Source organism: Solea senegalensis, linkage group LG19, assembly GCF_019176455.1.
Source record: "Solea senegalensis isolate Sse05_10M linkage group LG19, IFAPA_SoseM_1, whole genome shotgun sequence".
Taxonomy (NCBI): domain Eukaryota; kingdom Metazoa; phylum Chordata; class Actinopteri; order Pleuronectiformes; family Soleidae; genus Solea; species Solea senegalensis.
Window position 1 is genome coordinate 12,965,762 of NC_058038.1, and position 141,392 is coordinate 13,107,153.

At 42.3% G+C, this 141,392-nt stretch overlaps 12 protein-coding genes and 1 non-coding gene across 17 annotated transcripts; 10 read left to right on the forward strand and 3 right to left on the reverse strand.

The window, feature by feature from the left end:
* The first annotated feature begins 3,600 nt into the window (after positions 1-3,600).
* On the forward strand, positions 3,601-14,443 carry nptx2a (neuronal pentraxin 2a). Its single transcript, XM_044051581.1, has 5 exons — positions 3,601-4,449; positions 6,368-6,614; positions 7,814-8,058; positions 10,377-10,556; positions 11,144-14,443. Exons 1-5 carry the CDS (start codon positions 4,000-4,002, stop codon positions 11,369-11,371), a joined length of 1,350 nt encoding a protein of 449 aa, XP_043907516.1. The 5' UTR covers positions 3,601-3,999; the 3' UTR covers positions 11,372-14,443.
* A 10,941-nt stretch (positions 14,444-25,384) lies between these two features.
* Positions 25,385-51,073, forward strand: baiap2l1b (BAR/IMD domain containing adaptor protein 2 like 1b). The gene is made up of 14 exons (XM_044050155.1): positions 25,385-25,733; positions 27,667-27,742; positions 27,922-28,008; positions 33,603-33,664; positions 34,741-34,812; positions 35,814-35,948; positions 39,705-39,857; positions 40,101-40,256; positions 40,802-40,916; positions 41,432-41,651; positions 43,791-43,853; positions 45,529-45,760; positions 50,038-50,084; positions 50,196-51,073. Exons 1-14 carry the CDS (start codon positions 25,683-25,685, stop codon positions 50,266-50,268), a joined length of 1,542 nt encoding a protein of 513 aa, XP_043906090.1. The 5' UTR covers positions 25,385-25,682; the 3' UTR covers positions 50,269-51,073.
* Positions 51,074-51,159: 86 nt separating this feature from the next.
* bri3 (brain protein I3) lies at positions 51,160-58,439 on the reverse strand. The gene is made up of 3 exons (XM_044050156.1): positions 57,790-58,439; positions 55,389-55,497; positions 51,160-52,633 (listed from the first exon to the last, which is right to left on the reverse strand). Exons 1-3 carry the CDS (start codon positions 57,965-57,967, stop codon positions 52,501-52,503), a joined length of 420 nt encoding a protein of 139 aa, XP_043906091.1. The 5' UTR covers positions 57,968-58,439; the 3' UTR covers positions 51,160-52,500.
* Positions 58,440-60,442: 2,003 nt separating this feature from the next.
* On the forward strand, positions 60,443-72,166 carry tecpr1b (tectonin beta-propeller repeat containing 1b). Of its 4 annotated transcripts, none has more exons than XR_006362222.1 (26): positions 60,443-60,624; positions 60,821-60,913; positions 62,522-62,754; positions 62,846-63,028; positions 63,490-63,612; positions 63,722-63,844; positions 64,413-64,587; positions 64,869-64,969; positions 65,088-65,189; positions 66,411-66,538; positions 66,616-67,229; positions 67,673-67,791; positions 67,898-68,053; positions 68,212-68,361; positions 68,467-68,624; positions 68,819-68,946; positions 69,352-69,445; positions 69,882-69,978; positions 70,062-70,141; positions 70,230-70,286; positions 70,352-70,526; positions 70,610-70,745; positions 70,878-70,989; positions 71,072-71,178; positions 71,292-71,411; positions 71,541-71,720. XR_006362222.1 is itself a non-coding variant. In XM_044050151.1 (26 exons), exons 3-26 carry the CDS (start codon positions 62,530-62,532, stop codon positions 71,679-71,681), a joined length of 3,585 nt encoding a protein of 1,194 aa, XP_043906086.1. In that variant the 5' UTR covers positions 60,444-60,624; positions 60,821-60,913; positions 62,522-62,529; the 3' UTR covers positions 71,682-72,166. The 4 variants fall into 4 exon arrangements, 3 of the variants coding, with proteins under 3 accessions (XP_043906086.1, XP_043906087.1, XP_043906088.1); XM_044050151.1 differs by having other exon boundaries at positions 60,444-60,624; positions 70,897-70,989; positions 71,541-72,166; XM_044050152.1 differs by having other exon boundaries at positions 60,444-60,620; positions 70,897-70,989; positions 71,541-72,166.
* Positions 72,167-72,804: 638 nt separating this feature from the next.
* lmtk2 (lemur tyrosine kinase 2) lies at positions 72,805-95,735 on the reverse strand. Its single transcript, XM_044050150.1, has 14 exons — positions 95,201-95,735; positions 91,352-91,485; positions 90,657-90,810; positions 89,933-90,009; positions 89,435-89,553; positions 88,998-89,085; positions 83,871-84,001; positions 81,147-81,231; positions 80,102-80,223; positions 79,413-79,562; positions 76,298-79,316; positions 75,866-75,998; positions 75,523-75,777; positions 72,805-74,976 (listed from the first exon to the last, which is right to left on the reverse strand). The coding sequence occupies exons 1-14, from the start codon at positions 95,304-95,306 to the stop codon at positions 74,948-74,950; spliced, it is 4,602 nt and encodes a 1,533-aa protein (XP_043906085.1). The 5' UTR covers positions 95,307-95,735; the 3' UTR covers positions 72,805-74,947.
* A 719-nt stretch (positions 95,736-96,454) lies between these two features.
* pvalb5 (parvalbumin 5) lies at positions 96,455-99,405 on the forward strand. The gene is made up of 5 exons (XM_044050157.1): positions 96,455-96,554; positions 97,064-97,140; positions 98,072-98,204; positions 98,442-98,551; positions 98,798-99,405. Exons 2-5 carry the CDS (start codon positions 97,080-97,082, stop codon positions 98,827-98,829), a joined length of 336 nt encoding a protein of 111 aa, XP_043906092.1. The 5' UTR covers positions 96,455-96,554; positions 97,064-97,079; the 3' UTR covers positions 98,830-99,405.
* Positions 99,406-100,656: 1,251 nt separating this feature from the next.
* Positions 100,657-102,580, forward strand: LOC122784804 (parvalbumin beta 3-like). The gene is made up of 5 exons (XM_044050159.1): positions 100,657-100,738; positions 101,406-101,471; positions 101,577-101,709; positions 101,997-102,106; positions 102,298-102,580. The coding sequence occupies exons 2-5, from the start codon at positions 101,414-101,416 to the stop codon at positions 102,321-102,323; spliced, it is 327 nt and encodes a 108-aa protein (XP_043906094.1). The 5' UTR covers positions 100,657-100,738; positions 101,406-101,413; the 3' UTR covers positions 102,324-102,580.
* A 1,547-nt stretch (positions 102,581-104,127) lies between these two features.
* On the forward strand, positions 104,128-106,103 carry LOC122784803 (parvalbumin beta-like). Its single transcript, XM_044050158.1, has 5 exons — positions 104,128-104,211; positions 104,663-104,729; positions 104,815-104,947; positions 105,595-105,704; positions 105,808-106,103. Exons 2-5 carry the CDS (start codon positions 104,669-104,671, stop codon positions 105,828-105,830), a joined length of 327 nt encoding a protein of 108 aa, XP_043906093.1. The 5' UTR covers positions 104,128-104,211; positions 104,663-104,668; the 3' UTR covers positions 105,831-106,103.
* A 2,052-nt stretch (positions 106,104-108,155) lies between these two features.
* On the forward strand, positions 108,156-108,227 carry trnaq-cug. The gene has a single exon. It is a non-coding gene; the product is annotated as a tRNA-Gln (tRNA).
* A 1,418-nt stretch (positions 108,228-109,645) lies between these two features.
* On the forward strand, positions 109,646-111,750 carry pvalb8 (parvalbumin 8). Its single transcript, XM_044051137.1, has 5 exons — positions 109,646-109,776; positions 110,205-110,272; positions 110,595-110,727; positions 110,949-111,058; positions 111,465-111,750. Exons 2-5 carry the CDS (start codon positions 110,212-110,214, stop codon positions 111,488-111,490), a joined length of 330 nt encoding a protein of 109 aa, XP_043907072.1. The 5' UTR covers positions 109,646-109,776; positions 110,205-110,211; the 3' UTR covers positions 111,491-111,750.
* A 6,361-nt stretch (positions 111,751-118,111) lies between these two features.
* Positions 118,112-121,205, forward strand: aimp2 (aminoacyl tRNA synthetase complex interacting multifunctional protein 2). Of its 2 annotated transcripts, none has more exons than XM_044051357.1 (4): positions 118,112-118,372; positions 119,318-119,536; positions 119,810-120,044; positions 120,346-121,205. In XM_044051357.1, the coding sequence occupies exons 1-4, from the start codon at positions 118,244-118,246 to the stop codon at positions 120,732-120,734; spliced, it is 972 nt and encodes a 323-aa protein (XP_043907292.1). In that variant the 5' UTR covers positions 118,112-118,243; the 3' UTR covers positions 120,735-121,205. The 2 variants fall into 2 exon arrangements, with proteins under 2 accessions (XP_043907292.1, XP_043907293.1); XM_044051358.1 differs by having other exon boundaries at positions 118,112-118,258.
* A 1,188-nt stretch (positions 121,206-122,393) lies between these two features.
* zgc:161969 (uncharacterized protein LOC569044 homolog) lies at positions 122,394-125,232 on the reverse strand. The gene is made up of 2 exons (XM_044051356.1): positions 124,893-125,232; positions 122,394-124,546 (listed from the first exon to the last, which is right to left on the reverse strand). Exons 1-2 carry the CDS (start codon positions 125,082-125,084, stop codon positions 122,834-122,836), a joined length of 1,905 nt encoding a protein of 634 aa, XP_043907291.1. The 5' UTR covers positions 125,085-125,232; the 3' UTR covers positions 122,394-122,833.
* Positions 125,233-126,536: 1,304 nt separating this feature from the next.
* cacng4b (calcium channel, voltage-dependent, gamma subunit 4b) lies at positions 126,537-141,064 on the forward strand. The gene is made up of 4 exons (XM_044050174.1): positions 126,537-127,107; positions 135,952-136,035; positions 137,701-137,841; positions 138,871-141,064. The coding sequence occupies exons 1-4, from the start codon at positions 126,885-126,887 to the stop codon at positions 139,395-139,397; spliced, it is 975 nt and encodes a 324-aa protein (XP_043906109.1). The 5' UTR covers positions 126,537-126,884; the 3' UTR covers positions 139,398-141,064.
* Positions 141,065-141,392: the final 328 nt, after the last annotated feature.

Here is a 141,392-nt window from a genome sequence, read left to right on the forward strand (position 1 = left end):
GTGCTCGATGTCCTGACAGACCAGATCATGAGAGATGTCCCGTGGGCGATGTTGTTCGAGGACAAACTAGTTGTCTTGGGCACAGCCCTCCCTCCCCAGAAGATTTCAGACATCCAAAGTATTTAGGCTCTGAGATTCTGGCAGAAGGCGGCTGCAGTGGAGATTTGCAGGCCACGATTGGATCATCAAGGCGTGCTCTGTGACAGACGGATATTCACAAAGGAAAAAAGGTACAGCACACCATGTCACAGTGAGGCCAGCCATGCTCACAAAAGCTGACGAGAGGAAGTGAAGAGGTGAAAATGCTAGCGCAGAACATCGTCAGAATCAACGATGTCAGGGGTCAGAAGAATCGCAGAGGAGGCCCAAGAAAGAAGCCTCGGATGGCGATGGCGCGGTCATGTGGAGCAAAAAGGGCCCAGATTATGTAGCTCATGTTGCCAACAAGATAAAGGGGTAAGGAAAGATATGAAGTTACTGAAGCTGAAGCCAGAGGACACCAATGAGTCAGCTTTTGCGTCAACATACTACTCTCTGGTTGATTTGCCAGTCTCAGAAATGCTGGGCCCCTGTCTCAAGCGCACACAAAGCCTTTTTTTTAACAATATTTATTTTTCATATACATACCTATCTATGGGATGTGTTTTTTTAATATATTTCTGCAAATAAAACCCTCGTAAATGTTGCACACTGGACCAGTAAACACTGGCTGGATGATTGGGAGACCTTGGGAAACGTGTGGTAATGAGACGGTGTCGGTATCCATGCATTATAGTGGAGCTTTGGCTGTGATAAGACTGCATTAACAATGTCAACAATGTTTGAAATGTATTTCCAGAGCCACGACTAAAAGTGGCTGATCAAACTTGTTTTGTAAAAATCTGTCTCATAGATTTCACATTTTATCATGCATCAGTGTCTTTTGTGTCACCTCCTGCTGTCGCCATGTGCACAGCGTGTGTCTCTGCTGCCCGTGTGGACGTCCCTCAGGACACTGACAGCATGCATGAACAAGGTAGCCCAGCAGCAGCAGGTGGCCCTGATGGAGGAATAAGAGATGGAGGTGATGGTGAGAGCACAGGAAGAGACGCATGGTGTTTTGGATGCACTGACTCGCTGAGTGATCACACAGTCATCACACTGTGTCATGCAGAGTGAGCGTGGCTCCAGTCAGAGGCTCTAAGTGCTCGAGCATGACAAAGTCCTCTGCCCTTAAATCGTGAGCAAGACAGCAGGAACACACTAGATGATTAAGAGCGGTGAGTCCCATGGTTATTCATAATGCAACACATAATCACTTTATTTGTGATGTCTGATGAGGTATAAGCAATTTACACCGAACAGGGCATATACAGTATTTGGGGGCCAATGGAAATTTGGCACAACAATCCTATAATTAAATCAGATCTGGACATTTACTCTGCACTTGAACATGCACCTTTTCTGCATGGAGTTTGCATGTTCTCCGCATGTGTGCGTGGGTTCTCCAGTTTCCTCCCACAGTCCAAAAACGTGCAGATTTGGGGATTAGGCAAATTGAACACTCTAAATTAAACAATCGAGTATGAGAGTGAATGGTTGTTTGTCTCTATGTGGCCCTGTGATGGACTGGTGACCTGTCCAGGGTAAACTATGGGATTGGCACTAGCAACCCCCCCATGACACTTTTGTGGAGGATAAAGCAGTAGAAGATTAATTCATTCATTCGTTTTTTGCACTTTATTGCATTAAATGAAGGCTGTTTTCACAATATAAAAGCACATTCTTTTCTTACACATAACAAGTTCTAGTCTCAGTGTAACCCCAACATAATAGGGAAAGTATTTCATTGTTAAACTGCATTTCTATGTTTTCACGGAGAAAAAATCTGACTGCCTTGTGTAAGTAGCAGAGCGAGTTGACCTAGTTTTTTTTTTTTATATTGAGATGGGAAACTTAACTCAGGATAAGAGTTCAGTCCCTGCAGACGTCTTAACCCTTGTTGAGGGTGTTTTAAAAAAAAAAAAGTTTCTTCACCCCCAGTGCTCACTAGTTGCAACATGAAAGAGAAATAACTTCATCTCGTCAACTTTGAAGTGAATGTTGTCATCTCAGCTCTGGCTTTAGTACTCCCACTTCACCTCTGCCAGTTCACAGGGGTGTGTTTGTGTGCGTGTGTGCTGTGGAGGGTGGTCACAGAGATAAGGATAAGGTTGCCATAGCAATCGCCTGCCCCCCTCCCTCATATTAGAAACGTCATTTCTTTGGCAGTGACTTCATCAGCGGTCACTGTCGGTCCTGACACTATACGTGAACCACCGTGTGCGCTGACTGTGCATTAATGTCAGCTGACATTTCGATGCTCAGATGCTTCAGGCTGATGGACGGAGACAGCGGTGATGGGCAGCATATTAATACGGTGCACCACCTCACATCTGCTATCCCTGTCCCACAAATGTTATAGGAAATAGTTTGTCAGTGTTGATTCACAATCTGAAGTGAGGTGGCATCTGGCTTTGACGTTCTTCACATTCTACAAGTCTGAGCAGATATCTGACAGACGCCTGCCTCCCTTAGTTTGAAAAAACATGAAGGAAGCTGTAAAGGAAAAAATGGGAGAGAAAGAAGAAAAAAAAACTGCTGCAATAATCTTCACTGTCTGTCACTTTGAAAGAGGCTCATGGCTCCCTCTGCTAGTGACAAGCAGTTGCAATCATCTTGCTAAATATGTAGAAACAATGACATCAAATTATGCACTGCTGTGTACCAGAACGAAACCTTTTTTTATATATTTATAGAAATATCTCGCTTGAACATCCCATCATGAAAAGGCTTCTTTTTTTGAGTTGTTTGGCATGTTTCCATGAGAATATGAAATAGAATATTGGGGTGAGAGCTATGTCAAGGGGGGGATTGCATTTGAGTATTAGGAGATGTTTGCACACAGCCTGAGCCTGCTGGTTTCTTTCCATGTTGTGTTTTTCTCTCTGGATAGATGCACGTGTCCCACTTAAATGGCAACTCTGTGTGAAAGTAAAAGAAAAAAAAGACACAACCAAAACCTGGAAATGGTGCAGACTTCACTCTCATGTCTCATTGTCTTTGCATTGAAAGATAAAATCCTTCTTCAGCACGAAATTTCACCAAAACCACAGACAATGCTGTGTGTGAATGCAAACTGTTTTCTAGATTATTGTGAGAATAAAACAAACTGTTTTTGTTTTTTTTAATTCTGTGGATTAAAACTAGATTTTCCACTAAAAAAATGACCATAAGGACAGCAGAGTGTGTCTGGACACAGCTATTTAACATTAACACATCAGTCATAACTCTCAATGTTTGGTTAAATGGAGGATGAAGCGGTAGAAGATGGGTGGATGGCTGGTTTATCCTTGCACTTTTCAGAATATTTAGAGGCAACACAGACAAAATACGCAGCAACACCACCAGACAGAGCTTTTGGAGCATTCACTCTTTTATGTGTTCTTGTTTATCATCTTTAAGCCTTTGCGCGTTTAAACAGGTTATAAAAAGTCAATGAGGCGTTCCTATAGCGTGAGACCCGAGTCCCCTGGGAGCTGATGACGCGGTATGAAGCTGAATAAGCGCAGATGATGAGCGGAAGCGTCGGTGCGCACCTCCCCACTGTAATCTGGCTGAGCAGCAGCGTCGCTGTCTTTTCAGCACCGCTCACTGACACACTAACCAAGCGGAGAGGAGAGGAGAGACGAGCGAAACTCACTTCCCTGCAAACCAAAGTGGATTTTTAAACGATAAAACAGCACCATGCAACTTTTGCTTTTCTTCCAGGGAAGGAAATAAGAAACCCAGACTTTAAATCATCTGCTGAATGTAAGAGTTTAGGTTCATTTGTTTATTTCTCCTCAGACAGGACTGTCAAGTGTATTTTTTTTATAAACTTAGTTTGATCTTTTTACTTGAGAGAGGTTTATTCATCAGTGCTTTGAGGAGTCGTTTGTTTTTGATATATTACGCGGAGTTTGTGATCCTATAGTCGGGATGCTGACTTTAGTGGTTGGACTGCTGTATCTGGTCAGTGGACGCACAGCTCGGAGCCAGGATGCCACAGGTAGCCGCTTCGTTTGTAACGCCATTCCCCCGGGTGCAGAGCCAGGCTGCGGGTATATTTCTGCGGGAAACCGCGTCCAGAGCAACAGCCCCGTGGAGGACGAGTTGCGGAACACGATCATCCAGCTGCGGGAGACCATCCTGCAGCAGAAGGAGACCATCGTGAGCCAGCAGGGAACCATTAAGGAGCTCAACTCCAAGCTGACGCGCTGCGAGGTGACAGTTGAAGTGTCGCCCCAGGGAAAGTCCCGAGTGCAGGGCTCCAGACGGAAGGACTACGGTAAGAACACGATGGGCGACCTGCCCCGGGACCCCGGCGAGACCATAGACCAGCTCGGAAAGACCATGCAGAGTCTCAAGGGTCGTCTGGAGAACTTGGAGGTAAGATGGCACAAACGCGCAGCTCGTGCGTAAACGTGCCAGAAAACCACTTTCCCTTCATTTTCTACCCTAAGCAAAAAAAAAAAGATAACATTAACCAGCACAACCTTTAAACAACGGCATAACATGTTCCATGCACTTCAGCATCAGCAACGTCTTTCAACCTCTTCCCCAGTAACACAACTCACTGTGGAGCAAACACACGTGAACACACTCAGCACTGCATTAGTCCTCTCACCGGGTCACGTGACAGATCAATAGTGATTTTTTTTTTTAATATTATTATCATTATTGTTGATATAATATTAATAAAGTATGTGCTGGATCCCACAGAATAAGTCTTCAGTGTGAAACAAGCGACACAGAAAATCCTGTAATCATGTATGTGGTGCAGTGCATCTTTGCATTATTTATGAGTAGTGTGTGTGTGTGTGTGTGTGCGCGTGCGCGAGTGTGTGTGCGTGCGTGTGTTCCACATAATGTTTTAAATTCGCCATCATGTGACTAATTAGTCAAAGCAGCTGATGAAAGTCTTTCTTGCAGATTCCAATGAGTCCTTTCTTTAGATTCTGCTCTACGCATTATTTCTATTACAGACATTGACTAATACTGAGGTCACCTATAGTGAAGTCCTTTCAGAGGTTGATATAAGCCTTGGCTTTATCTCGTATGTCATTTTTCACCATATGCCCTGAAACCATAATCAGTTACAATACTTGTTATTTCAATTCAAGGTTATTTTATATTCAGGATCCACTGATGAACCTCCATCTCTCTCTCATGAATTGCAAGCTTTAATACCTTTATCATATGAAAGCATGTAGCCTGCAGTTGGGCAGGACACAGGACTTATTATGCTTCATTTTAAATACATATGTATAGTGAGCTGCATCTGCTCCACATAATGATTTTTGCGAGCCCAGCGCTGCTGCTGTGGCTCCCTGGAGCAGGACCTCTCTCACGAATCAAGGACATCTGCATAATGTCAACAGTTGCACTCAGGACCTTGTGTTCATATAGCTTTCCTTCCTTCAGTGGCACATCACCAGGGACACCTGGTAACCTGGTAACCAAGAAAACGAATTAGACCTCGTACACATGTGTCTGAATCTTAAAGTGGACCAGATACTATGCAGGGAAAAATCATCAACTTTAGAAATGAACATCTGATAGAATTTGTTTTCTCTTTGTGCCACAACGGCATGTGCAGTTGTTGTCCCCCTTCCCAAAGAACATCTCTGACCATGCCTGGTGTGAACTCTGTGTGATGTCACATGTGGTGCCTACCTATTAATACCCAACTCAGCCATTGGTGTTTGGCAGGTCACCAATGAACGTCTGCTTCAGGGACACATTGGCTTCATGTGATTATGTCTGTCCCAAAAAAAAGAAAATCAGGAAAATGAGAAAAGATCAGTCCTGTGACGTGCCAAGGCCGTAACGTACTCAAACACAGTGTGGACCCAAATGCACGAGGCGGAAGCAGAGTCCTCAGTTCCGACAAAGTCTTACTCTTGATGAGGTAATGATTCCAAAACAGGGTCAGACGAGAGTGAGCCAGGTACAAGGAACAAGACGAAGCAGACATGGAAATCCAAAAGGACGAGGAAACACACAAGACGCACTGGCACAAGACAAAGGGAGGATTTAAAGGAGCAAGAAGTGATTAACACCAGGATCTATCTATCTATACACACATACATTATATATCCACCTACGTGCCTACTAACTTACCGACCTACCTGCATACGTACAATTACATATACTGAAATTCCTACCGCCTACATACATACATACATACCAACCTACATGCCTACTAACTTACCCATCTACCTACCTAACTACCCATACACACACACACATCTACATTCTCTGTTGTGCTCACTTGCAATCTCTTCTTTCCTTTTTTGCTTCGCAGCAACAAAGCGTTCGTCTCCCCAGCACCAACGTGTCAGCTGCAGGTGTCTCCGCTCTGACTCCTCTGCCACCAGAGCTGCGGGAGCTGCTGCGGCAGCGTCTGGAGGCACTGGAGACCCAGCTCCTCCGCAAGGTGGCTGAGCTGGAGGAGGAGAAGAGCCAGCTCTACAATGAAACAGCGGCCCACCGCCAACGCACCGAGAGTACTCTCAATTCCCTCCTGGAGAGGATCACCGAGCTTGAGAAAAGTAAGCGATATAATGGGCGCTGTGAAATGTTGGTTGGATTTAATGCCAGACTCTTTTTTTTTGTTGTCTTCCAGATTTAGCATTAATTAGTCAATCCCTGTGCAAAGATCTGGTGATGCAAGTAAAAACCTAACAGCATCGTTTTTTCTTAGAACCATTCTTAATCCATTTCCCGGTCTTTAAATAGGACTTGGAAAGCAACACTGACTGCTTAATTAGTTTAAGAAATATTAGAGTGATGTCCACACTCTAGGCTATCACTTTGAAGTCATGTCAAAATAACAGAATATATCTCCGCCCAAAGGAAATTTATTTTAGCAGATCATCTCTCCACTCATCACAGTCGACTTTTCCATGTCCGCCAAGGCGTAGGTGAATCAGTCACTGGCTGTTTTTAGGGTGTAGAGCTTCCGTTAAGAGACAGCACACTTAATATGTGTACAGCTGTCATTAAATAAATATTGCCTTTGTGTGATTTATCATGTTTATGTCAATACAAACACATTTTGTTTACTATTTTTCTTCCTCTACGTTTTGTATAGACCAATGGGGAAAAGTGGTTTGATTGTTTCTTCGCAGATAAACCCTGGAGCCAACATGAGTCTGTGTTATAAACCTGAGAGAAATGCTGGAATCCAGATGAAATGTGGTTCTACTACATTAAAATATGCAGCATGTGTCCTGGGTGAAACCCACTTTGTCTTGTTTACTCTCTAGCGAGATGTTCTTATTCTATGTCTATGAAAAATGAAATATCTTGGAATCTTTGATCAGAAGCCACATCATTTTTAAACTATGATCCACTTAAACTGGCCCAGTATAAACAGGGTCAACTAAATTGCCCCAGTATGAAATCCCCGAGTGAACTAAAGCAGTAGTCCGATAATAACAGTAACTTATATGTGTTATTGTTGTGTGATGTATATTGTTTTTGTTCTCTGGCCGCTGACAGACCGCTTGATAGAATGCAAACTAGTCAATCTTTCTCTTGAGCTATTTCCCCAATTATGTTGCAGTGGCAACTTAATCACTGGCTGTATTATGTGCATAGAAAACTTTTTGTTTCCCAGACACCTCATTCATTAAAGGCAGCCAGGCTTACAGCACAGCAGGCAGTTGGGGGTATACTTCCCACATAAGGCTCTTACAATTCTCACCTTCATCTGCCGCCCTTTGTGTTCTCCTTGTCACTCTCTCAGGTAATAACGCCTTCAAGTCACCTGAGGATTTCAAGGTGTCCCTCCCTCTTCGTACCAACTACCTGTACGGCCGCATCAAGAAAAGCCTTCCAGAAATGTACGCCTTCACCGTCTGCATGTGGCTCAAGTCCAGTGCGAGCCCTGGCATTGGAACCCCCTTCTCTTATGGCGTACCAGGCCAGGCCAACGAGATAGTGCTCATTGAATGGGGAAACAACCCTATTGAGCTACTGGTGAACGATAAGGTCAGTCCGTGATGAAAAAGTGGCGCCTAGCGCGACTTCTTCACTATTTCTGATTTGATGTGTTGACACCAATGCAAGGACATGCAGCTGTGCTCGGATGCTAATTTGACTCAAAGAATGCACGAGCAGGCTCCATGGTGAGAAACAGCATTTGTTACTTAGTAACACAATAACGCTGCAACTGAGCGGAGATTCACTGATGATGATTCACTGACCGTCAGCTCTGAATATTTAATTTTGCCCCCCTATAAACATTTAATATCACTGACCCACATTCCGCGCACACCCAAGAAACAGAGAAATTCATTAGAGAACGTGCGCCGCCATGTGCATGCTCATCTGAGGCTCTCCTCTATGCTTTCTGCAGGCGCTGTAATGAAGCTCCACAGTCGCACACTGCGCGCCATTCACTCAGCAATGTGAATTTCAATTAACGCAAACAGAAAACAAAGTGGTGGAAGCGGCGATGAATATTTCACAGCGTTTAGCCTAAATGGGAGGAAAAAAAAAAATTGTTATTACGTCCATGTAAGCTGAAAGACACAACAACAGATTTTCCTGATGGCACAGCTGCTTCTGCAGCAGTGCCATGTTGGATTAGGACAGATTTGGGGGGAAAACAAACCGTGGCTTCCTGTCTTCTTTTTTGAACCCCAATGTTTTGTTTACGTTGGGTGTTATTGGTACAGGCAGGTCTCCTCACAGCTTTTCCCCCGTCACCATGCATTATACATGTGCTCGAGACAGACAGATGAGAGGAAGATAGCAGGAAGAGTGTATGAGAGACAAAAAAGGAGGGAAAAGGAGGGCTACGCAGTGGAAAAGCCGCAGAGCTTTGGAGGTGATAGAGGGCTGGGGAGAGCGAGCGAGGGGGGTGGGGGGTTGGGAGAGAGTGAAAGACCAGGCATTGCCAGGAGAAGGAATACAACTGTGAAAGAATGCAGCAAATCAAGAAAGCAGCGAGTGAATATGAGCGGCATCGCATCCATGTGTTGGACTTGTTCACAGTAATAACAGGATCTACTGGGGCACGTTGTTCATTGGGCTCACTTTGCTGCATGCTAAGAGGGAAGCTGCCTCAACAATATTAAAAAAGTGCAGCGTCGTCCGTATTTTGTATTTGTGGGCGGTTATGCAGGCAGAGATTATGTGTTGCTGTAAAACAACATCTTAACCAGGATCCTGTGTCTCTTTTTTAACGTCATAACGTGCTTATGGTACGTCCATTTTCTGTTCAAATGTGGCTGTCGGGAGTCTAGTATTCACTGGTCTTGGACCACATTGGCACTGAGTTCTTCTGGCAATAGTGCACATATTAATCTGATGGTTCAAGCTTCATAAATCTGTTTTTTTGGGGGTTTTTTTAAGGAAAGAAAAAGCACATTTGTGCTGATTTATCACTTGTATCACCCTTCACCGCTTCATTTATAAAATACACTTGTGATTTGAAACATAAATGACTTTTTCCCGCTGCAAAATAAAATGTAAAGAAGTAGTATTAACATCCAGATGTTGCAAATGTTGGCACAGAGAATGACAACACACGTGTGCTTTTCCTCCCGCCGTGTCAAAACTGTCTTGACCACAAAATTGTACACGTCTATGTGTTCTGATAATTTGTCGTGATTTAAAGGAATAAGTCAAATTTTGCCGCGCGGATGATGTTTTAATGAAAAGCTCAGTAACGTGGCTGTCATATATTACGCGCTGCTGAATTTTTGGCAAAGTTTCATTTTCATTTCGAGTCTGTAAATCTTTAAAGAGCCAGCGAGGCTGACACTACTCCAACTCAGACAGACTTTGTAATAACACTGCCGCCATTCCCACATGTACAGTCCCAACTGTTGCAGCAATGTCACCTGGCAGCCCTAACCAGGTGAATTGCTTTTATGATTGCAAACACCTTGGTTAGTGAGTTAATGTACATCTGCAACAAAACGTCTGAGTGTGAAGCAGTATTTGAAAAACACTAATGAGTTGTATACTCATAATTGGTGCTGTATCCTCAGAGGACAATGATCTCACTGTTTTGTAGAAAAAAAAAAAAAACATTTGTTCCACTTTGATCTGATGAACAAAGCAGGACACAATTTTGCTATTAGCAACCCAACAGCTTTGAAGGATGTTTTACCCCTTGATGTCACCTGGGTAATCTAAATTGTATGTGCCACACGAGTCGGGCCCTCTGGGAATTGCAGCGGGCCGACTATTTGAAGCCACTAACCTTTCTAATTGCCACTCTCCATATTCCTTGAACTTTGGCCCCTCCCTCTCTGCCCCTATGTCACTCACCCTTTTTGCCCTTACCATCTAAACAGGTGGCGCAGCTCCCGCTGGCAGTGAGTGACGGCCGCTGGCATCACATCTGCATCACCTGGACAACCAGAGATGGCTTCTGGGAGGCGTACCAGGACGGGGAGCGTCTGGGCACCGGTGACAACCTGGCCCCCTGGCACCCAATTAAACCTGGAGGGGTAATCATCCTTGGCCAGGAGCAGGTGGGAGCAGTAAAGAAGCTTGGGTGTTAGAGTTAGTGTGTGTGTGTGTGTGTGTGTGTCAGTACGACCTGTGTATTCTCCCCTGAGCCCCGAGCCAGTGGCACAGAGCAGAAAACACAGGAGAGCGGGCAGAGAGACTCTTCTCACGCTATCGTGGCCTTTTCAGTCTTACCTCATTCATACTTGTGCAGAACTGTACCTTTATTCCCTTGGGAATTGCAGACGCAGGGTTATTCTGACGCTTAGTGTCATGGCAGTTCCATGTATGCTTTAAGAAATGTGCAGTGACGTCAGCGCAGTCTCCACAGAGAGCAAGTTTCTCGTACTTGAATTCGTTCGGAGCCCAAGGTGCTCTGTGCTGCTTTGAGTTTCAGTCACACACAAGGTGAGATTTCTTCAAATTGCACAATGGTGGCGATTGCGCAACACTTTGATGTGTTAACGTCGCAGTACACTGACGCGTACCCAGCGTCGTTTGGCCGACTGATGAAAATCAAATAGAATTGATTCATTTTCATTCACTTCTGTTTACATTTTTTTTTTCCCCCTTCAGAAGTAAACTTTCATCTTCTGCTCTCTTTTCAAAGGACATAGTCGGTGGCCGCTTCGACGCCACGCAGGCCTTCGTGGGGGAGATGAGCCAGTTCAACATGTGGGACCGTGTCCTAAGGCCTGTGGACATCGTGGGTCTAGCCAACTGCTCAGCTTACATGCCTGGCAATGTGGTCCCTTGGATTGACGCTAACGTGGAAGTGTTTGGCGGTGCAAGTAAAGCAGCCCTGGAGATTTGTGAAGATCGTGCTTTTGATTCCTAAAGGATCTTACATAAGGAATCCAGTATGGTCACTGGGATTCAGAAGCAAAGTATTCCGACTGTTAGTTGCTTCTGTCAAATCCCAGAGGAAGGCGGTATCTGCAACCATCTTTACATATTTATATGTTTGCCTGTGTAGTTTATTGGGCTCACATCTTGATGTGTCTATCCAAATTAAATCCTAAAGACATTACATGAATGGTAACGACGTGACATGCTGTCCTTCTGTGTTCCCTCCTCAGTAGATCGGCTTTCTTTCAACTCCTCTCTGAAAAACTGCTCTTTTTAGTTGCAATCCACACACACGCTGACAATGCTGCACTGTATCTGTGGCGCATGTGCGCTCAAACAGACTTTGATGCACTACGGAGCGGCGCTCCTGACGTACAGGGCGCACTACATGCTGTGAGCTTCCTCACTGTATGAGGAGCAGCGAGACATCAAACCGCACGTGGAGCGAAATGAGATGGATGCTTGCGAGCTCAAACAGACCGGCAGGCGTATCCCTTGCACTGCTGGTTGTTTTGAGGCATCCCAGCAGACAAGATTGTCTAACATGAGTGTGTGTGTGTGTGTGTGCATGAGGCTAACTGGTGAATGGAAAGTCCAGTTCAGGAATGACGGCACATGCTTTCTCTTAATACACAGGGGGCTGGGGGTGGGGGAGGGGGCGGTTACCAAAAACAAATCAATGCAGCGTGATGGTGACATTACGCAAGAGTGAGAGAGCGTGTGTGTGTGTGTGTGTGTTCATGTGCATATGGCTTGTCGTGCGTGTGAAAGGACCAGAGATTATGAGGGAGGGAGGACATTTTCAATCTTGTAAATCTATGCCTAATACCCCCCCCCCGAGCAGCTGCCATATCCCAGCTTTATGGATGGGGTGGCTCTGTTCAGGTTAATAGCAGTATCGGACAGCTGCCCAGCACTGGCGTATCGACAGAGCTGTGGATGCCAGCCGAGTGCCCAGTGAGAGCAGGGACTGCGCGTGACCTTCAAGGACATTCCTTAATTCCTTATCTGGGGTTGTAATTATCTGTGTTAATGAACGAGCTTAGCGGCCCCAGATCCACCGCCGCTTCAGTTGATAGCGTTTGTCATAATCAGTGAAATTTAGAGGAGAGTCAAAATGAGAGGTGCACTCTGTGGACATTGTGAATGTCACCGTCAAGAATTGATCTCGATTCATGGATATGATATATTTTTTGAAAGAAATGGGAAATCAAGTAATTGAGGTGCCACTTAGTAAATAAAAAGTGACGGCTTTGCAGGCTTATGTTTCTGTCAGTCCTTGATGTAACGGTAGATATTTTTGATATACTGTGCAGAACACTGAAAACAAAGCTTTTTGATGGGGAAAAAAAAAAAGACAAAAGAGCTTCTTCTCTGTCCTGCTTGTGAACTCCTTACTCCTTAATGGTATAAGAGCCATTTAAAAAAATCAACATTTGAACGAGGAATGACGGGTGCTGGACAGTATAGAATGTTTCACTCAAAGGACTTGAATATGTCAACATGTTGTAATTGTTGCTCTTTTGAGAGTCTGTTCAAAATGTTTTCATGTAAAATCCGAAAAGGTTTTGTACCTGCAGCAAGTGTATTTTTCCTCATTTTATTCCCATTAGCGGCACATTATGTAAAAAATGCAGAAGTACTTAAAAAAAAAAAAGAAAGAAGAAGCTTTGTTTAAATGATGAATGGCCTTTTGTGAGAACCATATGTGCTTTTGCTTGTGCACAGTTTGTATCTTTTGAGAGGCGAAAGAGAAAAGGAAAAACGCTCGTTTTATATTTTGCACCTTTCTGCCACGTGAAAGTCCTTCTCTCACCCAGATACACAGTCAAAGGTGTGGCAGTTATCGCGGCCACTCGGTAAATGCACCGCTGCGGTGATGAGCTCCGAGTGTAACCCTGCCAAGGTCGCGCACCGCTCGTCACTTCAAACTTCAAACTGTGATGGAGATTAAAGCTTGCTATTTTAATGCAACACTCACACAGCTTTTTTTTTTTTTGTGATTGTCCGGGTGGTAGTCACATCATATTTGTATGAGCAGCCATAATACACACCGAAGGATGTGTCCTCTCACCGGGCACTGTAATGCTGTCGACAGTGGAGAAATCCTCCGGACTGGCAGACGTCCAGGTGGAAATGAAAAGGAGAAAAAAAAAAATAAAAAAAGATAAAAAATCGGCCCATGTGGATTATGGGAGCTGCTACAATGTAGGACACTGTGAGCTTTCTCCATTCTCCTCGACACTGTGTGACGGGGGAGGGGGGGAGGCGTCCAACAGACTACTAACAATGTCACAAGTAACAATGTGCAAAATGTGATTATTATTTCATTTCATTTCTCAATTTTACATTGTATCGCTACCGTAACAATGTGCATCTGTTTCTCAAACACAAACGAGCTATTAAAAGGAAATATTTAATAGTTTAAAAACACTTTGGAGAATCTTCTTCTTGCTTTTCGCTTTGATGAAAGAACGACGCGTCCAGCAGGACGGTTATTTCTCTCAAACTCCATGAGGAAGAAGCCCATTTGTTGGGAGAGGAGACATGATGGCCACTGACAGATGTTTGTGCTGGAGCTGATGATAAATTGATTACTGCTATTACGTCATCCCTTCTGCTTTAATTGTGACCGTTCTCCCTCAGGTTGGCGTAAGACAAATTACCTTTCAGAGGGTGTCACATGGCACTAATGAGATCTAACCGAGACGGGAACGGAAGTGAAAACATGTTGCAATATTCCAGTTGTCATCTGTCTCTTTGACAGTGGTATGATTCAGCGGGGTGAACGCTGCATCGCTGCACGTGTGCATGTGACAGAAAGCAGGAGATATCTGAGGAGATATGTTCCAGTTATTGTTTTGCTCCCACCGTGGCAAAGTTTGAAAGGGAGATTTCCCATGAGCAAGTGCTACAGCTACCAATGTAATGATAGCATCACTAAAACTGAATTACCTATTCAGTGGTGTTGCCAGCTTTCCCTTATGATATGTCTTTCCACATGACTGGATACAGTGACATTGACGTATTGTTTTTTATAAAGCTTTCCTTCATATCCACACATCTGACTCCCTCTCTCTCTCACTCTCTGCATCGCCCAGTATTAAAAGTCTGTGAAAATCACATAATTAAAATCTAATTACACTGACTGTATTCGATTGTCTCTGGATACACGTACGGCTCTGCAAGGGGGAGGCAGAAGTAATGTACCATTCTGCTCCTAGCACCCTCTCTTTTGCACACTGGGTCCCTATGGAGCCCTCAAGAACGAGCGCTGTATAAAGATTGGGAGGAAAACAAGTTTCAGTATTGAGTCTGGAGAAGTCCTGTGGCGTAGTGATTAAAGCTTGATGGAAGAGAAGCCTGTGCAGAAGGCAGTGCTGTTTTTTGGATGTCACAGACTATAAGAGAGACCCGCAAACCCCCTTCAGCCTGTATATCGCTGCCTTTATGAAATTATGCATCAAAAAGCGTTCTACTCTGTTCCCATCGTTGGCTCTGTCTGGCAGCCATTTTCAAATTAGCCACAGAAGTGTGCTCACTTTTCAGCCTCGTTTTGTGCAAGGCGATACGTTGCCTCCACCGGATCAAACATAATCAGGTTACTAATATTCACTTATTGTGGGAGGGGAAATGACCACTGTGACTCAGACGATATCGGCTTCACTCGCCGAGAAATGAAACGTTTGTGGAAATGAAAATAAAAATAAAGGTAAAGGCTGAAGATGAAGAAATAAATGAATCAGCACAGGGGGAGGAAACCGCTTCTTTATGACAGTTTGTAATTCCATCCCTCTGAAGATCAAGGAGGCAGTGAATTCTAAATGAATATATTCAATCAAACCACATTCTGTTTGTTTTTTTTAAGTTTAAAACGGTCACTCCTTAATGCTTCATGTCTGCATATAAAGTGTTTAACCTGAGCAGAGTATGCTCTAAATGGCTTTGTCTGATCCCACATCTTGTTGTCTATTTCCACGGGGGGTGTGATGTATTCCTGCAGGGACCATTTACATTCGTTCAGGATTTCTGCAAAAGAAACTTTAATCATAAATCTGAGAGACAGGCAGAGATTTATAATTTTCTGCTTGCAAAGATGAGAGCTTAAATCTCTCTCACCTCCTTATATCATGAACCTGTGTGGACTGCAAATTTAAGCCATCAACTGTGTGCTTCTCTGGCTGCAAATCTCTCACTGTGCTTCACTCACGGTGCTCCGTCATTTGCCCCCAAACATCTGTGTTCCCGTTGGACAAAATAAAACATGATACTGTCTGTCTGCCCGTTTCTTCACTTGATACGGATGATACCTCACCAGACTGGTGTTACTGGGGGATTATGTGGCACATGTCATAATATATAGTGCAATAATCTCCACTACCACTTGTTACAGTGACAGAGAGTGACTGGAAATAGTCATAAGCAACACCGTGGTGTGGTAGATTAAAGTGCCTCACAGCAACACGATGATATCGGTTCAAGTCTCAGCTCGACTGCTGTTTTCTCCTCTAAATAGAATTTAGGTGTGAACGTGAGCATTTCTCTGCAGGTTGATTTTGTCATGACATGTCCAGTGCGCGCCCTTCCTCGCACCCACTGTCAGCTGTCCGTTTCAGCACCTCTGCTGATCCCGGATGGAAAGAGATATGTTGGTAACAGGCTGATTTTGTTAGCTTGGCACGGGTGTTTTTTTCCTTCCACTGCCTTTGTTTTTCTACTGAGCCAAGATAAGTGGCTGCCGCCTTTTATTAACAGTACATGCACGAGCGTGTTATTCTCTAAATCTCTGAAAGAAAGCCTGTTTTCTGAAATGACGCACAAGAACACAGAGCAGACACTAAAGTCAGGACATTTCACACAGGTTTTAAAGGTCCATAAAAAGGTAAAATAGTTACAAGGATCCTTTTATGTCTCCATTGTTGCAGAGCGAGATGTTATCTGGAACAATCACCTTGTTACCAGTATGAATAAAAATGCAAAACATGCACATAAATAAAATCAGTTCTTGACTGGAGATTAGACACAGTAAGTCATCACTTCATTATCTGATGTTGACCGGTGGGGACAGACTTCCATAGTCGCCCGGTGATATGCGACTCTTTGAGATCCTGTTATCTGTGTGGAATATAATCAGATGTCGGTGGCTCGCCTTGCCCCACAGGGGCTGTGGATAAGTGTATTATCTCCATCATTCCACTACTGCTAACAAAGTCACCACCAGCTAACGCTTCCTACCTAGAAGATGAAACCGCCCTCCCTTCAACCCACCCACAGAGCATACACACCGCCACCAGTGTGATTAAGCCGTGCTCTCTACTGACATTAGCAGATCATGTGGTTTTCATCAGGAAAGGGATCTTGGGGACATAAATCCATTTTTGTACGTGTGTGTGTGTGTGCATGTGTGTGAGAGGATATAAATCCACAGAGGCCCTATTTATAGATCCCACGTGGCCGCTTACTATGAATATGAATTTCCTGTTCCCGCTGTCTGGAAATAAGCCCATCCTGCGTTGGATTGAACTACAGAGTCCGGTTTATTTATTTATTTTCTTGGTTAAGAGGCTACAGGTTGACGGTGGCAGATGGCTGAGTTCATGTTCATGAGAGTGGGTTCAAATAAAGAAAACAATTCTTTGACCCTTTGACACTGAGGGAGAGGATCTGTGTGCCTGAGAGGCAGCCGAGATTGACTTTGCTGCCAAGACCAGGATCGTCATGCTATGCATATATTCTAGGATGGATCTGGACGCCACAAGGCCGAGAGGGTGCTGGGCGTCTTCTGTGTGTGCATGTACCGACATTTATATCTCTTAGAGGTCCATGAAACATACAAGTGTATCTTTGGGAGGGCTTTTTCACCTTGTGAGGACATTTTGTCTGGGGTTAAGACCTTGTTTTAGGGTTAAGGTTATCAGGTTTAGGGAATGCATTATGTCTAGGATGCTATGATGTGTCCCCAATACTTTTTAATGTATATAAGTGTGTGTGAATGAAGGAAGAGTTCCATCATTTAATGTGTTAGCCTTGTATGAATGGCACATGAGACTGTTGCATAATCAAGATCGTATGATGAAAGCCAACAAGAGGATATGAAGTTATGCTAAGTTACGGAAAGACTTTCAGGTTGTTCAAGTACAAGTAAGACACCATTTTACTTACCGATAACATTTTCTGCTCTGGATGAAATCCAGCTGCATATGAATATAAACTTCAGAAGTTTGTTGTTATGACCCCAGGGTCATACAAAGTACTTTCTGTCTCTTGTGTCTGTCTCTCCCTGCCTGTGAGTGTGAGTGTGTGTGTGATGGGCTGCCGTTGTACATGGTGGATCGATGTGTTGAGGTGACTCCCGGGAGCTGATCGGTCCTGCACCTATGGAAGCCAGATTATCCCAGCTACAGAGAACTCCCCTTGACTGCCAGCGGACATCGTGTTTAAACTTTAAAATAGTTTGTTTTGTGTGCTGCTGGTGGGAAAAGGGAGTCTCTTTTATTCTTCTTCGAGTTTTCCCCTAGGCCTGGATGTAATAATTATGCTAAAAGTCATTATGGCTCTTGTTTTCTTGCTCTGATGCAGCTTTATGAAGACATTTGCGAGCTCACTGTCTTTCCAAGAAAAAGTAAGCTACGAACATTTCTGACTATCTCTTGGCGGGGGGTATTGTAACACCTTGGAATTTGTACCTGATTGTTCCAAATGTGCATTTGTACACTTTTATTTTGGGATTCATTTAACAAAGACGTTGTAAGAGGTTAAGCTGCGAGCGTTGGGGGTGACTGTGGGCAGATTTTGCAACCATGAAACATGGCTTTGTGCTATGCCAGGCTGCTGGCTGTAGCTTCAAATGCCACGTTCAATTTGGCTTCTCTTATCACACACGTGTACAAAATAAAACTTGATATACAACTGCATTATTGCCACTGACTTCCACGGATCAAATCAGTGCCTGTCTTAGAAGCATTTCAGAGTCCGTGTAAATGTGTGTAAACCTGAGTTATACATGAATGTATAATGAGCTTAAGAGAAATGCACAGGCACGCACGCGAGCACACTTTGTTAACAGCCCTGACTCTGTGTACACAAAGATGTTCTTTACTCTCTTGCTGAACTATGACTTTGTTAGATGCTGCTTCATCATTTCTCACACGGGGGGGGCGGGGCTTCAGTTAAACTTTGGCAGTACTCACTGGTTGCTCTCATCTCTATCTGACAGTTGTCCTCGGGGACCGTGAGACCAGCTGGATGTGCTGCTCATATAAATATATTGTCTGTGCCCTATATGCCGCGAGTAGGAAAAAAAGAAAACACATTAAATGGCAGGCTGAGACGCAAACAGTACAAAGGTTCTCGCTGATTCCATTCAAATGCTGTTGATTCAAAGGGATTAGGAAGGTGTAATTAACGCCGAAACAAACCTGGAGTATTTAGGTGAGATGCTGTGATGACAGTAATAGAGCATATTTGTGCGTCAAGGTCCATGTTCCATAAATGCAGAGCTTAGGAGCTCGTTCAGACACGATCTGTGGACCCATATATATCAGTCGGTGCCAATGCTTTCACAACTTTGAGATGTTTGGTGTGTGATCTAAAAATGCCTGGATTCCACAAGGAGCGCCGCGTAAACACAGTGATTATGAGATCAATGTTTATGTTAATGAGACAGGAGCTGTTTGTGACTTAAAGTGGCAATAAGTGGCACCCCGACTATGGCTGGAGGCTGCTGCGTACAGCCTTCAACTCTGTCTCCTATGAGGAAAGAGGTTGACTTGAGATCTGTGGCACTGTCAACATTTTACTCATTAGCCCAAGAATTCAAGAGAAGGTGATTTGTTTGCCCTGAATAAAAGGGGATGTGCCGTATTTATAACTACAGGGCCTGTTTGTTGTTACCTTCTTTGAATTCCATCACTACTCAGTGCCTTTCTTCCATCGCAAATAGAAAACTAAAGACATGCTGTATAGTAGGCCTTGGGTTTGATCCAAAATTCCAGAATCATAACCAATAAATAAATCATACAACTGCTCCACTAAGCACAGGCTGCAGAGACTGATGTGTGCCACCAACATCGCGGAGTGAGGAATGCACACACTGCAGTGATCACAGAGGAAATAAAGCTAAGTAATACAGATTAGCAGAGATGGGAGTGAGTCAAATATGCAAGTCTTAACCTTAAGCTTGAGGTCTCAAGCAAGTTCCGTAGTCTTTCTTTCAAGAATCAAGTCCCTGCTTCAAATCAAGCAAGTTAGTCATAGATGAAGACGATTTCCCAGATATTCCACGCTGAAGAAAATAGCCAGTTTATACTGTACCGGAAACACTGTGTTACTTTATTACTTATGTAAATATTCCATAAGTCAAGGCATTTTGAGCCATTTTACTCTTAATTTGGGACTTAAGTCAGACTGGGGTCAAGTCACGTGACTGGAGTCCCTCAGAAAATGTATACTCAAGGTCGTCATAATGGTATTGGTGTTGGTATTGTATCAGACATGACAAAGAGGTATTAACCCATCCCTAATAAGTCTATACAATACATCCCAGTTTTGACCAGAACATCAGAATGTTCGGTGCTGTCTTACAAAGGCATACACGTGGATAAACAAAACACGGGTTCGTGTTGATCCAGGATGCTGGCTGCTCTGTTTACTGACTGGGAGTGTTTTGTGGTGGCAGTGGAGCATGGACAGCGCATACATGGCAGGGGACTCGTGCTTTAGCCCGACATGGCAGACCCAATGCGATGCGGTGCCTGACATCAACTCTGTTATTAAATTTTCACACACTGCTGACCGCAATATCATCGAGAGCAAACACTCACTGCTGTGTACCCTCGGGTTCCCAGACTTGTTTGTGTGTGTGTGTGTTTGCATGACGCTGCATAGTGAGATACGGTGATCTGGTTAGAACGCTGGTGAAATTGTTTTCCACTTCTAACGCCAGCGGTAGTCTTATGATTATTTTTTTTTCCAAGCATAAAGTCAACACAGGTCAGCCTCCTGGTCCCCAGAAAGATAAGTTATTCAAAGAAAATCTCGCTCACCTTGAGGAGAGTTCTTATTAGACACGAGTGGAAAGTAAACGGCAAAAAGTATATGTTGGAGTTACAACGGCCAAACGAATCATCCTCGTACTCATGGCAGTGTTCAAAATCTCACAATAGATCGAAACAACAACGTGACAACAATAACAACAATGCAGACTCATGAGATGAATGACGCACACCCGCACACGCACACGCACGAAATTCCACTATAATTCTAACAATAATAAACTACATCATCAATGACACAAGTTAGAATGAAAATTAAATTAGACCGACCACTCACTTGTTGAAGAGGAATGACACTCTGTGGTCCTTCATGTGCTTCAAATCAACCGATGAGAAGCGCTCTGGGCCCCTGGACTTCTGGCCCCACTGCTGTACACGCGTATGCACGCGCAGCAGTTCAGCAATACACAACGCTGGGAGGATATCTCGGCCGGGCCCCACCGACCGGAAACAGAGGATGCGCAGCATCCGGCACAACCTATTCACATACAACTACACGATGTGTCTACAGTGGAAATTGCGCCCTCTGGTGGGGCATGGCAATGCAAAGACGCCGCTGGTGAGGAATAATAAAATGCTTGTTTTTATCTGTCTGTAGGCCTCTGGCTCACTGTTTTTGTTATTATTTAAATCTTTGTAATAAAGTAAATTATTTCTTAATCAATTCTTTTACGCCAAAAATAAATAAACAAAAGATCTCAATCACAAGTGAAAAACGGTTGACCATTTTAAGATCATTTCAGTAAGATGTGAAGTTTTTGCTTTCCAAAGAAACTGCGCTCCTTTCAGCCTCCTCCAGGCACCGTCACATCGTCTCTTCAACTTTTTTTTTTACTTGAGACTGACATTTCTGAGGTTTGTGGGATTAACACAGCGCAGCGCTGCTCCACAAAAGCTGCAGAAACTTTCTGCATCCATCACGATGAGTCTGTCAAAGCTCAGTGTCTGGTGCCGACTCATGATCTGTACCACGAGCACTTCGACACTGAAGAAAGTTGCAGCATATGTAATGGCTAATGATTCACTCAAGTACGTCTCAAATACGTGCTGACTTTCTTCACTATCTGCCCTGCAGCCGTGGCAGTCGCTTTATTGAAGCAGCACAACAACAAGACCCACTTGTACTTCTTTAACTTCCTGGTAAAAGCGTTACTTCTAATCAATGCTGATAAGCTTTAGGCCATTGGCTTCCTATTGGAGCTACTGTTGATTTATGGGTTTTTTTTTGGTGAAAGTAATGAGCACCACTAGCACTGAACCTCAGTCTCTTACACTGTGGGTCACTATGTTGGTCAAAATGGATGTGTTCTCTAAGGAAGTTTGCATCTTTATCCTGTTCGGATTTATTCCATCCTCACATGAAGGACATGAATAAAACGACACAAAAACAGAATAAACAAAGGTCTAGCATAAGCTCAGTCTGAAAGATTATAATACTTCGTCCTTATTAAAACCAATCAAACTTTATCTGTATAGAAGCTTTCATACACAGAATGGAAGACAAAGAGCTTCTTGAGACGATGTCTCTTTCTGCTTTACTTACGCTCGCTCTCTTACATTTTAAACCGCCGTATTGTGTCCAAGCACCAAAGACGGTGCTTAACCCTATCAGCAAAGCTGGAATGCATTATTTTATTCATTCACTTGTCTGTCGACATTTAAGGATATAGTTCCACATTCACACGTCTCCAACTGATGATTGGTTGTAAAAGTGCAAAAACAAAAAAAGAAAATCATGTCCCACCTTCAAGGGCATAAAGCAAACTCTTAAGCCCGTCTCTATTGTCTACCCACTGACTGAGCAAAGCACTGCCAGGAAGAGGAGAGGAAAAAAAATGACATCTCTGAAAAGGAGGCGGCCTTGCTAGCGAAAGCATAGACGGGCTGTGTTCTGAATGCCCCGCTGTACTTAGCCATTCCATCACAATGGAAATGCAGCTGTCCTTGAGAGGACAAGCACAACGCACACGATGAATGAGAGGTCACTAATAGCTTGGACGTGACTGGCAGGGAGTACAGTATTCGCCCAACTTGAACAGATGTGCAGATTAACTGTTTTTTGTGCTTGAATTTTCAGGTATCTGAAAATGGCACTACGAACAGACTGGAGCATTTTAAATAACCTCTGCTACTCGATATATAGTAATACACAGGGTTGTTTTTTTATTATTATTTATTTATTTTGACCTTCAGTGCTTATCTCTGCTCAGTTCAGCCTGGTTTCCTAGAAAAAGTTTTGTTTTTTTTACTTTTCTGCAAACCAAGGGACATGGTAGCCTCTGTGCATTCTGGACAGGGAAAAAAAGTTTGAATCTTATATTTCGGGCAACAGTTGGTGTAGTGGTTAGCATTCTTGCCTTTGCAGGAAGAAGCCCTGGGGTTCAAGACCTGGTTGGAACAAGGGCTTTTTCTGCATGGATGCTCTCCCCGTGTGTGTGTGTGTGTGTGTGTTCTCTGGTTTCCTCCCATGCAGATTTGGGGATTAGGCAAATTGGACACTCTAAATTGATCATGCACGGATGTTTCTCTCTATGTGGCCCTGTGTTTATCACGTGGAGGATAAAGCAGTAGAAGATAAGCGAGGGAGTGTTTCACACAGTTAAAGCCAACATTTGAACATTCTGCCCTGGGGGGCATCAGTGGTGGTGGTGGTGTGATGTTATGGGGACGTCCTGGCGTGTTTTGATGTTGCAGCAAAATGTGTTTTAACGCTGAGACTCTAATGATTCCATGATGATCTTTCCCTGGACATATAACCAGGTGCATTGTTTGCCGAAACCTATACCACAGATTACTCAGGAAATGCTAGCATCACACTCATCCTGTCATTTCAGCACCACCATCATATATATATATATGTAATTGCTTTATTTTGCATAATATTCCTTAATTATTGATTCATGCCTGCAGAGTCAAAGCTCAGTGGGAGGTTGTCATGACGGCCATGATGCAGGCGATGACTGCAAGACAAGAAAAGAGTAGAAAACTCTCTCAGACGCTTTGGAGACTAATTGCCCTGTATGTGTCACCGTACAGCATTTTGAGAGCTTAAAGCAGGGGTATGTGTTCACAGCCTCGGGGCACTATCTCATTTTACATTCCTCTCCTCCTTTTGTAGCTCTCCGTGGCTGTGGGGCGAGATCCAAAGTTTTTACATCAAATGACATTTACAAAGCAGAGTCAATGTATTTGCTCTCACTGTTGATACTTGCCGTATTTGCCCTTGCCTCTGTTTGATTTGTCAACCAAAGACAAATTTCAAAATCCAAGTCCAAGAACTAAAAAGAAAGAAAGAAAGATAAGAAAAAAAAGGCCCTTTTAGCTGATGTATAATTGTACTTTAAACATCATAAATGACTTGAATAGCACCGTGACAAGCTGAAAGTTTAAACAAGAAAAAGCACCAAAGCTTGTGGGGATTTACATTAAACATGTTGATTTTGTCTCTCATGGAGACAAATGCCTGGTGGAAAAATTAACTGACAATGAGGGACATCTAGTGGTGAATTATGAAACTGCCCCCTGATGTACTTGAAAGACATTTCATGTAACTGTTTTTTATATAATGTCAAAGAGTAATGTAATGTAATATCCAGACATCGTTGAGTCCTGGGTAAAAATAAATAAATAACCTGAATTCAAAACATTTCATAGCTGATTCTGAGTTTCTGGAGTTTCATTTATCAGAGTGACACAAAAGCCTAGTACATCACCTTGTGAACGTACCTTTTAATGTATATTATAAATGTAAAAATATGTGTAGGCTACATTTAAAAAAAATGTAAAACATTGGCTTTATTTAACTTTGTGACATAATAGTTTTTCTTCATATGAATTCATAAACTATTACAAATATTTACTAAATCCTTTTTTCATGTAATCATGAAATGAAAGTAACGTGATTTTTTGTTTGTTTGTTTTAAATCATGCCATAATGAAACTAAACATTAAAGAACACAATCTTATAAGCATATGACTGTTTTATGCGTTATACTGTATATTATGACTACGTTGTTAGCCTCCAGGGAGCGCCCGCGTCTCCAGCACCAGTCCTCTGTCCACCTTTTCCTACCTGCCTACGACAAGTGTCAAGTCACCCGTAAGCACAACTGTACCGGAAGAAGCGCTACAAAATAAGACAAGGGGCGAAGAAGAGACGCAAAGGCTGGGATAGTGAATCATAGAAAGAGGCAGAATATAAATAAACTACTGTCATTTTGTAGGTTTTTTGTGTTTTGTTTTGTTTTTTTACTTAAGTATGAAGTTTTTTTGGAAGTACTGTACGTTGCTACGCTTAAAATCACACCAGTAAAAACAAATGTTGGCTTGAATAGAAGGTGAGTTGGCTCTAATTTAAGGTCCCTGAGTTGAGTGAGAAGGTTGAATCCTTACTGTTACCTTTGACCCATTTCGACTGATACGTGATATGTTTACATATTTTATATTGTCAGCAGTTTAATTATAAGGTTTGCCTTTAATTAAAAACAAGTAGTGTGACATGTGTGTCGTGTTGCACGACATAAGAAAGAACCCCAACCTGAGTGCAAGCTACTTTTTATTTTACTGTAACTTGAGTACATTTTTACTTAAGTACTTTTACTTGTACTTAAGTAAAATGTGATCAAAATAGTGGTACTTTTGTGTAGAATATTCCAGTACTCTTTCCACCTCTGTTTAAAATTAGTTATAGTTACACAAGCCTATTGCCATTGCGTCTTTATTTGTGTGTGTTACAATCTCCTCCTCAAAAGATTAAAAAGCCTAAAGGAGTTTTAATTTGAAAGTGTATGCCACCGGAAGCGTGTTCAGATCCTTCTTTTTCTTACCTTTAATCGCAGTGAGCTTGACGCCAGTGTCCAACTTGCCTTTTCCTACGGCTCCTCCGGCCTCCTCCTCCTCCTCCCTCCGCTCAACTCCCCACCTACAAGTTTGACAGCTCAGCCTTTTCACTGCACACACACACACGCACACACACACACAGCAGCAGCAGCAACAACAGACACAGACTTTTCTCCTTTTCCTCCGTCTGTTCTCATCTGTTCCTCTTGGTGTGTGTTTCTTTATTTTTTATTTTTTTATCTGTGCGTGTTTGCGTCTCCTGCTGGCTATGAGGAATTTCTTGTGTCCGTAGTTTTTTTTTTTTTTGATCACTCCGGTGTCTTTTTTTTATTTGAATTATTTGAATTATTTTTTTGTGTATCCATTTTTTGTTTTTGGTCGGGTGTCGTTAAGGATCTAAAGTGAACCATGTCGAGGAGTGCGGAGGAGGTGAACAAGCTCACTGAAATTACATACAAGGTGGGTGGGAATCCAACAGGTGCGACATCAACATAGTATTCATGTGTCCTCCTCCTCGTCCATGTGTCCTCCATTGCTCTGTACTTCAAACTCTACGTTGTCAAACACTGTGGCTGTTTGTTTCCATGCATAATGTGTTCATATTTACTGTGAACCCGTAAATAGTAAAAGAGAAGGCCTTTGTTGACAATAGTTCTAAAGTACAGGACTGGACAGATGTAACTTTCCTCAGTTGCAATGTTGCAAAGTCATCACTTTAAACTGTTTTACAGTGAACTATTTCTTTGTATTTGTTGTTTTATGGTGCCCCTTTCTTTATCATTGTACTTATCAATATCAACTGATTTGAAAGTTATGTGTGAAAACCTTATTTCTCTCATCAGATGTGACGCACTTTGTGTTTAGATTAGAGTCATTTTCATTTTCAAGGCTCTACAGACCCGGGTTATATAGACTAACCTGTTCTATATGTATCTCTGTATCAGGGTGAAGTCAGGCTAATGTCTAGTGTGGCAACTTTTTCAGCAGTTAGCCCAGAGACTCTCTGTTTGGGGAGTGACCTGAGTTTGGATTTTTAGAGAAGAGCCCCACCCTAGGAGTGCCATTTCCTCATGAAAGCCTCGTCCCGGTTGATCAGCATCCATTCAAACTCCTCTCTCTCTCTCCCTCTCTGTGTGTGTGTAATGCACACTGGCAGTAATTAACCGAAGATCAGTTTTAAAGGGAATGTAACAGATGAACTGGTGCATTTATCATGTGCACTCCACAGGTGGGACAGAGAAGGTGGGAGGCTGAAGAGAGAGAGAGAGAGAGAGAGAGAGAGAGGAAAGCTGTAGTGACGTTAATGTTGCTTCTGTGCAGCATTTATTCACCTTGTATAGTTATTATCTGCTGCTCCTCTTGGGACAGCCCCCACAGCTCCTTGGTGTGATGAAATGCAGGAAAAAGACTCTGGGTTTAATAATTTAGCTGTGTGGTAAGATTATACAGCAGGCTCCTCTGACTCGCAGCTATAATCAACAGTGGTTCGGAAAGTTCCCAGAGTGCTGTATGTTTGCATGAGTGACGCAGCAAATGAGGCCAGCGTCGCGTTGTTTTTGTTGCCCAGAGACTTGGACAATTCTTTCTAGACGCTGTTGATGTTTCAGAATACTGACAAGATACGTGGTCAGAGTGACAGTATCCTGTAGGAGTCTTTGAACGATCACCCAACCTCCGATGCAGGTTTATCGCAAATGTTTTGTTTTCAAGGCCCTTCATTCTGAACTGAAGCGAACACCTTATTCTCTCACAGTGTCGCTGTGGGCACAATATGGACAAAGAATGGCAGAATCATTTACATAATTGCAGAGATGAACGCTGAGCTAGGACATGATTATTATGGACGATCGCTCCAACTCAGTGACATGAATGAGTGGATTGATGGCGCCCACTCATTCTGGGTTTTGTCCATCAAAAAAAAACCTCCACTTGTGTCTTGGGAATATAATATTTTGTGATGTTTTTATTGTCTCCCACTCTTGCACTTATTCCCCCACCAAGGAGGGGATGTTTTAACTGTTGGTTTATAACTGAGAAGATTTCTATAGAGTATGGATGGGGTGTTGCAGGTCAGCTGACCCAACTCCATTCTCAGGTAATGAGAAACAACAGTTCATGCAACCCGGTTACTGTACACTTATAATAACAGGACGTTTAAAGTGAGCCTTGTTGGACCTTGGTAGATTCATTCCTTCTACTGAGAGCCTGGATTTGGTTCAGTTTTTCATTCTTCTGCTTCTGTGTTTTTCTGTTATATATATATAATATTACAGGACTTTCCTTTGGTGTGTGTTGACAGCCAGGTTGACCTTTAACTGCCCATGCATTTCAAACCAAACCTTAAAAAGAAAAGGTTTTTAACACGTTTGTTATTTTTTTTCCATCCACCCAGAATGTGATGGAACAGTTCAACCCGGGACTGAGGAATATGATCAATCTTGGCAAAAACTATGAGAAATCAGTGGCTGGTGAGTGTTTTTTTTACAACACCAATACAATACAAAAAACAAACGCTTATGAAAACATGTGTTTGCCCCGTTGTTAGAAACAAATACATTTCTACACAGCCTTCTACACAATCCTTATGATATAGATTTCATTTAAACTATTTTGACATACATCAATAATCAAGGTATCATTTTCCCAGCAATGAACCTGGCGGGAAGGTTGTACTTTGATGCAATGTCCAAGATTGGGGAGAATGCCGCTGTGTCTCCTGTCTCCAGAGAATTAGGTAAGTTTCCATGTTGCTCTCTTCTGCGATAGATCTGCTTTTCTGGAAACAGTTGTTTGTCTCACTTGGGTCTCAGGGGACAGGAGTGTATTATTTTCAAATGACCAGTATGAGCTGACACATGTAGTGTACATTAGTGTAACCCCTTATGTGACTGAGGTTCTAAGTCTACGGCTTTAATAGTCCAGTCCCATAAGACAAAATGAGTCTCTCTCCTAGAGCAAAGGGCAGACTTTGTGATTGATTTACTAACATAGGAAACAATTTAACACCTTAAACAAGAAAAACACCGTCTAATCGTCTCCTTTTCATTCAGATACACATGAAGAGCACTGAGCAAAGCAGCAGTAATACTTTGTTGTAACGCCACCGTGGAACTTTTGCCGGATGCATGATGAGCTTAAAAATACACCAAGCCAAAGTTTTTTCTTTTCTTTTTTTTGTGCGGCCTCTTGTTTGTTTCTAGCCAACTCCCCGAAGCTCATTTGCAGCCCAAAGAGGTCTGGCATCCTAACCCCACGGTCACCAGAGGCACACTTTGATTTAACCACTGTATGTCTCTCAACTCCCCTGCTGATCGGGAGCAAAACTGCTAATTAAATTCGCCAGCACAGTGGGAACAGGCACCACCTGGTGCCATATGGGACTCAGTTTCCTGGCACACTTGATAGTAATTCTCCACCACAAGGAAAAGGAAAAAAAAAACATGAAGCCACCCCCTATTGTGTATACATGAAAGGGAACTGTAAAGGTGTGTAATTTGCCCCATAAAGAAGACCTGTGCGTACATTGTTGTACAGGTGGTGGCTTATTGATGGTTTTAAGAGTAAAACCTCACATGGAATAGTCGCTATTGTCTGGCAGGGATGGGTTAAAGAACTATGTTGAGTGAGCAGGTGACACTTGATGTGCAGGCTCTGAAAATAATACTTATGTGACACAGAACTGTCAAAAGCCAGACTTTAAAAATACCTGAAATTGTGTTAAGTGTAGAATAAGGGAAAGGGATTAAGGCAGTTTACAGTTAATGACGTCCTGTTGTGGTAAGCTCAGCTTGAAATGTGCTTCCTGTAATAGGAAGTGAAAAGGAAACGAGGGGAGTGGTGATTCTTATCAGCGTTCCTTATAAGCAATAAAAAAAAAAGACCCAAAATGTCCAATTACCACCTGTTTGAATGATGAAGTCAGGATGTCACACTCACCGCTGTCCTGCAGATACACCCGAGCACCCACTAATCCCTGTTGAGAAAGACAGGGTGGGACAGAGAGAGGGAGAGCTAGGGAGGTTTAGTCACTCTTGTCTCATGACGGATCAGTTTAGTCTGAGTCATTATGGTGGATTATGTGAAGCAGGGGGTGATTAAATACACATTTGATGCAACCAGGCCTGGAAACCTAAATGCGCTGTAAATGTTTGTAAAAACTCACGTCCCCATGTCCAGTCTCAACGGTCTGACAGTAGATGTCAGCATTTCAAGTGTGTGCCCTTTGCTCCTGAGGTTGCTCATAGATCTGACCCATCAGAAACCGGAGCTTCAGCGATGCGTAGCCGACCAGAAACCAGATACTCTTGAGAGGCAGCGGAGGAGTGGTGCACCTTATCCCACCAACTTCTTCCTCTTCTTCCTTTAATTCCTTTAGTCTTCTTCCTCCTCCTCCTCCTCCTGTGCCACAGTTCTCAGATGTCTGACTTGTTCCTTGTTTCATTCTTTGGAACAAGGAAGACGTAGATGTGAAGGACCAGGATGTAAAGATGGAAGCTTTGTTTGTTTGTGCGCCTTTTCTTTAACGTTTAGGTTTAACTGTGCCTCGTCGGTGACCAAAAACTGAAGAGTATTCAAAAGCCCATGAGCAGGGATTTTAATCTCTTCCCGTTTTAATTTTGTGCTTTTATGGGGCTTTACGGAGGCTCAACACACACACACACACACACACACACACACAAGGACACACGGGTCCTTGAAATGCCTTTTGGCCCATTTTTACATAATCCAGGCAGGTTTGCATGGCGGCTGTCACCAATGCCAAAATGATTTTGTCCACAGTCAAAAACAGAGGAAGAACTGTGGAACTTAGCCCCTTCCTTTCTGTTTTTGCATACAGCCATGGCGGATCATGTCACTCTCTATTTCAGATATAGTTTGTACTTAATTGTTGCTCACATGAAAACCACAGAGTCAACTGAGCTTCAAGACACTTAATCATGTAGTTATTGTCTGTCATTTAGTGATCATTGTTTGCCAAATGCACTCACATATAATAACAAGTCTATTAATCTGCCCTCATGGATTGTCTTGTCTTCCGTCTGCTGTTGTTACTCATAATAACTGAAATCATGACTTTCTGCTCTGCTTTTGACATATTTAACAGGGGTATTGGCACTGTCTTGAGTCCACTGTAGGCTTTATTGTTTTGTCTAGTGTGTTCTAGAGCTGAAACGATGAATCGATGAATCGATTATTAATCGGTTACTAAAGTAATCTACAGGTTTGAAGCTTTTTTCATGATTAAAACAAGATTTTCTATTGCTTATATGTGAGTATTTTCTTCATTTCTTTGCTCTGGATAACAAAGAAATCATAAAAACTTCATCATTTTGGTTTATGGACAAAACAAGACATTTGAGAACAGCATCAGTTCCACGTCAACTCAAAGATAAAAAATATAAAGTCTCTGTTTACATTTGCACGCGGCGTGTCTGGCTGAACTAACTGTAACTGTTCAAACGTGTCCACTGAGCTCACCATAAGCAGCAGATGAGACCATTGTGCAGGGGACACACAGCTTATACAGCAGCAGCCTGTCTTCCTTGTGTCAGATTACCTCGGTTGTGTCTTGTTAGCCTGTGGTGTTGCGTTGCTGCCTCTGGTTTTGTATCACATCATGGCATTTATTTTCTTTTTGCCCTCATACCTTGCCCGATTGTGCACACCGGTTGCCTGGCAACGCTTTGTGTGCAGATTGCATCAACAACAAACAAAAGGAGTGTGACATGCCCGAAAAGGACTGTTGATTTCTGTGACGCTGTTCTGAGTCGTGTGCGTCCAACGATTACGTGACACATTTGCATCGATGTGATAAAGATATTATGAGGCGTCGATGACTCAAGGCGTTTTACAAATTATCCTGTCCGTCAGGTATTTGGGGTACCACGCCTGCTAATGTTAATAGGATAGGATAAATGGACTTTAGATAAATTAAATAGTGCCTGGTTTACTTTTTACCCAGTGTCCTTTGGGAGAATTTGGTGGACATATGTCGCAAGAAGGCCTTTTTTGCCCCATTATCTGTCTAAGTATATCCTTTTTCTCCAGTGAAAGGGCAGATTTACCGAGCTTTTATCTCTTGGGCTGTTTGAACTGTGCTGAGTGAAAGAGCTACTGTGCCATAGGGCAAGGTGGAGCACAGCAGGGATGGGCTGTGTTTACATACAGATGAATGTACATGTCATAGTGATGCATCACACATTTCTACACGGAGACAATGGGGAAAAACACTGGATTGTTTTTTTCCATTGTCTTCTATTTTTTCTTTTCACATGCTGTCGGTTCATGTGTTGCCACGTTGATTGTTAAACTGAAAGGGGATGTACAGAATGTACAATATGTTAAAGAGCATTTACCACCTTTAGCATTTAAAGTGGCCACTGCAATCCCAAGTAAAAACACTGCAGGGGCGTGGTGGCCAGGTTTTCAGAAAGAATGATGCTCAGAGTTACATACATTCATGTAACTTTACCACTGTGTGTGTTTAGTCTTTATAAACACTGCGGACCATTAGCCAGCATTGTTGCCTCACAGGATGAAGGTCTGACATGGTTTGCATGTTCTTCCGGTGTGTGCATGGATTTTCTGCAGGTACTCTGGTTTCCTCCTGCAGTCCAAAAACAGAGGTTAAATGGACTTGGGCTTTTTTGACTCGGGCTTTTTTTGAATAGCTACAGGTTGCTGTGTTTAGTTAACACTGCTGCAATCTTTCCTTTTCTCTCTGCCGACATATCATGGTCCTTTTATGACTTAATATAATAGAGTTCTTACATAAAGCCCCTTTACCGAACACAGAAATATTACGGTTACATCAGCCCAGTACAGTATAGCTGCTCTTATTGGATAATAAAGGATGCTTTTCACTGTACATGAAAAATACATTTCTACGGTAAAACTGTGTTGTGGGAAAAGGTGTTTTTATATTTTAGATGTTACATGAGTCCGTGGTAGATAGAGCAGTGTATACAAAGGAAAATCCCCGACATATTTTAGTTCATTTGTGTTGCTTTCTATGAGTCAAAGTAGAATGGTCCTTTTTTTTTTTAACAACTGGAGTCAGAGCCACAGAGCAGCAGCTGTTGTTTTGCTGAGTCTCCATCACTGTTTCTCTGCTGCTTCCAGCAATAAAGTGAATCCCCATCTGCACCAAGACATGTAATCAGATTCACTGGCCCAGCCCACACTGTTTTCTTTTTTGCAAACACACACAAGTTGTTCCTCTTTGGCCAACAGTACTAGAGTACTTGTCAAAAATGACAAAAACTGTGCGTACACTGACTTCAATAGCGGTGCTACTGTTGTCACTGTTGTCCTGTTCCTGGTCAATTGTCCTTAGCTTCAATCTACGTTCAGACACAAATAACTGTGTTATCGTTCTGGCGGTTTTACATCGCAGGAGACAACACCTTTTGATATTCATACTGTTGTAAATTAGTATCTTATCTGACATAACAAATGACAAATGTTTTCATAGCAAGCGTCGTGCTTACCGATACTGAGATCAGTCCCATACAGTTGTTCTTGTGCTGATGCGTTTACTTCTTAGACATAACCAGCCTTTTCAAAAACACAATGCTCCAACTGTGGTAACACATGCTGTACTCCTATAATTATCATGAACAACATTACACTCAGCTGTTTCGCTTTAAGTACTGTGAGAGTTGCTGACACAGCAGTAATCGCAAGTTTACTGAAGCATTTACATAATGTTTCAGGTTTATAGATCATATTAGATTGATTGCTTTTTCCTTTTTCCGATGTCCGGCCCAGGGATTTTGACCAGTATCAGTACCAAATTGTATTCTGTGTGACGCTAGTTTCTCAATTTTAATTTTTATTTCTTCCTCGCATAGAAACATCTGTACCGCACCTCAAGTACTGTGAATTCCACGTCTTATAGACTTTTAATCACCATTTTCCATTGAATGATTGCACCTGCTGCTTTGACGAACGAAAGGTATAAGTTTTGGCTGCGTTCCATCAAAGCTCTTTTTTTAATTAGCTGAGCACTAGGTGGTCCAGTTTTTCAAGTCCAGGCAAACGTAATGGTTTTTTTTTGTTTTTTTTTTTATTTTAAATGTATTTTTCATCTTGGTGAGGAAGGAAATCCTTTGTAGTATCATCTGCAGATGATTTCTCAACAGTACATTTCAAATACAGTGCTTATATTATAGTGTGTACAGTTTGTGCCTTGTGCTTATCATCAGACACCATTATCTTTTCTGTTCAGCCTGAACGAGGGAAAGGCAACAATTAGATTGCACCTGCATTTCATCAGACATCAACCTGTAAGTTGTTTTGTCTTCTTGTCTCTCTCTTTGTCTGCAGGCGTCGTGCTGATGGAAATCTCAGAAGTCCACAGGAAGGTTCATCTTGAGATGGAGGAAAATGTGAGTGCGAGTAATGCAAGCAAACTTCTGCAGGAACACAATTACTGTGTAATTGTGTGTCGCCTCACCCAGATGCACTTTGTCAGACACTCTCACTCTCAGAAACTGTTGCTCAATACGAGGTATTTACACACACACACACACACACACAGCACAGGTGAAGCTGCAGTTCACCAAGCGCCATTTAGTGGCACCGAACAGCCCACTCACTCTCCTCCTGCTACCTGCTGCTGTTGTTTCCCCCCCCCACCTACTGTACATCTGCTGCAGTCGCACAATAGACTAGTGAAACAAAGTGTTAGGAAGAGGATGGGACACGACAGGTTTGGGTTGTTGGAACACATGTTGCTTTATGTCCTTGCTGGGAACAAGGGAGGCAAGTCTCAACATGTCCTGGAAAACAATGTCTGGAGCTGTTATGTTATTAGCATGCTAATGCAACAGTAGGCCTGCATATAATTACTGTTTTTATTCACGTAATGAAAATAATAAGAATTACAGAGCATGTGGATTGATTTATTTGACCTTTTGATGACAATTTATTTCTAATGGTGTTGCAGGCCGAGCCCTTTTGAAACCCTGATATAGAACATTAGAATGTGTCACAATTAACCACGCCTTTAACCAAAAGCTCGAATTTGCAAGGCATTTGTTGATAGCATCATCAGTGGGTGGTTTGCTTGGTTAATGGCCTGCATTCGGTGTGAGTCAGAGTATTTATTCAGGTGACTGGGGTCTTAGTGTTCATTGATCTGCCACCATGTGTGCACTAACGCCGCATCACAGCGAGGCTGTGGTGAAGGAGCGCTCTGACACCACGCAACAGCAACAAAAAAAAAAAGAAAGAGAGGAATTCAGAGAAGTCTGTGGGCATTCCCACGCTTAGGGTCTGACTCATTGATAAATGCAACCTTGGACATGGTTCTCACCCCCGCACACACTCACTGATACACTCTATACGATCAGTCTTCAGTTGTCTTGATGAAACTTTGCTGACCAACTGTAGCACTTCATCCACCCATCAACTTTCTAATCAGTGTGTCCTCTCCTCTCCTCTCCTCTCTCTCCCTCACAAGTTTAAAAGGTTCCACAGGGAGATAATATCCGAGCTGGAGAGAAAGACCGACATGGATGTCAAATACATGACAGTGAGTTCTCGCTCTGTGTGTGTGTGTGTGTGTGTGTAGATGAGCCTCTAAGCCAAATGTCTTTGATTATACATTGTGACCATAAACAGGGCGAGGGTGGCTGGGATGTGATCACTCCTGTGGTCATGTAGGTTTAATTGACATGATCAGACTTGAGTTATAATCTAATCCTGTGCAGTAATTCAGTGCTGCAGTCAAGGCAATTAGTTTCTCCCAGTGGGAGCTACAGTATGTGCTGCAAAACAGCACAACAGGAAAACAAGGGAAGGTTTCCTGCTGCAGCAAAGCCAGTCACATAGTATTGATCACTGAAGAAACCATGAGGAAAAGGAATGAAAAACAACCTCTTGACGGTCCATCACAGGGCCAACATACAGAGACACTTACACCAGCGGTCAATTCAAAGTGACCAATTCACCTGATGAAGCAGCTGCTGCACAGCCGCAGATAATACGGATACAATATTTATCCCTTTCATTCATTCACTCATTCATTTGTCAGCTTGTTTGGCCTTGCATTTAAAAAACAACAACAAAAAAACTGTAGTAACTGTAGTTACTGAATGGCAGGTGGAATTAATTGAATACAAGTTTAATTATCATGAGCTTGTAAAAGACTATTTTTTATTATGTTAAGGCAGTGGTGTCAAACTTGCGGCCCGCGGGCCTGCAAGCATTTTGGAATTAGTGTGTTTTTTTTTTTTTAAGCAATAGATTAATGGTGCATTATTACATTACATTACATGTCATTTAGCAGACGCTTTTATCCAAAGCGACTTACAATGGAATTGATTACAGTCAGCGAGGGGTGGAATCGAACTTGCGACCATTGTGACCATGATGTTTTTCGCACATAGGGTACCGGTCTTAACCACTGAGCCACTCCAAATACATGAACTTTATATCGTTGCATATCAGCACAGGCACTTTTATTTTGAAATGATGTGAAATAGGCAGCGATTTCTGCGACCTGACGTGATTCTCTTTCCTCTGCTTCTTCAGGCCACGTTCAAGAGATATCAGATGGAGAACAAGATGAAGCAGGACTCTCTGGAGAAGTCCCAGTCCGACCTGAAGAAGCTGAGACGGAAGAGCCAAGGCAAGAACGCCAACAAGTACGAGAGCAGGGAGAGCGAGGTGAGACGGACGAAAGACACGTCGACATGCATGCAGTACACTGTGTACACACACACAAACACACACACACACTCACAGGCTCGTTCCTATGTGTGTATAGACATAATTATACTCAATCATTCACAAACGTTGACACCTGAGACGCGTCACGTCAAAGACCGGTGTAACAGTAGTTGGGAGTCAGTGTGTGAAGTGTGTGGCGTGTGCAGTCATGCGGGCGGAAGATCTGTTGGATGTTTGTTGCCCTTTGAGTGCACCCGCACGCAATCCCTCCCTGTGCTACCTGACTCCGCCCACATGAACACACAGACACGCATGTGCACAGGAGAGCAAACACCCAAGGGGGGGTGTGTTTGAATTAGACCAGATTTACGTTCCGCACAAGAAATCTTTTAAGTAAACACTTCAATTTCGTGTTAGCTCAGGGGAGGAAGTATTAATCCATTTGGACTTCTGAAACGTGCTCACTTAAATAATCCTCTCTAGTTGTGTATGCAAGCATGGTTAGCCGTGTGTGTGTGTGTGTGTGTGTGTGTGTGTGTGTCAGGTCCCGTAGCTGTACTTCAGCGTAATGTGCTTTCAAACTAATGTTTGTTTTTGTTATTTGACTATAGTGCATTCACATTTACACGCCCCTGATGCAATAAATAATCCCGCCTCTGTCCCTGAGTGTGTGTTTCCATTGATTTTATCGCACACAGTGTCGTCTAATTGCATGCAATTAGATTAATTCCTGTGGAACGCGATGTCATTACAGTCAGTTTGAGTCGCTGTTATTATCTGGTGACACCACACCCTAACAGTGACAGTGACTGAAAACTGGCCCGGGTTCAACGCTGCGACCCTGAGATTTTACACAACCTGCCAAACAGCGATCCGGTCGGGTAACCTGTTCACGTGGGTGTGTGTGTGTGTGTGCGTGCGTGCGTGTGAGTGAGTGGTCAAGGGTTTGTGTATCCTGTCAATAAGGTCACTCCTACCCTACCTTTGCTGAGGGAAATGCTTTTTTTCAATAAATATGGACACTGTCTTTATTTTCTAAAGGTTATTGCCACTACCATCCTAATCCTAATAATCCCAATCCTAATAATTATAATTACAACACACAAAATACTCGGTGGTGGCTGCACTATTATTACATTGATATACATAAATAAATCGAGAATTATGAAACTATTATACTATTATACACCACCTTCATCTTCCTCTTCAGACTCTCTTTGTACTCTCTCTTACTCCGCCCTTTTTTTGCCATTTCTCTTGACCGTTTGCTTCCCATCGAACCATAAGTCTAAGAGTATTTGCCCATCGCTGTGCTCGCTCATCTGATGTAAGGCCACGTATTAGGATTGAGACGCCCGGAGCAGACACAGAGACGGACGGCCAGCAAACAGACGGGCAGGGTGTCATCAGGGGCTTAAGGGCAGGAGCTCACAGCAGCTATGGATTCACCGCACAACAAAGAGACGTCAAAGCCGGGGAACGATCTGTCAGAAAGTTAAGACAAGATTATATAAAAAAAGAAAGAAGGAAAGAAAGTGAGAGAGCTGCCACAGCTGTCAGACTAGTCTAAAAAGGAAGCCCAAGTTTCTCTGCCTGTTAGCAGGATTAGTAAATACTGAGCTACAGATTATGTATTATGTGGCAAAGAAGATCCTTTGATTTCTCACATTATCCATAGCAACTGACCTGCTCCAGTGATTGAGACAGTGTGTGTGTGTGTGTTTCAATTATTTCAAACTAAAGTCTGCTTTAATTGCAATGGTTGTGATTTTTTTCCCCCCATTTTTTTGGCCCCAAACGTGACCCGCGCGTGTGTGTGTGTGTGTGTGTGTGGAAATAGCATTTCACACTCTCTCCTTTTTAGTTTGTAGAAATGAAGCTGCCCACCATTTCCGTATTTATTTATTTATTTTCTCATTCTTCTCTCCTTTCATTCCGAATATCTTTACTGGCATGGAATGCACCAGCGGTATTTCCCTGTGCCAAAACAAAACACAACAGTAGGAAAGCAAGCACTGAAGGAGATTAAATAAAGTGCATGTATTTGGTTAATCATTTCAGGGCTAGTAATGACATTATATTCACTCCTGGGAGCCTCTCAGTTAGTTTAATGAATGCAAATGATGCAATCTGACTGCTTCCACAGCATTTATAGTCATCATAGGTGGTTGCATATTCAGCAACTGGTGCAGCACACTCCATCTTTCTTCTTTTAGAAATAAGAGGGGGGGTAATAGCTGGCATTTTGTTTTGGATTTACTGTAAATATGTAATGTAGTGGGACACTTTAACACGTATGTAACTTTTATTTATTTTATTTTATGCAGCATTACTTCTATGTTGTTCTCTTAAAGTTATTTATGGCTTTGCAGGAAGATATTCTTAAACATCCTGTGTGAGTGTGCACACTTTATAAGAGCAGGAACAAGGGAAATGAAGGGAATTAGACTGCTGGTGTTATTTGTGTAGGTGGGTTTTTTATTTTACTTTTTGAATAATTTGCATCTGCTTATTTGTTTTTTATGTCGCCACAAATGTGAGCCTGGGGTCATTTAAGGACTCCGCGGCATTCGCCAAGTGACAACAGCTAAGCAGATGATCATCACTCTGCTTAGCTGTCGTCACTGAACACACACGCACACACACACACACACACACACACACACACACACACACACACGCACACACACACAGACACACACACACACGGTTCAAAAATTGAATTTAGCCCGTACCGGATTTAACATAGACTGGAATAGTTGCATAAAGAGATGATGGTGGTGGATGATGGAATATTTCTGTGTAAAACATTCAAACACCACAGATTCCTGTTGGGGTTTTTTTTACACCCACAGCCATTTAGGGATTTATCAGATGAGATAGGTTTTAAAGGCTGAATAGAGAAGAGGGCGTGTGTGTGTGTGTGTGTGTGTGTGTGTGACTGAACGATCAGCCGTTAACAGGTGTGCCCATTCCTGCCAGACAACATGGATCTCACATCTGTAGTTACTGGTTTTGCTTCCTAAACTGTCTTCATATGAAAAAAAAACCAAAAAACAATTCATGCATCTACAAAATCAAGCAAATATGAGCCAGATATGAGCCAGGATGCAAATTCCCACTCCTTAGAGTCAGGTAATAATCTTGCATTTGAACAACAACATTCAAACAATACAATATAATCACTCAACGATACTATCCGTCAACAAAATAAAAAAAAAACATTCTATTCTTCCCATGTGGCATAATCCATTTTCTACAATAGACAAAACAAAAATAAAGCTCAGATAAAATAAAAAAATGTAATTTTCAAAGAAGATCAAAGCTGAAGATGAATATGTGAATTCAGACTTCAATGATGTAGATTACACACATCAGTCGAAGATCCTGTCAGGCTTTGTGTTTTTATAATCCCAGGTTGCCAGTGTAGATAAGACTGACCCGTCTTTTAACCGCTGTGTTGTTGTCCCTCTGTGTCCTAATGCTTTGTCCTTTCACCAAACACCAATGGCGGTACACTGTAGTCTAATGTGACCCGCAACTCTCTGCAACACGGAGATTAGGATGTTCAAAAAGAAACCCTGCTTTTTCATGTCACTTGTGCGCACTGGATTTGCACAGTGTGCTCATGAAGATAAGACAACTTCTATTCTTCGTGTCAAGGCCATTAATCCATCCATTGTATTTACTCAAGAAGGATTGTATTTGAGTGCTGTTGTGTGTGTGTGTGTGTGTGTGTGTGTACGTTATCAGTGTCTGGAAACACTGACGAGCCGTCAGATGGACATGCAGTTGTTCGTCGCAGATGGCTGCAAGGAGGCTCTGCTGGAGGAGAAGAGGCGCTTCTGTTTCCTGGTGGACAAACACTGTATGTTAACCTACCAGATGGCCTCCTTCCATGATAAGGTACAAGAGTTTCCTGCTCCTTTTTTAATGCTGGAACGTCCGACTCTTCAGACCCCAGAAAAAAACTTCATTTTAACAGTTTAACGCACAGAGAAAACACTGAACGGAGTTGCAACATAGCCAGAAAAATGTAGTCCAAAACCCACGATGCATCGCGTTACCATAGCGATGGAAATGTGAGCGCAGCTTCCACGGATTACTCATTTTTCTTTTAATATCTGCTCTTTTGTGCGTGTTGGACAGGCCCGAGACATACTGACGGAGAAGCTAAGCACCTGGCAGGAACAGTGCAACGACGCCACTAACATGCCTGAGAGCGTGCTGTCGATGATCGAGGGCCTGCGGACTCAAGTCACCATCACGCCTCTGCCCTCTCCGTCCCCGTCGCAGCGCAGCTTGGTATGATGGGATGGAGGAGGGCAGAGAGACGGACATGCTCTCGTTTCATAGTGCACTTTCTCTTGTTATCGTACAGTAGATTATATATATGTTGTAGAAACCTCATAATCGCTCAAGTTAATGTAAACGTTTGTGTATTTGGACATTTAGACATATGGACCTCAAATCTAACGTATCATGTTTATTTCCTCCAAACTCTTATTGTTGCATCATTATTACTAGTATTATTATTATTATTATTATTATTAGGACAATATGTAAAGTTTTACACTTTTTTGCATTATTGTTGTAATTCTATTAATCCTGATAAATTATAAACTATACATTTATTTATTAAGGCTGAAAAATTAATCACAATTACAGTATCTGGCAAGACAGAAAATGGCTCAGTTAATTTCTCCCATGTTGTTCAGCTCTATACTATAGATTTACATTTAGTGTTTGCCATGTAAGGCCTTTGATTTTGTAACAGAGACGTATTGTGTGCTGTATTTGACTGTGGAGCTGACAACATGCAAACATTCTGATTGATATTCCTGTGACAGCATATCAGCACTCCTGTGGCTCCACCTCTGAAGCCTCAGACCAGCCCTCTGGCTAACTTGTTCTCCCAAGAGAACAAGACGACTACTGTGACCACCACCAACAACAAAAGCATAGGTACTACAGTTGCATTAGAATGGCAATCTTTGTTCTTTTCCTGACGTGTGACATGGTCCACAACAACAGTATCTGCTTCACTTCTTTTTTAATTTAATTTAATTTAATTTAATTTAATTTAATTTAATTTAATTTAATTTAATTTAATTTAATTTAATTTAATTTAACATCATGGGGGACAGAAAGGACAAGAGGAGGATGAAGTAGAGACAGAAAGAGAGAGACCGGGCGCAGATACACAACATCTGTATCAAGTTACAAGTTTATACAGGACAGTTCAGTCAGTGATAACATGTTTATAGAAATACAATGTAATTTATATAAGCAGCAGCAGAGACTGTTGATAAAAATGATATTGATATCAACTTTTAATTATAGCATTATAATAATGGTGATGACATTTAATTTAATTTAATTTAATTTAATTTAATTTAATTTAATTTAATTTAATTTAATTTAATTTAATTTAATTTAATTTAATTTACACCTTTACCTTTCTCAATCCTCTGTCCCAGATCACGGCAACAGTGTGGACAGTGCCATGGCCCGGTCTGTGTCGGTGGCGACCGGCCTCAACCACATAACCACAAAGAGGCCTCGCGTGCGCACTATCTTCCCTCACACTTCGGGCAACAACAGCACACTGCTCAGCTTCGACGAGGGGGACGTCATCGTCCTTCTCATCCCCGAAGAGAGAGACGGGTGGCTGTACGGCGAAATGGAGAAGAACGGAAAGTGAGTACTGTAATTACACAAGAAAGGAAAGTGAAATACTCGTAAGAAGAGGATCACATTATTATCATGTTATTATTAGTCAAGAGTTGGACTCTAGTATCAAAACTGGCCTCATTGTTGATGCCGACCACACACACACACACACACACACACACAGTGAGTTCTCAGCTCTGTGAGTGATATCCAAACTGGAATATTCACTGATAAGGAAATCAAACTTAAGTGTGGCCCCAGGGCAGGACGTGAGATAGCAGAGTGCGCGAGAGAAGTTCAGAGAACCACCTGTTCTGTCACACAGCGTGCAGTCAGCCGATGCCTGGTCTCAGCGAGTCTCTGATGACTTTTTAAAGCAGGGACTTGATCTGAAGCCCTTGGAAGTGTGTTTTTGAATTTTAATCATTCATCAGGTTTGATCTCTGTCTCTGTCCAGGGAAATTACCTGGTGAATGTATAAAAGAGAAATGATCAAGGGGCGGAAGAAAAGAATATTTTTGGAGTTTCTTTGAAGAGTGCGGCTGCCACAGAGATCAACTTTAGCCTCGCTGCCTCGTGTCTGCAGGGCTGCGAGCGGCGCCGCCGCAAGGCTTTAAGATTGTTTATCATTATTTTTATGAGGAAAATAACATCCACAGAAAAATAAAGGCTATTTCATGTCCTGCTGGAGGTTTGGCTTCAATGCGTTTGAGTCTCTTGCTGGTTTCTCTTCCTTCGTCTTAAAGCAGCTTTGATAGGGTTTCCCGGCAACTTGCCTGGCAACAGCTCGGCTGATTCTGATACCCACACACAATATTGATGGACTGAAGGAATGGATGTCAGTAAGACAGAGCTGCATTTGAACAAATGCACCAGATTCAATAACATCTAAGTTGTGAAAAATCGAAACTGATCCCCTTCGACACGTCATAGAAGCTTTTGCTCCGAGAAGATTCACGAGGGAAAGTGAACGCCTCCTGACTACCAGTATGAGTGAGCTGTCCTTGAGCAAGCTGTCTCTTTTTTTTATTAATGTCAAGTTGCTTCAGTGGACATGTTCAGTGGCCAGCTGTTGCATCGGTGCTCGAGAACTCTTCCCTTAACAAACACAAGCTATTATAAACATGAGTGAGATTGAGGGGAGTGTGTTTTCCAGCTACTGCATCAGAAGTACAGGAAGGAAACGCCTGTTCTTCAAGCGTGTAAATGTGTAAATAGTCATATTTGTTCACAGAGACTGGCCGGCCACTGAACAATCTTGCAATCTTGCACAACAACACAATTGACGCTCTCAGCCCTCGAGCTGAGTTTGTACACCGAGATGAGCGGTGCCTCATTTTTCACATTCTCCTGTTCAAATGCCTTCGTACGTATTTCCACAGTGAAAATACCTCCTTTTTTTTTTTTTTTACTAGCTTCGTGTTCTCGCCCTGTTCATCAACTCCATAGAGGAGTCAAGTTTATTTCGGTGTGTGTTTCGTGTGGGCAGGGGCAACATGCTGCATGGTTCGTCTCAGTGAGGCCACCACAGTCCTTGTAGCTCTTTGACGTCGCACTGAGGCGTTGACTCACTCGGTCGCTGTGGGCTTCCACGCGTTCCAGATACTGTGTTGCCTTGATTTACTTCATTCAGTGCTGAGAAAAGATCGACCAGGTCCAAACCTCTTCCTATCAAAGAAAACAATCGAATCAAAACACATTTTTAAAGATGTATACAGTATATATGTCTTCTCTGTTTGCAAATCATTCGACAGGAAGTGTTTTCTATAATGATTCCTGCTTTCTGCTACCATGGTTACCATCAGCATACATTCACTTGCCATCAAAACAACCATAATTACTCTAATATCTTATTCTGGGAAAGTAGAGGCTTATCTGTCTTTGCATCTCTCGTCCCTAAAGAGGTTTTTCACATGTCTGCAGAGTTAGATCAAGAATCTACTTAATTAATAATAATGAATGAACCACTGCTTGTAATACATTTTACAGTTACTTTTCCCCCCTGTCCCTTTTTGAGGGATCCATGGGGCCACATAGGGTGTAGAAAAAAGAATACAGTTGTGCAATATATGTGCTTTATGTTTACTGAAAAACAAATCTGGTGCAAAAATCAAAAATCAAAAGAGCCGCAGATGTAACCGTCCCTAACTTGTCCTTGTCTTGCAGGAGGGGCTGGTTCCCTTCATCTTACTGCCTTGCACTCTCTGAGCCAATCATGAATAACAACAGGTAAGAAGACCCCACAGCACGGCTAACACACACACACACACACATGTTACAGCCTGCTGTATTGTCTGCAGTGTTTCCTCTAGTTACCCCTGTTGACCTTTCATATGGTCGTTTATCTTCGAGAGCCTGATCAGTTTAGTTTGTCTCTTGAGGTTTAACTAGCACAGGATTTTATTTTTTTTCTGTAGTTGCTGAGCCTCTCTTCTGACTGGCTGAATTTTATTTATTTATTTATTTATTTTTTAATTACACATTGTTCAGCCACTCACAGATAGAAATAATGATTGTTACCAGTACTGTTAATGGACACCTTTACTTATTGATGCTTTTCTTAGTACTACTATAATTTGGTGTTAACGTAGGCAGGTCCAGTGGCAACAGCAGAAACATCAGACGTGTCGTGTGACCTCACATTTATAAACTGTTTTCACATGACACACAAGAGGCCCGTGGATTTGTTAAGTTCTGCCCTGATGACGGCGGAGTATTATGATTGTCATTATTAGGGGAAGGTTTGCGAGTGTTCCCTTGTCCCCGACCTCATCGTTTAGGATTATATGGTGATAACAGGAAGTGATGAGCAAATATATTATTAACCCCCTGCGGGAGCCTGCAGGTGGTGGCGGGGCCGATTCAACAGGCAGCAACGCTCATGTTGGGCAAAGGACGCAGTGACAGCTGGGGGAGAGATGGAAAATCTTGCTGCTTGAATAAACTCCCAAACTAAGAGGCTGTTTATGGCCGAGGATCGTGAAGGAGGGCAGGCACATCGCATAATTAAAGTAGCGCTGCTTGATCCTAAGTTAATTAATGACCTCAGGTGTGACCTCGATCGTGATTGTGCCAAAATAATCACGTCTCAAAACAAGTGTCCTCCTGTGTACTGTTTATAAAATACAATGCACAACCTGCCCAACGCGTCCTATTTTGCATAATAATCATTTCAGTGTGCGTGTGTCGATTGTGAAATGAATGAGTTGTGTTACATTTGTAAAGTAATGACCACTCCAGCGCCCGGTGTGGTTTCAGAATCAGAAACAGAATAAATGCCACTTGATACATTTATTCAAGGCCTTCAAGGTTATTCTGCTTCTTTCAGTTTCCTTATGTAAAAGTGGATTTTTTTTTTTTATCACACAAGCCCAGTAAAACATCAGGAAACAGGATGTTGTGTGTTGATGAGATTTTGCGGCTGATATATATACGGAGAGAAAATCCACTCCAGGCTTTTCTTCAAAGACACTAATCCCCGCGGGTTTATTAGCTCTTAATGTGCTCCACCTCCCACAGAGAAGCTGCCAGTCACAAAAACACAAGGTTTGAACCATAAACCCACCCCTGGTGGGTTAGTCGAGTGTGGATTGTTTGTGTGTGTATAGCAGGGGAGGCTGGGGTGAGATGAGTTCATCTCGTCAAGCTACTGGTCGAGATGTAGAATTCAGTTCTGAAACTTCTTTTGTGTTTTCAGTCAGACTACAAACCTGTTTACACTGCTGTGACCTGTATCTGCTTCTGTTGTTGTTGTTGTTGTTTGTAGCTCATGTCGCCACGTGAAATTAGTCACAGAGAGAGTTAGACAATGGTTTGTTTCTAATAAAAGTTTGACTTCTTGTTTCCACGCTGTCCCTCCATCCTTCATCACATCCGCGCTGTTTGCTCTGCTTCTTCCCCGCAGCGTGTCTGTAACACCGTACCGCAGCAGAAGTGTGGTCAACCTGCACCATCAGGACACGGAGACGGACGAGGCAACCATGGTGCTCCCCGCGGCGGACTACAGTGACTCCTCGAAGCACAGCGGCGTCAAGAACAGCAGTTTATCCGCCAGCGCAGTCACCACGTATAACAACCACCAGCACTCCCCTACGCCGTCTGCCGCCTCCTCCTCCTCCTCGTCCGATCACAACACAGTGAGTTCGGACATTTGCTCTGTTTTCACGGGAAAGGTTTCAGCCTGGCACAGTTGAGAGGGATTCTTCTAAGAAATGCAATCAGGTCAGAACAAATGCCGAGTGGCAGACTGCCGGCGCAGCGAGGTCACGTCTCACCTGATACCTGCCGTAGCGCGACGACTGTACCCTCAGCTGTGCTGCTTTATCTTGCTGCTTGCTGATGACAGTATGTGCATGTGTGCATGAATGTGTGTTGGTGTCACATGAGCTTTTTATGTTTGCAATGGAAACCTGAGCTAACTCTGGCACACTCTCAGTGTCAGCCGACATTCCCGATAAAAAAAAGAAGAAATGATTTCGGCCTAGAGACAGTTAGACACTGTCGGTACATTAGCTACGACGTTGTTATCCCAGAAGAAGCATCATGTGATGCACAAGGACACGGGGAAAAGTTCTTGTTTTTGATATTTTCCTTCTTTGCTTGAGCTCATTTACTTGCAAATATTACAATCATGCTTAGGTGACTTCTGCCAAAGAAGTTTGGTGTTTTCAATGCTGTTTGTCTGAGCTCCAGCACCATTATTCGAAAAAGCTCCTGAGGCAGTGGAGCAAGAACATGTCAATGAAGCAGTGTAGGATCATGGGCATTGTTGCACTTTAAGGGAAGAACTTTGGTGTCAGCACTACACCACAACACTACAGAATATATGTCCTACCTCACTCTGACATTGCTATCGCTCAAACAGTCCGTTACTTAATATAGAAATGGATTCAATGGGTGATGAAAATGTTTTAGCTAATGTAAGTACCCTATTCAACAAAATACAGTATCACACATTAGTTTTTAGAAGTTTAAATAGAGAAATGTGACATAATTGTTGCAAGTGTTGGTGGATCGTGTGTGCTCTCAGGGCACCTTTATTTTGAAGGCAAGATGGCCTAATAATATGTGAGGCTTATTATATTTCAGAGGAACCAACCATTTCTTGAAAAGCACTTCACATATGTGCCAAAACATCCAGGATACAGTCTGTCTCTTGCTTTAGGTCCTTTCATATCTGCCGTGACCCTGAACAGGATAATCAATAAGAAACTACATGAAAAAACTGACAAACTCGCTTGTCCCAGGACTGGTCGTCACACGGTTGTAGGAGATGAAGGCTGAGTAGTACACAGCTGTAAAGAAGCTGGTCTTTGTTACAATAATCCCTGGTGTGCTGATAATGGGTCTCCTGGAGACTGTGCTGCAGTGAGACGCAGTAACACTGGGACACACATGAGGACAGAGCCAAGGTCAGGCAAGGTGACTGAAGTCACACCCAGTGCACACACCACCGCACGGTCAACTAATCTTACAATAAATAAATCTCTCTGTATCTCTGCATCACATGTTTGTTTATATATATATATATATATATATATATATATATATCCACTCAAATATATGATAACAAAACATTTTTGTGTTATTTTGAAATACATTTTTATACATACATCGTCCTTACTTTCTAAACGTCCCTCCATTTACATACCATGCAAAGTCTCAGCCAAACGTGCGGTTTTCGCCTTCCCTGAGAAAGCCTGTATAGTTCACCTGCGCTGGATGAATGTAAATGCGTGGCGGTATGTCAGAGTCAAATGGACCAGTGCAATGCACGGCATGTCATCCATGCACGCTCTCCCTGCACCCAAATAACTGCTCGCTGGATCCTTTTTGCTTCCTGTGTGTGCAAAAAAAAACCCAGAAAATCAGCAGTTTCTGAAATGGGTTTTAACGTCAACAGGTCGCCTTGACCGTGTCCTCATGTTTGAATCATGGAGTTGAACACGTGTACGTAACAAAGTGGCAATTAAGTGTATATTATTGACCACTGTGGCTATTTTTTTCACTGGTCGTGATGTTTGATCCAGGTGGAGGTCCAGTGGTTAGATGGCACAAAGAGATACTTGCAGTATTTATTATTCACCACTCATGTGGTCTGCAGCCACATGCAGATATACTGTGTGTGTGTGTGTGTGTCACATCTCTCCATCACTGGCTCAGCATTATTGTGGAATTCCTCTCTGAGTGAACCTGATACCCACGCTCCCTCCTTGTTGCTCTGGCTTGAGTCTTTCAGTTTCTCTTGACGGTGTTTGTTTATCTCCACATCTCAACACTCACCTGCCTTCTGTCTTCAACTCATGCCCTTTCTCTCCCTCTCTCTCTCTCCCTCTCGTGACTTCAAAAGTAGTTTTCCCTCCGTTTCTTACAACCTACAGAACCCCTACTTTAGTTCTATTCAGAGCACCAACACACACACATACATCCCAGAATAGACTTGTGTGTGGGAAAAAGTTCTCTACTGCTATACAGCTGGTTTATGTTCCGCTCAGGGTATGAGTGGGAGGATGAAGTTGTTGGTATGTGCATGGTTTTGTGTTTAGATAGTTACAGACTAGCTGTGACTTTGATGAACTTTAATGCCACAGTGTGTGCTCTGCGTTCGTGTGTGTGTGTGTGTGTGTGTGTGTGTGTGTGTGTGTGTGTGTGTGTGTGTGTGTTAACTCAAACATTGTGTTGTGTCAGCTCAAGCACAATGTGCTTTTGACTTGGGTGAAGATCAGATCAAGCTTTATAACAAATTAGTGCTTATGCCACATATTTTTTTTCACCCCAAAAAAGTTGGTGTTACCCAACTGTATGTAACAGCATGCTGGTCCAGAGAAGGAAAGCTGAGAGGAGGAGAGAAAGGGGGAGAGGAGACAGAAGGGCCGGGGGAGGTGGGGTTACCCTGGAATGCACTGTCACCATGAGAGAAAAATGCACCCTCACTGGTTTGGTGCATTGTGTGAAAGAAAAGATAATGACTCACGCAGGAATGAATATATTTAGCGAATGGAAGGAGAGACAGAGATCAACAGAGAAAGTTACAGGAGTGGACACACCAAGTGTTGAGTATCAGGCTAATTCCTGAGACTATGAGCTATGAGTGGTAGCATTACTAACATTACTAACAAACACATAAATCATTGCATTATTCTTGTTCATGCTCACTTGATAAAAGTGTGGGAATCCAACAAAAGCTGAGGACACTGGAGCCACTCACAAAAAAAACTCATAAACACAACAATACTGGTGTGAAACATCACATTGAGATGTTTATAAAGATGTTTTAACTCTTTGGGGGGGAGAGATAATCATCAGTCCACAGTTGGACAAACTAAATGGAAGCAGTTTATGCCGTGGCTTCTATCCCTTGAAGTGGGCGTCCAGCTAAGCTGATGCCAAAGGCACCACGCAGGAAGTGGGGACAGCGAGACAAAGACAGGAGCCCAGAGACACTGATTCACAGAACTCCGCCCTGCACAAATCACCGCGACAGGACATCACACTCGCACACTGTGAAGATTGAATTGTCTAAGAACACACAACGCCACACACTGATGTGTCCATGTGGGTAATCCAAACATCTGTACTAAAAAACAACACTACAGCTGGTGACTGGGATCATGGCAATGCTGGAGGAGAGCTGTTCAACGTCTGTCACGCTATGCACGCCTGACCTCTAGTGGAATCTGTGTGGTAGTGCATGCTGAAATGTGTGAGATTCCAGATTCCTTTATGTGTTGTGTTTGTTGTTGTTTTTGTCAGATTGTGGACAATTGTCGTTTTGAACTTTGACACTTTGAACCACAAATGAATGTGGACAGTGAATACACTACACTGCGTATGTTTACGCCCATATTTACATTTCTGCGGGGAGGTAAAGCCATATGCAGTGTGACGTGAAATATGCAGCCTGGTGTGTTGTGCTTGTTTGTGTGTCTTTGTTTGTGCAGATGCAGCTGAATGCACTTCCACGTTCCTTGTCTCTCCAGTTTTACTGACTTTCACTCTCATACTGATAGAAGACACAAACAAACGGGGGTGCAAACACCACGTCCTCTGATATGAGCCTTCCTTCTGCAAAGAGAAGCCAAAAACAAACAAAAAAACACCAATAGCATTTATGTTAAAGAGAGCTTCCCTTTGAAAATGGCAGTGTGTCTTGTGTTGTAGGGAAACGTAGTGCGTTTGATTGTGGAACAGACTTGAAAATCCAGAAGGCCCAGATTCCACACGCTGTCTTGTGATGTGGTGCAGCATGGTTTTAATCCAGCATGTCCACTTTAACCTAAAAGACTCCCGTTGTGTGATCATGCACTGTATGCTTGACATTTTAAAGGGGCTATTGTGTCATTGTTATTGACTGGGATGATCTGCGTGATAGTCTTGTGACCAGTAAGTGATACTGTATGTGTTTTCTCCACAGGCAGCGCAGCCTAACGGTGTCTCGAGACCTCCACCTGCTTTCCTCGGGTAAGTCACGGACCAGTGTTGACAACATGCTCTTCTCACACACACACACACACACACACACACACACACACAGACAAGCACTCGGGATTGATCTCTGACGCCTTTTCACAGAGGAGGGAACCCATTCGCCACAGTCAGGCTACGTCCAACCGTCACTAACGACCGCTCCGCGCCAGTCATCTGATCTGTCCACATTTCCACCACCCAGCTTTGGTTCCCTCAGCAATCTTCCAGTGTCCTCTGCCCGGGACATACAGCACTGTCCTGCCTTTACTGACCAGCAGCTGTCCCCGGTCTGAATGAGACCAGACACAAGTTAGCCAGCACTGAGAAAAAAAATGCCATTTGAATCTGGGATTCCCTTCCTGCTGCAAACTCTCATATGGAAGTATTTTTGGACTATTGTATTGACAGAGCGGATGCTTATATATTGAAATGTATGAATTGTCTATGTCCTTTTTGTGCTTCTGTGTACGGTGGCGACGTTCGAACGACCACAGTCGTACCCACACTTGAGAGCTGTAGACGAATTAAAAATAAGCGGTCAACGGAAATACTGAAAGATATTTATGCCGTTCGCGGCGAGGAAACAAACTGTTGGAAATCATTTCTGTTGCCATAGGACAGTAAATGAATGTAGACGACGTCTGTGTTTCACCCTCAGGTCCTTATGAAAAATGTTGTCAACAAGTGAAAATTGCAATCATTTAAAGAGACGCATCAGCACACAAGTGATCTTTATCCCCCCCAAATCCTTTGTATATAAATATTCCATCGATTGACGTTCCTGGGCACAGGACTCTTGCCTTAAGGACACAAACAGTACTAACTTGTGGACATGAGTTGTGGCAAAAAAAACAAAAACCCTCCTCTTTACATTTGCTTCGATTACACACAGACCAGTCTGCACGCCCACTTTGGTCTTTGACGGCCCGCATTGCTCCCTTGATAGAATGTGCTGTTGGAAAAATAAAGATTTATTTCTTCAATGTGCCGTTTCTTCTGTCATGATCTTACCATCGTTATAAATGTCTCCACTTTTCACGCAGTATAAACAAAAACAAGTGCTCAAAAGTGAAGTAGCATTCATTTTTAATTACAGTTGCTTATATAAAAAGTAAGAACCTCAATCATAAGAGCATGCGTAGTGTGGTTTTCCTCCCCAGCTATACACCTCGTCTCTTCTGCTGCGAGCAGTTCTATATCCTCTTGCTTTGACGGAAGACACGGACATGGAGACACTGCAGAGACTGCAGAAACTGGGACACTGACATTCTTGATTGTCTGGCTGGGAGGAAAGGTGAAGGGGTGACTTGTCACAGAGTAGAATACTAAGATTTAAAAAAAAAAAGCAAAGATTATACACATTATTGAGAGATTTCTTCAGCTTTTGCCATCCGCATGCGTCCTTAAAAGGGGGAAACTCCCGCTCATTAAAAGGGGACGAGTCGCGCCATCACAGGAGTTTCTCGTACGGTAGACAGGAGTCCAAAGTCAAACAGTGATTGAGGTTTTTAAGTCGAGGGCATTTCAGATTGTTTGTACCTGAGGTCTGTATTGGCCCTGGAAAAGCACAACCCACTAGAATTATCATCAAACAAAACAGTCAGTGCAAATATGGCCCCAAGAAATAGATCAACAACAATAGACAAAATGCTGTAGGTGGATTGTTTCAGGTGGGACAGTTCATGTTCAGGGATCTTTAGATATATATATATGTATACACACATACATATACACATATATATATATATATCTTATTTATTTTTTAACATGTTTGTGTGTCTGTGTTATTCTATGTCACGATCAGCAGTCAGCCAAAAGAAAAGGAACAAAAACAAGAATTTTCCTCATATATGTATCCGTTACTACCCCAAAGAAGGGATGAAGGGAAGTAACAGTGATCAACATGCGTGCGGTTACTTAACAACTAAAATAGGTTCAGTGTAAATGAATAGAAATGCCAGCAAATAAAAAAACAAACAAACAAGGAAAAGGAAAAAACACTGATTATTCTGGCTTGGCAAAACACAAAGGAATCTGTTCAGATCCTTAGATGACTGAGCTGAAATCCACAGAATAAATCATCATAACTGATCTGAATCGCCGAAGCTCACTCTGCATGTAGTGAAGGCACTGACAACCGCTGGACACTTACATATTATACTAGAATACATCCTCAGCCTGCTGATGAAAATAGATTTCTATACAAGCCTCTGATTAAAAACATCTTGATCTTTTCTTTTACATAACATATTGGCAACAGCGATAATGTACATTATTAAGAAAGATAACCAAAAAAAAAGACACAAAAATGACTGGATTACATGTGTGTGTTTGTGTGTATATTTATGCATGGGAGCACAAGCATGTGTGTGTGTGTGTGTGTGTGTGTGTGAGCTGTGGTTTGGTCCCTCTAGCCGAAGGTGGCGCCACAGTTGGGGCACCTTCTCTGACGCAGTGCAAAGCAGAAGAGAAGACCGAGGGGGAAGAAGAAGATGGCACACATGATCCCCAGACAGGTGAAGTCATCCTCCAGGACCCCAACTCTACAACACACACACACACACATTAGATAGATAGAGAGATGTGGATTGGTGTTTCCCAAACCTCAAAATAATATTTTCTTAAATGTCGTTTTGTTTTGTTTTTGTCCACAAACCAACATTTTGAATTGAAGTTTTCATGACTTGTTTGTTGAATGGAACAAAACAAAAACTGAAACTATTATTATACCAGAGAGAAAAAACAATGAATCGATTATCAAACTATTTGCCCGACTTGAGTCCATAATTTGTTTATGACACTTGATGTCACTTCCTAAAATCCTCTTTACGTCCAGATGGTCGTCAGTAAATGAATGAAATAAATGTGTGTGGGGAAAAAAAACGAAACATCTGGTGTTGCAAGAGTCAACACCAGATGTTTCGTTTCAGGAGAAAATGTGCGCCTCTCAGTCGGCTCTCTTGTCAAAGCTCTGCCCTCAAAAAGGAGAGTAAACACACGCTGAGGACAAGTTTTGCTGATCGTGACAACATCATGGTGATCAGGTCTGCCACTGACAAACTATTTCAGCCTGTCTGTCTGAACAAACTGTTGAGTTAATGACAGCATCGTGACAGCGAGAGACACCAGGTTTTTAATCTGAACCACTCTGTTTGAGTCTGACCTCATTCTAGAAAAAAAATAAAATGAAATGCTTCATTTACAGTGTCGAGTCATTGTTAAAGAACTAACAAAAAAAAAAAAATCTGAGCGATCGCAATCGGGAAGATTTGTTTTGCCTCGTGTCACGAGCGCCGCCAAGACGTGGACAAACTTGTTCTGAAGGGAGAGCGTGTTGAAAGCTGCCGTGTCTGAGAGAGGCTTTAATCCGGGTTCACTGTAAACACAGAGCTAAACACGGTCCCATGACTTCACCACACTGACCGACAGTAAATCTGCTGAAGGCGGCTCACGTCAACCGAGCAATAACTCCTAAAAAGATAGGAAATGAGAAGCCGCTGCTGAGGTTTCTGTCGATGTCATGTGAGCGCATGCCGTGTATATGGACTTTCACTGGGGTTGGAAAAAAAAGAATCTTACAAAGGCCTCAATTATTCTGACTTAATCCCATCATAAATACATTATTCCAGCTCCTAAAATAAGGTTTTCCTCTCATTTCTCCTCTTGGGCTGATTCCTGAGGAACTAGTTAAGTTTAAGTTGCGGTTAGAGATAGGTATTAACTGGTTATGGTTAAGGTTTAGCAATAATCCTTAAACAACACACTGTGTGTGCTGCTGTGTCACACTACAGGTACAACTTTTTTTTTTTGCCAGGAAGTTTAGTAATCATTAACTCGGGGCAGAGCGTTGGCTGTGGTGAAAACACAGATTAGAACTGTACCTACATGTTTTGCATGAGATGAAGACACACACACACACACACACACACACACACACACACACACACACACACACACACACACACACACACACACACACACACACACACACACACACACACACACACACACACACACACACACGTCCACTGCTATCACACAGAAAGGTGAAAGTTAAACTTCACTGCAGGTTTTAAGCTTTTTAGGAAGGTGATATTCTTTCCTTAAATGATTTTTATGTATCAAACTACAGCACGTGGATGGACACCGTTCAGGAAGAATAAGGACTTTGGAAGATGAATATGTGGGACAGTGAAATATGGTTGATAATTGATAAGATAATTGCAATGTTTTGAAAGTTATGTGTAACAGAAAGCATAGAGATAAATAAATGAACTAAAAATAAAATAAAATAAATATGCTCTCTTCTTCTCTTCTTTTTTTTTATTTTTTAATTGACTGATTCCATTTAATTATACGGTTGTACATTTTGTCTGTATAGAGCAAAAGGGTGCGACACATGCAGCCCACAACTTAATCTCATGTTATAATGTAAACATGACGCGCAACCTCCTCTTCCTTCTAAACACGGCACGTGTGGCCGAGGTGAAATATAATCATTATATCTTTTATAATGGTACTAATTAGGCATTCGGTTGTTATGTGTTACATTCAACAATAAATTACATGTGCATACATATAAAGTCTTCTTTGGTGTTTTAATTACTGATGTCAGTGGGATTATTTACTTAATTTTAGATTATTTTGCTTCGTTATTATGCTTTTATCGTGAAGTATGAATCACAATCATATGAAAACAAGCCCTTTTACCGCTATAGAGGAAAGATGAACACTAACTGGAAAGCAGGATGTATGAAATTAAATTGAAAAAAAAGTATATATATATATAGTAGGGGATAAAAGAAGGAGAAAGAAATACACAGACCGACAGCCATCAAAGTTACTAACTGCTCACCAAACTCCTCTTATTGATTCACTTTGAATCAATAAAAAGGTCATGCTGCTGTGCTGCGTGAAATAGAAGGCAGCACAACCTCTTTTTTTTTTAAGAATGGTGTCCTGTGGTCACCTTTGGCCCAGTGTGGCCTGACCAATGCGGTCACATGTCTCATGCTTTGAAGTCATCTGACTGACAGGATGTCGACGGATGACTCAGGCGGCGCACACAAAAATCACTGTGAAAACCTTGTTGTGAAACTCAAAAGTCAAATCAGCTCCATCCTTAGTCAAAAGGTAAGAATAATAAGAAGCGCATGGAAAACTCATCTCGTGGATCCAGACTGCTGCTGTGAATCCATCTCACTCAGACCATCTCCTGCTGCTTTCATAGTACGTGAACAGCAATTTAAAGTTTTTGTATGTGAGGGTGTGTGTGTGTGTGTGTGTGTGTGTTCTCACCTGCAGGCAGGGCAGCCTCCGACCACCACTACTGAGGGTTGGATGATGGCATAAGTCCCAGGATAAGGCTGCTGGGATACAGCAGGACCCATTTGGGCAGATGGGTATCCTGTGGGTGACCGAGAATGACAACATATGTAATCCACACTCCAGATCTAGACTCGAGATCAGAGCTGCAAGTTCTGCTGCAGTTTTTAAACTGAAAACTCACGTTTTACAGATGTTTTACAGACGCTTTAACCCTTTCTGTGCTCTTAACTTAACTAGCGACTATCCATATTGATGTGGTTTGTTTTTAAACCTTTATTCAGTTGGTTACTTACAGGGCTGCAACTGACAATTATTTTCATAACTGATTCAACTGTACCCATTACTTTCTCGGTTAATCCATTAGTTTGTTTGGTCCAAAAAATGTCAGAAAGTGTTGAAAAGAAATGAAATATAAAAAAACAAATAAAATGTACCCACTGTGTTTCAAATTGTCTTTTTCTGGTGTTGTCATACTGTGTGTGTGTGACACACTGCATCACTTCACTGACACTTTTGTTGACTTTTCTGCGCAATTGTGCACATGATGCAGTGATACTTGTTTATCGACACACATTGGTTTCCCTGAAATGTTTTATTTGGCTGTTCTTGTGATAAGGAGACGCCTCCCTATGAGGAAACTAAAACTCTTTCTCAGCTTACAGCAAACCAGGAAGTTATGTGTAAGTGCAGGAAATCTGACTTGATTTCAGGAAAGCACTAATACTAATACTCTTTAAAAGAAATCTCAGTCATGTGATGACTGCCTCGCTTGTATACAGCACACTTATACACTGAGAGAGCTAAAAAACAACAACTGTCTGTATTAAACACTGTCTTTGAATGTTCTTTTTTTATATTTTTAGACATGATCTACCTTCATTCTGGTTTTTATGATACAAGAACAAGTTTCCAACACAATTTTGTGAAAATTTTACAGTGAAAACAAACAAGAATCCTAAAAAAGATCAATATAAATCATACAGGCCTGGAGCGAGTGGAAAGAAGATAAGATATTCTAACTTAATTACTCGGCCTGTATGTCAGTGACTTAGTGCTGTTTATTGCTATAGTAATGTATATTGGATTGTAAACTGCGCCTGGTTAAGAAAAGCATTTACAGAAACCCCTTCATTCCCAATGCCATAAACATCTTATTTTAACAATAAACCCTCAAGACTGGTCATATATGCACTGATGCACTTAACACATTTTCTTGTTCTTATTATGCCTATTTAACTTATTTTATAAATAAGTTTGAGATTACTCTGTGTGCTGGGCCACATCTAAGATGATTCTGATGCTAACAGCTGTTTATCGGAAACTAATAACAACAACAATAATAATAATCCAAATAAAAGGAATTTATTTGGATTATTATTATTCCAAATAAATTTTGTAGAAAATAGAGTTTTGTTTTGTTTTGTTTTGAAACAGAAAAATGAAATGCAATCAGTTATGGTCTGCACTTTGTGTCTGAACTCCAGTACACTTATACATCCCAAATAGAATAAAGCGTATAAACTTAATGTTAAATACATGAAACAAGTTATGTAAATGTCAGTCTAGTATAAAGTACAAGTATCTTACCAGAAAATGACTTTGGTAGAAGTTGAAGTCACTTTTTTTTTTTTAATACAATATTACTTAAGTAAAAGTCCTAAAGTATATGACATTTACTGTACTTATACTTAAGTATACTGATACAAAATGTACTTAAGTTTTAGAAGAAGAGTAAGGATTGAGCCACATAGCTCAGTGCTATGGCGAGTTAACTGGAAGGTTGTGAGTACAATTCCTGGCAGCTCATCAAGACTAGAACAAGTTCAATATAAGACACAGACCATAATACCAACTCTTCTTCTTCTGATTTGATTTGGTAGTAACGAGTAACAAAGACAGTTAGAGGAAATGTAGTGGAGTAAAAGTTACTAGAAACACAAATAAAGTAAAGTACAGATACGTGAACTTTGTACTTAAGTGCAGTAACAAAGTATTTGTACTTTGTTACATTACAACACAGGCAAATGTACATAAATAACTATTTATCTACTCATGTGACATTTATGGTTAAACTGTAGGGGTATGTACGTAAACGCCGGAACTACAATGCGCATGCGCTCTATTGTAGCGGATACACACGGTGAAACTTTGAATCTGGGACTTGATATTTTACGTTAAGAGGCAGAAACACTTGATGACGCACTGACACTCAGAGACTGAACAAGCGTTCATGTGAACGAGGGCGGAAGTGTGAAGGAGTCGGAACTCTCTCTCTTTCTTTCTTTCGTCCACAGACTTTCACTTCTCTGATAAAAACCTTGTAAATGTGTGTTTCAGCGTGTACGTGCGCGACATGAGCGCCGCCACTTGCCTTGGACGTCGGGGTACGGATAGGGCGGCGGGGCGGGAGGAGGAATGGCTCCATATCCGTGCTGTGGCTGTGGCTGCGGCTGCAGCTGCTGCTGCTGCTGCGGGCCGTAGTCATAAGCTCCCGGGACGGTGTTGTAGGCGGGAGGTTTGTCCTGGAGAAGAGGTTTGCTGTCCACCATCGCGCCCGACGTAATGCGTCCTCAGACTCGTCCTCTCTGTCCCTCACTCGTGTCTCCTTCACCTGCAGCTGAGAGGCTCCAAAAAGTGAACTCCGGTTACTTTGATTCGGAGTCTTCAGACGCCGCGCGACGCTGGCTGACACTCAAACGCACGGAAAACAAAGAAAAGACGCTGCGCAATAATGAAACTTCGTCCCTCTCCATGCGCCAACTTTGTGTCCCCGACGGCGCAACAGCCCCAAATATGTAGCGAATGTTTACTTCAACGGCGGGAATGATCCAAGTCAGTGTGGCAATGGTTAACTTAACTCCATATCCCTCCTCGCTGTTGGTCCTGTGGCACTAAAACAACACTTCTCGTCTGACATCGCAGTCCCTTATAACTCCGGTGGAAGTCAGAAAGGCTTTTCCTTTCTGACTGGATTGTCACAAGAGAAGAATCATGTGATGAGCTCTGTAGCGCCTGTGCGCAATGAAGGGCTTCTTAAAGCGACAGTTCACCAAAATAAACGGCTGTGGCGCAGCAGCAGCAGCAGCAGTGTGAGCACTCACTGCAGAGCCTGGAGCTTTATTACAAAAACACACTAACTCAGAGCTGGGGTGAATGTTTATGTGCTCTGCCACAGAGTGTGGATATCTCCATTAGTGGAGTGGAGGGTAAATATCAGTTTGCACTGTGGCTTACACAATTAGTTGTATGAATGAGAAACCTTTACACAGTAATAGTGTGGTGGACACAAACGATGAGGCTGCAGGTTATGAAAATAAATACAATAATAAATAACCACTGCTTCTCAACTATCAATACACTCATTTACTGTATCTCACACTCTCACTGTTGTTGTTGTTGTTGTTGTTGTTTAAGAGAATCCTGTTATCTACCAAAATCTAGTCATTTCTTCTTTTTGGCCATAACCTACATCCCCAGACAATTTTCCCCCATGAAAATTCCCTTTTTCAAATGTTTCGACTATTCTGCATACACTCAGTTAAAGGCCAGAAAAAACATAACCTCCATACACACACATTAAAGTTCAGATTTGTTAACTGAACTTGGAAATACAATCATCACATATATACATACATAATAATGTGATGATTGTATTTCCAGGTAACAAAGGACGCAGCTTATAACTAAGGACGCCCCCCCCATTCCACTGCCAATTTACATACACTCACACAAGAAACTGAATAGCTTTGAATAGAAACTGGATTTATTTTTATTAAACAAGTGACAGAACATACATTATACATACAACATAAGAACAAAATAAGATATTAAAGAAGCCAGTATTGACAAGTAGGATTTAAACATCTGCACATTTTACATGGAGTATAATTGCACTCAAATGCAACTGACAAATCATTTCAATACATTACCTTCACTGTACTCTGTCTTTGTCACGCTATTCCTCCTCTTCTTTCCTTTTTTTCCCTTCCCTGGACACCAGAGAGTCAATTATTATTGTCATGAATGTCACAAAACTCCGCCCACAGAGCAAGTACAGTTTAATCAGCAGGAGGAGGGGAGGCGCATGGGGAGACTAAGGGAAGTATTATTATTTTTTTAATAGGCTTTGCTATGCAGTTAAATTGACTTATTTTTGTCACTTTAGGAAATAATAGTATGGACATATGGTTGGTGTAATGGGTAGCACTCTTGTCTTTGCATAAAGGAGACCTGGGTTCGCGACCTGGTCAGAACAAGGGTCTTTCTCCATGGAGTTTGCATGTTCACCCTGTGTGTGTGTGCGTTTTCTCCGGGTTCTCCAGTTTCCTCCCACAGTCCAAAAACATGCAGATTTGGACAAATTAGACAAATTGGACACTCTAAATTGACCGTAGGTGTGAGTTTGTGACTATGTTTCACTGTGATGAACTGGCGACCTGTCCAGGGTGTACCCCACCTTTCGCCCTACTGTGGGTCAACTGGGATTGGCACCAGCAACCCTCGATAAAGTGGTTAAAGATGAGCTGAAAGTTGTTTTTCTTCCCCATTTGTGGCGCCCTCTGGATGCCCTGAGCCTTAACTGCCTATGCCACAGACCAGCTCTGCATACAGAGGCAGAATAATACTGTATGTCATAACCAGTTACATACTGCAGCTTTAAGGCCCACCTGCAATACCTCCAATCCACCAGTAGGCTATGACCCACACTTTGGAAAAGCACTGCTCTAATCCAACAATTTATCCTCAGATTATTCTAAAGGGGGGTCCCTTAAATGTTGTGTGTTTGAGCGTTGTTTGTATCACGCTTTGTGGACATGGATCTCAATAATAAAAGATCTGTAGCCAAACACGTGAAACCAACCTTGCGCCTCAATAATTCATCTGGCGCTGAATAAATTATTGAAATATCAGCAGCGAGGCTGTCGGAAAAAAAAAACAACATATCAGGAGCTCCGATGTTTGACCAATAGAAAGAGGCGGATCCTCACGCCCCTGCCTGCTCTCAGCCAATCACAGTGACGCTTCCTCCATTTCCTGTTGTGGTGGAGTGTGAGTTGATGAGCATAGGCAGTGGAGATCACAGAGGATTCCTCTGGTCACTTGTATGACAGTTAAAAACCACACTTGCTGTGAGTATGAATGACTGCACCGTGTCCCCGCAGAGGGGCTGCACGTGATGACGGAGCCTTCGTCCGCGAGTAAGTAAGTAAGTGTCTTGTGTCTCGTGAACATGAACTGTGTGAGGTTTTATTTTCCCTGATCCTGCTCATGTAAACAGCTTAAAGCCGACTTTGCGGCATATTAGGGTCCATATCAGCTGTGTGCGTTGATGTCACGCTGCGTGGCGCCTGCTGGTGTCGTTCCCATGCGTGATGTCTGTGTGTCTGTGTGTGTCCCTGCAGCATGGGCCTCAGAGGAGAAGATGGCAGCTGTTGCACCTGATGTCATGTTGATATTCCCTTGACAACCGCGGATCGGATACCAGATATATACAGGTGTGTACGCTGCTGCTGACCGAGCTCTGTGTGCGCATGTGTGTGCGCATGTTTTTCTGGACCTGTAGCCCTCACAGGTCCACATAATCCCGGTCCTGATGAGGCTGAACCTCATTTCTGAAGCCCTAGTTAAGGTTAGAGGCGCGATGTGGACCTTGGTTAGGTTAAAGGTTCGGGTTGAGGTTTGTTTATATTATATTTTTATTTATAAGCTTAAATGAGTGGAAGTCAATGCAGTGGCTTCCGTGTGTGTGGGTGTGTGTGTGTGTGTGAGATATCCGCAGTCTAACTATGTCGTACAGTAACTCTACAGTCACTGCACATTTACTGTAGCCGCGGATTAGAAGCTATCTGTAGTCAAAGTGTCAAGTCAGCCAGTAGGAATAGAGGTAAGACTTCCGGTCAGAGATTTCAAATTTAAACTCCACTGACATATTTATTGGTTCCAATAAAAGGCTTTTGAGGCTGGAGCTCATACACTCTGGTTCCTTTTGGAATTAAGATCTGTTTTTAAAAAGCTCCTTAAAATCCTTTGTTAAATTGCATTCTTTCTTTGTCGTGTGGTCTATGGGGCTGAACAATTCATTGACATTTTATTAAAATTGTGTCTAATTACTATTTCAGATCAAATAGTGTCCTGACTGACACACACCATGTTCTACAGACTGAAGAAAACATCTTTGTTTCTCACAGATCTGCACAAACATTACGTAGTAAACATTTTAAATATGTTACGTTCAAATGAAAATGTGAATCATTATGTAAAAAAAATCCCATTCCCTCTCATGTCGCGAATCATATCGCAATTTCAGCCAAAAATAATCACAACTAGATATTTATTCAAAATCGTTCAGCCCTTGTGGTCTACATTATTATGTTTTTGTTGTGTTGCCCATGTAAATAAACATATTAATATTATTATTAGTAGTAGTAATTGACTTAAATTAGAATTACATATATTTTGAGACACATTTTACACTCATGAATCTTTATTTTGCAGACCGTATATTTTAAAGTAGTTTTAAAGATTAAATGCTTTCCCTCTTTTTTCTTTAATTTTCCCCCACATCTATAGAAATGTTCTGTCCCAGACACACCGTGCGACATGTAAAATAAAATAAAAAAGGACTGTATTTACAATATTGAATTAGCATTATTATTTAACTGGCACTTGATGAATCACACTATCTCCAGTCACTTTACCCACGTATTGTGTTTGCACTGCCAAGAACAATAAGATTGTCACACGCCCGTGGTATGTTACGTGGTCTATGTAAAAACCGATGGAATGTATGGAAACAAGTTGGCGAGGCAATTGGAGCGTTGTCATCTTGGATTGCCGCCTGAATTCTGTTATACCTCCAACAGTAAAATCATAGTAAAGTGATTTAATCTCAGTCCGAGTTTGATTACTGAACATAAATCACATGTTTCTTATACATTTATTTTGTAATGGCTCAAATGACTTACTGCAATTACTGAGTAGTTATCGTGATGCAAACTACCAACATGGAAAGATAAGAGTCTTGGCACATGATTACTTACAGTAAGTCTTCAGGACGATTTGCAGAGTCATTAAATATGTAGTGACCCGTTGTCTCTCTTCAGGGTCCATCATGCCCATCACGCTGCTGTGGGCCGTGGATGTGTACGGCAGAGTGTACAGCCTCTCCACAGCAGGCCAGCGCTGGGAGCGCGCAGACGACATGCTGCTAGAGCTGAAGCGCGTTACTGCGGGGAAGGACCGCTGCTGGGGCATAGGCTGTGACCACCATGTTTACCTCAACATAATGCCCAGTGAAACCCCCATCCGCTACAGGGAAGAGACCTACGAAAACCAGGTCTGCTCAGGCCGTCCGCACAGACAAAGTAGGCACAGCTGTCCGTTGTTACGCGCTTAAAAAGCTGTGGCGTTCATGTGCTTGTTTTCAGAGGTGGAACCCAGTGGACGGCTTCACTGACACACTGCTGCCCACCGACCGCTGGCCGTGGAGCGACGTGACCGGACTGAACCCTCAGCCGCTCCACAGCTTCCAGTTGCCGTCTCGCAGCTGGGAGTGGGAGGGAGACTGGTACGTGGATCAGAGCTGTGGAGGAGAACCCAGCCAGACTGGGGTGAGACACGCGACGCATACAGTTCTCGTATGAACACAAATGCACTCACCAGCCTCTTCTGTATGTGTACATAATACAGTGTCCATCCGCTCCCAAGTTGGGCTTGTTGTGCTTTCAGAGACGGTGTTTTGCATGTCTTGTTTGTAGTTAGTTGAGGCGCTGTTGCCTTTTGATCATCTCAAACCAGTGTGACCAGTCTCCTCCTGATCCACGGCCTAGTTGATGCCAGAGGTCAGGCCTCAAACCACTGATATTTTCTCTCTGTAAAACACGACAGATAACGTTAAAAATCTTCACCAGGTTGTCTTGACCGTGTTTATTCGCCCAAATGCATTATGTTGCTGCCATGTGTTTAGCTTTCATTTGTGTTGGTGAGCATCTGAACATGTTTACCTAAAGAAGCGGCCAGTGAGTGTATATACACACATTCTCATGCTTCCATATACTGTACCTCTCTTCAGGGCTGGGAATATGCGGTGGATTTTCCGGCTAATTTCTCCCCTGACAAGAAGTGGAATTCCTGTGTTCGTCGTAGGCGCTGGATCCGTTACAGGAGATACATCGCACAAGGCACCTGGACGAAGGTCTGGACACGTGTTTATTCGCTGCTTATCTCTAAGGCCCTTTGAAATGTTCCAATCGAACGTTCAGCTGAGAGTCGGAGTCTCACGCCAGGTTGACGTTCTTCCACAGATTCCCTTGGATAATCCGAGGAAACCTCCGCTGCCACTGTGTGACATGAGCTGTGGTGGCTGGGAGATGAGTGACCAGTCTGGAAGGTATCCCTACCTCTGGGGTGTGTCCCAACAAGGACAGGTCAGTCCACTGGACCAGCGTTTTTATCCGTGTTAGGAAGGATTACAAGCTCCAATGCGATAGACATTTCTTGCCCCCACCCGCCCTTGTGCTGCTGCTGTATACTCACAAACACTCCCTCAGTCAGGTTTGATAGGATTGTTTTCAAGAGCTCGTTTTCAGGTGGAGGACTGAGTGTACAAGTGGTCATTTTTGTTCCTGAAAGACAGAGACCGAAAAATAATAATAGAAAACACTGAAACAATAATAAATTAAAGCCTGCAGCTTTAATTACAAATGCTTTATGCAAACATTTATTATTATAACATTATACAAACATTATTTATATGTCCTTATTTTATTCCTTGTCATGGTATGGAAGGACACATTTCTTTAATTTTCTCAGTGTGTGTGAAGCTGCCAACTTGCTTGAAGTGAAGCTTACTTCTGATGTTTGACCACAAGGGGGCAGCATGACCTCATGTGATTTGCTCTTCCTGAGCCCATAAAGTCGGGTTTGATTTAAAGCACAGGTTTTTTGTTTTTTGAACACAGTTATGTTGACGTTGCGACTGTTGGACTCCTGCAGGTGTGGTTCAGGGAGGGCATCCACCCTCGGGTCCCCGAGGGCTCCAGCTGGGAGGAGGTAGAGGTGCCTAAGGAAGTGGCTCAGTTGTCAGCTGGTCCTGGAGATCTGCTGTGGGCTTTACTCTGGGATGGAAACCTGATGGTTCGGACTGGCCTCAGCCTGGACAGTCCAACCGGTCAGCATTTACCTCATTACATTCTGTTAGGAAACGACCGCTTTCTTGTGACTTCTGTGACTTTATACAGTTCCAAAAGTTGTTCATTGACCATAAATTTGACATATATTTGCTGTTTGAATGTGTGAAAGTGTTAATTACAAAACTTGAAAAGAAAAACACTACATTAGTTTGTTTTTCTGCTTTTGTCATGTGATAATTCTGGCTCTGTTTTGTTGCATTTAATGTCAACTGTTTTTGTTTTGTTGTTGTTCAAATAAACACATTTTGTTTCCGTTCAGGCACGTCATGGGTAGAAGTGGAATCGCCAGTGAAGGACGACGAAGCTCTTCATGTGGCAGTCGGGGTCAGTGTGGTCTGGGTGGTCACGAAAGACTACAAGGTGGATGAACACTTGTCACACTCACCTCTGTACTGTACAGCTGCGTGTGTGGCGTGTGTGTGGCGCTAACAGATCTTATATTTTTTTTATTTGTGTGTGTCTGTGTGTTTGTGTGTAGCTGTGGTTCCGGCGTGGCGTGAACTCTCACAACCCCTGTGGCTCTGGCTGGATCAGCATCGGAGGGGAGATGATAATGGTGGATGTAGGACTCAATGACCAGGTTACAAACCAAAACAAAAGTTTCTTTTTTGAATGTTTATTTAAGTCCCATTGAGATTGAAATCTCTCTGACACATAACATCAGACGATATTAGTCACAAACGGTGGCAAACAAAGAAAATAGCACCAAAATGAGTAGGCATTCATTAATCTGTCATTTAAAGCGACTTCGGCTCACACAAACTTCCTACTTCCTTTTGTCCTACATTTAAATGATGATTTAAAGTGTCTTTCTTTGTTTTTTTCTTTTTAAGTTTCTGTTTGGACATTTTCAGGACCAGGTGTTGGAATAGTCTTGTGAACTGGAATACTGGAGCAGGAAAGGCTTGATTTGCCTGTGTCTCTTGTGACAGAGGGCACTTTAAACTGAAGCCTTGATACGATCAATATAAGATCACTGACATTTATAAAAACACACCTGATTTCATTTCATCAACTTGGATGTGAGACCAAAGAGATCATATCGGAACACACCCAGAAAATGTATGAGGCATGTTTGCCGGTTTAAAATAACAAGACCGCAACAGAACACAATTGAAAAAGATATATATATATATATGTATACAGTATGTCCGACCCTACCCTGTCCTACCCTTGCAGCCAGCTTCCCCCTGACCAGCCTCTGTGCTTCTCCTCTCTGGCAGTTTCACTCTTTGGATCTGGTTTCAGGACAAATCAGATCAGGACCCGGAGTCTGGGGAGAGCAGCTTCACTGCTGAGGACTTTGCTCGCATTGCGAACCTGCAGCTCACACCTCCTCCCACTTCTGTCTCTCACCCCTTGCTCATCCTCCCCCAGAACCGTCTACCTCTAGCCTCGGCTCTGTCCCCCTGTGGCTGCGCGGTAACATGAGCACGGCCAGCCGTTCCAGCCAATGTCCCAGCAGTAGCACCTCAGGCCCAGCCTTATATATCCCCAGGCTGTATTACTACTGGCCTGACATATGGGAGACTCCCTAATTAGAAGCTGGCCAAGCTGTCGTCATCATATCCCGTATTTCATATTTCAGGGCTGCAAGTTATGGATATGGCATGTGTGAGGTGGCACCAGTGTTACAGTATATGACCTTATAAAGTAACCTGTGCCTGTGTCCTACTCGTTCATAATAAATTTGAAGACATACATTTCATTTACTCAACCCGACACTTTTTAGGTTTAAAAAAAAAAAAAGATTTCTTTACGTTTATGTCTCCCCCTTTTTCCTCTCTGCTGTTTCTGTCAGGTGTGGGCTGTTGGCGAGGACCATGGCCTGTATTTTAGAATCGGCGTAACCCCGTCTGAACCTAGTGGGAACGGCTGGATTCCTGTTTCTGCCCAGTGGGGCAATAAAAAAGTAGTTGTTCCACCCAGGTGTGTGTAGATAATTTAGTTCACGTGAGGTAGAACATCTGCAAAACCTGACCCTTGTTGTTTCTTGCTCTGCCCAGAGATGACTGTGAGTTTAGTGGCCAGCTGACCGAGGCCTCACAGGGCTCAGTTCTGAGCTGTACTGAGTCGGACTCAGATTTGGGTCCTTCTGAACCACAAAACGGCACAAGTGACACCCCGGTCGTGGAAGCAGCAGCCCCCTCTGTCGTTCCTTTAGGTGGAGGCGACGCTCCCACACTTCTGCTGGAGAAAGACGACGCTCCTTTAGCCTCTCAACCGGATCTCCCCAAACCTTTCATCCCCGCCAGTGACAGCTTCATCAACAGCTTGGTCTCAGACAGAGACAGAACTTCCTCTGTGCAACCGAGCATTACAGAGACACTGCAGGAGAAGGTGGAGGAGAAACCTCCCGCCCCGATACTCCCGACCCTTGAGACTGTGGGACATGATGTCCCCTGGATGAATGTGGATCTGGAGGGGGCAGAAGCAGCTCGGAGTGCACAGGCAGGGGGGGCTTCGTTGGCTGAGGGCAGTGATGCTGCTACCTACACCTTGGGGACCCTGGAGACCTTCCAGCATGTTGGGGAGGACGACGTCCCAGCTTGGACCTGGATCTCTGGTGGAGGCTGCGACGTGGATGCTATCTCACACATCAGCTGGCTCAGTCCCACAGGTATGTTGACCACCAAGTATGCATTTGTGATGTTTCCAATCACAGTTAAGAACAATATTAAGACGAACGAGTACACCCAGTGGCCACTTCATGAGGAACACGGGTGATGAAATGATAGCAGTGGCATCAGATGTTGGTCTTCTGCTGCTGTAGCCCGTCTGCTTCAAGGTTCTGGCCATTCAACCTCTGACCTCTGGCATCAACAAGGCATTTTAGCCCCAGAGAACTGGTGGATATGTATGTAAACATGTATGCAACATGCAAAGTATTTGAATTTCAGCATGTCCACATGCTGATCTGCACTGATTTCCTGCCAGTTTTTTATTGGCTGATGAGAATATTTGTGTCAAACAAGCCGTTGAAGCCGGTGTACTTAATAAAATCTGCATGTGACCTCTATGGTTGTTCGTCCGTCTCACTAAATGTCTGATTTTGTGTGTCAGGTCCTCTCACCAGCTCTCTGTCACTGACTCCGGTGCAGTCAGCAGCTTGGAGCGAGCAGCAGCAGCAGCAGCAGGAACACAGAGAGGAAATGAGCAAGAAGCCGCTAGAGCGAAGCAACGTGAGACGGATTGAACACTTTTCTTTTCCCTCCACCTTTTCTGTCTGTCTTCATTTGAAATGATCTCCTCACATTCATCACACCTTTGTGCTGCGTCCTTCTCCAGTCAGTGTGGGTGCGCAAAGGTATGCTGCGCTGGTGGAGAGACTGGAAACCTCAGCGCTGGGTGGACGTGGGTGTCGCTCTGGAGCAGTCCACCAGGTGTGACGGCAGGAAGGACAGCATTTTCTTTGTCTATTACACGCAGTATGGTGAGAAAAAGGTTGGTTTTGCTGTTTTGTTTTTTTTTGTTTTTGTTTTTAAATATCACAACCACACAAAGAGTAACACCACCTCAGTATTTCACGGAGCAGAAACCAACACCTGACTGTCCTCTCTCGAGGTCGTCTTCATTCTCTCTCTTTGACGCTTCCATTTCAGTACCTTCACGTGTTCATAAATGAAGTGACGGCGCTGGTTCCAGTGCCCAGGGACTGTCACTACGCCTTTGCTGTGTACACAGCCCAGAGGACCAAGCACAGGTGGCCCCTCGTCCTGGCAGCGCAGACGGAGAAGGACATGAATGACTGGGTAAAGCAGATGCAACAAACGTTAGTGTGAAAAAGTCAAATGCAGCTTCAAACACTCAACTGATCCTTTTCTGATGATGATCACATTCTAACCCCATGTGTCCAGTTGCACCTGTTGTCCGACTGTTGCTGCATGTGTCGAGGGATCGCAGGCCCCCCGTCCAGACAGGCCCTGTGGTCCACCACATCAAAGGGAGACATCATGGTCCATGAGCCGTCCTTCTCCCTGGAGGCTGCTGCGAACACACTGTCCTGCGACCTCATGTGAGACTTGTACCGCCTTGCGATTGCGGTCTCGTCGTATTCTTCATCTTAATTCTGCTACTTGCCAGTTAACACAGTTGCTAACACTCCTGCCTGATGTCAGCAGGTGTTATCTGAGTCTCCTTCATGTCCTCTGTCTGTGCTACAACAATGCGATTAACACGGGCTGCTTCCACTGTGTGCTGCTGCTGCAGGTTCTGGCGGCAGGTCCCCGGACACCTGCGCTGTGTAGAGTCTAACAGTCTGGGGCTGGTGTGGGGCATCGGGTGGGACGGCACAGCCTGGGTCTACAGTGGGCACGATGGGCAGCAGCCCATGCCTGGTAAACTTGCCCCTGTGGACGTTGTTATTTTTCCCATAAATTCCCATAAATGTTGCCTCCTCTCCTCACTAATGGTGCACAATCTACCTTTCATGTGGCCCTGAAATGACCCGTTTGATCAGTTGAAATTCATTGATTGATTTGGTTTGAATAGTTTTTTTTTTATTTTTTTATTGATGCTTTGTCCATATTTAATAGTTTATAATGAACATTTCCATTAACATGTGTCTTTACTAACATTAGTAACTACATTACCAGCATCACTGTACAATGTTTCTTAAAGCTTGTAGTTTGGTGTGCCACTGCTTCAAATCTCAACAGTAATTTGTCTGCTCACAAACAAAGCATAACTAATCACGTGCTTTTATTTTATTAAACGTGAGTCCGGGGTTGTGTTTACTGCAGGAGACGCCGTGGAGATGCTGCAGCAGACTGACGTCAGGAGCGTACACATGTATGAGAATCAGCGCTGGAACCCTATGACGGGATACACAGACAAGTAGGAGACTTTCGCCTTTGACTCCGTTGAATAAAGACTTTGCACTTAGTTTTTTGGTCGTTTTTTTATTTTTTAAGACAACAGGAAGTTTTCCTTTACCTTGTTAAACAGTTCCGCCTTCCTCAGAACTGTCACCTCCTGCTGTAAGGTCACTCCCCCCCCCAGAGTGATGCTCCAGGTGTGTGTGTGTGTGTTTCCTTATCTCCACTGCCTCCATGATCCACCATTTGGTATAGGTGTGATTATTTCACCATCTAACATCAGGTGACAGTTCTGAGGAAGGCTTAAAATACACGTCAAAACTGGTTAACAAGGTGAACCAGAAAAACTAAGTTCAATCAGTAGACCTAATGAACTTACACAACATAAAGCCTTTGCAGTTGGTGTTGGTCTTTGGTTCAAGACTGTTTTGTTTTGTTTTGGCTCATTTCCCCAGAGGTCTTCCAACAGACCGCCCGATGTGGAGCGATGAAAGTGGACTGAAAGAGTGCACCAAAGGCAACACACAGCCGCCCTCCCCTCTGTGGTCCTGGGTATGTGTTTTCGTTCACGTTGCATCCCCGTTTTAAGTGTCTCATCACCAGTGAATTGTCCACGATCACCATCTGTGTTTCAGGTGTCCGAGTGGGCTGTGGACTGCAATGTTCCTGGAGGAACAGACAAAGAAGGCTGGCAGTACGCTGCCGACTTCCCCACGTGAGTAATCACTTGTCTTGAACGAATGAGCACTTAAAACAAAGCCGTGTACCCGACATTCAGCGGATTTTCCTCTCCCAACCCACAGCACGTTCCATGGCCACAAAACCATGAAAGACTTTGTCAGGCGTAGACGATGGACAAGGTAATGACACACACACACACACACAAACATTTCTATGCTTTCTAAAATCACACTGTTCTGTACAGGAAGTGTAAGATAACACTGAGCGGTCCATGGGAGCAGGTCCCACCCATCCAACTGAGTGACATCTCCCTGATGCCGTGTTTGGCCCAGAGCAGGATGGACCAGGTCCCTGTCTGGGCCCTCAGTGACAAGGGAGATGTCCTGTGTCGGCTCGGAGTCAGCCCCCAAAACCCAGCGGTGAGGAACATGTGGGGGAGATTTTAGAGTTCTTTCTGATTTTCACTTTGTAAAATCTAACTCTTGTGTGTGTGCTCTAACAGGGCAGCTCCTGGCTACACGTAGGCACAGATCAGCCCTTTAAGTCCATCTCTATTGGTGGAGCAAACCAGGTGTGGGCCATCGCTAAAGACGGAGCTGTGTTCTACAGAGGGTCAGTGTCCCCACAAAACCCTGCAGGTGAGTTTAGGATGTGAAGGTCCGCATTAGTATTTCACTGCAGGACATAAAGTCCGAATGTTTGCAGCAAGAATCAGCATCTGAGTACTGGCAATATACCCAGTGCTGGTCCAAATCAAGCCAAACTTCCAGTGCTGTCGTCCCTCTACAGGGGAATGCTGGTACCACATCCCTTCTCCCTCACGGCAGAACCTCAGACAACTGTCTGTAGGTCGGACGTCGGTCTTTTCTGTGGATGAAAATGGTAAGTATGTTTCGAACATTTCAAATTTTAAGGACACGAATGGCGATAATCGTAATAAATAAAATAAAAAAATGTCCCGTAGGTAACCTGTGGTACAGACAAGGCGTCACTCCCAGCTACCCACAAGGCTCCGCATGGGAGCTCATCTCTAACAACGTCACCAAGGTTTCTGTCGGACCGCTGGACCAGGTCAGCGACATCAGTCTGACATCACTTCATAAAGGAAGTGATGGACCTTGTGCCTTTTCTGTGAATTCACTGGGAATGCTTTGCATTTGGCTCAGTGGTTCTGTTGTCTCCAGGTGTGGATCATAGCAGACGGGGTTCCGGGTTTCCCTGCTGAGACTGTGGGAGCCGTGTGCCACAGGCTGGGTGTGGGACCTGTGCAACCCAAGGGCCAGTCATGGGACTATGGTATAGGGGTGAGTGCATCACTATTTCATTAATCATATCAAGCAAAAAATAAGCAAGAAGTTACACACCACAGCTTTTTTATTATCAAAGGAAATTGGCACTAAAAATCACTCACTGCATGTGTTTTTGACTTCCAGGGAGGATGGGAGCACATCAGTGTGAGGGGCAACTCAGCAGAGGCTCCTCGCGCGCCTCACCCTGCACCTGCTGCACCTCCACGCAGCCCGCTCCTCCCAAGACCTCCAACGCAAGTCAACGGGAAAGCAGTGGGTGTGTAGCGCCCTTCCATGTCGTTGTCCTCCTCCTCTTCCTCTTCCTCTTGCCTCAGCCCTGTTTGTGCCTGGATCTTACGTTTGTCTCCTCGGAGCGTCCCCACATGCTCCGGTCTCTTCTTGCAAAGAGAACAACGCACAATCACTCCCAATAAGTTTGTTTAGTAGATTTTCGGCTGGATTTGACTCTGGACGGATGGAGGAATGTTACTCTCTGAGAAAAGGGAAGCACAAGGTCACATTTAACAGGATGACAAAGGTTTCAGAGTGAGTGCATGTGTTGACTTTGGCTACTGGGTGTTTTGGGACTTAGCAATAGCTTGTATTCTTATATATCCCGTGAGAGCGTGCGAGGGCAGGACTTCAATAAAAGGGCTAAGGCTTGGGTACAGAACTGTCTTGTCATACATTAACTCCCCACTGTAGCTTAAACTGTCTTGGTTTTGTCTGTGTTTGTGTCTGATTACGATTGCATGTGATTTAATTTATTCATTGATTGATTTACAGTATTTATCAGGTATTTGTTTCTTTATATTTTTGGCCTGTTCCATGTTTGAAATGCAGTGTTGTTCAGCCACGTTGCTTCAATGAGCCTCCCTTATGTTGAGGGTTTTTTTTTTTTCTTCAAAAGGACTGGCGATATTTCAGACCCTCGTACTCTTATGGAAATATATCGCTCTTAAATTACAAAGTGACTGCTGTGAAAAGATAACGATACCTCTCTATGCTCCTGCAATAAGGAAAACAGTTCTTCCCAGTAATATTACGCCATCCATGCTTTTGACGGTGACTGTTGAAACTGCACAGCAGGTGTGAATGTCACCGGGACATTCGTTGTAAAAGGGCATTGAAATGTGAAATAAAATTTAAAAAAAGAAATCTGAACATGTTTTGATATCATTTCACAGTTGATTTTTGGGAAACGGTCAGATCAGTTTGCGTTTTATGTGTTCTGAGAGAAATGAAGAAAAAATGACCCGACATTGATCCATTGCTGGCTCCAGTGATGCGTACGACACAGTGCAGAGAACAGATTTAAAGGAGAACCGTTTAAATGTTCAAAGTGCAAGATCTCTCTCTACAAAACATTTGTACATATGCGATAAATACTGGAATACTCACAACACAATTAGAAGTTCATTTGCATTTATTTTCATATTAAACTGTGTAATTATAAACATTTCATTCAATTACACTTAGCATGATCAATATGAAGTAAAAATATCAGTTTTAAAATCTACAAGGTTTAAAGGACAGAATGAACTCACATCCACTCCTGTGTCTTAATTTAACGGTTGTATAGACCAACGACGGTGATATGTTCCTCTGATCAACTCAGCTTTTAAATTACAAAGTGAAACCTCATACCTGTTACTCAGTTCCATTATTTTTCCCCCATTTACAGACAAAAAAAAAATTAACATTTATATACATCAGTACAGTTCAACATTAAGTTACATTTCTCAAATGTGCAAGATAAAGCAATTGTATACTGTCGTCAAATAAAAGTAAATGTCCTTAAATAAAATGTTCAAGTTTAACTGAAGCACAGGCTGCTGGTTTTTCAACAGAGGTTCACGTCACGTAAGATACAGTGAGGGAGGACGTGGACGATATTCTACTACAGGTGGAGCTGTTCACCAAGTCGTCGGTGACATTTTGGGGTGTTTGTGGAGTTGAAAGGAAAGAACCATACGTCAATTGTTTAACTCAACAGATAACAGTTTGGAATAACTGATTTTGTAGCTGTACATGAAACAATGTACACACACACACACACACACACACACACACACACACAGTCTCTGGAGCTGGAGCCTCAGAGGCGATGGATGGCCCGCAAAAGAGAAGATGCAAAGATTCAACGCTCTCACTTTTAAGTGGACAAATGATTTCTTTAGGAGAACGTCCTATGAACAGACACAAAAGTAAAAAAAAAAAGAAACAAAGACCGACAACTCTGTTCATGTCACTGACAAAAGCAGCAGTGTTTTGTTCTAGTAGTATTATTTTTTCTTAACAAAGCTTTAAGTCCCTGCACATTACTTAAGAAATGCCGCCTCATTTGCCTCAAGTCATCCTATGATCTCTGGAAAAAAAAACGAAGATTCATTGCACATTATTTCTTTTTCATTATATTTTTTTTTTACAAACATTTTCAATACATTTCTTGATTCTTGACATTTAAAAATAAAATCTCACACTCCTTTTTTTTTTATGTACACAATCTCGCTCAACGTGTGATTCGAAATTTCTGTAGTGATAGTTAATTCGTCTTTACAACATCGACAAGTATCGTGATATGCGACGAGATGAGACAAAACCATCCGAGCAGCTTGCTGCTCAGTTCAGAGCATAAAATTAACATAAATTACGTGTTTAGGCTTTTCCTCAAACCCCACCCCCCCCTTAAGGATTAATACGATAATCCTTATCAAATAACACCCAAGACGTTTCAAAAATACGAAACCACAATTCTCCTATGAAACATAGATAAATTATCAAACAGTGCATCACCTCTGAGATTATTAGCTTTACAAACGTCCTATTCATGGATTCTTCTTTTTCAAACGATGCTACAGAAGGATACCGTGTGATTTCTCTCCATTTAGGAGATCGTGACTACACCCAACAAAATGTTACACAAAGGAAGTTACTCTACTTATAAAAAGGCAACCACTGAAATAATTGCACAACATACAGACAGAGCTAAATTAACAATGGTGCAGAAAAGGCTTGCATCTTCACCTTTGGGTCTTATTCCTACTTGGCTGAAGTTCGCCAACTAAGGGTGTCCATGAAGAACATAAATAGTTTCTTTCTTCTTTTTTTCTTCTTCTTCTTTTTTGAATTGATGCAAAATGTCTAGGGAGGAGTGCAATTTGACATACAACAAAAAAGCAGCAGCCAAACACTTGGAATGAGCTTGATGAGTCTTTAAAGCAAACATTTAGGGACTAGGTTCGTTTTTAGTCGTCACACTAAACTGAAATCACACACACGGATGTAGCTGAGGAGGTGATGTGACTCAGGCTGAGGTCAGCCTTCCTTGTCTTGTCTTATTTGCTGAAAGTTAGTTCACAACCTGTTCCCGCAGCCAACTCCATGAGGAAAAGCGCCGCGTGAAGGAAGCCTCCACGGTTTGCCCCCCACAGAGCGTGGCCTCGGTCCTTATTCGGCCGTTCTCCGTTTCTCAAACATGCGAGTGTGTAGCTTCATTTCTCAGTGGTGTGGCAGTAAATATCCTTTTTTTTTTTTTTTTTTAAATCACCCTAGTCTTTTTCACCATCTTCGCTGCTTCCTGTTGTGAAGTAAAGAGGAAAAGAAAGAGTTTTTAACTGACTGGTAAGCATCAACTCAAACTGAATATGTGAAAACTGATAATACTAGTTATTAAAGATGTCACAGCTGGGATGACGGAACTGCTTCTGTTCAACGCTAACATAATTCAACCTACCATCGTCTCTAATGCAGTGTTTACATCATGGTACACTTCAGTTTAATACAGTTTGTAGTGCTACTTTATTTACTTGGTGGACGGGGCACAGACAACAACGACGGTTTGTGTTTGTTTGTCCCAACAAGACGTTAAGCTGTATATGATAATCGACTGTCGTGGGTCTAGCTTCACCTGTACTCCAGAGTAATGGTACTGCTCATGTTACTGTGAAAACTCCAGGCAGAGAGTAGAGACTTCAGCTTGTGCTATGCTACAAGGCTGCTGCCAAAGCTTCCATCTATCACACATGGTGGAATGGATGCTCTAATTTAATGGTTTCCCAAATATGTCAAACTACGTATTTAACTGGTGCTTACACCGTTCTACGTGAGGCCGTGCGTGACTTACCCCCTTGCTCGATGTCAGAGTCTGTAAGATGTGTTAGGGAGAAACTAGCGATGCTTGCGGGCGAGATGGAAAATCGGGAGTAGTTTGAGGAGCTGGTCCAGCTGGGCTCCAGCACACGCCCTGCTACAGTGGGTGGAGAGGAAAAGTGAGCTGCTGCAGATGAGGACACGGCCTTAGATGCTGGGTTTTTATCCATCTTGGGCAAGAAGGCAGGCGACGGGGAGGAGAAGTCATCGTCCCACTCAAAACCACCACCTGTGGGGAATCGACGATTGAGTTATAATATGTAGTGGCAAAGATTGTTCGTGAGCGCCTGCGTGCATGTGGTGGACTTTGGCGTTACCTTCTTCGTCTGTGGAGCTCTCAGAGTTGGTGAAGCGGTTCAAGTAGCTGGCATTGGACACGGGGCTGCTCAACTCTGGCACCTGACTGTTTAAGCCTGAAGAGTGGTCAGCCAGTTCCTTCGTGGGAGTCTCCTACAAGAGAGCACATTACGTTATAATTAGAAACACAAAGCTCCTATTGAGGATTTTTTTTTCCAATTAATCAATTAGCCGTTTGCTGCTGAGATGTTGATCAGTGTTTCCAACACCTTGAAATGATAATGCTCTTGTTTTGTCCACAAACCAAAATTATTTAGCTTTCATGTTTTTTTAAAAAAAAACAAAACAAAACAAAACAGAAAATAGTCACATTTAAGAATTGAGTCAAAGAACCAGTGAATTGATTATCAAAGGAGTTGGCGATTCACTCGTTGCACTGAATTAGACTTTACCTGGTCAAACAGGTAGACGGTGACGTCGTCAAAGAAGGACACAGCCCTTCTGGAGTTATCGGCATTGAACCTCTCAGGAAATGGGGAGGACGACGCGTCAATGTTCAGCGTGGTGGGTTTCAGCAAGCTCTTCAGGTTCTTTGCACTACTGTCATCTGAGACAACAATCGGCACTGTGTGCACAACGTCGTCCTCACTATCTGAGCTGGAGCTGTGAAGCTGATATGCACGAATGTCGTCGTCGGAGTCGTCGCTGTTCTCGTCCTCCTCATCCGCATCCACACCGTCCTCCTGTGCATCTAAACCCGATCCGTCCCGCTTCCCTAAGTAACGCCCCTCCATGTCCGGCTCTTTTATTTTATGACCATCACTGGCATACGTCCTGGTCAGTTTAGCGTGAACTGCATTCTCAGGCTTTAAGGGTGTATCAGAAGGAAGTGAACTTGAGGCCTCTGGATCCTCTGAAGGTGCTGGCTGATCAGGAGATGTCTTGTCCCTGAAAGAGTCCAACTTGTTTTCATCTTCACTTTGGCTGTTGGTTGCTGTCCTCTCACAATTCTCCGTGATGTCTGAAACGGCCTCTGATGACAAGCCCCCAACTTGAGTTTCATCTACAGAAAATAAAGACGTTACCTCTTTTTCCTCATTAACCTCTGGTGCCAGACCGTCGGAGGTCGCGTTAACCTCGTCTGTCAGCTCTCTCAGCCATGTTGCTTCAGCGGGCGCTCCAGTAATTTCTTCAGACTTCTTTTCAGGTTCTGATTCATTGTCTGAAAAGTAGGCAGAGTCCCTGTAATTACTCCCAGTGAGCGGCTCCTCAGCAGGAGCTATGGGATCTGGCTGCTGGTCCTCACAGTGATTCTCACTGTGAATATCCAGCACACCTTGCACTTCAGAAATGATGATTTCAGGTGGAATTAGACTTGTTGCAGCAGTGCTGTCTTCCATTTCTTCTTCTTCTTCTTTGGCAACTTCCATGCCATTTTTTACCGGGGAGGGGACAGAAACATTAGGCTGAAAATTCCATTCAGGAGACTCTAGGTTCTCCGTCTCGTATCCACTGTCTGCAATTTTGTATGGAGGATGGAGTTTGTGTTGTGCTACATGACTGTTCAGCTCGACCCCCTGTTCCCCAAGCCGGTGGATGTCAAGGGAGTCTAGAGAGTCTGGGGTTTCGGCTGAATTGTCTACAGTTGGTAGAGTTGTGGACATGCTGTCTTCGAGCAAACTGTCCTGGCTGATCTGGTCCAAAGATGGCCCAGAGACCAACAGAGAAGACCTCACAAGGGGTTCCCCATGAGTATCTATGAAGGATTCTTCATGGTCAGACAGAGTGGTTTCCAGTTCAACATCTGCATCCTCAAGTAGCTCACTCAACAGATCGTGGCTTGTTAGGTCTTCACTGTGTGAGAACAAGGCGTGGTCTTGAAGGTTTTCAGGTGTTACACTTTCTACGAGCTGTGAACTATCGTTTAAGGTTCCAAGGTCATCTTCTTCAAGGCTGGGAATTTTGGCATCTGTGCACAATGAGTCTATGGTGGCACTTTCAGAGAATACAGGGGTGTGATCATCGGATTGACTAATATCAAGATTAAACCTCTCTGAGGTAGAATCAAAACCAGAGTCTATACCTCTGTCTGAGGGTTGCAGAAGAGCAAGGTCTTCAGTGGAAGAACTATTTTGAACTAGCATTTGTTTGCTTATGTTATCTTCCGTGACCACTGTAATGGAAGGCACCAGTGTTTCATTTTCTACCAGAGACTGACTGAACTCCCCCAAGCTGGTACTTGGGGAGTCTAAAGGATCTTGTCTTGGGAATGTGCTACTTACTGGGGGTTTTAAATAAGTGTCTACTGTGTTTAAGCTGCCTAAATTCTGGAGGTTGTCCCAAGAACTCATTTTGAATGTTTGTTCTGGTTCATGGGCTAAACCCGGTGAAAGAAAATTCTGCTGTGGCTGTGAGAAAATTGATCCATCTTTCGTTAGATTCTGGTCTCTGAAAAACATAAAGTTTTCCGCTGGTTTTTCAGTGTTCAGAAGCCTCATTACGTCTGTGTTCTCCCCCTCCACTTTCACAGGATCTGCCTGGTGAGAGACTTCTGAACAATCCACTAAAAAAGAATTCCCATAGTGTTTATCTTGACCTGCCTCCTGAACTTCCAAAGGTACGTGTTCATGGAAAGGGTTCCCATTACGCTCCGGAAGCTCCATGAAATTCTGTCTCCAGGAAGGCGACTCCTCAAGCCTTGACCCTCCCTCTGTAAAAATGTTGGTGTGGTATGGGCTGTCATTTTCAAGAGATGACCAGATGTGACTGTCTGGTAAATAAGAATCCTTGGAGTCAATGCTTTGGTGGAAAAAGTCGGCATCAGTGCTGGACTCATCCAGGCGGACATCTTGAAGAACAACAAAATCTGCCTGGCCTGAACTAAAGTCCATGTCTTGCCCCATATTCCCATGTTCTCCAACTGTACTTTCCCCTTGTTCTTCTAGTTGTATGTAATATTCATTTCCATTGCTTGAGTTTTGTGCATCAAACACTGGTAGAATCCCAGATATTCCTGACTCAATGTTACCACCCCCTGTAGCCACTGCTCTGGCTGCTGGATCGGGGAAATGGGCCTGAATGTCTTCACTGGAGACAGGAAAGAACATGCTTTGATAGTTCAGCGTTGTGTCTATGCTTGAACGGGCGTGGTTGCCTTCATAGTGGTCATGTTTAGCTGCCTCCCAAACGTACTCAAAGCTGAGACCTTTGCTGGTTTCAGTGACAGTGAGAACTTCGTCGATCTCTTGCCGCAAAGCATCATCAGCAAACTGTTCCAAGATAGGAAAAGAGGAATGGCTAACAGTGGTCAGCCGTGTGGCGGGGTTTGGTTTGAGAGCATCCCAGCGTTGCTCAAAATCTTCTTCTATATCCTTTTGACCTTGCATGCGCAAGTAGATAAGCAAGCGGTGCACTTCTTCTGCTGTAGCCCGCTTGTCCGGAGAGAGCCAGCAGAATTGGAGGACCTCATACCTACAATTAGAGGCAGACATCAGACATCTTGTTTTAAGATATTTCATTTTATTGTTTCTACAGTTTAGCAATACCTACTAACACAAATAAACTCACCATCTCTCAGAATAAGGCAGCTCCAGCTGTGGCTTAAAGAGTTTGACTTGGTGTTCCTTGATCACATGGTTGAGGACTTCACGGTCAGACAGATGTGGGTATGGCTGTGCAGCATTCTCAAAGAGCTCCCACAATGTCACCCCCAAGGCCCTACAGACGAGTGAGAACATAAGAGAAATGGGAACATAGATTATGGCTCAATGCTGGATAACTTGGAGGATGTGTGAAAGAAATAACGGAGAAATTCAAAAAGGTACGAGAATTGTGAGAGGAGAGAGCGAGGAACAGAAAGTTAGACAGCAAGAGGAAAATGGAAGAAGAGATAAATAAGTATGATGCAGCTGCTGGAGAGAAAGCCAGCACTTTCTTAAGTGAGTTTATCTTATGTTATTCATAACATAAAGCAACATTTTAAACTTTAAATCTAGCCCCCGTTACCAGAACTACCTCACGTTAATTTGAAATCTATGACCGCGAGGTGAATTGTGAAGTCAGAGAAGGGCTTGGAAGACTGTACAGTGTGAGAGATGCCTAAGTGCCACAGTTTCCGTGGCCACCTCCCATCTTTTGGACATTAGCGTGACTACTTGTGATTTATTTAAGCAATGTCTAACCCCTCCTTTCACTTCTGTGGGGAATTATGTGTTAACAGAAATGCCATCTCCTCAGTGTGAAGATGAAGAACCTACCACACATTGCTGTGCTTGGTCTGCTCTAAAGTGATCACACCCCCATGGCGCTCGCCCACCAGCTCAGGAGCCAACCAGCGAAGGGGAGCAAATTCGTCATCCTCAGTGATGATGTAATCCTCCTACAGCAGCAATTTAAAAAAGTACATATTAGTCATTTCACAAACCGAGTTACCTCATAGGAGATTCTGCAAATACTTGAACAAAAAAGGATTCATGCCAAAATTATGTATTAGTTTTCACCGATGCACTGCACTCTCCCTTTGCCTCTCCCTTTCTTTCCAAAGATAGATTCACTGGGTGACCTTATGGGTATTAAATTCAGACAGCCAACGTGTCAGATCAGCAGTATTTTAGGAATGCATCAGTCAGAATTGCCTTTTGACAAATGCAGCATGTCAAGTTACCAGAGAAAACAATGTTTCTTCACACAAGTGATTAATGGCAAATATCTGCACAATGTATCATTTTAAGCTCAACAAATTAACTTCATGAGCTACATAGGTAGAATAATTCTTATTTGGTAAGTACATGTTTTAAAATGGGATGATTTTGACTTAGTAGTGCTATTTAAAGCGTTTTCATCTGTATCAGGAAAAAATAAAAAAAGTAAAATCATGAAAGTTTGAGCTCTTCTTCTCTAATTTCTTTGTACAGCATTATAGCATATTTGGCTTATATCACTGCAGCAGTGGATTTTGAGCTTTGAAACAAATGAGTGGAGCTGCTCCATCTGGAAATAAACCCGATCCACCACAGAAATATTACAAAATAGGAAAAAGCAAACAAGTATCACTTTCACTGACTGATCTGATGTGAGCAGTATTTCTCTTGCTCCTAAATTATCCGAGATGGGGCTGTTAACCTCACTGGAAGGACTTAGACCTTTGATTTAGCCGCTAACCTGTGGCAGTCCAGAAAAGGCTAAAAAAGAGAATCATAGGGAGCAGCAAAACTAAATCTGGCCCGGGACAGGAGTCTATGGTGATGACATAACATACAGATCCATAAAACAGTAAATGAGTAAAATTAAAAAACAGCTTACTTTGTATCTGTAAGGTCCTATTCCGTAGTCTCCCACTTTGACAGTCAGATCTGCAGTCAGGAAGCAGTTCCTCAGAGCTAAATCACTATGAGAGCAAGCAGAAAAATAGATATTTTAAAATCTCATATTAATCAAATCAATCTGTTCATTAAGAAGACGGGAGACATGTATGGGATCATTGCTGAAATCTGTCCAGCAGACATTTGTTATAGTTTCTACCCTGTGCAATATCATTTGTGTCTGAAAAGCAAAGTCAAAATAAAGTTAAATAAATTATTTTATTAAGATCAAAAAGAAACAAACTGTCTGCTCTTAAATGATATTACAGTGTCAGAATAAAAGAGGCAACAATTGTCAAGTAACATGACTGACTGTGGCAACTACAGGAAATTAGCATACAGCGTTCTTCTCCTTTATTCTCTCTTAGGTTTTTATATTCCCTCAAGTAAATGCAAGGTATCTATACCTTGTGTGTGTCACCCAGGAAATGCTGTGAGAAACTCTGGGGTTCACTGCACATTAAGCAGACATATGGTAGTTGATTTACACTGAATGGGGCAGGCTTGGTTTCCGATTAGCCCAGCGTCATTCCCTGCACACACACGTTCCAAGACCCCTTCACCCGCCAAACACTGCTGACACCAGTGCTCTTGCATACACATGACCCAGCCACTGTCAGAGCTACTGAAACCACTGTAAGATAGATGGAGATTTATTTTAAACTCTCCTGTCCTCTTGTCGTCTGCTGTTGGCTGAAGGCCCAACATACAGTAACACAGCAGCAAGGAAACGGGTCCAACATCTTAACCCTACAAGGGATTTGTAGCAGTAGACGCTCCCATACCAGAAGACACTGTATCTGACCGGTCTGGTGTAAAACTAGAAAAGTGGGTTTATTGATTTCTGACTCTGTGATGAAGAGGAAAAGCAAACACAAACATTTTCAACAATAACATTTCTCAAACTTGGATTTTGTATTTAATTTATAGGCCATTTAAAAAAAAATAATAATAACAACAATGATAATAATAATAACAATTTTTTGATAATAATAATAAAAAATAATAATAATAATAATAATAAAAGTCTTGGACCTGCCTCATGGAGTGAGATGTGTTTTCACAGTCTTCTTTTAAAATAAACTTGAAAAACACAAGCTTTCCTTAGTTAGGTTTTATGATTCCAATTAGGGTTACTGTATTGTTTATTTTGTTTGCCTTCAAATATTTGATCCTCTCCCACTAGTCTTAATCTCAAGCACACCGAGTCCATACCTGTTGTATGAAATGTGCTATATAAATATATGCTATATAATATCACAAGACTGCTTAAAGTAAATATTCACAAATTTGTAAGCGTTGTGTACTGGTTTCTAAATGAAATCATGCAAATTAATGTTAATTTGCTCTTCTGAGACACCGTTCTTACTCTTACATTGTAAAGCTGAAGTTTCAGCTTTGGATATCTTCCCACACAACCCCCACCGATCTCTCATTCACTCTGTCCAACATGTGGCTGGACTCAAGTTGTTCTTCACCCCTCTTTTCTTTTCTTTTCAGGCTAAATGTGTCCGTGTCATGTTTATTGTTTTACTTTTAAATAAATATATCATTTTAAAAGGAAACCAGTTTATATGGAGGTTAGCTTGTTGAGTTGTAACAAGGATTAAAACACAACGTCCAAAATGAGGCTATCCTTTTACTTGCCAAGTGCAGAATCATCATATTCTTCTGGCAGCGGACAGCTGACACTGTGGCAATGCATGGGAGCTGTGTAATTGGAACCCTCTGGGCTTATTCTGAGCATGCAAAATAGAGCTGATGAGCAGCACATCGTGTGTTACCCCTAAGCCACACATTTCTAACACCCCCCTGTACCCTGCTGGCTGCTAGTGGACAGACTTCCAGCACTTGCTGGGGGTAAAAATTAAAATGAAACGGAACCTCTCTGCTGCACGCACCTTTTTTGGAGAACACCAGTACTCCTGTGACGGGCCAGACAGTAAGCACTAAAGTTAAACTAACAGTTGACCCAAGTGTTTACAATCATATCGAGAGGTTTATGACTCTTGTCACCTACAACTCACTAGATCTTTGACATACCAGGAAAAAGCATGCCATGAGCCAAAAGTTTAAGGCAACAATATCTGCACATATGCACATATAGATATATAAGATAACATTCAACATTTAATACAGAAAGTATAATAAAAAAATAAATAGCCATAATATATACATGTTCAATAAAAGTCAAACCTTCACAAATTGTTAAAACAGATAAAATAATATGACTGACACATGTGCAATGAGTGCAATTCAAACATTTAAGCACTAAGTCTTAGTGTATATCTATAAGTAGTGCCCCTACTATCAGCTATAAAAAGTCATTGCTTAGCTAAGTGGGTCGAACACTTGAGTGTTTACGTCAGCATAGGGCTGATCAATTTTGAATAAATATCTAATTGCGATTACTTTTTACTAAATTGGGATTGTATCTGTAATATCAGAGGGAATGGTCATTTTTACATAATTAAACCCATTTGAATCACATTTAAAATGATTACTGTGTGATTTGTGTGCAGATCTGTGACAAAAAATGTTTTCTTCAGTCTGTAGAATATGATGTAGGTCAGAACAATCTAATCTAAAATTACACTTTGACACTTATTTTTGGCTTTAAGAGATTGGAAAGTTGCAGTCGGCCATATGGCTGTAGATGTGCTACCTGTGCAGGAAGTTGTGTTTGTGAAGGTGGGTGACACCAGCAGCAATTTCACAGGCCATCCTCTGTAGTTGCAGCAACTCAGCATTTCTGAACATCCAATCCTGCTGAGACAGATAGCCCCGCAAATCCCCCTGCAAACACACACAGAAACACACACACACACACACACACACACACACACACACACACACACACACACAGCTTCATTAGCTCACAAGTGTCAAAGATAAACATTCAACTTTATATCTAGAATTGCCACATGGGAGGGAGGGGTTCACAAGTGGTCATGTTTGAATGCACTGTGGTGAGACAGCCACACAGGGGCAGTAGGCTCCCCTTTTCCTGTTTCCTCAGCACTTCTCACTGCGAGAGGACCAAATAAGGGTAACGCTGTTTAACCGACCTCTCTGTGTCACAGGGTTTATAAATAAAGGAGCCCAAGCTCACGTCAGTGATATAATGTGCCTGTGTCCGACTGGGGTTTTCAGGAGTGGATGGGACAAAAGACGGGGTACCTGGACCATCAATTACAGCCCAACACAATAAACAAACACAAGCTTATACACAGGCACACATAGTTAGAGAGTGATATGAAGTGTTGTGTTACAATGTTGCATGTCAGTTCACCAACGTGATGGATCGCAGTACTGTGAGAAGGTGATAAAAGAAAGTCAATCTAGAGGTTTATCACTATTGAGACCACAGTGGTGTTTAAAGCTAGAGCCCAGTCCTCAGACTGTAAATTTAAAATAAAACAAGGGCCTAAGCTGTGTGGAAGTTCACAACACAGGCCGCCGGGAGAACTTTTATAGCTGCAATTCATTCGTATGAGACAAACCGTGCACTTTCGATATATTCCACTACAATGTGTGAAAACAAAGATGATCCATTAGCTGTAACAGCCAGTTCATTGAGGGTCGCGTTGTGAGAGCTGGACACAATCCCAGCTGGCACAAGGCAAGCGGCGGGGTATACACTGGACAGATCTCCAGAACCCAGCATATCATGGGGCTGATACAAAGAAACATTTACACTCCCATTCACAGCCACTTCAGAACCACCTGTTGTACTCACTGAGAGTCAAAAAGGGCACGTGACGAAAAAATGGCAAGTCATATAACCTTTACTTCTCCAAGAGCTATCTCACTGCAATGCTGTCTTAAGTAGCAATATATAAATGCTTAAACAACACTGGACCACGCATACACACACAGCCACACCAGCACACACCCAAATACATACAATATACATCAGACATAATCAAACCAAAGTATATGACATGCATCGTTAATGTGCACACATAAAAACATAGTTCTGTTGTGGAACCACATCACACTAATCAACATGTCATCAATCAGTGTCACCACACTGGTTAGTCAGCGTCAGTGGCTCAGTTTGCAAATACACTGACTTCATATTAAGAAGCCTTTTCAATGTCTAGAACTGTTGCACACATAAAGACCAAGCAGATGATGTCTACAAAGGTTAAGGGTTGTAGTGCATGAATAATCATATAGAACCTTTTGTCTGCCACACACCCAGCCTTCATCTGAGTAACACACTACTGATTTGCTACTTGAGTAAAGGGGTAAACAGAGAAGTGTGCTTTACGTTTGTTAGACAGCAAAAGTTGACGTTAAACAGCAAATATTTGTTCAAAAAGGCACTAGATTTTAGGATTACAGTTAGCTAAAGGGTCTGTTCAACTGGCTTTCTAACAAACCGTTTGTGCCAGGCAATTTCAAAAACAGCAATGTTAAGTGGGTAGACAGAACCAAGGCTGACTGGTGATGCAACTTCAGTCAGTCATGCAACACCCTATAAACCAGTAGTGTAACTTGATCGCTAATTAAACCCTTATCACGCTCAGTCAGTGACATTCAAAGATGCAGCAGTGGATTATAGCAGGGAGGAGCTGTGAGAAGGGGTTTTCACAGAAGAGCTATATTCAATGTATGGTAAGTGACACCCTCTGCCTGTCTTTATCTGTGAAGGCTACACAGCAGGTGATTTGGTCTGGGTTCAAGTGGGAGGCTCCAGTGCTGTTAATAAAACAACATCAATAGTGAAAGGCCAAAACAATTAGCCCTTGAGTTTGACTCGCGAATAAACAACAAGATGGCATCACATGATTGTCATATACACACGTACATATATATGTGTATATATATATATATATATATATATATATATATATATATATATATATATACATATATATATATATACATATATATATACATATATATACATACATACATATACATATATACATACATATACATATATATATACACACACATACACATACATATACACACATACATACATATACATATATATACACACACATACACATACATATACACACACATATATATACATACATATATATATATATATATATATATATACATATACACACACATATATACATAAACATAAAACAAAGTATATATATTTTCTAACAAGCTATTTTAAGTAGATATTCAGCTTATTCACAATTAGGTGAAAAAAAAGAGCAAGGGAGTAATTGTGAAAGGGGAAAAAGCAACTTGTCGTCTTATAAAATCTGCTTTTACATGAATTGCAAACACAAGAGCAAGTACTTAAACACATAACTTTAACCTCAAGGTAAACTGCAATGCTAAGCATGCTTAAGGTCAGTAATGTCTATCTAAATTGATACTTTAACAGCCCTAATAAATTAAGTCGCTCAACAACTACCAAAAGCCAAAAGTCTGTCCAGCACCCTGAATCAGTGAAGTATCTCATTAATGTCGAGGCACCAGGCAAGACACCCCTGCCTTAGAAGCTGTCACTCACACTATGGTATGTGGCATTCTGTGGACTCTGCACCAGTTGCTTGATACACTATATTTTGATGTCTAAAATGCTTTGAGTCAGGGTTACCCAGCACGGGTGATACTGGAAGGAAAACCATCGTCAATCATCTGGCTGTCTGAGGGAACGTCACCGTCTATTGGTTTTTTGGGATTCACCTTGTCCACTGCACAGCTGCAGTGTCACATTTCATGTTTCGACATTGAGAGGATTATTGAAAGGGCCCGAGGCAGTTAAAAGACCACAGACAAGTGGCCTCTGATGAATTCAAGGCGAACAGAAATCACTTATCACTTGCTTCTACTGTATATAAACTACATTTCATTTTTCAATTTGAAGGGCAAACAAGACTTGTGCTGTGCATATTGAGAGATTTACGTATTGCGTAAGAGAAGGCTTCACTTGGTAGAAGTCCTCCAAAATCTTTACTTGGTGAGAGATAACAAGCATAGACTTCACTCAGTTGTTTCACCCTCACACATTATCACCTCTAACAAACAGGGCCTGCTCTCCATCACGCCATCTTCCCTAATGGCCTGCACACATTAGTGTTAAGTCATTCACCTTGACTCATTTCCATGACCTGTCAGAGACTTCAGCAGAGCTGGCAGGGAAATGTCACAATGCCAGGACACCAGCCAGAACTGGGCAGCCTTCACCCCAACAAATATGTACCGTCTTGCAAGAAGTGGACTGGATCCTGTTGGACATGTTATCAGTTTGGAGACCATAGCCATTGCAAGATAAATATTATGGCATTCAATGAGCACAAATGAAAACCTGCTGCACCTTCATGCTGCAGAATGCACATTTTTAACATGAGCAACTAGAGCATTACATCCAATTTAAAGCCATGGCTTGAATGGACACCAGGAAAAAGGGTACTGCTCTATTGAAAAAACTACTATACTGTAGTGTACTGTGGACTAGTGTAGTGAGTATACTGTCAGTCAACACCACGCACCCCAAGCATGCAAGCACAACTGTGCACTTACTCTGATGGTGGCAGTGCTTCTCTGGATAGATAATAAACAGGGAGGGAGATAATATTGATACTGTGCCATGTCTGGGTTTACCAATAGAGAGGGGTGATGGAAGGTAGTGCTATATCCCGAACTTGCAAACTGAGACACTCTTAGAAGAAAAAAAATACCACAAACATCGGTCTTCGAGGTATCAGCTGTTAGTCTGTGTGTTTGAGATAGAGAGAAAACGAGCAAGAGCACAAGACATTACACACGATACGAGTGATAATCTTTAGAGGTACATGGAAATGAATGACTTATGACTACACACTGCAGTATTATGCTTGTTTTCCTAGGCTATTCTGTTTAATTTGGTACAGATTATTGAATGTAGAGTCAACTGTTTTTTGTACATTTTAAGGTTGGACTTTGAGGACATCCTCAAATAAAATATAATCACAATTTGTGCTCATTACAGTGCAGTGTTTCCATCTAATAAAACAAAAGTGAACAAGCGAGTAAAGATTCTTCACATAAAGATAAACGTTGTACATGTTAAGGTAACACTGTTGCCTGAGAGGCACCAATAGGTTTCCATCTCAGTTTACTTCAGACAGAAGTCAACAGTCTCCTGCATAGACAAAATGCTACCAATAAAAATGCACAAACACAGCAACTGGTGCACATGACACGAGGAGTGTAAATGGAGCCTGTTGCTTTACTTGGCAAGGTGGGAATGTGAGAAGTCCCAGGCTTGGACTAGCTATGCAGGAGGAGGGGCGGGGAGCAGAGAAGGGAGCTCCCTGCTGTCAGGGCCACCCAGAACAAATAGAGAAACGGTGAATAAATCAGCTGCCATCGAGGAGTCTGAGTCAGAGTTTAATATGTTAAGATGAAAGGAAGTGACTAATTTGTCACTGAGACAGTGAGCTTTCAGCACAGGCAATTAACAGAGCTGGCCAGCTATGCATGTGTGCTCGGGTCATGCCTGATGAATTCAGAAGCTTGACAGAATGGTAAGAGATAATTCGCAGATTTCTCAATAAAGGAAATTTTCCACATGACGAAGTCCTGAAATGGTTAAGAGTGTATGGAAAAACCTCTCAATCATCCACCACTGGTGCAAATTGAGAGCATATTAAGCGCATATTAAGTACAGATATTTCACATGGTATATCCACTTCATGCTCATGAACATAAACCATTTTTAACTCGCACACAATAGACAACCTTTGGACATTGCCGTACCCTAATAGCTGGTTAAATTAAGCATTTTATGGTCACGGAAAAACATTTAGCTGAGCATGTGGTCACTCACCATTTCACAGTACTCAAAGACAAGCAGAAAGGGAATGGCCTCAACGCACTGTCCGAGGCACTGTAAGATGTTTGGATGCTGCAGCACTCTATGAATCCAAAAGAAAAAAAAAAAAAAATCACATTAAGATTTTAAGTAATACAGTATTGAACAACAGCTTTAGCATTCAAGGAGATTAAGTCCAAGGCAATGAATAAGAAGAAAGGTAGCAGGTGCTGCAGTAAAAGCTATTTTTGTCTGTATTTACAGAGTGCACGTCACACCAGATCGACACATGGATATCTACAAAGTACAAGATGTAAGTAATGAATAAATAATCAAATGCAATGAAATTTCATCATCAGTAGTTTATCAAATACAAGATAATCAAACATTTCTAGTTCTCACTCCTCAGCCAGAAAGATTACAGTGATTTTAGAGGTAAATAATGTACATACCTGTATGGGTCCCCTTGCTGCAGGAAGTCATTCTGCTCCTTGGCACTTGCATTTGCTTTCAACTCTTTAACAACAACCCTGGCGCCACCTGGATCTGTGTAGATTTCACTCAGAAGGACCTGTTAATACATGAATATACAATAAGTAATTTCTCCTTCCAGGTGAGCATACATCTTTTTTTTTTTTTTTTTTTTTTTTAACTACACAGGTTGAGGGGATTATCTTGAGATCATGCATTAAAACTAGGGCTGTTATGAATACATTTTAAGTGGGTAGGTAGCTTTATATAAGTCATAAAACAACACCAAAAATAAAGCCTGCCATTATAGAAGTTTCGAGATGGCAGGTGAGTTGCCAAATGAGTCACAAAATAAGTAGCAAAACCAGGAGAAGAGAATAAGTGTTCTTAAAAAACATACAACAACGATGCAGATGATGTGAGAGGTCTTAAATAATACATCTGTTCAGAACATGTGTATTAAATGAAATAAATCTTACCTGGCCAAACCAGCCATTGCCAATCTCCTGGATGTAACTCAGATTGTGACGTGCAACCTGGAAGCTTGTGGATCCCTCTGTGAGACCAACCATAAAACAGTCATAATTAGGGAACAATTTCACCTGGAGTCTTGGAAAAGTTAAATTAGTTGCACAAAACGGTGGCAATCTGTAATAAGTCTATACAAATGCCTGATTTAACTAAATCAGACTGAACATTACTTAGGAATAATCAACTCTAAGAAGAATAGAACAATCCACCACCATGCCAATTACATGAGCTTCAATTTTAGAGGCAACATTTTGACAAAAAAAAAACAGCTGTGTCATCAATTAATAGTGTCAATGGTACTTGAATGCACAATATGTGTGGTATATTATGTATATATATATATATATATATATATATATATATATATATTATATTTAAACAGTGAACAAAGGTTTTCAAACAGTGTAAATCAGTTTGTGGGCCACACGAAGCTGCAGTGGCTGGCATAAACAAAAACACACACACACATAGGGAATTTGGTAGACTGGACACTCTTAATTGACTGTAGGTGTGAATGTGAGAGTGGAGGATTGTTCGTCTCTATGGCGATGGACTGGCGACCTGTCCAGGATGTGCCCTGCCGTTTGCCCTATGATAGAAGGAACTGGGTGTATCAGCTCCCTTGACCCTCAAGGACAAATCAGTTTGTCTGCAACTATGCATGGGTCTCACCTGTGACACGGGCAGGAGGTTGGAGATGTGGAGGTCCAGGTAGTGCCACAGGGGACACAGCGAGGGTGTACACCTCAGCTGGAGACTGCATAGAAGGCGTGTCCTCCGCCGGTGGGGTAAAGTCGATCTCATCGTCAAAGTGGTCCTCAAATTCCTACATGAACAAAGATATTTCTTTAATCTTGTGTGCACAGGTTTAAAAGAATAATAGTAATTCGGGACTTTAGGGGCCTGATTCAAATGGTCAACTCGTCATCAAGCTCTGGAGAAGCCTGATAACGAGCTGTTCATTTGAATCAGGTGTGTTGGAGCAGGGCAACGTCTAAAACATGCAGGGCAGTGTTCCCTGAGGACCAGGGTTGGGAAACATTGCACCAGAGCACACTAGGAAGAGAGACGCAGTGGATCAAAATGAGATATCATAATACAATGTCCGCTCTGACAGCTCATCAGTTGGTCCACCTCATGTTGTGTTCAACAGGCAGTAATAGTAAAATGTATGTTGAGGAAACTGTACAATGTAACACTCCTTGTGCAGGAAAGTACTGTGTGCCTGGGACACATGGATTATGAGTTTAATGCATCCTAATAGATTTGAATGTGGCAGGGATGCACGATGCACACCTGGTAACATCACTGAGAGGAGAATTTGGGTTAAAAGATTACAGTTGGGTGTGCATCTCTGTGGCTCTCACCTTAAAGTTGATTTCCCTTTCCTTGCAGCAGGTCACACAGTTCACCATCAACACCACCAAGACCACAAGTGCTGTCAGAGACACCACTAAGGACAGGTAGAGAGAGGCAGACAGATTGTCGCCTACACTTCGATCTGAAACGTGAAAACAGACAGAATACATATTTAAAGGTGTGTTTTAATTGAGAAGCAAACGCATTAAAAAGGGTATCTGGCAGCTTTGTTAAGTTTTAAGCATAAAAATGAATGCGTCTAAATCTACCCACAACACATTTACATTTACACACAACAGTGTGTAATTTCTGCCACTCTGGCTCTCACTCAAAACAAAAACAAAATACCTAGTTTGATGACATCAGGAAGCAAGATGGGACCATGGGAATTGTTGTTTTGTTTTCTTGTTTGGTTCCCCTGTGCCTTAGCACTTTATGGGGAGAGCTTCAGGATCAGAACACAGCACGGCAGCTAATACCATGACAACGTCAGCCAAGCCCTGTTTTAAGTATTGAGGTCTTGTGTGGAACTGAAATGACGCTGCACCTATTTCTGACCGTCCCTACCCACAGTGATAAGTGCTCTAAGAGGCTGAAAATTAGTCTACCAAGATGCTGAGTAATGATCCAACATCAGACAGGACTGGTTATGTCATATGAATCAGTGGTGTATGCAGACAGCACAGCCCATTAGAGAGGAAAACTACACTAAACTGCACAAACACTACCCAGTGTAGTTTTCCTAATTGTAGAAAAATCTAAGAAATGGACAAATATGTGCTAAAAAATAACTATGATTGTATTATTAAGTTTCATGTTAGTCCAAACATACACTTGGGCACTAGTTGGCACATTTCTGCAAGAGTATCAGCAAAAATAATTGGAGACACTTTTTGTGTCATTTGTAATGTAAATATTAAATGTACCTGAAATTTACATTGCATGTATTACTGCATAAATCACAAAATAAACAGAGATAAAACCCCTGGCTGGGGTCATATATTAGATGGGAACAACAAGAAGACATCTTTCCAAGGTTAGATTTACTTTTAGAATAAGTACATATCAAGCCAATACAATGCAACTCAATACTGACATCCATAGAGTATTATGTGGTGGAAAAACAGTTGGTGTTTAGGATGCTTTAACTGGAAGTACAACACCTCCAGTTTGATTCAACAAAGCAATGGGATTCCCGAGAGGTTGCAGCACCAGTCAGACAGACTTTGAAATAAATAAAAAAAAACCTGGGTTAAGGCAGCTCTACATGAGATCCCTTCTCCTTGGTTAGGTCTGGCCTGACTCACTGGTTCATGTTATGACTTGGCAGGCCTCACCAAATGACTCAATTGGTTTTTGAGACCAATTCGGCAGAGAGCTGCCAGGTCTTCTTTAACTTCCATTGCATAGTTCAGTGGGATTCACACAGAGGAGTTGAGTTGTCCCATTTGCTACAGATTTTGCCCACCAGTGTGGATAATCATGGATGTATATATTGTCAGTTATGTATAAGAAGGAAGATGCCACTATGGCTGACATGCCTGGGTGCAAGAAGACGAGACTCTTCTCTGTGCACTGACAAAGAAAACTAAGCCTCTATCAAATGAAGCAGTTGACTCTCATGGAATCCATATTTAGTAGTCAACACCTGAATGCATTGTTTGGTAATGAAGATGTATTATGGAAAGAAGGAACTCAATTGGAATGAAGGGCCTATGGCTGGAGACATAAAGCACAGGCTGGTTTGTTAACAACAGCATCCCTACAGTTTCAGACGCTATACCAGGGGTGTCAAACATACGGTCCGGGGGCCAGAACCGGCCCACCAGAGGGTCCAATCCGGCCCACAGGATGAATTTGTTAAAATTTCACACTATGATTACAATCTAAATCTCTTCCAGATACCTGTGACTAAATGTTTGTGCCTTTATAGAGCCAGTGTGCTGTGTAAATAGCACATTTAGGCACGATATTGTTGAAATTGCACTTATATTTCTCAAGAAACTTCATGTTTTGTAAAAATATCCTTCATTAAATGTAAGACAAAGGAGAAAAAAGCAAGGAGTTCTTGTTGTTCATAGGTTATTATGGTATTATTTTACTATTTTTACTGGTCCGGCCCACTTGAGATCAAATTGTGCTGTATGTGGCCCCTGAACAAAAATAAGTTTGACACCCCTGCACTATACAGTCACTGCGCACTAAGCAGTCACTAAGCATTGTAGGGCAGAGTTAAGGCCAATGTCCATTGACAAAGGCATACTCCTTTCACCTGGCTAACACTACGGATGAAAAACACTTCCATTAAAGCAGACCTGTCTACCTTTATCCCACAGAACATGCAACTAGTTCAGTTTATTATTGCATCTCTCACACAATCCATGACCTCAATTAAAGTTTACACCATTACTATTACTCTACCACATCTGCACGCAGGTAAGCTGGCAGCCATGTGACACAGACTGGGAAAGCAGTGCAAAGGTTGATTTACTATGTAATAAAGCATAAGAAAGTTATGCATATATTGCAACATCACCTGCCTGTACATTGTGTTATGATTGAGCAAACAACACCACTGTTAATGATTTACTGGTTCGGATAAGAGTGGAATGTGTCACAGTTACAAATTACCAACCCTCAAGCACATTCATGTCTACGTTTATTTCTATCAGAGAAGCAGGTTAAAACAAGGGAGGTCACAGTGATGGAACAGATACCATTCCATCACCTCTGAGCACATTCATGACATTCAACATGAAATAATGTTAATATTTCAGAGTAAATTAATCTGCAACTTTCATTGCAGTCACTGTTCTAATATTCATTTCAATATTTCCCTTGTATTAGAATGACACTCTTGTGACATAAGGGGAAATAATCACTTGCACTTTCACTTGAAGCTTTTAGGGCCAAATTATGATGAAAAAAATGTTTGACTGGATGAATAATGTCAGTAAGTAAACCATCTGGATTGTCAATTTATTTATTTTTCACCCAATATCAGTAGAAAAGGACAGCACATTAGTATCCCAAGTAAAGCTATTTTCTCATAAAACACCTTTCAAACTTCAACCTGTCCAGGATGTGACCTGCCTGTGTCAGCTGAGATTGGCTCCAGTGACCTGTGTCCCTCAGGTGGAGAATAAAGCAGGAGACAATGGATGGGCCTTTCAAACGTTAACTTAGAGAACTTGAGAGGATAACACTCCTAACAGGACCACTGATGCAGGCAAGGAGTGGAAACACAACTACCAATATCAAGATATGACTCACAGTTCACTTCAAAACATGAAGAAACAGTGTTTCCATGCAGGTGTGCCAACATTAATTCTATTGTCCTGTAAACTTGGTTATATGTCAGAGGAGACCAACCATACAGGTTGACACACCTCTCAACCGGCAGTTACAATAAGATGTAATACATTAACTCGGACACATCACTGTTACCTGGAAACTAGCTTAGCTCCGTGAAACATCACTGTCATAATTGGTTAATAAGTGTTTTCTGAGCACTGGTAAATTCATGTTTACTGGTTGGCCATTACAGTAGACGAATGCATGGCCCAACTATTACCGTTCTTTATTTAACGTGCTACCTGATCATTTGGTCAAAAACACAGCCGTCATTTCGTCAAGCACAACGAACAACACTATAAGAAGCTACAAAGTGGGAAAGAGTCATCGTTGGTCAGCAGGAAAAACAGTCAGGCTGTTGTGTAGTTATGTATCTTTTTGCAGCAGATTAGCCTCAGCTAAAGCTAGTGGTTATTAGCTAGCATTAACATCTACTAGCTATGCATCTAGACAGACAAACAATAGTCTAACCGTGTGTGTCAGTGTGTAGTCAGTTGTCTCACCTGCTTTGTGATGATGCCGAAGAGGGGCACCTTCAGAGAAACAAAACGCCAACATGAAAATCCCAGTGACCAGCACCAAAACACATCCATGGCGGCTGCTCTTCATCCTCCTAGCTTAGCTAACGAAATGTTGGCTAACCGGAATCGCTCGTCCTAAACAAAAAACGGCCGGTTTGATTCTAAATTTAGTTTAGGATCATTTGTTACAGTGAGATTAACGTCAATGTAGACTTCAGCAAGACGCATAATTTATGTCTGTTTTGGTTACCCGCTGCTAACCAGCTAACTAGCCTCAGCTAGCATGTTGATGCTAACACTTTCAGCTGACGACAGCAAACACTGCTACCGAATGTAGTGTTCCGTTGTCCATAGAGACGAGAACACGTAATTACCTATCGCGACGTATCATCTGTGATATATGTACAGTCATGTTGTTAAAAGCCCCCAAACTACGGGCAAATTAAATTAATCAGTAGCTCTGACATATCACCAAACACCGCTCATCCATAGCGCCATGATCCTGTCCGACGTCACGTCACAGGATAAGGCGTAACAATGACATGACTGACAGGTAGTTGAGCCAATCACGAGAGAGGGTTTTCTCCCTCAATACACGCAGCTTCACGATCAGTCCTGTAAATCCAGCACATTTTAATAAACAATACACACATAAATACAATAGTAACCCTAACCCATAAAACACAGCACAAATATATAATTATTTACAAGAGCTAAAAAATACCTTTACAGCTAAATGTTGATAATTTTTCTCCTGTTCAAATCCCGGGTAGGGCCAAGGGCTGGAGTGCCCCTGAGCAAGGCACCCAATTGCTCACTGTGCGTGTTCATCACTGGTGCGTAATAAGGATGGGTTAAACGCAGATGTTAAATTCACTATCATTAATTGGTGTATGTGCAAAAATAACATATTCTAAACTACTGTTTAAAATTGATTTGATTCCAAGTTTATTTGAATAATTATATTGATTTTAATGATAATCGTGTGGTATTCGTGGTTAATTAGCGGTGGCTATTGTTCTACCACTAGCAACAAAAGAATACTTCTTCTAACAATTTCCAAATATAAAATGCATTTCTATTATCAATTTCAGAAATTAATTGTGGCCAATGTCTTCCAGTTTCTCTCTTTCTTGCTGAACAATGAAATGATCTGCTCCGACCCACTGATGAAGAAGGAGGAGGAGGGATTCTTTAGCTTGGGGTAAATCTCCCTGGGTTTGAGGACAGTCAGGTTGCTTCTTGCACTCTGAATCACAAAGCTGAAAGAGAGTGTTGGTGGCTCACTGGCACAGAGAGACAGAGATTTGCACCGAAAATCGTCACCTGAAGCACAGTGAGTACAAAGTTTTGTTTTTGCAAATGCCTGTGTACTGCAGTGTTTATGTGATGATTGCTAGTAATCTTGTGTGTAATTGTGCCTTTGAGCGTCCCACTTTTTGAAGGAGATGCAAAATGCAAGAAAAATAAATAGGATATTCTGCTCTCTTTTTGCGTCTTCCTCGAAGATGCAATAACTTTCTAAATGAATTGCTTTTATTTTGTGAAATCTTGGACCACCAGTCAATCCCCATATGGTGAGATAAATTGTAGAGTTATGTCTTTGTTTAGTGTGGTTGTATCTTATGTTAAATCGGTATAGCCTGATTGATAAAAAGGTACAACTCATCCCCCAAGTGTCACGCTGTGTTGATAGTAATGATGAATGATGGCACTTTTCACACTATTTTCACACTGTTATCAGACTGCAGGAAACACCTGCACCAGTTTCATTTATTGTCACTCTGCATGTCTTTGTGTATGTATGTGTGTGTGTGTGTGTGTGTGTGTGTGTGTGTCCCTCAGGCAGCCACAGAGGGGCATGGCATTTGCAGGGATGCTGAGTGAGGAGGACATCAAGGCTGCGGTCCAGGCTTGTCAAGGTGAGTAAAGACAACACGTACTCGGGGACACTCGGGACACCCTCGCTACGAGAATGTAATCATTACCCATAAGAACACATCCTTTGCAGTAAGTGAATTTACTACATATCCTCCCACATATTAGAGACAGAGAGCAACACACGTAGTGTTAAACCCACTCCCACAGGGAACAGCTATGTTGTGTAGTTCTCAGTGGGGACAGGGAGCCTGCAGGTAACCTGGCAGCCATGTGGCAGGAGGGTAGTTACCACCCAGATACCGGTGTGTTTATGTAGAGTATTCACACAGAGAAGAACTAATCACACAAGGAATACAGCCTTTACTTCCCTTAGCACTTAATTATTTGTCTTGAGCAATTATATCTGCATGACAAGGCAGAAACACCTCAACCACAATGAAAATCAAATGTCAGCGCTTATATGCACTTTATTCAAGAACATTCACATGTTAGCAATCTTTTCGGCAAAACACTGTAGCGTTCAAATTTCTTCTTTTTTGAACTGAATGAAATAGCAGACAAATCACAATGTTTGATTCCCTTCCCTTGTTTTCATATATATTTTTTAACATGCATGTAGAAGGCTATTTTCTCATACAGTGGGTGCAATACATTTGTTTACTGAAAGTCATGACTGAAATTCCACTCCAAACAGATTGATAGGTGAAGAGCTTTTGACATTTCAGTTTATCTTAGAGCCATGGGCAGTATTCAGTGTGTTTTGACTGTTTGACTGGCACAATGACATAAAGGACAATGATGCACTACAGGGTCTATACTGATAAATGTCACCGAAACAAGAACAAAAGTCAAAGTCATGTGAGCGAGAAAAATAAATGGGACGCCTCTATTCAGCGTCACAACATTCTTGCTTGCTTTCTTGTCATTCTGTGTTTCGTCTGTCTGTCTTTCTCTCTTTCTCTTCCTTTGTAGCTCCAGGCACATTCAAATTCAGGTCCTTCTTTGCACAAGTGGGACTCACCGGCTCATCTGAGGCGGATAGAAAGAAAGTCTTTAAAGTCCTGGACCAAGACAAGAGTGGATACATTGAGGAAGAGGAGCTAAAGTAGGGATGGCTATGTGTGTGTGTGTGTGTGTCTTTTTTGTAACTCCCTTGTGTTGCTCATCAAGCAAATTTGGTGAATAGAGCGTGTTGTCAATGAATGAAGGCCTGTGAACTAGTTAAATCATCTCAAAAAGGACAAGCAGCGACAGCAATGTGAAACTATGATGTTTATTTTATATATTTCACTTACTGCTGATTTTCTAAAAATGTATTTATTTACTTTTCTCTACCCATCAGACTTTTCCTTCAGAATTTCTCTCCAGGGACAAGGGAGCTGACTGTGGCTGAGACCAAGACTCTTTTGGCTGCAGGCGATAAGGATGGTGATGGCAAGATTGGGATGGAAGGTGAGTGGAAGTTAAGCATCTGAAAAAGCTGATGTCAGCTGAGGAAAAGGGGCAAAAGGAACTGTCCACCACATGGTGCTGAAAGTGCACTGGATAAAAAAACAAAAACAAAACGATATAACTATGCCTTCAAATACAGAAGTAAATTGTTTTGGGTTCTTTTATCATCTTCTACCAACCATACTCCAACATACTAGTGACATCTTGCCTGAAAAAAATAAATCCACTTTTTTATCCTCCTCACAGAATTCTGCGATCTCCTGAAATTCAGAGAATGACCACATGTGGCGACAGCTGGCTTTCCTTATGTTGAAGAATGACGTTTTTTAATGGAAATCCCGACATTGCAGACGGTGTGATGTAAAGAACCTCAGATATAATGTAATGTAATGTCGGCTGTTTCCCTTGTTGATGTGATACAGTGATGCACAATATGTTTGGCAGACATAAAGATGGACGTAAAATGTGTTTGTATTTCAAGTATGTGGTATGAATTATTAATAAATGTGTTTATTACTGTCTGTTTACGTTGTCCCACTGTAATGGAAAATACATAATAAGAGTGCCCATAGATTGTCAATGACAGTGTACCGTAGATGTTCACAGTTTCAATTTCAACTGAAATCTGATAATTATAACTGTTTAATAGTAACTGTTTCTGCTGTTCGAGATGACTCGCACCACAAGAAGGAAGCTTGCGCATGACACTGTTCAAGTCAGCTGTTCACTAATATCCACATGACACTCATGGACAGAGCACAATGGAGCTGAAGAAACATCATTTTGAGTCAGTGCTACAGAGCAGTTTATGTATTTAAATCGCAGCAATGGGAAAATAAAATTGACCAATTTAAGTCGTTGCTTAAACAGATGACATTATTTTTTTCAAATGACCTCCTTAGGAGACCACACATGTGGCTTCCCCCGAAAAATTCCTCATGTCTCTCTCACTACTACCACTGCCTTCTGCTGGGCAGAATTCAAATTCCTGTGGACTGAGCTGAAACATCCCCCTGTGAATTATGAGAAATAGTCAAGAGACACTGAGATGAGTGTAAGTGGTGACTGATGATTAAGACTAAATGGACCAAATCATTAAAAGACAGGGTCTTCATGCAGTAAATGAATTCATAAATAGGTCTGAATGGGCTGCAGACACACACATTCATTAGCTGCATATTCCAAAATGTCATCATTGGTTCAGTTATAAATGTAGGAGAAACTGAGCAATAGTTAGCACCGGGGTATAAATGAGTTGTCAATACACACCTCACACACTGTGCTAATTTGTTCACGTGTTCACACGCAGAAGAACACGGCACAGAAGAAATATTCTGAATGATTGGTTCATGATAAGACAGGGTCGTGGTGAAGAGAGGCCCCAAAGTATTTGTTACACCTTCGCCTTTCCCCCCACATATGGAGTTCAGATGAACCATGTGGAGATACTGTATAGTGTGGCCTATAGCAAAAGGGTTTCAATCATCTGGGGCCATCTCAGCATCTCAGTTGCAACCCCAATCCCCCGGTTTAAGAATAGAAATCCTGACTCCCAGATTTTTATCATGATCTCGTGATATAACTGAAAATATGCACTAAATTGGAAATAACAGGTCAATCGAATAATGTACGCTCATCTCCGAGGATTTGTACCATAGACAAGGTTATCAAACATTGCAGGTAAAACATATAACCACACATTAATTGATCATTATTGTAATCATTAGTCCTTCCACAAATGTGTACATATTGTGAGCTCTAACGACATTTAAACATTAAATATTTCTCCCTAATGAAGAAAGTGGCCAGCATCAGAGCAGAACAGATGATGCATGTGGCAATTTGCAACATTAAACAAATCGTCATTGACAAACAGATGAGGGGAGGGCGACGCATTACTTGAGTGCAACGTGTCCCGTGAAGTTGGTGAGTTGGTGAACGCGCTCAGGTTTCCACACGTCTTGCTATAGGCCTCACACATGGTAGCATCCTCATTTGTTCGCCTAAAAATAGGTCGAGACGACTGGGCAAATTTTTTCGAAACCCTTGCATCCTGGCACCCGATACTGAGACGCAAAGCTCTGTAAATGGTGTTGCTCCTGCATATATAAGGGAGAGGGTCAGGGGCTTTAGGCAGTCACTCGTGTCTTCCTTGGTTTTCACTCTCGCCTCAACAGCAACCCAAAGGTGAGTGGGAAGTGGCGTCCCGCACAGACTACACTCAGTCTTCCGGCTGATTGCACTGGGAGGATAGGGATTCAGACGAGGAGATCCGCTGGACTATAAATCGTCATAGGCGAAAAGTCTACACTCGGACCTCAGGACGATTCAAACAGAGGAGGCCAAATGTGGCCATTTCAATGGAGCAACGTCTCTGGATGATAAACGCGTTAATTAATTTGACCTCTTGATTGGATGAATCTGTATCACTGCGTCTCCGCAGCTGCGCTCTTTACTATTTGGTCAGCGGGAGAATCATCTCTTTAGAGGCAGAGGTTCAGACTTGCGCTGTGGCTTTCCAGTGCAGTTTCAATTATGACTATAGTTTTATTTCCTTGTGGAAGTAGCAAACGCTAGTCCTGGATGTTAGTGTCTGACAGATGATGCCTTAGGATTTCAGACCTCAGGCATTTTCACTACATGAAACACTAAAGCCATGTTTTCTTGGCCCTGGGCCTTTGTGCATCTCCATGTTATCAGTTGTATTTACATTATTTGAGTTGAAAGATATTTGCAATGTAAAATATATATATATATGTATATATATATATATATATATATATATATCACTGTATAGAATTCCTGATGTTCACATACTAACCGTGACAATCTCATGTCATCTCTCTCCTCTCAGATATAAAAATGGTGTTCGGCAACCTCAACGAAGGTGAAGTGAAATGCGCCCTGGACGCATGCTCAGGTGAGCTTCACTGTCTTTGCACTGCACTCATTTCCTGCATCATTACAACGACTGACTCACTCAAGTCTGAATATTGTGCCAACAATGTCAAAATGTGTGTTCCAGCTGCTGACTCCTTCAACTACAAGAACTTCTTCAAGTCATGCGGCCTGGCCAGCAAGTCCTCAGATGATGTCAAGAAGGCCTTTGCCATCATTGACCAGGACAACAGTGGCTTCATTGAGGAGGAGGAGCTGAAGTAAGACACACTCAGAGCTGACACTTCAGTGGCCCAAAATATTCACCAGATATTGTATTACTGTGGCATGTTTGAGTCAGGCCTTAGTCAGTCTGAAAACAGGGTCCCCCACGTGTTCAAGTATTACCTTAGCCTGGCTATAACATGTGGGTCATAAGGTCAGACAGAACCTGCACATTTAATATCGAATGGACAGCCTGGGTGGGTGGACATCTAACATAGAGATTGTTCTAAATAAAAATCACTCTACTTCATGATTTAATGAATTCTGCTTCTCCACTTGTCAGGCTGTTCCTGCAGAACTTCTGCCCCAGTGCCAGAGCCCTCACCGACAAGGAGACCAAGGCTTTCCTTGCCGCTGGTGACAGTGATGGTGATGGCAAGATCGGAGTCGATGGTAAGACTTTGTGAAGCAGTTCACAATTCGCCTAGCTCATTTAACACACAATCATCCAAGTAAAATTTTATTTAATTATAAATCTTAACATCCATTCACATACAGTTGATTGATCCAGACTTCAGACTCATGTACTTCAGATACATTTTTTTCCCCACTAATAGCATTTTTTTTTTTTTCTACTTTCACAGAGTTTGCTGCCCTTGTTAAGGCATAAATTTCCATTGACCAAGATCAACCTCTTTTCATGGAACTGCAAACACCTTGCAAGATTCAGTAATCATCAGCTGAAAGAATATTTTTTTATACCTTATTTATGAGTTGCCTGCAGACTGTTTCTCAACATGGAACACATATTTTACTGTTTATGCTGTGATATGTTTGAAAAATGACTTGTGCAAATTGTACAGTACCATCTGCACTTCTGAGGAAGAGTGAAAAACCAGGAATAAATACTCTTTTGGTGTAAAGTCATCCTCTTCAGGTCAGTTGTCTTTGATTTGGTCAACAATCGACTGCTTTGACTCCAACTACTGCATGTCAACACAAGGGCTGAGGATGAGGTGGTGCTAATGGTTTCTGAATAGGTGCTGAGAGGCAGCTGAACTGACTTGGCCAACACTTGGTTTGACAATTAGCTAATGAGAAGGAGAGTGGGACTGGACTCAGTCCAGGGACACAGTGGGAATGGCCTCAGGGCTTGGCTGGGATAGTTCCTGGATTCAGGAAGGCTTGCAATGGATAGCTGTCACACACAGTATAATTAGCTGCTCCAAGGTCTTTTTCGACACCAACTGCTGCATAGTCAATTAGTTGATGTGCTGTGGCAACAGGAGGGCTATTAACAGCTACCATTGAATCAGCAGGACCTCTGTGCTGGTTACAAAAATGCAAATGGTTACTACTTCTAAAAACGTTATTGAAACATGCCTTGCAGTGTTGTGCCACATTTCAATTGACAAATAACATAGAACAGCTCAATTCAGCGAGGATAATGTTGCCTCCACTGCCTCCTTCTGACATATTCCACTTCTTTTCCTTTACTAAAGACAAAAGGGCTTTTTTCAAAAGTGACATTTTCACATGTCACAGAGGGCAAACGGTTTTTGATCACATCAACAAAATCTACTATTATATCAATCTCAATCTAAATTTCACTGTCCTAAGTCAAATGCCAAAGTGACAAGGTTATGAGTGCCAGAAACATGTAAACCAAGTGCTGCCACCTACTGGACAGAGCTGCTCTTAGCATGGAGCTGACAAAACTGGGACATTAGAAAATATCTGCCAGTCAGCATGGACGAAAAACAAGAAATGGTACACGGAGCTAAAAACCAAACAAAAAAACGGGTTATGCAAGAGTTTCAATACCCTTGAATAGAAAATGAATAGAAATTATAAATAAACTCTCAGAATATGTTCCACAACCAGTCAAATGAGGCAGTTTTCAAATGCATTGCATAGAAAGACTCGCAGCCTAAATTTAACCAACTGCATTATTGCACCAATTACACAGGTAATTTACTTGAGCATGGCTAAAAAGCAAAAAAAAAAAAATTCACATTTCTTAACCTTGAAACCACAAAACAAAAAAACTACATAGATAGATAATTATATTAATTGACTTTCTTCCCCAAAGCAAAAGGAGAAGAGTGGAAAGTAAATGCATGATATAAAGAGGCAGGGCCCTTCAAATGAAACAATGTTACACAGAAAAGTGGGAAAACAGTCAATAATGCCACTTACGCCAGTTTCTAGCAAATGCATCAGTGTCTGACGTGGCTGTGTGTTGCCAGCAGAACCTCCAAATCGTCTCCCTCAGCAGTGCACAGGCCTATTCTTAGCATTGGGGCATATTGAAGACTTCTTCAAACGCACCTTTTAAGCGTCTTCATTTGTGAAACCTAAAATAGAAAATTTCACCACCGCCCTCCTCCTCCTGCTGCTGCTGCCGCCGCTGCTGCTGCCTGGGTGTCAGTTATCTTATGCCTCAGATTTCGATGGAGTGAAACTATAAAAGGTCACCGGGAGCACCGGGAAGATCACTGCAGTCGACTCGACCCTTGTCTGTATCATCTGTAGCCTGCAAAGCAACCACACCAGAGGTGAGTTTGAATGAAAGCGAGCAGAGACAGATACCCGGGATCCATGCAGACACCTGCATGGAGCTGCAGCACCCAGGCTGCATGAGAGATCAGTAATGATAAAAAAAATGACCTTAAAGGACTTCGCATTGAGATTTTTTTTTTCTTTCATGAAGACATGGATTACTGGTTCTATCTGCCGGCATCTGTAGTTGTTGAAGGGAAGGCTTGTCAATCTCAGCCTCTCGCGTTGGAGAACTGGAATTGGAAACATTTAACCTTCAGAAAGAAAAGGATTTAATGATTTGCCATTTGAAATGTCTCTACTTTTACTTTTATTACATATATACTGGCAATGGAGTTTTGTCAATAGTCCACTAAAGTTCCTTGATGCCACATGGCCCCGTAGCGATTATTTAGTCAAATATTCTACTTCACAAGTTTTTTACGGCTTGTATTTCATTTTTTGCAGCTCAAAATGCCACTCACTGATATACTGGAACAGGGTAAAATCACTGCAGCCCTGGAAGAGTGCAAAAGTGAGTCCTCTAGTGTGACAACACGAAATCACCAGCAGCCGCAGGTTTCAGGATGTTTTCTTAACGCACTGCTTCTTGCTTTCAGATGCTGACTCTTTCCACCACAAGCAGTTCTTCAAGACTTGCGGTCTGACCGGAAAGAGTCATGCTGATGTGAAGAAGGTCTTCGACATCATTGACCAGGACCGGAGTGGTTTCGTTGAGGAGGACGAGCTGAAGTAGGACACACACACACACACACACACACACACACACACACACACACACACAAAAAGTTCACTCACTTAACTACCACTTTGTGCCTTTAACCAAGTTCCTCATAAATGCCTCATTAGTTCACCCTAGTGAAGTATTGTTTTTAGTGGCTTCCGCACCTGCACTTGCCAATAAGACCAACAGAGGCCGCCAGAGGCTTGTTGCGTGAACGGGGGGGGGTGAAGTCTGCCATCTTTGATTGCCTTGTTAGGACAAGGCTTTGATGCACATGAGGGCTACTGGTCCTGGCAAGGTCATTATGAGGTCATTAGAGGTCCCAAATTCTACACAGCAGCACCTACTTTCAGTTTTTCATGTTTTTGTCTGCAAGGACACTGAATCACATATACAGTATCAGAGTGCATGGGCTTGACTGGAAGTATCATTTGAGACAACGGGGTCAAACAATCTTTAACCAGTGTTATGTTTTACAATGACTTTCTATTTTTCCCTCGATAGTCAGCGGGCCAATGAGCTTGTATAGTCTCTGTGGGACATCCATTAAAAGGAGTTTGTTATGAAAATGTGGCTTTTTTTTTTTGACGTCTTCTTAGAAGATAACACTTCTCTCAAAATCTGTGAAATAACCAGCGCCTCCGCGTGTCCGCAGGCTGTTCCTGCAGAACTTCAAGAAAGATGCACGTGCACTCACCGACAAGGAGACCAAGGAGTTCCTCAAGGCCGGCGACACCGACAATGACGGCAAGATCGGCGAGTCTGGTATGGATCGACTCATCAACTTTTTTTTTAATCCTGTATAGACTTAATTGGGATATTTGTGTTAGGACATATCAACTGTGTGCTTTCTTCCGTCTCCCTGCAGAGTTCGCTGACTTGGTTAAATGAACTGGCAATTGACCAAGAACGTCTGCTGATGGAACAACAAAGCCCACGTCGACCTCCCCCTTTTCATCCAAATATGAATAATTTTTATACATTTGCTTAAGAGACCTTTCCTCCTATGCAACACACTGTCCAAAATGATGAATGTCGCTCGGTTGTGTTCATGTCTTAAATATGAATTTTGCTTACTGTAAAATTTATGATGCACTTTCCAGGAACAACAGTAAAAAAAGAATAAATATTCTTTTGCTACGGTCTTATTGGGCTTTTATTCTTCCTACGTGTTCCGTGTCTCTTTTCAAACTCGCACACATGGCCATAAAGCATAATAAGCATAAAGCATGTAAGGGTCAAGCAAAAATTTAAGAAAATATAACTTACCCCCCGCGACCCTCATGTGGAGGATAGAGCGGTAGAAGATGGATGAAGAATTGTAATTGTACAAATAAATACAGTTGGAGTTGACTGCAATTTACAAATGAAAATCTCTCTCTGAGCTTGTCTGCTTTTAGACTTGCACAGAAATGACAAGAATGGCACCCTCTCAATTATCAATTAAAAGAAATATTACCTGACAAATATAACTAGCTTTTAATTCATTGCAGTAATCACACACTCGTGCAAAGAGTTAATAATTAACAGCAATTACTATATTGCAGAAAAGGGGCCATTATCTGATCAGAAAGGGCAGTTGGAGAGACACCTGGCATCTATCTATGTACGTCCATGCTGGACAGCTGCATCTCAATCCCCGTATGTGTGTGTGTGTGTGTGTGTGTGTGTGTTAGGTCATGCAGCTCCACCCTGCAGCCACTAGATGGTGGTAAATGCATGAGATGTTGGCTGAGTGGCTGAGACACACACTCAGAGGACACTAATGTTCTGTATGTGATTTCCATTACTTAAAAACAAAAGGTGACGTCTTTAAGGCCGAGACATCAGAAATGCATTTGTCTACATTTTTTTGGGAAAAACTAGATTACTAATTTGTGGTGCAGTTGTTTGATTAAAACGTACATGGGATTGCACTACATATGCATGATCACTCAAGCCCTGTTGATTCCATATAGAGCAGTGAAAGGAGGTGATACATATCACCTCAGGACCCACATGTGTCCGAGATAAGCTGGCAGAAAGGCTTAGGCCTCGACACCATCCGTATGAGCGACCAAGAGTGCAGGCCCGCACAGGACATTAGCAAATGTAAATGAATAAATGATTGGCCAGTAACTGTATAGTCTACAAGGTATCAACATGGCACATGACATCATGAACCGGGTGTGGGTAGACTCACAGCACAGCTCTCAATCTGATGTCCCCAGTTTCTTTTTCACACACAATCTACAGCTAGGGTTTCTCTTTTCCTGCTCAGGAGTCCACATGTACCATAACTCTCTTACTACTAGATAATCACACACTTGTTCAGAGGCTCTGTTAACAAGTTGGTTCCCGGGATAGAGTTCAGGAAACGTTGTCACTGACAAACCACCGGATGTACAAGCATTCATTTTAAAAATGGAGGAGACCAGGAAGCTGGCAAAGAGGTAAACAAATCGCTGTTGTGCATATCCTGTATCATCCAAAGTGTTCTTCATTACAGTATTTCCTGTCATTAAAACTTTCAAAGAAATCCTCCACACTCCAAGGCCATGAAATAATAATAATAATAAACTTTATTTTTATTGCACTTTTCCTAACAAGAATGCTTGACAGTCCAACCGAGCCCGATCAAATATTTTAAAAGAGAAGCCCAGCAGATCGCACAATGAGCAAGACCTCGAGAAATAAAACCCCAGCCAGAATCAAAGATGTGCAGCATCTGCCTCAGCCGGTTGGGGTGAAATGAAAATAGGGGGACAGCAGGACGACTCAACACGTCAACAATCAAACAACACATCACGGGAGAAGGGGAGAAAACACGAGAAAGAGGAGCATGAATCAACGCCAAAAGAACAAAACAATTCACTAATAAACTACAAACAACAAAGATAAAACAATACAACAATAAAACAGACAGTTAAACCAAAAAGGCTAACGATGGCAGCAGGTTTTTTTTTTAATTGCTTGTCTTTAGGCTGTTAACATAAGGTTTAAGATTGTCTTTACGCACATGTCGCGATATGATGGTGAACAAGGCTTCCGTTTCCTGTCATGCGCTGACGTCAGGTGACGCGTGCTGCGTGCGCGTAAAGTCATATTTCATGGTTGATTTTTGTCTTTAACGTGAGGAAACCTTCCATCGACGTTTAAATGCAAGCACAAATGAAAACATTCTAGATTCGCCGATGCCTGGATACTGTTTGCCTTGTACTCCATAAAGCGCATATCGGTTCCATGGTGTAATGGTTAGCACTCTGGACTCTGAATCCAGCGATCCGAGTTCAAATCTCGGTGGAACCTGAATTTTCTCTGAAGTTGTTCAACGAGAGTTTACATTAATGTTAATGTAAATATTTGTGTGATTGTGAAATAGCATGTCACTTTCTTAGATTCTTGGACCTTCAATTCACCTCCACTTTTAGAGAGAGCTACTCATTATTTTCTTGGTGTGTGACTGCACTGAACACTCTCAACGCCAAAAGCTGTTTGTCTGTCAAACTTGCCACAGCCGTCCTCAGAAAAGACTACAGAGCTGATCATTTTACTCCTGGACGAATGGACAAATGCAAGGTTCGGGACTCTGGCCCGACAATAAGGACCAAACGATCCTCCAGTGTCACCTTTGTCCTCTATGGCAGTGTTTACATTGCCCATGTGAATAATGCATCATCATCATCATGGAGAGAGGGTGACCTTGGGTCCCTTGATCAGCACATGACAAAGCGGCTGAGTGAGGCTTTCTGAAACACTGTCAGTGTGAGACGATGAGAAGCTTCTTATTTTTGGCACTTTTGGTTTTGTTCAGTGATCACCCGACCTCAGATTCTGGCAGAGGAAGAACGGTCCGGGGTGAACACATCTATTAGATGAAACACAGAATAGAATATAAAAGAATAGAATAGAATAGAATGAGATAATGTGTGTATAAAAAAGAAGGAAAAACACATGCTATGAAATAAATAATGAATGAATACATATTTTACTGTAACACATGGATTAAGTAGGAATTAGATTAGTAATTATATATATGTACATAGTGTATTTATTTATACTCATACCACATAACCCACATTTGTTTTACGCATTCTCTTTCTATCTGTATATACTGCCATATTTATTGTCATATCACTTCGTAAACTGTTTTTTCCCCACCTACTTATTCTTGTATATAATCTCATATCTATAGACCATATTTATACTTTTCATCATAACCCATATGTATATATTTGTGCCTATACCTCGCTGCTATGCATTTGGTTACCTTGTACGTGTGACGTGTGATGACAATAAAGTTGAATTTAATCGACTCTGATTGCACGACCCACTTTGAATGTATGGATGAGAGCATAATTGTCATGTAAGATGAGGATCGATCTTTATTTCAGATTGCTGCCTGAAAAGGAAACAGGGAGAAAAGAAGAGAGAGAGGGAGGGAAGGAGAGAGAGAGAGAGAGAGAGAGAGGGAGGTTGCAGTTACATTACAGACTCCCTGCATTCACTGTACTGTATAATCCTGGAGGTGAGGGGAGGAGTGATGTTGGGATGACAGTGACAGGAAGGAGGCAGAGGAATCCCCCTTTTTAACTTAATTTGTTATTTACGAGGGCGTTACAGATGTCCACGGTCCAGTCCCTCTGCCCCTGGGTGTTATAAATAGTAAAGGTTAATTAGTTAGCTGAGAAACTGGATCGGGGCTGGCAGCTAGAATTTGATCCACAGACAGGTAACTCAAGTAATCCCCATTGTCACTGCAATCAGACCTATATAAATCCACCTTGACGGACAGCAGTCACCACATAGCCTTTACCTCTCTGCTGGATCACCAACCAGGCGAGTTCCCCTCAACACGGTGAGTGTCCAAGTTGTGGATTTGCTTCCAAGTTGTGGGTGCTTTTTGTTTGTTCGTTTCTTTGAGTTTAAAAAGGTGGATTGTCTGCCTCGCTGAGTGACAGGTGAACGTATTGAGTGCACATTCACTAAATGTGCTGTTTGTTTGTCTTGTGCAAAGCGAGAGCTTTTTTTAAAAAAAAGTGACCTCTGTCCATGTTTCATCTGTCAGACGGGACCTCACTTAGATGTCTTGGATGATATTTTACCGAGTGATAAAAACTCATCAGGGTTTAAGGGCTTTCGTGTATTGTGAACCTCTCCTGGCTTCTTACTGCACCATCATCATAGTCACCTGGATACATTTTAGTCCTCATGAGTGGATACAGGTTTAAATGTTTACAACTGTAAACGTGTGTTAATAATTCACCTCGTTTGCTTTTCCTACAGGACTAAAATGTCACTCTCATCTATCCTTTCTGCTGCTGACATCGACAGCGCAATCAAGGACTGCCAAGGTATCATCTTCCTCCAATTTAATTATTGCTCTCCATTTCTTTTCCATTCTCTTTATGCTGTCATATAATATAATATACAGACCATAAATGCAAAGCTTGAGTGTGTACAAGGTCCTTTATTAAGACTTTATATTAGTCATGGAAATTGGGACCCATTTTTTGAGAAGTTCTGTACTACTGTGCAATGATTGAGTTACGTAATAATACCTTAGCGACATTGTCTTCACGGTTTAAACTGATTTGCATGTAGTGACATTGTAAATAAGAATAAGAAGATATTATCTCATGCTCTGTCTGACTCGGCTTTCTATATTTCCCTCAGCACCAGACTCATTCTGCCCTAAGAAGTTTTTCCAGCTGTGTGGCCTCACCAAGAAGACCGGCCCGGATGTGAAGAAGGTATTCGGGATCCTGGACAATGACGGTAGTGGCTTTATTGAAGAGGACGAGCTCAAGTGAGTGGGATCTGGTCGGTCAGAGTTTTTGTAGTCTGGCCAATGAGTGAGGCGATTCGACTCAAGACTTCAGTTTTCATTATATATAGTAAACTGAAAATCCAGTTCTTTTGAGATACTGCAAAAGATGTAGCCACCTTGTCACTACAGAGGTGCACACAGCTCTGCCCAGCAACAAAGCCTCTGACACTTCTGTGTGTTTGTTGCTTTTTGTTTGACAGGTTTTTCCTGCAGAGGTTTTCCCCCGGAGCTCGTGTTCTGACAGACAACGAGACCAAGGCCTTCCTGTGCGCTGCTGATGATGACAGCGATGGCCGAATTGGAGTAGACGGTGAGTGGATGCACACTTATTTGATATAATCCACCGTGCAAAACAATACTAAAAAAACATCAGTAGAATTTTCAAGATCATTTTTTTTACATTTTCACAAGATGTAAATGTATGCAATTGTATTCTTTGAATGGTGTGTCTTCTGGGTTGGTGAACGAATGGACAGTTATATATTAGAAATGAAGTAAATAAGTAGTGATTAGTTTGGTAAATGTTAAATGTCTGCTGTTCCCAAAGGGAAACTCCATTTCAATCATTTAAACCAGTGCAATTACAACTTGGCCTCATGATGCAAGCTCTCTTTCTTTATGTTTTCATGTGGTTAATTAGGTAAATATTATTATTATTATTTTTTAAAGCTGTATTTCTTAACGTTCTTACTAATGCTTTTTTGTTATCTCCACAGAGTTCCAGGCCATGGTGAGCACCTAAACAGCTGGACTCCATCTCTCCGAAGTTTGGTCTGACCACAGTGCTGCCCCCAGTTCACTGCTTCTCTTAGCTTTAGTCGATCAGTTTTAAGTATAACATTTATTGATTTATTTTTCATTTTACAAAACTCGCTCTGGTCCACGCACATCCACCTCGTCATCATGTTTTTGCTTTTCAGGCTTGAGACAGCTCAAGTTTCGTTGCCCAACAAAAATTGTACAATCTACCAAATTACTGAGAAAATAAAAGCATAAAATCCAGGTCTTGCGAGTTCTCTCTTTATTCGCATGTGTACGTGTGTGTACTGTGTTTCTACTTAGACATGGATGTGGGATGATAGAGTGGAGCATGACGAGAAATGTCAGTGGTTTTCACATAAAGGTGAGGGTTTCAGAGAGAGAGAGGGTTTATCGAGTAGAGCTAACGCAGGGAGAAAGGAGTGGAGGTGACCTTGATGACCGCCTGAGCATCAATGTGTTTGGATCGGGTGACACCTGACCTCAGCATTGTAAACCCAGCTGATCACGTATGACAGAGAGAACAAAAAATGTTCCTTTCTGCATATGCATGTCTCCTCGATTACCTCGGAAGAACTTGCTCAGTATAAGGTGAGAGGACTCATTTACTCAACCTGTACCCAAACTGTCAGGTAGAAGTTTAACGACATTGCAACTCTTCATTCATCCCCCGTGAGACTCTCAATAACACCCGAGTGTTCCATTCTCTGCACTTAAAGGATCCACAGGATTCAAATTAACAATCACCTCACTCTTCTCCCAGAGTAACAATTTTTTTACTCATCATTTCAATTATCTGTATATTATAGGGAGAACCTGATTATTACAGCACACACATATGAACATGCAACTCAGAGCTGTAAGCTGTACCCTGGCATTAGCACAAGGCTGTGGTCACACCGTGTAGTTATGCCTATCGCTGCTCAATTCAGGCTGCAGGGACTGGGCAGTGTGTTAGTGTTTGTCTGTGAATTCTATCAATCAGTGGATTTCACTGTCACCACAAAGTGAAGTGATAACACTTTCCCAATTATTAATGCCATATGTGACAGCTCATCATAATTCAGAACAAACAACAATAAAGCAATAAAGGGTACACCACTAAACAGGTCTCCAGTCCATCACTGGACCACATAGAGACAAACAACCATCCACTCTCACACCTACGATAGATTTAGTGTCCAATTTGCCTAATCCCCAAATCTGCATGTTTTGGGACTGTGGCAGGAAACAGGAGAACATGCAAACTCCATGCAGAAAGACCCTTGTTCTGACCGGGTTTCGAACCCTCCATATGCAGAATATAAAATATGATTAACCCGGGTTCACGACCCAGTTGGAACAAGGGCCTTTCTGCATGGAGTTGGATTTGAAGTAGATTTGGGGATTTGGCAAATTGGAGAGAGTGGATGGTTGTTTTATCTCTATGTGGCCCTGTGATGGACTGGTGACCTGTCCAGGGTGTACTATGTCAGCTGGAACTGACACCAGTGACCCTCATGACCCTCATGTGGAGGATAACGCGTCAGAAAACGGCTGACTGAATGAATGAATGAATTAAAACATGCCTACATTGACTTCGATCGTTGTGAGATCAACAACGTTACATCCACGCATAGGCCGTTTCGTCTTTATTTGGACACAACAAGAAAGACTATATTCAATATATATATATAATAATATATAAAATATATTAACTGACTAAACCAAATACATTAAGCAACAATGAATTTCTTTTGCGTTATAAATGAAAATAGAATAAAATGATGTGTTTCAACAGCTGCTCTGATTTTTGTTATTCAAATAATAATACATTTTCTCACTTGTTTCCTCATGTTTACTATCACCTATATTCACATCAGATTGTACTTTATTTATTGAAATTTTATGCATTAATCTGTGAACAGACAAAATGACCTCTACTCTACTCATTCTAGTAGGTACATCATTTTTGGTAGTTCAAGTGTTATCTTATAAATAAAATCACATGTTTTAAGGTTTAAGCAAAGTCCAGGTATCCACACAAGAGCAAGTGTAACGTCATGATCATGTTGATAAAGATAGTTTCAATATACAATACCTGCTTTTGAAATAAAAAAGTAGCTTCAAAGAACTAATACCCTTCTATCATAACCCTAAAATGTGTATCAGGACACAAACGCTGCATCGGCACAGAGAGAAACAGCACACATTTGATTATGATGTCATTGGATCTGATCATGACGTCACCCACAGGCATGATGTGGAGGAACGAAATGGCAGTGGGGGAGGTGGTGGTGGGCCGTGCAACTGAAAGCGGAACATGGTTGGGGAAGCCATCAGGTAACACAAGTCATGGAGCACACAATGGAGCCCTGTGACCCTTCTGGGTCAGTAGCAGCAAGTGGTAAACAGGAAGGAAATGTGAGACAACAGGTTGACACTAACGGTTGGACATGCTGCTGCTGTGGGACGGCACTACAAGATAATGTGACAGGCAGATTACCTGGAATCAAGGACGTAGGGAAGAGCCTGCAGAGACAGACTCCAGCTGGAGATGAGAGATGTGACAGGTGAGGCATGTACAAAAACTGACAATTTGAGAAGTCCTCTTTCACAAAATCCCCTGTTTCATCATCATTCTGTACCAACATGTCATTCAACCTATAGTCTCTGTCAGCAGAGCGGTCCGAGTGTTTATCTCACTCACTGTAAGTATTAAAAGAACAGAGGAATATTTGTTATTATTGATCACACAGTGCACACGACCAGCATCACATACAGTATCAAGCCCAAAGGAAAAATCACATGTCACATCTCTGACATCTTGTTTTATGTATCAAGTATTTAACCATAGTATACAAAACTGTAATAATTGAGTGCAACAGTCTCTGAGCGGAGGAGCCATGCCAAAAAAAAGCATCGCCCCCTTTGTTACTGATGTTGATGTGATGAATGGTGAGAGGAGTTCTGAAAAAAACTGGATGGAGCAAAACCATAGTGGACTTTGTAAGTTGTGAGTCACATTTTTGAAGTTTTTTCTGAATTTAACTGTGAGCCAGTGAGGGGGTGATATGTTTCATGTCTTTAAACTGTCAAACACAATTAAGAAATTAAACACGCAACTTAACTTGGATATATTTACAGATTTTGTGTGACTGCTCTATGTTCTACACAACGCAAAGTGGAGGCTAGCCTAGCCGTTCCTGCTTGGCACCTCAATAATTGATGCCCTTGCTTCATTGTCACTAAAAACTCATATCAAGAAAGGAGTGTCAGGCTCAGCTTACTGATTAAGTCTGTGTGAAACATTAATGTGCACCCCATCTTCAGCTGATAAACATTTGTTCTTCAGCAAAGATGGAACAGGGAAGCGTAGCTGGACGGCATCCAGGGTGTACTGTGGCAAACACTGAACATATTTTGACTAATTCCTCATGTTTGGAGGCTGGAAGTATCACAGATGTTGCTACCTGATAGTCTGAACAGGGAGGAACATCGTGAAAGATTTAACTGGCGTGTTAGGATGACTGAATGGGCTTTGTGAGCTCTGAGCAGGAACTCTATCCATAATGCAGGAGATGACAGCACTGCCACTGTTCCCCAACATGCAGTAGTCCCGAGCCTCTACTTATGATGTCTGCATGTAGCTTCCCTTCATTAATGAATGATAGGCCAGGCACCATCAGTGGCCATTCTTGATACAAGCAGAGCATTTGTGGAAGGCAAATTCTTGAAATCAGATTCCACCCGCAGGCACGAACCTGTTGTTTGCATCTCTACTAATTGGTGTGCTCTTGTATATAAATTGTCTCTTTAAACAAGACTAACGCAAGTTGGCAATTTTAACCGCAGGCCACACCCTGTTTAAACCCCTGAGCAGCTGCTGCATGTGCTGACTCACCTCAGACTGAGTAATGGCTGTCATGGAAAAGTAGACAGGTACTTTGCAGACTTTTCCAAATGAGAAGGCACACTCAGATAAGATGGTGAGAGTCATCCAGGACAAACTTAGGTTTGACTGAATAATGGGGCAAAGTGTCTGGCTGGAGAGGACAGGTAAGGAAATGTCTGTCTAGGTGGAGTTTGGCCCGGTAAACACCTGACAACATCCATATATAACATAGTTTTGTATCGTCTATGCTGAAGAAAACACCAGTGAAAGACTGGATTACTCTCAGTAGGAATAAAACTCACTTGATTAAAAGACGATTGGGGACATTTAATCTCATATTCTTCACTTTTGACTATGATTTATAAGCTTTCATATTTCCAGAATTTGAGCCCACAAGGGACATGTTGTGCTTTTAAAATTCAGTAATAGCATAGTAGTATTATCATAAATATTCTACATCCATCATGAAAAGGGAATATGATGACACAGATATACAGTATATACTATAATACAATATAAACTGTATTTTATTAATATATCTTACATGTTTCCAAGTGAGATTTGCCAGTGCTTTACACATTGCTTTTTTAATTGTGATTTAATTCTGGTGCACATTGATCTGGTCATATCACATTTGTATACCTGCCTAAACTAGCTTAGAGCTGTATGAAATGTAGTGTAATGTATTAACACAACTCTGCCTTTCCACACTCACTGACTAAACAATCCACATGTACAGGATGATTAGCTTTACTTTCAAAATTCTTAGAGTAACTTAATACTCCTTAATTATATTCAGTTCAAGTCTGTATTTAAAATGTAGCCATGTGTGCACCACATATAATTTATAAGCTGTGTTTAGGGTACTCCAAGCAAAGTATCCAGTGCCATCTATCAGTTAACACAGCTGTTTATCTATATCAGTGACCCAGTAAGACTGAACCTGGATAAGATAGCACTGACAAGGGCCTATGTCACCTCCGACTCTACTCCCATGCTGCCTACATCCTGACAGACTCCCGTGTTCCTACATGATTGAAAGAACTACTTTGACCTGTCAGGTTTCAGCTCCCCCTGCAGTCTCAGTTTCTAGCTCAGGTGTATAGACTGGCTATTAGAGCTGACTGTTACCTCAGCGTAGCTGCCAGAATGACCCCACAACTGTTCCCCCTGCTTCCCTCATTCTCTCCAGACTTCAGTGAATTATTCAGGGTTAACAAGCTGTTGGGACATAAAACTCAAGTGTGCGTTTTCGGCGGTGGCTCAAGTGTAAAACAGTAAAAAGTGGACTGCTCTGACATAGATGGATGGAACTATGAGCTCAAGCAGACAAGCAGAAGGAGAGGCTACGTCAAATGCATATAGGGCAGAGAACGGTGTTGTCAGGATTGATGCAGGGATTTTGACTGTACTTGACTGCTGTAGAACCGAAGCAGTGACATCTGAAAGGTTCTAATTATATGTTTGGCTTTAAGATGAGAGATGACACACAAGACAACAGAGACGAATGCCTTAGTGACGTGAACTAGTGAATTACACAGTACCACTGCAGCCTTGCTGCAGATTCTGTAAATGGATGTGGGACACATTTCGAGTCATTCAACTCTTATTTCTATACTAACATGGTAATCTGTCTTTACAGTTGACTCCAGTTTAAATTGAACTATTGTACTTTTTGCTCAGACCCCAAAAAACTAAAATGGCTCTAAGCTGAGGCCTGACAAACCTTTACAATTCTATGAAGCATAATAGCTGGGCCAATGCCTGGGTCTGTCCACATAATCCTAATAATTTAATGGGTTATTTCTTGGCCAATACTCCACAAAGTTTTGTGAAAGTCTGTTACATTAGGTATTTATTTCCTGCTGATAAACAAACTGAGATTCAGACATGAATGAAACCATAAACTCATGGGCAAATGATGAGATAAAAATGATTATAACATTAAAAAATATAATTTGTTTATATGAAATGATAAGGGGACAATCTAGTCGCCAGTCAGTCAGAGGGCAGATAGACACAAACATCCCCATTCACTCTCACACTCAATTTCATAATCAATAATAACAAATAACAATTATTATTAAAATGTTAAAAATATTAATGCTATTGTTTTTTAGAGTGAACCTCAGCTGATTCACACAGGGCAGACAACTGCAGCAGCACCTCCCTCTACAGGCTGAAATCAGTGGTGTCACAAAAGCTGAAATTGTGTTTTTTCCCCTCTGGTATTAAAAACTACAACAATATATAGCCTATATATATTTTAATTCAAATAGATACATTCAATTCAATCTTAATTCTCGTGATTATGCAAACCTAAGCTTGCATAATCATCATATGATCAGTCTTTAAGTTCCGGACCATTTGTTTTGTGGCACAAACATGTAACAGGCATTTCTGCAGCTCCTATTATAGAGCAAGTTTTTAAGAACTTAAAAACACATCCACAATCCCCTCAGGGGTAGACAGGAGACAGAAAATCAACAGGCTGATGATGCCTGATGAATGATTCACAGGTAGATGAATTACGTTCTCATAATTTTGACTCATTATCTCACAATATTAAGATACTTTCTCATAATTATGAATTATTATCTCACAATAATGAGATACGTATGCCTTACTATACCATAATCATGACTTATTAGCTCTACTCCTAATAAATAACTAATAAAGTAAAAACAACAACCAAAAAAATAAAACATTGTATACCGGAAGTGACGCCAGCGCGGCCTTTTCCGGTCGGACCGGTTTCGCCGGTAGCTTCTGTCACTGCCTGTCAGCCTCATAAGACGTGTGTGTTGGGACTTTTGTGTTTTTAACAGTTTGTCTCTGACAGTGCTCAGGCTGTTCTCCACCATGCCCATGTACCAGGTAAAGCCCACCTGCGGGGGTGATATAAAGATTGATTTACCGACGTGCATGTACAAGTTACCAAATATCCACGCGCAGCAAGGGAACAGCTACACCCCCGAACACGCGCTTCAGGTAACTGTTAAACTGATTTCCTTTCGACACGCTGCAGTGTTTCCCTTCTGCTTGTGAATAAATATTTTTTTTTCCTATTTTGCTCTCGCTTTTGTATAGTCCGCACTTCGTTTTCTTCCCCGACTTTCGCTTTCCACACAAACATGAGCTGCTTTCAGCTAAGCTAGCTGGCTAACTATCTTAGCTTGTCAGGATAATGAGTAATGTCACGTAGAGTTGATGCAGCAATGAGATGAACTACTCTGTAAATATTTATATGAACTCCAACCTGTAAATATTGTTATACATTAGCAAGGAGGACACTGTTAGTTAAGTTTACGGTTGTATTTGTGATAGCAATTAAATGGTTTGAATATTTCATTGTAGATTTGTCTATTCGAAATGACATGAAAAAACCTCTTTAAAGAATCTATGTGCTCCACTTTTTATAAATTCTACTTTCTATAATGAATTCCCACGACACATATCTCCAGTATTATTAATATTGTTACACAGCAAAATCATCTCTCTTAAATTACTTTAAAATAGGACTGAGTGGTAAATATAATTCAATATCAGTACAACAATGGTTCTGTGTATATGGATATTATAAGTATGCACTGTGCAAACAAACACACTGAGACACAATACCATTCTCATGTGTTTTGCCTCAGATTTGTGAAATGTTGCCATGAAGTTTTAAACCACAAGTTTTCATTTAGGAGTAGAACTGAGCTTTTTATCAAACTGAAGTTTTGTCAGGATAATTAGCGATATTGACTAATGTCATCTCTACATTTATGTATTTGTAAAGTGTATTTGTATTTGACAATCTGTTAAATGAGGTCCCTGCATTCTCTTGTGTTTTCTAATTAATGTTGGTACTCCAGTAAACATGCAGGCTATAAAACTCCTCTGGGGTTTTGTGCTGAAATTGTTCAAACTGTGAAATTTCTCTTTCCCCAGAATGGTGAGGTGGACCCAGCAGTCAAAGCTCTGGAGGCTCGGCAGGACGAGATCCTGAGGAAACTATATGAGCTTAAAGCAGCAGTCGAGGGCCTGGCAAAAACTGTGACCACCCCAGATGCTGACCTGGACCTGACAGTCAGTAGCAGCCTCTCCTCCCAAACCCTAAGCTCCACAACCCTCAAATGCACTACTGACCTGGACACACTACTGGGCAAGGTGAGAAACTGGGACTAATACTAGAATTTTTTTTATCACTCTTGTTTTTTTCTGTTTATATACTTTCCTCTCTGTCTGATGTATCTGCCTGTTCTTACAAGTTCCAGTACTGTACTATCTGGCAGAGTCTGCTCATAATGGAATTTGTCTTGAAGCATAACTGAGGGTGTGGACTGATTATGGGTGCAGTTTTCATCTTGCAATAAAAGATAAATGTTTATCCAGCTTTATTTTGGGTTGTACACCCATTTACCTCTATCTTGTCTATGCCAGGACCGCGGTGCTCTCCGGGATATTGTCATAAATGCCAACCCCGCACAGCCACCTCTGACCCTGCTGGTGCTCCATAGCCTGCTGTGTCAGCGTTATCGAGTACTCTCCACTGTCCATGTTCACTCATCAGTTGCCAGTGTGCTGCCACAGCTCCTCTCCTGTCTCGGACCACGCCACGTAGACAGCTATGCCCGCCACCTGTTCCAGCTGGGCTTCACACTCATATGGAAAGATGGTAAAGTGACATAGTGAGGGAATTTAGTATAAATGGATGGACAGAGGCGGAAAGTAATTGCATAAACATTATACAAAACTGCCATTGTCTTTTATTGTCATTAATTTATACAAACTTTGTATTTATGTAACATTTATCTTAGTAGGGCTGTCACTTTTGCAAAAATCAAGTTTGAACAAATGTATAATGATCCGAAATTGATTTTAATAAATTTGAACACACAGTAATTAGTTTGAACTTTTAAACAATATAAAATGTCAAATAAAAAGTGTCTTTGTTTTCTCCTGTGTCCCATCCACAGTCCCCAAACTGCAAATGAAGTTCAGTATCCGTGACATGTGTCCCATCGAGGGTGAGGCAAACGTGGCACGTTTCCTCTTCAAGCTGCTGGCTCCCCACCCCAGCGACCCTGCGCTTGCTACTTTGGTGGACAGCTGGGTGGACACTGCTTTCTTCCAGCTGGCAGAGGGCAGTGCCAAGGAGCATACCGCTGTCCTCCGTGCCCTCAACTCTGCCCTGGGCCGCAACCCCTGGGTGGCAGGGCCTGAATTCTCCCTGGCCGACATCGCCTGCTACTGCTGTATTCTGCGCAGTGGATTGGCCTCCTCAGCCCCTGCTAATGTCCAGCGCTGGCTCAAGTCATGCGAGAACCTGGGCCACTTTAGCCCTGCCAAGGTAGTTGTGCAGTGAATGGAGGCGTCCCAGGACCGGACACCAGAAAAGGGTCTCTTTAATTAACAAAGTGAGAGAAAGGCATTAGAATTATAAAATATCCCAGCCCTGTCTGGACAGCTTTCTAATGCTTCCCTCCTTACAGTATTGTATCACTGAACTGACAAAAACTCCGTAGAAGCAAGATGGTTAATTGATTAAAGTTACTTAAAACAGTTTCTCTGCCATGCTGCTTTTCTAGGAGAAGAGATTCTAGGCTATATTTGCATGGGAGGAAGCATGAGAGGACTGTAAGGACGAGGGCTTGGTGATGGATTAAATCAAAGGTACTAACAGAAACACACCGTACACCTTCCCACTTTGTGCCTAACATGATCCTGTTTTAAATGTGTGTTCATGTGTGGTGGCGGGTATTACTGGATGTTTTCTGGAATAATACTTTGTACAATGTTTTTTCTCAAGCCATTAAAACTTCTACTTTGGATCAAACTTTGAGGCTTGGGCTTTGTTTTAGTTGACTGTTTTGATTATTTCAGCAGACCAAATGGCATTCGCTGAAGTGCACCTCTGTGTCCAGTGGGTGGCAGAGTTGTCATTAGGAAATGGAAGATTTTGATCACCTGCTGATCCAAAGACATGGAGCTGCTCTTTTTTCCATCACTCAAACAGGAAGAACGGTTACACAGGTGGTTCTTCCACGAAGTTTATGCAAAATTTTACATCCTTGGAAAATCTTTACTCCACCTGGCTTCCATCGGACATCAGCAGTTAAAGTCTAAAAGGAAGCACAGATTAAGGTCGGTATCAATATGGATCAATATCAATATAGTCAACCAATAAATGACTAAGGAAAGTACAAAAATACCATATTTTGAGAATCAGTCCTAAAGATTATCCATTTGAGTAGAACTGCCCAGAAAGAAACTAACTAGTCATGGTTATGCATTAAAATAATATAAGTAGGAATACACTAGTATGTAATGTGTCTGAATACTGGATGAAATCTAGTGCTGTGATATTCTTTATGCTCCAGTTGAAATCAAATCCCTCAAGGAAGTAATTTTATTTCAAATAAAGGATTTAATAGTTCCTGGCCCATTTTTGCACAATACATCGGCACTGAAAAAGGTACCAATTTATGTCAGATGTAAAATGATTAGCTGCACACTTTATTTGTCTGCACTTAGTTGTTCAAGTGGTCCTGATCAGCTGATGTGTTGCTCCCAATACCCGGTCTCTATTAGGAAGTAGTTTTCTCCACAGCTCAATTTCCAGTTTACATAAATCTAATCCTATGTGACTCAAATAACTAACATATACATATACAGGCAATATTCGTAACTAGATCCCATGGTTTGGCATGTTTTCTTTTTTGTTGTTTTTGTTGACAGCTCTGGTGGTGACATGTGTGTGTGTGTGTGTGTGATTTGACAGCCTCCAGTTGGTCTCCAGGCAGCTGTCAGACGTGGCAAAAACTCCAGACTGACAACTGGACACATGGCACAAAGCCAAGAATTCACATGGGACTGAGCAGCACTGAAAGTGTTGCGTTTGCATGCTCGTCATCTTTTTCCATTAACAAACAAACATTTTCTTGTGTGACTTGAGCGTGGAGATAAGGCAGCCGATCCCTGATATCATTATTCATGGTTTCTAACTGAAATGAAAACAAAAAAGTGCTCTTTCCTCGTCTCTTTATATTTCATATAAAACATACACACATGAGATGCACTGTCATTGGATAGCTGTAGAAAAAAAAGAAGGAAAAAGAATCACTGAACTGAAAGACAAAATCACTTCAGTTTAACCCTGTGGCTACTTCAAATCACGACAATAGCGCACAAAAAAGATAAAAAGATGCTTCTGTCAGAACATTAAGTCCATGAATGTCACTGTCCATGATTGTCAATTAAATACTTTTATGAGGCCATTCTGGAGTGAGACATAAGCTATGCTTATAAAAACAGGCAAAGGTAATTATAGAAAACACATCTGGTCTATGCTGTCTGAAATTACATATTAACTAATTTCTGTACTGATTCAAGCTCACTGTGGTCTGATTCTGCATCAATCAATAGGCTGATACAGAGAGTGAAATTATGTCACTGGCAATATAATCACTCTGTGGTCAAAGAGCACACGTTGCTGTTGTATCTCAAAAGTTGAAGGCGCTCAAAGTAGTCATCTGTCAGAAAGTTCCTCTGTGACGTGACCAGGTTTCCTTTTTGGCTAAAGAGGCGCTGGACAGGGGCTGTGGATGGCAGGGTGGTGTTATATTTAAGAAAAAGCTGCTTCACTCGCGGAAAGTCCTGCAGGCACTCGAGGCTCTTTCCCGTTCCTCCAATGTACTTGCGGATCTCTTCCGTCACTCCTCGCTGCTGGATCTGCGTCGAAGGCTTCACCGAGCCGTAGCTGAAGAAGTCGTCCTCCGATTCAATGGTGGACAGATTGCGGCTGGTGTTTGCCTCGTCGACGTTACACGGATCCATCTGAGACGCCTCTGTAGCCAGCAGGGAGCACATTTCCTCCCTCTCGGATGCAGCCATCCACCACAAGCGGAACTGAGGAGTGGTGGCTGTCGCAATCTTTGCTTCTGTGCTCGCAAACAACTCCTGGAACCGCACATCAATAGCCACGACAATGGCACTGATGACATCCCCAAAGTAATTTGCCGCATCTTTCTGCTCCTTTAACTTGTTCTTTAGACTGAGCACGGTCGGGATGACCAGACCCAAGTAACATTTCTGCTCCGCTTGGAAAAGTTCAAGTGCAAAAGCGAGCGGGTGGAACACAGTCACATATTCTTTGAGAAAGGCCATCTCCTCTGACTGCAGGCGTGGGACCTCCAGGCGGGCACACAGCTCTGTGAGTTCCCGCTCAGTGAGAGAGACAATCTTCTGCACGGCACAGAACTCCACATTCCAGCGAGTGATTGTCGGGACAACAAGGGCCATCTTTCCTATCTCCTCTGCTGCATCCATACCCACCTGGAGATGGTGACATTTGTTCCATATGGCAAACACCTTGGCCATTGTGCTAAAATGCAGCTGACACATGGGCCCCTGTGACACAGCCTGCCAAAAGTCCTCAGAGACAATCTGCTCCAGGGTGTGTGATGCACAGCGTTGCAGAGGTGGCAGAAAGAGCAGCATGTCCTGCTCAGGCTCGCCCTCCAGGATGGTGCTCACATTCTCATAGAAACCAATGTCATCATCACTGTCTTGGCTATCCATGGCAAACTCTTTAAATACGCTGATAAAGGGGCTGCCATTGTCAGTAACTGTGGTCTGGACTTTGCTTTCGATATTATATGCCACGTGGATGTCATGTATTCGTCCAGCAATGACGTCATATGTGATCCTACCCTGCAGCCGTGCAAACCCCAGAGCGGCAGATTTCCTCTCCAAAGAATCCCCATCGATCCAGTGACAGGTCATCCCAAAGAAGCTCCTGTTGTTGGCCGTCCAGATGTCAGCTGTGGTGCATACATACTGGATGTTGCTGAACTTGGCCATAAGTTCCTCCCGCATCCTAGAGAAGCCCTGGTCCACCTTTGTGAACAAGGTCACCCGGTCCATGGACTTCAGCCCCTCAGTTAAGCCTGCAATCAGCTTCTTGAAGCCGGGCTGCTCAAGCACATAAAATGACTGGCAATCTTCCACAATGAAACTGAAGATTAGGTCGTCGATCTTTGCCTGGGTCATGCATTTAGAGATGATTTCTGCTTTCAGCTTTTTGAGTTGGCAGTGCCTGCTCTCTTCACCGTTGTGCTCCTCTTTCTTCCTCCCCCTCTTGGCGTCAGGACTGGCTTCACAGCCCAAGTGTGTTCTCTAAAAGAAAGAGGGAAAGAAAAAAAAAAGAAAAAAACCGTCATGCTGGAAATGTGACATTTGTATGTTCTGAGTTTGCATCAGTGCCCAAACTTCAACTGCAATAAAAGTAAACAAGAAAGCGAACGAGCACTTATGTCGCTGCAAACACGTCAATATTAACCCTATTTGTTGTTGTTTTCCTCCATTAAAACACATTTAAGTATCATTATGAAACGCCTCCAGCACGAAGCTACAATGTAACGTTTATTAATCACGAGGGCAGCTGTTCATTCATTGACTCTATCAAACATTAACCTGGCGAGTGCAGGAGATCATTACAGGGACATTACTTTGTGTAACTCACGTCTAAATGCTTCTTTAGGTTTGATGTGGAGGTTTTCGACGTGGACAGCAGATTAACCCTCGGCAGACACAGATTACACTGGACGATGATATTTTTTCCTTGATCTGCCTTGTACGTGAAATGGTGGCGATAACGCCAAGAATGCATGGCCGATTTGGTCTCGCCGCTGGGCTCATGGTGATCCACTTCCATCTCAGACGCGTCCTCTGCTCTTACCCACGTCTCGAAATATGATAAAAGTATCGTAATCCGATTTAGTAATCGTGATTACACGTAAAGTAACGATGGCGGTGGAGAAACCCTCATGAAAAGGGGCAGGCCTTTGTTTAGATGTTGCTCGCAAAACACACTAGGTGCAGACACAGTCGTCATCGTCCCTGTGGCGCATGCGCAGTCGTGGGCGGCTGAGTTATGGAGCCAGTTACCTGCACGCATGCGCTCTACGCGCACGGGTGCTGCATTGTAACGTCAGTGTCTACTCCTTGTGATTTCCATTCAGATGGACCCGTATACTTCCTCTGGTGCAGCAGCGATTTGGCGCCGCCCTCGGGAGACGGAAGTAAAAGGTGTTTAATTGTCACACTGCATCAAAACCATCCGTTTACTGACAAGATAATAACTAAATAGTGTCATATTATGGTTTGCAGTCAAAAAAAAAAAGTCATACAAACACATATAGAAAGAATTTAGAGTTTTATGCTTAAAATATTCAAAAACAGTTTGATACCACCTATACACCGCTCCCACTCAAACATTATGTTTATATGACATTAATATGGAAATAGAAAAATCAATATGATTTAAAAAATACACTACAAGAAATGTTACATAAGATACTTACATTATTACACTGTGCACATATTCTCTGTTACCTTGAAATCAGAGTTTAGGGGTATGATTCTGTAATTAATCAGGTGGACTCATGGTTAAGACAGTATTTTATGTATCTAAAATGTATTTTGAGAATTCATGCATAAATCCATTCATTCATCGAGCATCTAAAACACATACCCATGGAAATTGGGCAAGAGCTCCACTGACAAATAACCAAGTCAGCAGATATAACCTCACATCTCTCATATCCCATACTTTTATTCCTACTCACACTGATTTTTCTTGTAGTTCATATGTGTAGCTGGAAATTAGCATGTTTTAGTCCTATAGTAGTGTAGAAGACGATTAGCTTTTAATTTACAATTTAATTAAACCTGTTAGTTAACAAGTAAAAACAACATGCTAATTAATAAATATTAATATACATTACGAATAGAGATGTATAATAGAAAACAAACTGGCAGCGGCTTTTCATTTAGAGTTGGGTTTTTCCATGTTTCCCTGCTTTGAAAGTCTTTCATTTGGCTCAGAGATGCATTAAGGATGTTTTTCACGAATCCAATTTTTAATGAATCAATTTTATCATCTATCTATCACACGTTTTCCAGGCGAGTCCCTGATTGTTTAACTAATTATTATTTCGGCATAACCCATGTTTGAAATGTACGAATGATCCACTTCATACAAACGCAAATTGGTTCTCAATTCAACAGCACGTTCCAGTCATTGGTTGGCTTTGTGAGGGTGGGGTCTCACTTCTGAGCCGTTGACGTAGCCCCCATTTTACTGTGACAGTAAAACAGACACAATCACAGTGAGAACAGAGGGAAATAGTTTGGAGACAAAGTCAGAGTGAGGAAAAGAGACAAATGAAGATGTGAAGATGTTGCTGTCGTGCTGTTCCGTGCGCTCCAAACCTGCGGGGAGCTTCTGGGATGGACACAACTGTTGTCCTCTCGTATCCACAGCAGCAAACAGCTGCTTTTGACCATTAAATGTCAACACTTCTACTTTCTTCACTTCTTTCTTGGCTTCACATTGCACTTTCAACTGCTGAGGAAACGAGAGGGGGGGATACACACGTGAGAGTAAAGCCCTGACGCGCTCCGGTGTGCTCAGGCTGGACCGGTGTGAGAGTGTGGACTAGTATGAAGCGTCATGGCTTGGTGTGACCGCGGGGTTCAAACGCTACTGGCCACCGTGGGGGCTTTCGCCGCCTTCAGTCTGATGACCATCGCCATTGGCACGGACTACTGGCTCTATTCGCGGGCGTATATCTGCAACGCAACCAACGCCACCACAGACGACACCCAGTCGCAGCCCAAAACTAAGAAGGGCGATCTCACCCACTCCGGGCTGTGGAGAATCTGTTGTATTGAAGGTGAGTGTCGTGTAACTTTGTTGTACTATTCTTATACATGGTTAGACGGCTCCGATATGTTTTTTGTTCAAGAAATAGTTTACATTTTTCGAGGCGGAGTCTTTTGTTTCTCAGTGCGCACAGTCACTCGAGCGCACACACCATGCCCCCCTTTTACGCACGCCAGATCTGGAGACGTGTGTACAAGGGAAACACGATTCCCAGTTCGTATATGTCAGGTGGATAAACGTGTATTTAAAAAACAGTGATACTGCTGAAATCTTAAATCTTAAACCTTAAAGTAAGAACTAATGGACTGTTTCCCGCTGCGCGCGCTCACTCCGCGCTCTCTCCCCCTCTGCCAACTGTTACATCGCGTTGTTTAAGCACTGGCCCACACAGTCAGTGTAAGGATGCGATGCCAAGCCGTCGCGCCTGAGCCCATTCACTTTTAAGTGAGGAAGTGTGCACGTTATAAGTCTACTTTCATTCATGTCTTCACTGTATCCGACGCTGTTGCTTGGCAACATCCCTGAAATTGCTATGGAAACGTGCCCAGTGATGTAAAAATAGATGACTGAGTTCACGTCATGTATATGTAAAATAGCAATAAATATTCTTTGTAAATGGAGATGAGGTCAAACCCGTTAGTTTCATCTTTTGGTCCTTTTTGGAGAATGTGTTTGAGTTATGTTTGAACAGGAGTTGTGTTGGCTGTGACGTCTCGTTTCAGAGGCACACAGACATTCATTCATTGACCAATCTTGCTTCCGGTCACCGGTTTCCTTCATGGCACAAACGTGTGTCATGACGCAGAAATGAACGAGGAATTGTCTGAACACTTCAGAAAAGTAATTTCTAATTTGATACATTTTGATTAAAGCATTCATTTCAGTGTTCAGTGCACATTTAGTCCAAAACATATTTTGCCCTTTAGGATACAGAGAATACAGAAGCACTAAATCATTTACTTAACAAAAAAAGATCTAATTTTAAGTACAGAAATTAGACCACAAGTCAAAGCAGAGGAAGAAAGAGAATATTATAATATACAGGAGGAGGTGTCCAACCCTGAACATAGCACATTGTGTTCACAAATGTAATATTTTACACACAGGAGTAAAGATTTGCTCACCAGTGTCATTACATGCATTTAAAATGCGCTGAATTGCCTTTCTGAGTGAATGTCTATCAAAGATGGAGATACAAATATATACAGAAACTTTTATGAAAGTCAGAAAGTTTTGCATTGTGCGTTACAATGTCCGCGGTCTATTCTGTGAATCACTCACTGAGCTTGTTTTCATTCACATTTACAACATTTGGAGTGACGTCATCACAGTTCACAGACAGGGGAAAGAGTCAGGTGTTGTCAGTGAGTCAACAGTTCCTGAGCTCACGCTTTGGTGAAGACAGACATGACAGCATTGGACACATGCGAATCCCATCCTGATGTGTTATGACACTTGTAATTTATTGAGAGTCATGCTCGACTTGGCGCCGCTCTCTCTCTCTGTTGTGGACAAACTCGCAGTCTGCGTTATTTCCTCCGAGACCCCAAGAAGTGGGAAGTGCATTAGAAATGCCAGCCAACTATTATGTCAAGCATGATTTCCCATCAGAAATAATACAGAGAGTAACTAATGGAGGCGGATTTATGAGAGCAGCGAGTGATTCAATGTTGACAAGGCTGGGGACAAAGACCGGGGCTCCGTGCAGTGGGGCTTCTTTTTGAACGAATAATTTGCACAAACAAAGGCCAGCTGATCATATCATCCTCTCCAGAGTTAATAGTTTCACTCATGGGCCTCTGCTTAAAGCTGCAGGCTGGTAGCTCTGTTGTCATGGAGACTCATAAGTATAGAGGAGACAAGAAATGGAGACACCCCCCCCCACACACACACACTTACACACATACACACCTCTGGTCATCATGGAAAAAAACAGTGGCTTATTGACGTGGGGGACATTACTGGGGGGAAAACATCAGCACATTTGAATGAACAGATTGCGGTGAAGGCAAACACACACACACACACACTGGACTCTCCAGCCCCCGTCTCTATCTCTTCCTTCAACCATGTGATGAATGCGTGTGAGTGTTTTCCATTCGGCCTCTCCTCGTCCTCAGCAGGCACGCGTGACATTTCAGGAATACAGGCAGGAATATATTAAACGAAGCCACTTTACTGTGAGGTCAGCAGCGTCCCTGTCATTCATCAATGGCTGTTTCGTTTGTGATGCATGCTTGCGTTTGCTTCCCCACATGGATATTTCCAGGCCAAAGGGCAGCACACTGTAGGTGTGATGTTGGTGCGCCTGATTTACAGCAGAATTCTGCTTACGTGTGACTCCAGTACGTAAATAAATAAATAAGTAAATAAAACCAGCTCCGAATACGGGATGTAATGGATAATCAACTTAGCAGGTACATATTTACAGTCAACATCCCAGCTGGCATGACTGGCAAAGACAGAGCTGTTTTTCGTGTGTGTGCGTGTGTGTGTTTTGTGAGGTGCTATTGAATGGTAATAGGTATTCCCATCATGCTCTGCAAAATCTGTAATTAAAATGTGACAATTGAGAAGCCATTCAGGGGCATTCATTTAGCGGCAGGACACCAACTTCCACCTCAGGCTCACCGTCCATCCTCCACATTTGTCAATGTCCTGTGTTTAGTGTTGACTCCTCCACCCTGATCTGTCTCATCCCTGCTTTTCTTTCATCTAGTTTGATTTTATTTTTAATTAACCCTCTTTCATAGCACATGGGGTCATATGGGTTCTCTTCTCTTTTCTTCTCTTTCCGGGCTGTGGGCGGGGTTTTATATTCAGTGACAAAGGAGGGTTATTTGTTCATTTCGAATCATTTTTTTCCCCCCACATTTCTTTTCTTTCTTAGTTTGTTTAACAGGTGTTCTTTTTGAAAATCGAGTCTCCTCTCGTCTCTTCCGTCTGCGTCACATGTGAGCGTTGACAATGCTGCAACAGGTTGTTCTGAAGGACACCTCACTTAAGTACGATAAGAGACGAGAGATGAGTGATGTTCTTTGTTGTGAGCACAGTCGTCTTTGGTGCTTAGACCCTGGCAGGAAGTACAAGAACACGGCAGTGGTCTTATGAATTCGGTGCTTCTGACATGATGAAAATGAGAAGGCATCCAGAATGGAGGTGGTGCAGAGGCGGACAGGAGGATGGAGAAGTGGCCCCCACAAGAATGGCTGATTACAGCAGTGACATCTTTTGTGTTTTTAATACATGTTATTCCTATGGTCTGTTGTGTATACAATACCATGGACACAGGGAGCCCTCAGCTTGATATTTCACGATTTACTAATAATTTCAAAAATGAGGCAGAGGCAATCGAAAAGGTTGGCACCAACAACAGGTTTTTGTCAGTGGACTTGCTTTTCCTGGGTCTTTCAAAAATCACACAATGATCGAGGTGCTGAAATGACAGCTGACTGCATGGGGAGAGAACAGCCATTTTTACTGGTAACATTGGACAGCTTCATCTTTATTGTACATGGAATTGCCTCAAGGCTTGTGTGTGCACGCTGAGTTGTGAGTTGGTTTAAACCAGAATGAGCAGGTGGAAGGTAGTGGGGTTTTGTGCTTGTGACTGAGGAGGTGTACACAGAAGATGTTCAACATTTTAGGAAACTCACTCACTGACATGTTGCCTTAGAGTCTTCTAGACTCTTCTGTTGTATCCCTTCATTATGTGCAGCACTTATCCTTTACGCGGGGTTTCTCAATCCTGGTCCTGGAGAACGACTGCGCTCCAGCACACCTGATTCAAATCAATGGCTCGTTACCAGGCTTCTGCAGCGCTTGCTGATGAGCTGATTATTTGAATCAGGTGTGCTGGAGCAGGGCAGTGTGTCCCCAGGAGAAACCGTGCTTGTGAGGTAGGTCAATTCCGGCTGACTTTGGTGACTTTGGTGTGGTAGCGTCACCTCGGACAGGTTCTTCAAACCCCAGTCTGCATGTCTTTATGTACATTTTTTAATAAGTTAGTGACTCAGCAGAATAAGTCTTCACAGCAGACTACACGTGGCTGCAGATATTTAATCATCTCCCAACAATGTGGCCTGTGTTCGACGAAACCGCTGCATGGCGACAATTTAATTAGCCGTCTGTCAGTCAAATCAACACCGAATCGCTGATGTCTTCACCAAATTGCCTCTTGTTTATCCTCACTTGGCCTGAGAAAAAAAGAATTGAGATTGTTTGGTTGCACAGGTGCTTTTATATTCCACTCTGGTGTCCCCTGTTTCCAAAGTAATGAACAAATGTGTTGCCAAGACTGTGTGGGCTGTGTGTGCGTGTCTGTGTTTGACTTCAAGTCCCAGGAAGAGTGCTGTCTGTTTAGTGCTTCATAAAACCTAATCATACCACCTCCTGTAAACCGGCGTGTTCGTCCCCGCCAGTGATAACACTCTCTGTCGCAGATCCGAAAGCTGTGAGATTAAGAACAGAAGAAAGGCAGAAGAATGTGTTGTCGCACATTTGAGTGAAATGCAATATTAAAGTCATTTTTGATTGGTTTACTCATGGAAACATGTGTGAAAAATGAGGTAGTATAGGAGCATGTGTCACATAGAGCTTGTTGTTTTGATATATTGTACTCGTGGAAAACAGCGAGACAGCGCTATTGGCGTATTCCACTGACGCCGCTCCCTTATTGGCTGAGCTAATTCAAAATGATGACAACGTGTGTCATCCTGTTGTTGGTGGAACCACTGCTGTGACAGCTGATGCGTGTATATTTATACACATGTCTGTGTTCTTACTTGTGCGTGTGTGTGTGTGTGTGTGTCTGCAGTCAAGTGGTGACAGATCGGAGAGGGGGAAGGGAAAGTGTTGTCCCTCATTTCGGTGGCAACCAAAAAAAAAACAATGAAGATGTCAAAAGCGTCCGAGGAGATTGTTTATGTAAATGAGCTTATTAAAGACTAACAGCAGTTGCCATGGTAAAGAGGAGGAGATGTGCAGCATGGGGTTTTGCAACTCCACTCAGGCCCAGGGATCCCATTATTTTCCATGTAATGTGTTGAAGGTTAATTCACAATTTGTCATGACGTGTTCACCTTGAAACAGTCTGCTAAATTTGACGATCAAACACTTTTTTTTTAAAGTTATCTTTATTTCACACCAGCACCTAAATTGCACATGCAATATGAGCGTGAAATTCCTCACTTCTGTTTTAACAGATGTTAAATTGCACACCTGTCCTCCAACCTTTATTGTGCTGTTCACATGCTTCCTGATTTCTGCACTTACTACTGTTTTCTCGCCATCTCCCTCGAGTTGAGTCAGTGTCTACCTCCATCTGCGTCCCATCCCTTTCATGCCTCTGCTCTCTTTGTTTCATTTCATCCTTGCAACATCATGCCTTGATTAATCTCCCCTTATTTCCCCCTCCATCACTCTTAGCTACTCAGTATTCAGACTTTATTTCATTTCATGAAGAGTCCATCTGACCGTCTGCACACACACACACAGGCAAACATAGACATTGAGCTGATAACTGTCACCCATAAATCACAGACCTCGAGGCCTGAGATTATAATCAGATTCAAAATCAGTTGTCTTCAATATTGTCTTCTATTCCTTTCAGTCTTAATCACACACACACACACACACACACACACACAAGTGAATAAGCGAGAGTGGAGTCAGACAAGCTGAGTGGCTGGAGTCAAAAGTCAAAATTAATCATAGTGTTCTGGGTTCATAGTGAATGATGCGTTCACTGTAAAATCAGCTGCAAATCAGCATGTAGTGTTTGCACGTTACAGTTACCAGGACCGCAAAGGTGTCTGTGTTTCTGTTACCGTCTGTGTTTTTTGATCGAACCGTGTGAACCAGATGTTTTGTTTTTTTTTGTCAACCAGGAACAAAGTCTCACGTCGCTGCTTAAAATAGTTTATAGTCCTGTCTTCCATCAGTGACTAGACACAGAAACGTGTGCTCCATTTCCAGGCGACGGATTTGATGCTAATTAATTTGATGTCCCTTATTAGGCAGGCAGACCTACTTAATGGAAGTGAGCGTGCCCTTAAAACCTGTGCCACAGACAATGATTGCTGTGCCACTCAACAATGGGCACCTGGGAAATGGAGTCGACGGGTGCCTGTCTGTCACTGTTGCCGACACGTGGTGGTCACGCAGGTCTAATCTCTGTGGCTTATCACGGCCATTAGGGATAAAAGCAGGACTTTGTATTTGGGAGGTGGGATAAGTGAAAGTCGCGAGTGCTTTCCAGAGACACAGGCGAAGATTAAATGAGGTTCAGAAAACGCACGGTGAACACTGGGCTTAAGAGTCTCCCGGAATTTAGAGTTCCGATGTTTTTTTGTCTCTTTAAATTCTGTCACTAAATCAGCGTAGCTAATATAATCTGCACTTAAGTCATTTGCATTTGTTGGCTGACTATCTTAAGTCTTTATATACGGTTCACACGACATGATTGCCACATAATTCACTCACTGATGAGTTTAGGAAGCCACGGCTAATTGGCCCCGAACAGCTTGTGATCTGCAGTTGTGTGAAATATTGAAAGACTCTGCGAGTCTGTGGGAACACACCAATGCCTCCACAATGCATAGTGGAGTCTCATTTCCAGCGTCTTTAGACCAGGATGGTGTGATGGCAGCAGTTTGTCAGGGAAGAGAGAAGGGGAAAAAAATAAAAATAAAATCAGCTCTGCTTCAGTAAATGTTCAGCAGTCGACCTGTAGACCAAATCAAGACTGATTTTGTGCGTCATTCCCCATGTCTTTTTCTTTTTTGTTTAATGTGTTTGGACTGTAGGAAACAACCAGAACCAAGTGATTTCTCTATGCCGGGATAGACACACAATCAACATGTAATGCATGCACACCATCACCCCTTCCCCTAACCGTAACCATCACAACTAAGTGTCCAACCCTAACCCTTAACCTTAACCTAAACCCAATTCTAACCCTAACCCTAAAACCAGGTCTTAACCCAGAAAAGGCATTTTAACACTGTGGGGCCCTGACAAAATGTCCCCACAAAGACACGTTCACACACACACACCAAGGAGTTAAAAATTGAAAACATTTTTCATGAACTGAAATGAAAATTAGAGTTTAAACTGAATCCTACTAACTTTCATCCATAATCCTTTTGGGTTCCTATGAAGTGTATTTATCTTTTCTTCAAGCAAACCCGCTCTTAAAAATAATTAAAACTAACTCATTTTAAAAACAGAAAGTAAAACACTATTATAGCCTTGACACACACACACACACACACAGAGAAATAAAACTGACATATGTAAAAATATGCAAATGAAATGCCACAGCCGAGCTCTCCTTTAATACCGTGGGTGTTGTTTGCTGAAGGACTTAAATATTGAGGATGTTCACGACCCAAATGTGAATGAGCAGCCAAAGAGCTCACAGCATTACCACCAGTGCACTGAGCACATCCATTAAACCCACCCCCAACCTCGCTCTCTTGAGACAAGGTGTTGTTCATACCCCAGCTCAATTACTGCTACAGGCTCCTCTCTGCTACAGGTTTCAACCTCTCTCTCCCTCTCTCTCCCCCCCCTTCTCTCCATTCGCCTGTTCTAACTCACTTCGGCATTAAAAGCTTCCGGCGCACATCCATTTGTTGTTCAAATAGGCTTCTTGTTTCTCCCAGCACCATTTATGCAAGCGTGATTTGGACACGGCCCACAACCCTTCAAATCCCTGCAGGCAGTGCAACCCTAATCACACAACTGCATGGTATGCGGCGGTGCTCGAAAACACCAGCCACGCCATCGTCACACTGCAAATACGTGTGTGCACTGAGCTGTGATCTGTAGTCGCAGCGTTTCACAGAAACGGTCAAAACCAAACAGCACAAGACGGCGAATCACTCGGAGGTTAAATTCTTCACACTTTCACTATTTAGAAGTGCGATTGAGCGATTTAATTAAGGAGAATTAAAGACCAGAAAAAAAGATTCCACAAATGGAGTCAGCAGCAGTACCCGAGTACAGCCAACACTGAAGAAGAGAGGAGAGCTTGTGTAGTTTAGAGCTTAAACTTGACCACTTCACAGCTTCAGGACTTTCGTTCAGTTTAAAGATTTAAGGAAGGTTCTGTTTAACTTAATCTGCGAATGAAGAGGGAAAATGTACCGAAACGACAATCTTCAGTTCATCTTCAGTGTGAAACTCCACTGGTGAACTGAAATAACACTTGCCTGATAGTGTTACTCATTGTTCAGTAAAATCAATTAGACAGTCTGTGTTTTGCTCTCATGTGCTGCTGCTGCTCCTGCTGCTCCTGCTGCCTTTTCTTTACATGGAAAAGATGTAAGAAAAAAAATTATAATATAATATATAAAATATAAATAACCATAATCCATCTTAGAGACACACTTGGAGACATCGCTGAGACACAGAAACATGGAGCAACTGTGGCTCTGACTCCAGCACCGACACATCCTTCAGACAGCTGCAACCAACCTGATAAATTCACTAAAGCTAAGGTTTGACCTGAAGCACTGAGGAACTCAGCTTCTTTCAAAAGGCAAATGAAGGTGTATGTTCTTGATCCTTGCTTATTTTCATAATCGATTATTCTCTGTTCTGATCACTGTTTCTCAAACAAAAAGAGGCTCTGTATCCAGAAAATATTCAACAACCGATTAATCGATGATCAGAAGACATGACGATTCATTTAATAATGGATGAATCGAGTATTTGTTTCAGCCCTAATAAACTGTACGTAAGACTGCTGAATTTCCACGATATATATATATATGTGTATATATATACGGTGGACTGTGTAGGCGACGTGTTTATAATAACTATGTCATTATGTGTTTTCCTCCCGCAGGTATCAATCAAGGCAGCTGTTACAGAATCAACCATTTCCCTGATGACAACGACTACGACACTGACAGCTCTGAGTATCTGCTGCGTGAGTGCTCCCAGCTCGTCCTCTTTGTCTCCGACAGTTCACACAGTGCTGATTGAGCCTATCAACTCCACACGACTCGCTCTCTTTGTTCCTCAGTTGTTTTGTTTTTGTGTCGCCCGGTGACTTTCCCACGCTGAGTGATGATGCGTTTGAGGCGGAAGCCAGATGCTAGTTAAGTAAAATGACCGTGATCTTTAGGTCAAGGAATTCTCCCCAGTTCTCTGAAAGATGAATGAATCAATGAATTAGCAGTTGGAATATGGACCTAGATTTGTCCTTTCAGAAATCACTGCAGACTCACATATGGAGGTGGGGTACTGTAAGTCTGGGGTGATGATGCTAGCTGTGTTTTGGCGATTAAAAAATGACACTGTAGAGCCAAAGTTGACCACAACACACGAACTTCACAACAAAAGTCTAGTCAGAACTAGGGATGGGAATCGGTATCGGTCAGTGTCTTTATCGGTCCGATACTTGTCAATATCGGGTGGAATTGCTCTAAATGGATCGGATATCGGATACAGATAAAAATGTAATCTCCAGTACGATCCAAAACTCCTATCACATGCTTCACTATGACTGTAAAAATGTAAATAAAATTGTAAATATTTTAAGCACTTTAGCTGAGTCGTGTTTGGGCTGTGCGTAACAAACTTTTTTTGTGTCCGCATCGGACACAAAAAAAGTGGTATCGTCTGATCTAGAGCTGCAACTAACGATTATTTTCATAATCGATTAATCTGTCGATTATTTTCTCGATTAATGGTTTGGTCCATAAAATATCAGAAAACCTTAAAAAATGTTGATCGGTGTTCGTCAAACCTGGAAATGATGATGTTCTCAAAGGTCTTGCTTTGTCCACAAACCAAAATGATTCACTTTTAATGATTTCTTTGTTATCCAGAGCAAAGAAATGAAGAAAATACTCACATTTAAGAAGCTTGAACAATCGAAAATCTTGTTTTAATCATGACAAAAGCTTCAAATCAATCAGTAATCGATTAATCGATTAATTGTTTCAGCTCTAGTCTGATCCAATTTCCTTTTGAAATTTGATGTATTCCTTTGTGACTAACTGTGATTAGTTATTAGACTGAAATGGGATTATTCAATCAAAGGACCTCCATTTAAAGCACAGTCCGTCCAGTGCGTCAGCCTAATGTTCGTGAAACAACAAACCTGTCCCATTCGAAAGGCCAAATAAAGGAGGGCTTAACAAAAGACTGCGCCGCTGAATGATCTTGTCCATCCTTGGAAACTTGTAAAATGGCACAGTGATTCATTTCATTTCAGGCGATAGTCAGTGAGAGCTCTTGTTACATCCCACTGCTGATTAGCAAAGCTTTGTCACGACAAGGCCCCAAAGCATAAATGATAATGGATGGAGAGGAGGTGGAGCTGAATAGGTGAGGGCTCAGCAGGGTAATGAAAATTCTAATTATGAAAGACTCTCATCTTTCTTTTAAAATCCACACGCCCACTGCCCATTGTTTGTTGACTTATTGTTGTATTTTGGAAATACCTTATTAATGAATCTGTTGTTTGACGGACTGATATATTAACTCAACGAGTTTGTTGTTGTCCAGTCACATGTGTTTAGGATTTTTGTTCAAACCATTCACTGTGGCTGGATTTTGTTACCAAGGTCTTTCCCTCTCTCTCCAGGAATAGTCCGTGCGTCCAGCGTGTTCCCCATTCTCAGCACCATCCTGCTGATGCTGGGAGGACTCTGTGTGGGAGTGGGACGACTCTACAACAAGACAAACAACGTCCTCCTCAGCGCTGGCATCCTTTTCGTAGCTGCAGGTGAGCCGGAGGATTAGACACAGCGTGAGCCGTGCTCCCAGCGAGGAGCTATCAACTGAGGGCCGGGGCTTTGCTAATGGGCAAAGGCAGCTTGATATGGCACCTGGGGTCACATTGCGATTCATCAGTGGTACAATCTCCAGGTCAAAGCTCAGCACCCACTCAAGAGGGTCAGGGTTTGGCTGTCACTCATTGGTCCATGTTAGTGTTAGTATAGGGGTTTCAACGTGGTGACTGATAAAGACATGATTGATTGATTATGGATTTGAGTATTGGGGTTAGGCATGATGAAAAAAAATGAGTGGAGGGAGATATGGGCCACACGGTTGGTGTCGTGGTTACAGCGCTGTTGCCTTTGTTGGTTTGGGACTCAGCTGGAACAATGTTCTATTCATCTGTGAGTGGGTTTTCTCAAGGTTCTCCGGCTTCCTCCCACAGTCCAAAAACATGCAGAGGTTCATTGAACACTCTAAACTGACCGTGAATGGTAGAGTGAATGGTTGTTTGTGGTCCAGCAATGGACATACCGATGAATGGATGGATGGATACATTCAAAGACATTAATGGTCTAACGAAGGTAACGAAAAGTTATCAACCATTGGATTTTCTTTCTTAGTAAGGTAACACAGTCAGTAGATCTGATCTGCTCTGGGATTTGAACAAGCCCGATTCCCTTCCACTTGGCCATGGGCTGTCACTCACTCCTCTAACTGGATTTGATGAACTATTGGCAACGGTAGCTCAGTGGCTTAAAGGTTTTGGGTTTGATTCCTGGCTCCACTAGTTTACACGCCGATGTGTCCTAGGGCAAGACACTTAACCCCACGTTGCTCCTGAAGGTTGTGCTGGCAACATGTGAATGGGTATGGGTGATAGAAAAATAGATTGTATTTCAATTTCAGTATTATGAAAATAAAACTCATATTTCTCATATTTTTTATAATGATTGGCCTTAAAACTCTTGCAGTTTTGCTCCATTATCCCTCCAACCCTTTATTCTTTTTTGACTTCTGTGTCTTTTTCCATCAGGTCTGAGCAACATCATTGGCATCATCGTCTACATCTCCAGCAACGCAGGAGACCCCAACGAAAAACGTGACGATGACAGAAAGTACACTTACTCCTACGGCTGGTCTTTCTACTTTGGCGCCCTCTCCTTCATCGTGGCCGAGGCTGTGGCCGTCCTCGCCATCAACATCTACATCGAGAAGAACAAAGAGGTCCGCTGGAAGGCGAGGCGTGAATTTATTCGATCGCTCTCATCCTCATCCCCTTACTCAAGGATACCAAGCTTCCGTTACCGGCGGAGGACATCGCGCACCAGCTCTCATTCGACGGAGGCATCCCGGGAGAATTCTCCAGTGGTCGGTCTGAAGGGGGCGCAATCTTCCAGCGGTGCCCTGGATGAGTTGTCCATGTACGCCCTGGCAAGGGACAGTGTAACAGAGAACACGTACAGCCCTGAGCATGAGGCGGCCGCTGAGTTTCTCCAGGTCCATAACTGTTTTCCCAACGATTTAAAGGATGGGGTGAATCGCAGGACCACACCCGTGTGAGATGCACATCATAGGCTTTGAGGATCAGCTAGAGGAGGAGAAACAGGAAATGATGTAAAAGTCAGTGGGCTGACCTGCTGGAGCCTGAGCGCTCATGATCGCCTGCCATCTTAGAGGCACGGATTTCAGACTGTCCCTCAGGGAACAGACCAGAGGGAGACGAGGGGACAGTCGGCTGAAGAGAGGATGAGCGAACAGATTATTTACCTGCTTTTAAACAGCATCGAAGCAGAATAGAGTTGCCATTGTGTGTGCTGTTGTCAACGCAAATACGTGTTATCTTTCAACGTGTTTAGGTGATCAGTGTGTGGATCACATCCCTTTGTTCATGTAACAGTTTGTGCAGTAGTCGCTACACATCAGCAGTATATTCTACCTGTTATTTATTATTCAACAAGGTGCTAAATGGAATCTCCTCTGCAACTTGAACGTGTTCCTCATGTGTGTGTAGACCTCTCTCTGAAGTCTCTCGTGTCCTCGTATCCACTTTTGGTTCGGTTCGTCAAGGGATTTCTCAGCTTTATACTTTAGGATAATGTATGGCCTTTTAAATGAAGACAAATTATAAATCTGTTTTCACGTCCTGCGAAGAACATGGAAGGGTTCCCTCTCTCACATCCTCTTCCTTAATCTTATTCTTCTCTGACATTTGTCAGCGGAGCAATCGTTCGTTTTTGTCAGTGGAACACCCCCCCCCTCTTTCATATCTGTCTGCCATCCTTCCATCACGGCCCCCTTGATGGATGTGACACTGTGTATGTGCCTGTCAACCCCCAGAACTGTGACACAATGACACAGGTCAGGACTTCCTTTTGCTCTGAATGGAGCCATGGCTTCCAGAGTGTTAAATGGATAAAGATCAGAGTCAGAGAATGTCTGTCTGTCTGTCTGTCTGTCTGTCTATCTGTCTATCTGTCTGTCTGTCGCACGGCTGCAGAGTCCATCTCACCTGTCTTTCCCTTTGAGCAACCAGTCTCCATCTGTGTCCCTGGAGGATTTGACCCCTCATAATAACATAACGTGTCCGTCTCTTGTCACCTTGCATGTCCATCTCGGCTCTTTCTTTGAGTTCTCTCAGGAAATGCTGTGTTGTTGTTGTTGTTGTTGTTGTTATTGTGACACTTATGAGGCCTGCTCCTTGCATCTTGGCAGTACTGGGAAACAGACCAGTGATATAGACGAACCTAGAGAAAATGAACCTGAGATGTGTTTTTTTTTTTTTTTTTGCCATTTCCCTATTTAGAAAATACTGTGAATGTTTGTTTGAGCTTGTTCCAAAAACCAGCTGGTCAGATGTTTCCCCCCGCAGTCTTAGGGCTTGTCAGTTGGTTCTGGTTCGGCAGACGAGCTCACTCATCCACATAATACATATTTGATTGTATTTACTCTGCGTTTAACATATTACACTTTTATATTCCATCGTGGGAAAAGGTCTGTTTGAAAAGTTGTAAATAAGAATTGAAAAGAAGAAAAACACCGAATGTGCAAAAAAATAAACATGATCAGATGCTTCAGCGCTTTATTGTACTGTCACACAATTAAATTTAAACCATTTTATGATCAGGTAATGTTCTCAAACCATTGGATTTTCTTTTTTGTAAAGGTAACACAGTCCGTACATTTAGTAGAAGAAGCTATATTTTCTATCCATGTGCACTGTACTTTACTGTATGTGCTTATATCAATTAATGGCTTACTATTGTTGTGAAATAGTTTTTGAGGAAAGCATTTGAGCTAACATATTCCAAGGGGCAGGTGCTAATTGGACTATTTGTATAATTTTAAAATGACACAGAGAAAGATCGTGAAGTACGTGTTGTATTGTATTAAACTCGAAATTCATTGTTGTTGAAAAAAAAAAAAAAGTTCCAAGCACAAAGTTACTGATCTCACATCACACTTAAATTTATTTATTTATTAATTTTTTTAACTGATTGATAGTAGAGTGCCTTTGTTTGTAATAATATGTATGTTGTGCTGTTAATGCTCCACTTC

Coding starts and splice junctions, on each gene's coding strand:
- zgc:161969 (XM_044051356.1), bottom strand. CDS start 125,084: ATGGAAGTGGATCACCATGAGCCCAGCGGCGAGACCAAATCGGCCATG. Junction 124,547..124,892: donor ACCTAAAGAAGCATTTAGAC/GTGAGTTACACA, acceptor TCTTTCTTTTAG/AGAACACACTTGGGCTGTGA.
- LOC122784803 (XM_044050158.1), top strand. CDS start 104,669: ATGCCACTCACTGATATACTGGAACAGGGTAAAATCACTGCAGCCCTG. Junction 104,730..104,814: donor AGCCCTGGAAGAGTGCAAAA/GTGAGTCCTCTA, acceptor TCTTGCTTTCAG/ATGCTGACTCTTTCCACCAC. Junction 105,705..105,807: donor CGGCAAGATCGGCGAGTCTG/GTATGGATCGAC, acceptor GTCTCCCTGCAG/AGTTCGCTGACTTGGTTAAA.
- pvalb8 (XM_044051137.1), top strand. CDS start 110,212: ATGTCACTCTCATCTATCCTTTCTGCTGCTGACATCGACAGCGCAATC. Junction 110,728..110,948: donor ATTGAAGAGGACGAGCTCAA/GTGAGTGGGATC, acceptor TTTGTTTGACAG/GTTTTTCCTGCAGAGGTTTT. Junction 111,059..111,464: donor TGGCCGAATTGGAGTAGACG/GTGAGTGGATGC, acceptor TTATCTCCACAG/AGTTCCAGGCCATGGTGAGC.
- pvalb5 (XM_044050157.1), top strand. CDS start 97,080: ATGGCATTTGCAGGGATGCTGAGTGAGGAGGACATCAAGGCTGCGGTC. Junction 98,205..98,441: donor ATTGAGGAAGAGGAGCTAAA/GTAGGGATGGCT, acceptor TCTACCCATCAG/ACTTTTCCTTCAGAATTTCT. Junction 98,552..98,797: donor TGGCAAGATTGGGATGGAAG/GTGAGTGGAAGT, acceptor TCCTCCTCACAG/AATTCTGCGATCTCCTGAAA.
- cacng4b (XM_044050174.1), top strand. CDS start 126,885: ATGGCTTGGTGTGACCGCGGGGTTCAAACGCTACTGGCCACCGTGGGG. Junction 127,108..135,951: donor GAGAATCTGTTGTATTGAAG/GTGAGTGTCGTG, acceptor TTCCTCCCGCAG/GTATCAATCAAGGCAGCTGT. Junction 137,842..138,870: donor CATCCTTTTCGTAGCTGCAG/GTGAGCCGGAGG, acceptor TTTTTCCATCAG/GTCTGAGCAACATCATTGGC.
- LOC122784804 (XM_044050159.1), top strand. CDS start 101,414: ATGGTGTTCGGCAACCTCAACGAAGGTGAAGTGAAATGCGCCCTGGAC. Junction 101,472..101,576: donor CGCCCTGGACGCATGCTCAG/GTGAGCTTCACT, acceptor TGTGTGTTCCAG/CTGCTGACTCCTTCAACTAC. Junction 102,107..102,297: donor TGGCAAGATCGGAGTCGATG/GTAAGACTTTGT, acceptor CTACTTTCACAG/AGTTTGCTGCCCTTGTTAAG.
- baiap2l1b (XM_044050155.1), top strand. CDS start 25,683: ATGTCGAGGAGTGCGGAGGAGGTGAACAAGCTCACTGAAATTACATAC. Junction 35,949..39,704: donor ACGAGAGCAGGGAGAGCGAG/GTGAGACGGACG, acceptor GTACGTTATCAG/TGTCTGGAAACACTGACGAG. Junction 41,652..43,790: donor GAAATGGAGAAGAACGGAAA/GTGAGTACTGTA, acceptor CTTGTCTTGCAG/GAGGGGCTGGTTCCCTTCAT.
- bri3 (XM_044050156.1), bottom strand. CDS start 57,967: ATGGTGGACAGCAAACCTCTTCTCCAGGACAAACCTCCCGCCTACAAC. Junction 55,498..57,789: donor TCCGTACCCCGACGTCCAAG/GCAAGTGGCGGC, acceptor GGTCACCCACAG/GATACCCATCTGCCCAAATG. Junction 52,634..55,388: donor GGAGGCTGCCCTGCCTGCAG/GTGAGAACACAC, acceptor TGTGTGTTGTAG/AGTTGGGGTCCTGGAGGATG.
- tecpr1b (XM_044050151.1), top strand. CDS start 62,530: ATGCCCATCACGCTGCTGTGGGCCGTGGATGTGTACGGCAGAGTGTAC. Junction 67,230..67,672: donor CAGCTGGCTCAGTCCCACAG/GTATGTTGACCA, acceptor TTTGTGTGTCAG/GTCCTCTCACCAGCTCTCTG. Junction 70,746..70,896: donor GTCCCCACAAAACCCTGCAG/GTGAGTTTAGGA, acceptor GTCCCTCTACAG/GGGAATGCTGGTACCACATC.
- nptx2a (XM_044051581.1), top strand. CDS start 4,000: ATGCTGACTTTAGTGGTTGGACTGCTGTATCTGGTCAGTGGACGCACA. Junction 4,450..6,367: donor GTCGTCTGGAGAACTTGGAG/GTAAGATGGCAC, acceptor TTTGCTTCGCAG/CAACAAAGCGTTCGTCTCCC. Junction 8,059..10,376: donor AGCTACTGGTGAACGATAAG/GTCAGTCCGTGA, acceptor CCATCTAAACAG/GTGGCGCAGCTCCCGCTGGC.
- lmtk2 (XM_044050150.1), bottom strand. CDS start 95,306: ATGAAGAGCAGCCGCCATGGATGTGTTTTGGTGCTGGTCACTGGGATT. Junction 89,554..89,932: donor GCAATGGCTGGTTTGGCCAG/GTAAGATTTATT, acceptor ATGTATTAACAG/GTCCTTCTGAGTGAAATCTA. Junction 84,002..88,997: donor TCTTTGAGTACTGTGAAATG/GTGAGTGACCAC, acceptor GTGTGTTTGCAG/GGGGATTTGCGGGGCTATCT.
- aimp2 (XM_044051357.1), top strand. CDS start 118,244: ATGCCCATGTACCAGGTAAAGCCCACCTGCGGGGGTGATATAAAGATT. Junction 118,373..119,317: donor CCCCCGAACACGCGCTTCAG/GTAACTGTTAAA, acceptor CTCTTTCCCCAG/AATGGTGAGGTGGACCCAGC. Junction 119,537..119,809: donor TGGACACACTACTGGGCAAG/GTGAGAAACTGG, acceptor TGTCTATGCCAG/GACCGCGGTGCTCTCCGGGA.